Raw genomic sequence first — 129,887 nt, forward strand, 5'->3', positions numbered from 1 at the left:
CAATTGAGGATGGAAAAATATCCCAGCAGGCACCATGGGTCTTGCTCCAGAGACCCCAATCTCTGCCCCACCCGCAGTATCAAGGGAACCTCTGCATTTTATCTCTTTAAATCAAACCCACCTATCCTGGACTTCCATAGGGGCAGCCTTTATGAAGCTGGAGACATGTTGGCATCCCTATGCCCTGCAATTGGAAGCTGCTGCCACCATTTATAGAGCCTGAAAACCTCTCCTTCGTGCATCATTACTTTGTTGAGAGCGTTCTCAAGAAACTCGTGGCAAAATGCAACAAGAAAGAATAACTTCATTATCTGGCTTCGCACCCCTTGACAGCCAACCTTCCTCTTATTACAGATGGAAAACACTTCTTCTCCATGAATGGCCTGAGGCTCTACAAATTTGATTAACCACGGAACAACTGCTGAAGGATTCATGTTTACTGAGAGCTGTTGCATCATCTTCAGCCCAGAGCCAGCCCCAAGGATGTGCTCCCCCAGCACTACCAGTGGGCATGGGGTGGGCAGAGCCTGCAGCTGAAGCCATGTGCCAGCACTCCAGCACAGCTGGAGCTCCAGTGAGGAGCAGCTTCACCCTGAGCAACCAGAGCCCACGCTCTCCTCTGCAAGAGTCACACAACCTTGGGCAACCATGCAGACCACCTGCATCCTCCTACCTGTGTCCATCCCTCCTGGCCTTTTGACACTGCAGCACATCTTGCTTCTCAATCAGAGCATCTGGAGAGGAGGTGGAACACTTGCTGGCACCTCCCATTATTCCTGCAGCACAAAGGGTCACCCTGAATCTGGTGGTGTCACTGGTAACATCATAAGTACCCAGGTTGTGGTTTCTTTCTTCCTGCTACCTTCCACAGCACCCACAACAAAGCTGATCCCTCATTACATGGAGAGCAGCTTTATCACTGCTGATTGCATTAACCTAATAACACCCGCACAAAGCAATCACAAAACAGACTGGAAGGTTTTGTGTTTGTTTGGGTTTTTAAACAAAGACCCTGTCCATGAAGTATTGATTAAATTAGAGGGTTAGATTAAGCAGTGATTGAACCGAGTGCCAGGGCTTGCAAGAGAGTCTATATACAGAACGCTGATGCTGAAGACCTTGAGGGAACAGGAAGGGTTTGGGAACCCAGTTTGGATGAGAGGAGCACAGGATGTTCTTCAGAGGACAGCAGGACAGGCAGGAGCAGCTCAGCTGAGGCAGAGGACACATCCCTCAATCATAGCTACATCCATACACAGCTCAGTCACCCCACCCGTGCAAGCTTCATCTCCCTAGGAAAAAGGAACCCTACAGGCTTTCCTTGATTTCAGCAGCTGGCAGGGATTAGGGTTAGGCGTGTTTCTGCAGGGGATGCTCACCAGCTCTCCGTGGCACCTGGCTTCCAGCTGGGCACAACTGCGGCACGTGGCATCTGCAGCTCACAAACTCTGCAATTGCCACAGGGCAGGAGCTCCTGTGCACCTTCCACGAGTGCCATTAGAAGGTGTTAAAGTGCTTTGGCAGCCACGACCCTGAGAAATTGCTGCTTCTGTTTTTATCTGTCCTTGAGAAAATTCTGATCCCACATCAGAGATGGAAGTTGCATCATCTGGGTTTGCAGTGAACTGTTTGTTATGGTTATCAGCATCTCCTTTGCTCAGGCAGGGCCAGCCCTACTTCGATAAGATTGTCACCAAAAGACAAAAAAAAAGAGCATCTTTTCAGCTGATACAAGTTGGCAGATCCCAATTGAAGTCAATGGATTGATTTTACCTTCCATTATCCAAGTACCTCACTGGAAACTGTAGCATCCAGACTAAGAAATTCTCTAAGAATTTATCATTTCTGATAAAGCAAAAAATCAAGGGAGGTTTTGTGCTTTATGATGAAATTAATATTGACACCTCTGTGCTTTACACAAGGCTTCAAAGGCAGCAGCGCAGGCTCTCCTGTTCTTCCCACCCTGCTCAAGGCTCACGTATAGCTCTCCTGCGATAGTGCTCCTGGAAGGGGAGGATTTAGAAAATCCCTTGGGCTAACCAGAAGCTTTGCCATTAATCCCATGAGACCCAGGAAAACATGTAATGTAACATTAGCGCTTGTAATTCTGCAAAAACAAGCATTGACCCGACCTTGGCTGGAGGGACAGGGTAGCTCCTGCCCACAGCACTGCTTGGGAAGGTGTAGCTCCAGCTCAGGCTGTCTTCTCCTCCTCCAGCCAGAGCTCCTGGTGCTCCTGCCACCCCCAACACCCAGCCAGGGCAGGCACAATAGGGAGGGAGAGCCCCAGGCTGCCCATGGAGCTACTCCACACCTGGAATTGCATCCCTGCATCCTCCAGGCAGATCTGCCCACCCATCCCAGGAAATTCTGGCTGATTGATCCGCTGGGCTCCCACAGCCCAGACAGGGCAGGAAGGTGGGTACATCTGCCCAGGTAAATCAGGGCAGCCTGGCAAAGGGAATGAACTGCTTCCTAAAGGAGAGGAGCAGCGAGTGAGCTCAGGGCTGGTCAAGTCTAGATGCTGCTGTTGGAGTGTAAATGTATCTGACAGGCAGCAGGCGGTGCCAGCTGAGGCTGGAGTGCCCGGGATTCCCCATCCAACAAATTAAAGTCAGCGATAGGCCAGAGGCTGACATAGCACTGCCTGCGGCCAGCGCTGCCCCGCAGGCGATGGGGGTGAGTGCTCCAACCCAGTGGTGAGCTGTGCCTTGCTCCTGCCCCCCGTGCACAGCTGGATTTCTTCCAGAAAGACACAAGAAGGGACAGACAAGGATTCTCCAAAGCCAGATCTTCCTTGCAGCCCCTCTCCCTGGTGCTGAGGTCCAGGGGCCACTTCCAAGTGCTGGTGGCACCGTTCTTGCAGCACCACTGAGTGAAGCGTCTAACGAAGATCCGGGGAGCACACAGAGCTCCGGTGCCACCTCCAGCCACTGAGGCCCACACCTGTCATTAGGAAGCTGCTTTCCTTGCCAGTGCAGTAACTGATAAGTTGCCTGGAGCAAAGAATCTGCTCCGAGTGTTGGTGAGGATGGCAGGTGAAATATTCAGAGACAAGGAGCCAAGAGCTTTCCTCAGAAATGGTCCTCTTGGGCCAGACTGGAGACAGCTGGTGACATGGAAAAACCTGTGTTACATCCCTCTTTCTGTGGCTCATTAAAGGGCCTCTTCCAGCCTGGCACTGATACTAGCACTGCATTCCCATTTTAACACAGATGCCAGTTTGTAATCTTGCTGCCTGGCCTGGAACCACGCTCCTCTTCTCTGTGCTTTGAAAGGAGAATAATGTTTTATACCAACTTCCCATTTTTGTTTCAAGGGTATAAAGAAATGAAACATTGATGGAATGTAGACAATGAGCCAAGCTACTATTCACCAAATTGTTCCTGTTCATCCCTGGGAAAGGAGGGAAAAATAGGAGCAGGAATGAAACTGTGCCTAGAAACATCCCATTTCTCCAATGCATGCATGGCTGACAGCCACTAAGCACAAATGAATAAATATTTTATGTGCTTTAATTTCCTCATCTACGAGCTGATGTTCTGAGCCTTTCTTTGCTTTATTTTGCTACTTCATAAATGTTAAAAACGTTTATCCTCTTATTCTTTCCAACAAAAGTAAGACTTTTTCCAGTCTCTGCTCCTGTTCCAGTTGCTTTCATCTCTTTATTAGCATAGCAAAATAGCACATCTCCTGCAGGTTTCTCCCTCCAGTAATTTCTCCTTTCTATTTTTTCCCACCTTCCTTCCTTCCTTTGGTCGCCTTATCATCACCTGCTCTCCCATCTCTATTATTCAGGAACCACTGTGTTTGCAGGTTTTTTTTGTCCCAGCTGCTCATTGAACCCTACAGTCTATTGAGATGCAGCTTGGATTTCTCTTGTGTTTATTTCATTTCCCTTTTTATTATTATTATTTCCTCTTCCTTACTCTGCCATCCCACATTGCTCTCCTCCCTGTTCCCCAGTTCCCTGCATGCCGTGACCAGGGATGCTGGGATGTCTCAGGGCTGCCACCCTTCTTCCATTGGTATTTTCCATCTTTACCCTTCTCTCAAAAACCCTGAGTTTCTGGAAAGTTCCTACTTCCATGTTCCTTAAGAGCCCAAAACTGCCACCCTCACCATTTTCTGTTTGGGGTCTGGACCAAATCCTGTTCTTCTTGAAGGGAGCTTCCATCTGCAGCATCCCACCTGTCCTTCTGGGAAGACTTTGAGCTGCCCCAGAAGCCTCAAAGAGCTGGCAAGCAGCTCTGTGATGAAGCAAAAAAACTCCCTGCAATTAAAAGCTTAATCCCTCTGAAATGGAGCAGCCACAGGAAAAGGGGCAGGCAGGTGAGGATGGATGTCACTGCACAGGAAAGCGATAATGGAGAACAGAGAAAAGTGAGCAAGAACAAAGATTAATCACAGGCAGAGTTCAATAGGAAGGTTTTAAGGTGAGGTAAGATAAGTGGAAGTGTCTCCTGAAATGGATAATTGTCAGGAATTTGGAGAATTACCAGTGCTGGCTGTGTGCTGGAGCGCCAGGGCTGCATTAGCCTTTCCTGGTGATTTGCTAAATTTATTCTTCTGTGATTCCTAACAAAATTCAAAGCTCATCAGCACCCGGTGGGTTATTTCCATTTATCTGCTTTAGAAGTGGTTTTAAAAAACCTCAGATACTTTTAATTAGCTTTAAATTCCTCTGTTCTTTCCCTCAACCTGTGATTACTGTTTAACCCAACTCTATTGTCTTCCCTCCCTCCTCGGGGCAAAGAAATTCCTGTTTCCTTTAAACCAGCCACTGCTGCTGAAAGCTCTGCAGTTGGGAGTTCTGGGAAGAGCCTTTGCTTTGTCTGTCACGACGGAACCGGAGCTCACGATGTGAGATATCCTCGGCTCCTCCCAGAGCGGAGCCTCTTCCCGCAGCAGCCGAGGACGCTATTTCGGGAGACCCTTCTCTCATCAGGATGAGCAGCAGCGCTTTGCCGAGTGTTAACCCGGAGCTGTGCAATCTGCAGAGGTGTCACCAGAGGCAGGGCTGCTCCTGCAGCCGGGGCAGTGCCCGATGTGCCGGGCTGCTCCTGCCCACCGAGCCCCAGCGGGACCCTCGGCCCTTCGCCACCTCAGGCTCCAGCCTGCTGCTTCACATGGGTGACTCAGTGGAAGCGAACCCGCTCATTTTGACAGGATATGGAATTTTGGGTCCCTCTGAGACCTCAGCCTCGATCCCCAGCCCGAAATTGGATAGTTTCTGGCACACTGCAGAGGCGCAGGCAAGCGGGATGTTCAGCAGCCTCTGCACACAGACTCCTACCCATGGCCTGTGTGCCTGAGCTGGAAAACCATCACGGACTGCATGGGATTGAGATCAAAGCTGCCCAGCGGTGCCGATTACTGACTATTTTTAATTCCAGGAGTGGTGTGTGCCTGCGTGCCAACCTGCAAGCGCTGTCAGTTTGCAGGGAAGTCAAATCCGATTAGCACGGAAAATATGCAGGGAGGGTAACATGGTGTGACCTGACATAACACGTGTTGGTTAAGGTGCTATCCTGTCTGTTTTCTGGATGTTATAAATCCCACAGCAGCAAAGAGACACTCACATCCGATGGTGATTATTTGCCATAAGCCCCTTGAAACACATTTTCCAGGAGAGTCCTAGACAGGAAGTTTCCTTATGCATGTGCCTTTTCCCAGGTGGGGTTTGCACCCCGTCTCTCTGGTGGGAGCAGTTAAAGCTGTGCCAGCTCCACTGAGGATTGCACAGGGAGACCTCCTGCACACACGTGCCAGGATCAAGTCCCTCTCCATCACCAGGGAGCTGCGGTGGCACTGGGTGCTGACACCCACAGAACCAGCCCAGGAGCAGGGCATGGCCACACCGGGGTGGGATAGGCAGAGGGGAGGGCAAAGGGCTTCACCCCGGTGTTTAAAAGCTACGGGAGAGAGCCAGGGAAAAGACACAGAGCCAGCAGCTGCTGCAGGAGCCGGAGGCTCAGCAGGCTGAGCGGAGATCTGCCTACGGAGGCACCTCGGAGCCCTGCGGCCCCACCGCTCACGCAGCCAGGCCAATTAATGATCCCAATCAATAATCCTGACCCAGAAATTTCAGACAGGAGCTACAATCAGAGCAAGGTCTCCCCAGAGGCAGCCTCGCAGGCAGGATCTCACAGCATGCGAGGGGCGAGACTCACTCTCAGCCAATTTTCCCGGGTCCTCCCCTGGACTGTGGGCTGCGGGATCAGCAGTTTAAAGAGCTCCTCTGGGGTAAGTCACATCATTGACATGTTTGATAATCACCGGTAATTGCCCCTGCATTGCACTGGGCAGCTGGAGGTGGCACACGCACGCTGAGCTGGAAAGCACACGCAGTTCTCCGGGACTCACTTTTAAATACTGATGGAAAGCGGAGGAGACGAGGGATGCCGGGCTCAGCGCAGAAGGAGCAGCTCCCTCCCCCTCCGAAGGGCCTCGGGTGCTGCTGTCAAAGCATTAGCGGCGACAGCAGCGCAATTTGCGACCCCAGAACAAATGATACCTGCTAATGCAGAGGCATCTCACTCCTCCTCTGAGTAATTACCTTACTGGTGCTCGGAAAAGGCTGCGGATGACACGTTTATCCAGGAGGGCAAACAGCCTGGTTCCCAGCATACTGACAGCCAGGAGAGAGATAGATCTCGCCGGAGAGAGAGCCTAGCTCTCACCTGGGGGTGATCACCAGAGTGGGAAAGCCCGGTGCCATCGGGTGTGTTTCACTCCAGCCCCAGATGCTGATGTGGGCTCAGGTGGAGTTGCTGAACCTGGGCTGAGCCATGTGGGGGGAACAGAAGAGATGGGAAGTGGAAGATGAGCTTTGTGTTGGAGGGTTTAAGGGTGAATACAATAAAATCCATCTTTTAGTGTGGAAAAATAGTGGTAAAACGTAAAAAATGAGAGGTCTGTAGGAAAAAAGATAGCTAAGGAAGCTGCTGCAGGAAAAGGGGAAGGGCCAGGTGGCTGAGGCCAGGGTGAGGGCAGGGGATGAGCTGTGCTGTGGTATTGAGAGACCTCCTCAGCAGCTGCATGAAGGCATTTCTGTCCACCAAATCTGTGCTTTGTTCTGAAAATTTAAAATCTTTTCAACACGAGAGAAGCACTCCCTCCTTAGCAAAGGCTTCTATTGACCCAGTAGATCCAAAGCAGAATGTGTTATAATGTCAGAAGTGCTTTCATCCTCACGGCCAGTCCCTGGGCAGGGCTCTGTCCATGTCCCACACAGCTGCTCTCACTCCTGGGACCTGCAGCATCCTTGGAGATGCTCCACACGTCAGAGGGGTGCAGGACCAGGGCTGAGGGTGGGCTCTCTGTGAGGAGCAGCCAGGAGAGAAGGGGTTAAGTGCCTCTCTCCCCATGACCACACCTGGGAGGAATTTGTTCCTTCTGAAAGGTTGAGGACAGGGAGGGAGATCTTCAAAGTTTCTCCACAAGCCACTGAAGCTGAATTTTAATGGTGAAGAAAACAAAAATATGAAAGTGAACAGAACAAACAAGAATAAATTATTTATGAGGATGAAAGTGAAGAAAGGGAAGTTAAGCGAAACAAAGGGAACCACGCATTTCCCACAGCTGAGGTAGCATGATCAAAGCTCTCACGAAACCAAAGCCGATCGCTCGCACCCGCTGTGGCGATAACACCGCGGCTTTGATAGCGCTCTGTGAGCGGCACACGGCACAGCCAGGCACCCAGCCCGGCACTGTGTGCTCCCTTGGAGCTTGGAGGGCTCCTCTGCCACCTGTACCCAGCCAGGGGATGCCTGTCACCTCCTGGGAACAGACTGGAGCAGAGGAAGGGACCATAAAGCTCATCTTGTTCCATCCCCCTGCGATGGGCAGGGACACCTTCCACAGGCCAGCTTGTGGGGCTGGAGGGAGTTGTGCCTCCCTATGACTTTGCTGCTCAAATAATCTCTTTTGGGTAAATGAAAGACAAACTATGGTGCGCCCAGTCAAACATCTTCTCCTTAAATATTTCAGAGCCGTTACCCTCTCTCCACACTCATCGTCATCTAGCAGGTAATTGAAATGGCTTTGCCTAAGCAGAATTTTTGGGAGATCAATTATTTACTTCCAGCAGAAGGGTCTGGTTTCAGGCTTGTTTACGATGCAGCTGTTGCTACCGCTGGTTCCTCAGCCTTGTTTATCCCTAAGCAGATAAAAGCTGGCTGATTGGAGATAAAGTTCTTGATTTTCCCAAAGTGCCTGATGGATCTTGTTGGCCACACTTGGAAATTGGGATGCAATGCCTTCATTACGCTGTTGTCTTCCCTCAATTGCTGTTCTGCAAATAAGCAAAAGGACGGTGGAATAAGAGAAGAGCCGGTGTGGAGACAGGAAAATCCACTTTGATGTCTCACGCTGAATAGCAGCAGCCATGGATGCACAAGGATGTGCTTCTCTTCCTTAGGAAATCTCCCTGCCCTGGATTTGCCTCCACTTTTGCTGCCCCAAAGGCAAACAGGGAACGTGGGAAGTCTGCCTGGGAGGGAGGGTGAAATGTGAGCAGATCTTTCACTCCATGAATAATGTAATTACCAAGCAAGGCCAGCATGAGGAGGGTGAACATACATCGACACCAGGGAGCAGCACAGGGTTTGAGGAGGGGGCTGGAGGTGTGGGAGAGGCTGTGGCGGCTCTTCTTCTGGGCTTGCTGTGCTGCAAACAAGCTGTATTTGACCATATAAATGGTCTTATTCAAAGAGGAGAATTAAGGTAATAACAGTTCTCCAGAAAGGAAAAGGAATTCAATTTCAAAGCCAAATTAAACAAAGCTTCCAATTAGAGCAGATAATGTTTGCAGTGAGCTGAATGGCCTTTCTTCCAGCTCAGCCTGAGTTTAATTTTTCTAATCGGCTCTATTTTGCACCTCGGTTACTTCAAGGTGGCAAATTTCTTAGGAATTGGCAGATATTGACTGAGGATGCTGGGCTCAGAACTGAGTTTTTTCCTCCAGCACCAAAGCCTTTGATCGCTCACACGCTGCTGGCACCCAGCTGGGCTTCTAGCACCAAACCCAGGCTGGGATCCCAGCACCATCCCCCAGCTGGGATCCCAACAACGGCACCCAGCTGGGCTTCCAGCACCAAACCCGGGCTGGGATCCCAGTGCTGGCACCAGCTGGGACCTGGATGGGATCCCAACACCAGACCCTGGACAGGATCCAGTGCTGGAACCTGGCTGGGCTTCCAACACCAGCCTGCAGCTGGGATCCCAATGATGGCTCCCAGCTGGGCTTCCAACACCAAATCCTGGCTGGGCTTCCAAAACTAGACTCAGACTGGGATCCCGATGTTGGAAGCCAGCTGGGATCCCAATGCCAGCATGGTCCTGATCCCCGTGTGGCACAGCTCTGATCCCCGTGTGGCACAGCTCTGATCCCCGTGTGGCACAGCTCTGATCCGTGTGGCACAGCTCTGATCCGTGTGGCACAGCTCTGATCCCCGTGTGGCACAGCTTTGATCCCCGTGTGGCACAGCCCTGATCCCCGTGGCACAGCTCTGACCCCCGTGGCACAGCTCTGACCCCCGTGGCACAGCTCTGACCCCCGTGGCACAGCTCTGACCCCCGTGGCACAGCTCTGATCCGTGTGGCACAGCTCTGATCCGTGTGGCACAGCTCTGATCCGTGTGGCACAGCTCTGATCCCCGTGGCACAGCTCTGATCCCCGTGTGGCACAGCTCTGATCCGTGTGGCACGGCTCTGATCCCCGTGTGGCACAGCTCTGATCCCCGTGGCACAGCTCTGACCCCCGTGGCACAGCTCTGATCCCCGTGTGGCACAGCTCTGATCCCCGTGGCACAGCTCTGATCCCCGTGTGGCACAGCTCTGACCCCCGTGGCACAGCTCTGACCCCCGTGGCACAGCTCTGACCCCCGTGGCACAGCTCTGATCCCCGTGTGGCACAGCTCTGATCCCCGTGGCACAGCTCTGATCCCCGTGGCACAGCTCTGATCCGTGTGGCACAGCTCTGATCCCCGTGTGGCACAGCTCTGATCCCCGTGGCACAGCTCTGATCCCCGTGTGGCACAGCTCTGATCCCCGTGGCACAGCTCTGATCCGTGTGGCACAGCTCTGATCCCCGTGTGGCACAGCTCTGATCCCCGTGTGGCACAGCTCTGGTCCGTGTGGCACAGCTCTGGTCCCCATGTGGCACAGCTCTGATCCCCATGTGGCACAGCTCTGACCCCCGTGGCACAGCTCTGATCCCCGTGGCACAGCTCTGATCCCCGTGTGGCACAGCTCTGATCCCCGTGTGGCACAGCTCTGATCCCCGTGGCACAGCTCTGATCCCCGTGGCACAGCTCTGATCCGTGTGGCACAGCTCTGATCCGTGTGGCACAGCTCTGATCCGTGTGGCACAGCTCTGATCCGTGTGGCACAGCTCTGATCTGTGTGGCACAGCTCTGGTCCCCGTGTGGCACAGCTCTGATCCCCGTGTGGCACAGCTCTGATCCCCGTGTGGCACAGCTCTGATCCCCGTGGCACAGCTCTGATCCGTGTGGCACAGCTTTGATCCCCATGTGGCACAGCTCTGACCCCCGTGGCACAGCTCTGATCCCCGTGGCACAGCTCTGATCCGTGTGGCACAGCTCTGATCCCCGTGGCACAGCTCTGATCCGTGTGGCACAGCTCTGATCCGTGTGGCACAGCTCTGATCCGTGTGGCACAGCTCTGATCCCCGTGTGGCACAGCTCTGATCCCCGTGTGGCACAGCTCTGATCCCCGTGTGGCACAGCTCTGATCCGTGTGGCACAGCTCTGATCCCCGTGTGGCACAGCTCTGATCCCCGTGTGGCACAGCTCTGACCCCCGTGGCACAGCTCTGATCCCCGTGTGGCACAGCTCTGATCCCCGTGTGGCACAGCTCTGATCCCCGTGGCACAGCTCTGATCCCCGTGGCACAGCTCTGATCCGTGTGGCACAGCTTTGATCCCCGTGGCACAGCTCTGATCCCCGTGGCACAGCTCTGATCCCCGTGGCACAGCTCTGATCCCCGTGTGGCACAGCTCTGATCCCCGTGGCACAGCTCTGACCCCCGTGGCACAGCTCTGATCCCCGTGGCACAGCTCTGATCCCCGTGTGGCACAGCTCTGATCCCCGTGGCACAGCTCTGATCCCCGTGGCACAGCACAGCAGCTCCCTGAACAGGGCAGTTTGAACCAGAGCCGTGGGTCCCAGGGCTGCAGTATGCAGCTGCCCTCACTCCTCCTGTCCCCACAATCAAGGCCTAGATTTGTGATATTACAAGTGACCCAAAGAGCTTTCTGGGTTCATGTAGATGAAAATATCGATTTTTTCCTTTCAGGAAAAAGCCCAATTAAGAAGATCTAATGGAAACGCGACCCTTTATCCCCTCTTTGTCTTATCTACCTGGAGCCAATATTCCACTGTTTCAATGAAGGAGAAAATCTGATCATTTTTCCTCTATTTCCCTCTTGCTGCTCGTGGCAAGAAAGACTTGCTGAGCATGAAGGAATTCACCCCAAGGACACCTGACCTGCTGACTGCTGTGCTGTGCTCCCAGGGGAGCTGCTGTCTGAGAAACACAGGTGGGATGGGGAAAAGCAGCCCCAGTACCACAGGGCAGCTCCAGTCACCCCACAACCATTACTCCCCGTTTGCACAAACCAAAGTGTAACAGGAAAGAGTCATCAGCCTCGTCCGCTGATCCCTGACTCGTGTTCTCATTGATTTCTCTCTGGACTACATGACAGAGATGCCACTTCCCAGTAAAGAAGGGCCCTCCTGAGAGCTCATCCACACTCCTGACGTGATTAGAGCTTCCCGCTCTGGCCGTGCCGGGGGAAGCTGTCACGGGAGCGGGGCAGAGCAGACAACATGATTGCCTTAATACGCGTCTTTAAGCAACTCCTCTCGCTGGGGAATTGCGTGGGGCTGACAGCAGAAAGCACGATCAGCTGCACTGGCTCTCCCACTCCTGCCAGTGGGAACCTGTGGCTAGGAACCTCATCCCAAATCCAAACATCTTGCAGGGCTCCTGTTCATCAGCTTCCAAATCTCCCTGTGTTAAACCAGCACTGGAGGGGTCACCCCAGACTCACTTGGTGTGAAGCTCTGCCCACCACAGCTTCTCTAAGGAGCAGTTTTTGAGGGGGTTGCTGCATCCAAGGCTCTTCTCCCTGCTTCTCCTGCCTTGGGAAAGGCGTGATGGAGCAATGCCAGGAGGGCAGGCCCCAGGGCCACCTTCCTGCCCCTTGATTAGGAGGAGGAAGGCTCGAGGTTGCAGTCCCAGCACCCGTTCTCAGCCCTCGAACTGCAGTGCTTAAACCATCCGGGGCCAATCTCTTCACTGGTTAATTATGTTGGAGGATTACACTTATTAAAACTTCCCACTTTGGCAGCTCATCTGAGATGAAATCCTCCGGCTTTGCAAAAATAATTCGCATCGGATCTGCTGCCTCATATTCCGAGCTCGCTTGTTAACAGCGAGCTGGGCGGGTGCCAGCAGCCGTCATCCCGGAGTCTCTGGGAAACGGATGATTTCCTGAGAATAAGCTGGTTTAATTTCTCCTGAACTGCTAAAGCACACACACTCTGGGATTTTCGTGCCACCTTCAGCGGAGGCAAGGGAAGGTTGGTTTTCAGATGGATCTGCCTCCAGTGGGAGCGCTGGCAGCAGGAGCTGTGTGAGCGGGGGACTGTCCTGTCCTGCTTCCCACTCTCAGGGCATCTCCCCAGCCCACCGGGCAGGAGCCCTCCCTGCAGGGTGGCCGCAGTGTGTGTGGCATTGCCCTCTCCTGGGAGAAAACAGAATTCCCTGCAGGAATTATCCACAAGAGCGACAGTAAGCGCCAGGAATAGCCCAGCTCCTGGAGTCACGGGCTCACTCCCTTTCCCCTCTTGGTCAGGTGGCCGTGGCTGGCACATGGATTGATTTCTGCCTGGGGATTCTGCCAGACACGGGGCGGTGATAACGGAGGTCCCAACACAAGCAGGACCTGAGAGGCCCCGGCTCCTCCTGCAGCTCACAAGCCACGCTCAGTGCTTGCCCACAGGTCAGATTCCTGGAGGGATTTGGCTGAGATGCCAGCAGGGAGCCAGGCTCCAAGCTGTAGCTGCTGGACCACCTGCCCAACTTCCACATCCCTCCTCTTTTTTTTTTTTTTTTTTTTTCCCCCCGATATTTTGCAGTTCTAGCGCTGGCACTGGTTCTTTGGTTCTTTGGAGCACGGCTTTGTCAGGACGGAAGGGCTGAGCAGCTGCACGGCGCATCCCAGCAAAGCTGTCCCCGAGGCTTCCCAAAGGCAGAGCTCCGGGAGCCCCGTGCCTCCTCCCCAGCAGCGGTGCGGGAGCCGTGCCGGGAGAGGCGCCGGCACCTGGAGCAGCAGCTGCCGATGCCTCCAGACGAGACATCCCGTGGACCGGAGGATCTGCTCGGCTTTGCTTCCAAAGGACGGCACGGAGCCTCCTCCTTCCTACAGGAGGGAAAGCCAGGGGCGAGGAGCTTCTCCTGCTGCACATGGGGTGAGGGCAGGAGTCGAAGGGCTCAGCCCGGGGTTATGCTGAGCTCTCTCCCTCCTGGGTGAGTTTCTCGGCAGGTTCAGAGCCTCCGCCTAAACGCGCTGCTGTTCCAGCGAAGCCGCCCTCGCACGGCTGCTCCGCCAGGAAAAGTGATTTGCAATTAGTTCAAACGCAGGTTTATCTCCTTCCCGCACAAAGGGGGCTCACACAGGGCTTTGAAATAAATATTGGAGAGAATAACCAGAGGCTGATAGAATAGAGCTGTCTACTGTGTATTTTACCTCTTTCAGGAGAAGAGTGTGAAATATGTTTATAGTCCCAACTCCCAGCCATCCCTAGGAGTGGCTCCGTTGGGCAAATGGAACTGATGAGCAGCGGGGATAAATCACACTTTCCCACTGCAGTCAATAAAGCTCCATCTCAGGCTGCTTAAAGCCTAACGGGGGATGGAGCCCGGCTTAAATCCAATCTGGATCTGGGGGCTGGGAAAGCTGAAGGGATGTGAGCTGTATTGATTCTCAGGCTCTGCACTGGAAACACTGGGAACCTCAGAAAGACAAATGTCTGTCGGGAGCAGGTTTGGAAAGTGGAGGCCTGAAAACAATAAATATGCCTCATAAAAAAGGTTAAACGTGTTACTCATATCTGTGTGAGGCAAACCAGGTTAGAGCCTGCTCAGAAGGGATGGCTGGCAGAGCAGAGCACGGCTGGAATATGGAAATTCCTGCTAAGAGGGACGGTGATGGATAGACCTGAAAGTGAAATGGAAGAAATTGGTGAAATATGCAGTTCCTGAAGTCATCAGGAGCAGTTTAGCTCCCAGGTGTGAAAGTTTTGAGAATGCAGCCAGCACAGCTGGTGCCAAGGCCTGGGCTGGGCTGGGCTGGGAAAAAGCATCCCCAGTACTGCAGGAGGATGGGATGAGATGAAATGAGACAAGATGAGATGAGATGAGATGACACAAGATGATGAGATGTGACATATGAGATGCTCCTCATGCGCTGGAGCAGAGGCAAGAACAAAAAATGGTGGCCTGGTGGCCTTGGGGTCAAGGTGTGACTCGCTGTGGTAGCTCAAGGCAGCACGTTCTGCCTGTCACACGTCACTGCCATGAAATTAAGCTGTCTGGATGTCCTGAGGTCTCTCCTGTGCTCCATCATCCTCTCCTCCTCTGAAATGCTAATGACATTAACATATTTATCATTAACAAACCTTTTAAGTCCCAGAACTGGATCAAACTGCTGAGTCGTAACACCTCATTTATAATTTTCGTCCCTGAGGATGCCTTTGGATTATAAATACACTCCCTGCTCCTAAAAGCACATGGAACTGATCTGGGCTCTCAGGAACACAGTGGTGGCTTTGGGGAGTGGGGGGAGCTCGGAGTGCCCCAAGTGGAGCAGTAAAGCCAGATGCTGTGGTGGGATGAGGCTTCAGGCTGTGATGGATGAGTGACACGTTGGGGCTGAATTAGGAAGCAGGTAGAAATGAGAGCAGCTCAGCACAGTCACCCCAGATGTTCTGATGGCATGAGAGGCCTGGGATTTCCCCTTTTTGGGGGTTTGAAGAGCAGCAAGAGACCCCTTCCAGGGCTTGAGGGTGGTCAGGTGATGCTCTTGGGATCACTGGGGTGGCTGGTGTGGCCTGTGGGATGGGGCTGCTTCCATCACACAGCTCATGGGAGGAGGATTCCCTCCTACCAGCAGCCTATCCCAGTAGGGATGCTGCTGGCACTGCAGCATCACCTCCTCCTTCTCCTCTCAGCATGCAGCCGGGTCACAGGGCTAGAGATGGGTTACAGCTCTCGGGAAGGGTTATCAGGGTAATTATCACTGCTCAGAATTATTGAGACAATGAGGAATAAACACCAGATCTATTTATAGAAATTACAGGGAAATCTTGCTCGAGCCACAAACCCCCCTTAATTGTGAATCTGCACAGATGTTTCCTTTGAATTTGAAAAGTGATTAATAAATAAATGAGAGTAATGCTTGTTTTGGCTAAAATAGAGTAATAAATAATGTCTGCAGCACTTCGTTACCAAAACATCCGCAGCACCGGGTGAAGGATCTGACCTGGGGCAAACGGCGAGAGCTGACAAGAGGGAAACAATTAACACCAGGCTCAGGCCAGGAATAAACTCAAGTTTATTCAACCACAAGTGGCTGTGCAGGAGTGCCCAGGGCACAGGCAGGACATGGCACCTGGATCCTGGCACCCCATGGCATCACTCTGCCTCTGATTTCCACACCACAGGAACCCTCCTGCACTCCCTGCTTTGATCCCCCCTCTTCAAACCCCTGGCAAAGCCAGCGTGTTTACTGTGCCGCTCGTGTTGACTTTTTTTAATTCATGCATAATTCAGGCTATATCTGTAATTCCTGGGTAAACACAGACATAACTTTTCTGTTGACTATTCCTTGACCCACTTACTGAACAAACATGCCTTGGAATGGAGCAGCACTGGAAAGGAGAGACCTTCAGAGGCATCAAGGGCTCCCAGGGGGCTGGGAGAGCGTGGCCATGCAGTGTCAGTGCTGTCAGTGCTGTGTCAGTGCAGTGTCAGTGCAGTGTCAGTGCAGTGTCAGTGCTGTGTCAGTGCTGTCAGTGCTGTCAGTGCAGTGTCAGTGCTGTGTCAGTGCAGTGTCAGTGCAGTGTCAATGCTGTGCCAGTGCAGTGTCAGTGCTGTGTCAGTGCTGTCAGTGCAGTGTCAGTGCAGTGTCAGTGCTGTGCCAGTGCTGTGTCAGTGCAGTGTCAGTGCAGTGTCAGTGCAGTGTCAGTGCTGTGTCAGTGCTGTCAGTGCAGTGTCAGTGCTGTCAGTGCAGTGTCAGTGCTGTCAGTGCAGTGTCAGTGCTGTGCCAGTGCTGTGTCAGTACAGTGTCAGTGCAGTGTCAGTGCTGTCAGTGCTGTGTCAGTGCAGTGTCAGTGCAGTGTCAGTGCAGTGTCAGTGCAGTGTCAGTGCTGTGTCAGTGCTGTCAGTGCAGTGTCAGTGCAGTGTCAGTGCTGTGTCAGTGCAGTGTCAGTGCTGTCAGTGCTGTGTCAGTGCAGTGTCAGTGCAGTGTCAGTGCTGTCAGTGCTGTGTCAGTGCAGTGTCAGTGCAGTGTCAGTGCTGTGTCAGTGCAGTGTCAGTGCTGTCAGTGCTGTGTCAGTGCAGTGTCAGTGCAGTGTCAGTGCTGTCAGTGCTGTGTCAGTGCAGTGTCAGTGCAGTGTCAGTGCAGTGTCAGTGCTGTGTCAGTGCTGTGTCAGTGCTGTGCCAGTGCAGTGTCAGTGCAGTGTCAGTGCAGTGTCAGTGCTGTGTCAGTGCTGTGTCAGTGCTGTGTCAGTGCTGTGTCAGTGCTGTGTCAGTGCTGTCAGTGCTGTGTCAGTGCTGTGTCAGTGCAGTGTCAGTGCTGTGTCAGTGCAGTGTCAGTGCTGTGTCAGTGCTGTGTCAGTGCAGTGCCAGTGCTGTGTCAGTGCTGTGTCAGTGCTGTGTCAGTGCAGTGCCAGTGCTGTGTCAGTGCAGTGTCAGTGCAGTGTCAGTGCAGTGTCAGTGCAGTGTCAGTGCAGTGTCAATGCTGTGCCAGTGCTGTGTCAGTGCAGTGTCAGTGCTGTGTCAGTGCAGTGTCAGTGCTGTGTCAGTGCAGTGTCAGTGCTGTCAGTGCAGTGTCAGTGCAGTGTCAGTGCAGTGTCAGTGCTGTCAGTGCAGTGTCAGTGCTGTGTCAGTGCAGTGTCAGTGCAGTGTCAGTGCAGTGTCAGTGCAGTGTCAGTGCAGTGTCAGTGCAGTGTCAGTGCTGTCAGTGCAGTGTCAGTGCAGTGTCAGTGCTGTGTCAGTGCAGTGTCAGTGCAGTGTCAGTGCTGTGTCAGTGCTGTGTCAGTGCAGTGTCAGTGCAGTGTCAGTGCTGTGTCAGTGCTGTGTCAGTGCAGTGTCAGTGCTGTGTCAGTGCTGTGTCAGTGCTGTGTCAGTGCTGTCAGTGCAGTGCCAATGCTGTGTCAGTGCTGTGTCAGTGCTGTGTCAGTGCTGTGTCAGTGCAGTGTCAGTGCTGTGTCAGTGCTGTGTCAGTGCAGTGTCAGTGCTGTCAGTGCAGTGTCAGTGCTGTGTCAGTGCTGTGTCAGTGCTGTGTCAGTGCTGTGTCAGTGCAGTGTCAGTGCTGTGTCAGTGCAGTGTCAGTGCAGTGTCAGTGCTGTGTCAGTGCTGTCAGTGCAGTGTCAGTGCAGTGTCAGTGCAGTGTCAGTGCAGTGTCAGTGCTGTCAGTGCTGTGTCAGTGCAGTGTCAGTGCAGTGTCAGTGCAGTGTCAGTGCTGTTGTGTTGGTGCCCGGAATCTGCCCACAGTGCTGCTCCATCCCTGTCAAAGCCAAGGCATTCCCAGGGCTGAGGGAATGACCAACCAGCTTGGCAACTTCCAAAACTGCTGTCAAATCCCTTCGGGTTTCCACCGAAATCGGAGCTTTTGTATTAATTTGTATTGTGATGAAAGCATGTACCAGCACGTATTGCAAACACAAACAGGGCAATCTTATAAAAATTTCATCTTTATCTATTTTGGGCAGAAATAGCCGTGTCTGCCTAATTGAAGCATCTGTCATTCTGACATTAAATAGTGCATCCATGGCTCTTTTATTGTATTCCCTTGCATTTCCCATACACTGTTAAATTGAAATAACACCGGTGGCTCAGAGATAAAGGGAGATAATAGGTATTTTATAATGAGCAAAGAGAAGGATTCATCTTCAGTCAAAGCCGAGAATTGCTTTAGGTTCTTTTTTTTGTGTTGTTATTTTTGTTTGATGTTATTTTGCCACCCTAAAGTGGGGATTCTGCCACTCAGCTTTCCCAGTGCAAGGAGGAGCAGTTATCCACATGGGAAGGGACGCGAGTGCCAGCAGCTGCTCATCAGCATCTGAAGTGACACCGTTTTGACTCCGCACAAAATTAAGTTTAGTGAGTACCACTCCTGTCAAGGAGAAGCTGGGGCAAACCAATGCAGCCTCAGCTTTGCACAGAATGAGTAAAAGTGGATCCAAAGATCCACACACTGTCTGCTCCGCTCTCTGCACCAACACCTGTCACCTCTCCTCTGGGACAGGACTGCCCCAAGGACAGGGACACCCGGGCCAGACTTCCCCAGCTGCTGCTTCCCTCTGATGCAAACAAGCCCCAGAAAATTGAACCGTGCGGAGCTTTCCCCATGTGGATTCTGTAATTAAATCCCATGAAAAACGAAGCAATTACCAAAAAAAAAGGCACTGTGTGAGTACAGATAATTATCAGCATGGAGGCTCCCCAGGTAGCTGGCACAGAGGCTGTGACAGCTGCTTGCCCTGCCTGGTACCCACCCACAGGGATGCTCCTGCTGCCGGGGAGGGGTGGCATGGCCAGGTCACCTCGCTGGCTTCAGGTGGTCCCCACTTCCAGAGCTCCCTGTGCATCCTTGTGGCTCCAGCTGGATCCACCAGTGGGCACAGGGAACTGTAGGGAAGGAAATGGTGCTTGGGGAAGTGAAGGAATAGCCACAGCTCAGAGTAAAAGCACAGATATCTAATTGGGATTTCCTTGAAACCCACTGGAAATAATTAAAATTGACTTCTAATACTTTGCAAACTAATTAGGAGTATTGGACTGGATAACTACATTGAAGTATAAGTGGCATTTAATTGGGATAAACTGAATCATAATTGGAAATAAATGCAGCCCAAAACAATAAACAGCTTGGTAGGAGAGGTTATGGGCAGCTTGTTTCAGTACAGGGAGTGTGGTGCTGGCTCAGAAGCTGTCCAAGGCACTGGGACATCTCTCATCAAATCACAGAATCTGCTGAGATAGAAGGGACCCACGAAGATCCCCACAGTTTAACCCCAAGCCCTGCACAGACCCCCCAACAACCCCACCCTGGGCATCCCTGGCAGCTCTGTCCAAACACTCCTGGAGCTCTGGCAGCCTCAGGGTTGTGCCCATTCTCTGGGGAGCCTGGGCAGTGCCAGCACCCTCAGGGGGAAGAACTTTCCCCAAAATCCAAACTAAACCTGCCCTGGTACAGCTCCAGCCATTCCCTGGGTCCTGTCCCTGTCACAGAGAGCAGAGGTTGGAGCTGCAGAGCCTGATGAGGTCTGACCTCAGTCTCCTCCAGATGAACACAGCAAGCGCCCTCAACTCCTCATGTGGCCCCTCCAGGCCCTTCCCCATCTTCGTAACCTCCCTTGGATATTCCTAAATGTGATCTCTGCTGGCATCTCTCTGGCACATCTCTGCCAGCACAGGCACATCTCTCCTGGCACATCCTGAGCAGAGCCAGGGACCCCCATGCCAGGGCTGCCAGAGGCACTGGCTGCAATCAGATCCATCACACCAACCCCAGAGACGCTGATCCCTCTCCAGAAACCCCAGACTCCATTTCCGGAGCCCGGTGTGTGTGAGCAGCCCCCAGCCCATGCCTGCTGGGTTATTTATCTGAGCTTTAATAACACCACCCTTTCAGTGGTATCAAACAGCCGTCGCTGCCTCGAGCTTCTCATTCCCCTCAATGAGCTGGGAACAAATGAAGTGGGTGCAGAGCTGCCGGTCCTTTGTTCTCCCTCATCTGCTCCACTCATTACTTTGAGGAGCCCTATTTTCCTCTTCTTTACTGCTTTCTTCTCTCGAACAATGGGCTCTGAATGTATTCAAGTAACTCTTTTATCATTCACTTCTGCGGAGATCTTTAAGTTCTCCACCTGAACAGTTGGTATTTCTATTTATGAAAACTTTCTTGCTGACTGCTGAAATTGGGATTTTACTCTTGAAACGACTGGTTTGTTCAATTATGGCCTGTTTTGTTCCCCCCATTTAGATTTAATAGCTACAATTTATAAATGCCAGCCTTCCCTCTCGTTTCCTCACCCCCCACTCACTGTCAGCAAAGCCAGGAGCCTTCTGATCTCCCTCTGATGGGGATCCAAGGTGGCCAGGACATTTTTTGTACATTTTTTGTACATTTTTTGCCCTACTCAAAGAAAACACAAAACAAATTCAGAAAACTCTCAATGCATTCCCTCCCTTTTCATCATTTTGCCAGCAGCAGACATCACAAAGTGCTTTATGGGATGCAGGAAAGCCCTCACTTGCCTGGGAGCCCCTCGGTTCCCTGGTAATTTAGAGGATCTCCTTTTCACACAGTTGTTTGTTCTTCCATGCCTGGCGCAAAATATTAAAAAGCTGAATGGCTTTTTCTTCTCTCATTCAATTGGACAGCTCCTCTGAAGATTGTTCTGCTTCTTCCTCGTTCCTGGAAGTTTTCCCTCACTGGCAATTGCTGTTTGCACTTGTGGCTGGACAGCGCCTGAGTACAAAACCTCCTGCCCTGCTTTTGGAATATCAGCTTTTTACAGGCTGTGCTGATGGCAGGTGCTGGGTGTCCTGGGGACAGTGACAGTGCTGGGTGTCCTGGGGGCAGTGACAGTGCTGGGTGTCCTGGGGGCAGTGACAGTGCTGGGTGTCCTGGGGACAGTGACAGTGCTGGGTGTCCTGGGGGCAGTGACAGTGCTGGGTGTCCTGGGGACAGTGACAGTGCTGGGTGTCCTGGGTGCAGTGACAGTGCTGGGTGCCCTGGGTGCAGTGACAGTGCTGGGTGCCCTGGGTGCAGTGACAGTGCTGGGTGCCCTGGGTGCAGTGACAGTGCTGGGTGCCCTGGGTGCTGGTGGCCGGAGTTACTGGGTGCCCTGCATGCTCAGGGTAGCAGTGGTGGCACATGCTGGGTGCCACAGGTGCCCTGGGTGACATTTCCAGAGCATGGTGTGTGCCCTGGGTGCTTTGGGTGGTGATCACAGGGGGTACAGGGTGTTCCACGTGCCCTGACTGGCAGTGGCAGTGATGATGGCAGTGCTTGGTGGCTGCACTGGGTTTGCCCAGAGAAGGGGCAGTGGAGCCACGGCTGGAGTCCATCACAGCATTCCCACCTCGGGGCCCCTGGAGCGCTGAGAGGAGCTCCAGGGCTGCTCATACTGGCTCGTGGGCCAACCCAGCTGCTCAGCTGGAAATTATGTCCTGGTTAACTCCAGCCCATCTGTTATCCCTCTCCTTTGCTAACAGAGCCCAGGCTCTTTATGGTTTATTAATATTTATTTAGTCTGTTTGAAACCTAAGCCTGTTGCAGGAGACTTGGGATACATCTACAAAGATTTTATCTCCCAGCTCAGGTGCTGCTGCACCATCAGAGGGCAAACAGGGTGTGGCAAAGGGATTCCCCTTGGAGGTGGTGGCTGGTGCTGAAACCCAAGTCCTCGTGCTCCTGCACCGAGGTCACACACCACACCCCACCTGTTCCCAGCGTCTTCTCAGCACAGGTCTGCTTCCCACCACCCATGCCCTTCCATCTTTAGGCATCCACTCTGGATAAAACCTCAGGGACAGCAGGGGGCTGTGCCAGGACACAGAGGGAGCAGCATGTGGCAGGGTGATGAAACCCTGACCCACAGCAGGGTGAGCCCACAGCATCAGCTCCTTTAGAAAGAGCCTGTCAGTGCCCTGGAAAAGTCAGGGATGTGGAAGGAGATTAATAAAGGAGCTTTTCCATGAGTTTGATAAGCACTAACACGCTGCAGGCTCGAGGTGAGCGGCGCAGACGTTGGCTATAACGAGCTGAGCGGCCTCTCAGGAGGCTACAGGAAATCAAGTTTAACATCAATTTTTAACTCTTGCTCTGCATTATTTAATAAGTGGTTTGAAACCTGCCTGGCATCAAGAGAGGTTGGAACTCTTTCCTGCGCTGAAAGGAGGAAAAAAAATTTGTTTTGCAATTAAAGGAGCGTCCCCTTGGCCGCAGAGGCGGCATTGATCTGCTCAGCAGCCCGGGGTTTATAAAGAGCCCCCGGCAAAGCTTTTCTGCTCCTTTAATGAGATCAAGCAAAGGTGGAAGATTCAGGAACTAATCTGAACCAGGGTACCCTGTGCCTGTGCCCTTGGCTCAGACACACACGTGGAGAGGTTTGGAATGGCCAAAAAATGAGTGTCCTGTCCTGTCTGGTGCCCAGTGAACAGAAGCAGCCCTTGCTCTGTACTTTGCCTTCACATGCACTGGGACTAATCACATATCCTCGATAATTTACTTCTGCCAAGCTGTTACAATGTCACCCAAAACTGCTCTCTGAATCATTGTATTGGGGTGTTTGATCTGTATTTTCCCTGGCTGGTGGCTCTTCCCAGGAAGGAATGCCTGGCTCTTTGCTGTCTGCAGCTTGTCATTGCCAAAACCCCATGTGGAGAGTGCAGCAGTTCACAGGGCTGCTGAGTTGACCCCAAAACAGGGTGTTTTTGGCAAAGGGGTATCTTCCTGCTGGATCAGACCAGGGATGGTGAGAGGAATAATGTGCAGCATCTCTCCTGCCCCCAGAATGTTGGGGTGTCCATGTCTCCCCGTCACCAGGCAGGACACAGGCTCCACTCCAACTCCTGCATGTGAAGGGTTTGACTTTTCAAAGATCTCCAGGTACTTTCCAGTTGAAATAAAACTCACCTTTAACATTTTATGGAGGCATCAAGCCATTCAAGCTTTTCTATCCCTGTTTTAAGGGAAGTTTTATTAGGTCGGTCCATGGATTTTTCAGTTAGAATAATTGGTGTTTTACACCACGGGCATCAGTACAAGTGTAAACACAAGCAGGAACAGCAGCGGCAGCAATGGGTGTCCTGGGTTTGGCACCCTGGGCTGGGCTGGTCTCAGGTTCCCTAAGCAGTGATAAAGGAGTGTAGAATGGGGCTGACCAGCTCTCTGTGGGTCTTCACCACCAAAGCCCACCCTGTGCTGGTCCTGGAGTTCTGTCCCTGCTGGGACCTGCGAGGTGTGACAGGACCAGTGCTGGTGGCAGGAGATGCTCTGAACTGAGGGGACAGGGATGGGTACAGCAACTACTCTCAGGTTGGGAGGGCTGATCAGCTCTTCCATCCTCAGGAAAGAGCTGGATAATAGTTTCCAGCAGCTTCTGGAAGCACAATTCCTGTTGGAATGTCACACCAGGACATGGCATTCACAGGTACCGGTGCATCCCTCCCTACCTGGGCAAGTGAACTCACACTGGGCTCTCTGGCAGAGGGGGAGGGAGGCTCTGTATGCTATTCCATACTTCCTCCTCCATTTAGATGGATTAATTGACCTTTAAAAATGTGCCCAGAAAATAAATGACCTAATAAAATGAATTATCCTCTTCCACAGTGCTTGAAATCCACTGTAACTTGAGAAGAGACTAATGAAACATTGAAAGCACTGAAGAAACGACTAATGAAAGAAATAACCCTAATAAAGAATAATTGATTACTCATTTGAAAGCACTGCAAAGCATGGGGCGAAGGCTCAGCTGGGCCACAGGCCCAGGGCGGTGTGGACTGGCTGGCAGACCCATTTTCTCCCCATTTCTGTTCCTCTGGTGACAGGCAGGAAGGTGGGAGCTGCTGCTGAGGCTCGTGTGGGACCTGACTGCCACAGCATGTGCTCATCTCAAATTATCCTTCCTTGCAAAAAAACTGAGGGTTAAAGAAAAGCTGGATGAGACTTCTGGAACTGCTGTCACTTCTTTAATTGTGGTTTCCAAGAATTCAGCAAATTGAACAGGGAAGAGGGAAGCTGGCACTGCTTGGGTTGGAGTGTCTTTGTGCTTGGTTTTTGGCACCACAGAGCCCTTATCTCACTGACCAAAGCTTTAATTTTTATGAGTTCCTCGGCGAGGCTGGTGGAGCAGAACCACAGCAGTATATCCCGGCTCAGTGAGGGGATATTGTTCCCAGGATGGGAAATAAAGGTTGAAGTGTCCGCAGCGAATTTACAGCTGGCCATAAGCAGGGTTTCACCAACAGTCCCCCAGCAAATTCTGTTTATTGTCAGCTTCTCACTGCCTGGAGCTGCGTCCAGGACAGAACAATTCAGTGACACTGCAATTGTCTCCCATCGACCTGTCCTGTGCTGCCTGGGAATGCTCCTGCTGCTTCCCCCAGCCTCCCTGGCAAAAGATGCTCATCCCAATGCTCATCCCTCTGGAGCAGTAACAGGACCAGGGAGCCTCTCCCTGAATGCCTTCTCTCATCTTGCTAACCCGGCTGAGCCGGGTGGAGAGGAACATCTCTGTCCTGACTGCCGTGGTGCTGGAGCTTCCTGTGAGTGACACCTGACACCGCGTTCTCCTCGCACAGGATATTCCAGAACTGTGTGTGGGACCAGCTGGGGACAGGGTGCAGCCTCTGGCTTGGACTTAAACAATCCTGTTGGTCCTGGCAGAGCCACCCCTGCAGCGCTGCCACAGGCAGAGCACTCGGCGTTACCAGCACAGGCTGCCAAAGCACGGACACGTATTTACATATTTTTTTAAGCAGTCATTAGAAATTCTGCAAAAGAAGGTCCTGATGAAGCACTCATTAATAATCCCCCGGCCTGCAGGTTGGCGATGCAGTTGTTTGCACAAGCAGCCATGTTCCACAATCCCAGTAGGATGTTCTCCCGCGATGGTGCCATCCATAACTCTGTATTAAAAGTGTCACACGCAGCGTGCTCTCGTTCCTCAAACCTGCGCCTTCTGTTTGTTTATTTGTTCTTTCAGCACAAAACAATTCAACCTCCACAGTTATTTTAAGCAAATCAGGTTTCGCTCAGCGTTTCATTTCCATTTTAAAATATGTCCTTGCAGGAGCAGCGGGAGGTGCGGGCGTTCCCAGCAAATCCATCCATCCTGGTTGAACCGTTTTTGTAAAGGTGTTATTAGCACTGGCAGCCAGAAATGGGCTCGACAGGATGCCAGCCCGCTCTCCCACAAGATGCCAAATGTGGCAGAAAGTGGGGGCACAGGAGCAGCCAAGCCAGGGAATGGAGCCCTCACTGGAACACAGCTCCAGGCACGGCACTCATCATTTCCCCAGCCTGATTTTCTCCTTGTCCCAATCACCACTGCCAGATTAGCTGGAGGTGAAAGGAATATTAAAACTTTAATAAAGTCGTCAAGACTGAGCCACGTCTGGGCTCTGTCCTTGTCTGAGTGTTACCTTTGGTTAGGATTTAAATTTTTATAAAAGATGTCAGATCTGGATGGAGCTGGGAGGAAGAAATCAGGCTCTCATGTACTTACAGGTATCCCAAAAGGGAGGTGCAGCAGCATGAGTGAACTCTGTATTGAGGGTGGAAATGCAGCTGAGTCTATCCAGGGATGCTTCTATGTGAGAAAAGGCTTTGCCCTCTGCCCTAAAGTGTCCACAAATCCCTGTAAATCTATACTTTTCATCAGTCAGGGCTTCTGCTGGAAAGATCCATGGCCTGTCTGCACAAGGCCCCTGAGAACTGGCTACAGAAGGCGCTGGGAAGCAGCTCCAGCTGTCGGATCAGTGTCCATAACTTCAGTCCTTGCCATTGATTTTCCTCCTGCCTGCTTGGCACATGATGTATCTGGCTAATAAAAGCTAAGTGGGAGCTACTGCTCATTCCACAGAGCCCCAGTGCTGGTATCCCTCAACATCCTTATCCCCAGCTCCTGGTATCTCCAAAGTCACTCCATTGACATCTCCTGCATCTCTCCCCATGGCTGGTGAGAGGCATCACAGTGCCAGTGATGCTGACTCTGGGGTCTCACGAGGTGCAGCGATTCCTCAAAGCTGTTATTAGACCTGAAGATCCTCAAGCCTGTTTGGAACAAAATCCCGGCCTTCCCCAGAGGGAAGGGAGCCATCCTCCTGCAGGTCTGGGATGTGCTGGCAGGGTTTGGGATGCAGCAGCTCCAGGTGCTCGAGATGCTGAGCTGTGCACCCAAACACCCTTCCCTAATTCCCCTCCACATCCATTTGTGCAGCCCTGGATGTTCCAGGCTGGTGATTAATCACGTGCTGAGTCTCAAATCACAACAAGCAAAAACTGAACCGTAGTTCAAAACCAGCACTGAGGTCATGGTTGGAGGTATTGAAGAACTGTCTGTGAGGCACCATAAATCAATCCTAATCTGGGTTTGTTAGGGTTTTATTAGGAGGGGACCCTCTTGGCTGGGGTGCTGTGGCTTTACTGCTGCCCATGTGCCTGCTCTAGGCTCCCTGGGAGTAGGAGAATTCCCCAGCCCTTCAGAGCAAGCACCAAGCCCTCTCCACGCGGCCTCAAGTGGAGACTCCTCTTATTTCACACAGCAACTCATCTTAAAATCTCAGCATGACGAGGGCACTTGGAACTAATGAAATGAAAAATGTTTCTGTTAAGCAGAGAAATGGTTAGGACAGCTTGAAGTATTGTGCTCCTCTGTCAACTCCAAAGTGGACCAATTTTCACAAGGTTCTTATATATATTTGTTCTTAACCTTAAGAATATGATAGCAGGGATAATAACTCAATCCTGTGGGCAGGAGGGAGAGCAAACAGAGAGCTGTCCCGCTGTTTGCCTTGGGAAGGGAGAGCCCAGAGCTGCAGCTGCCTTTGCCCTGGGCATCTCCTGAATGCAGAGCTGGAGACCTGAGACAGCCTCTTTGGGGGTCCCTGGCTGCTGCCCCCCTTGTCTGATTCTCTGGGAAGAAATGAGTGTGTTCTCTGTCCTGGGGTGAGTAATGCCATGAATGTAGGCACAGTGACAGAGCCCCACTAGAAATGAATCGAGATCATCCACCAGGTAGAGCGTAGGTAGGGAGCTCCTATTCATCATGATGGAAATGACATTCCAATGCAAATTTCCCAGCTCTGTTGGCAATTCTTAATTGGCCAGTCTATCAAAACAGGGATTCCTGTTCCATCCCAGGGATATGATACTTCCCTCCAGCTCTCAGAAGTGGCTTTATGTGTTTTCCAAATTGTTCTTCGGCTTTGAGAAACCTAATGTAGCCTGAAGAGCTGAAATGAAGGGCTGCAAACAGAGTGCTGGCTCTGTGCAGGATCCAAATCCCCAAGCAGCAGCATCCTGGTGGCTGGGGAGTGATAGCACAGAGCAGGGGTTATAAATTACCCAGGATCTCCTGCTTCTATTTTTTCCCCTTTTTTTTAGCAAAATGTGAATTTATGAACACGGACTTTGAATTATTACCCCAAAAAGGCACATTAGGTATTTTACAGCATGTTTCATGTAGTTTCTCATCTAAAAAAGGCAGACAGGCAGAGGAGTGTAAAGAACAAACTGTTCTTCACTAATAAAGTGTCGCCAAAGATAATCGGCAATTTCCTTTCACTGTAGAGCCTGTACATGGGCTGGATATTTATAGTTCCTTGTTCTAAGGTGGTCCCCTCTGTGCTCCCCCAGTTCCAGCCACCAGCAGCCCCCCAAGTCCACTGGCTTCACTTGTGGGGGGAAGTTTTCCTTTCTCCCAAGCTTCTCCAGGGTGACAAAAATCTCTATTAAGCCCTTCAGCAGAGCCTAAAGCCTGTGGATCTGCCTGACATTATGATATAGCTCGGAACAGCTCAAAATCCACCCTCGCAAAGTCCACGGGAGTAAGAGGATTAGAAGTGATGGGAAATTAAATGCCAGTTTCTCCAGAAGATGAGCGGAGGAGGCTCTGCTGGTGCCCTCCTGCCTATGGGCTCAGTGCTGAGAGATGCTGGTTGACAAAAATGTCCTTCCTGGGAGAAGGAGCCAGCATTGATTCCCTGAACTGTCCCCTCCGTCTTGCCCTTGGGTCTGTCCCAGCTGAGCCTGGCTGGGTTTTGCCTCTCCCAGACATGTGGCCCTGGCATTTGGCTTTGGCTGCCTGGCCCAAGCTGCCCCTTCAATGTGAGGGGACAAGGTTTGTCTAAATATGTGTGTCTGAGGAGCAAATGTAAATTGGATGTATCCATCTGCCATGAACTACTTGACCTGGAGAAGAGTTATGGTGGCTTTGGGAGCTCTTGGGGAGAGGAGAAACATTGGGTAGAATGGTTGGAGCAAATGGTAACGAGGATTTATGGGGTCTGCTGGTGGCAGGAGTTTATCTGGGCTCCTACAAAGTGCTCCTAAGAGAGGGGTGTGGATGTGTAACTCAACAGGATGGCAGAAGCCACCCGAAGCGATGCTCAGCCCAGCATGGACACGAGCACTGAACTGGCCTCAACAAGAAATTAATGAAGGTACAAGGCTCACGGTGTCTTCTCCACAGGAAAGCTGCTCACTTTGGGGCTCTTTGGAGCACACACAGCACACAGGCACCAACTGGGCTGGCTGCAGCTGCCAGCATTGGCATTTCCTTCTGCTCCTCCGAATCATGGCCACTGGAATCCGCCTCCCCATATGTGGCAGCTTCCCAAAACTGTGCAATTAAACAAGTGGCTGGAAATGAAACAGGAGAAGGGGCAGCTCTGCTGTGGATGTGGGAAAGGAAACAAATGTTTTCATATAAAGGGAGTTTACACTGCATGTAAATCTGAATGCCAGAATCTTAATACATTGTGGACAGAAGCTGTTCCATCATTCCAGGGCTGTTAAATTTTTTAATCAAACGCTTTAGCTATTAAACTGCTGGGGGTTGGCAAGGGCTGGCTCTTCCTGTGGGTTAAACCCACTGTGGTCCAAACAAATACAGAATTAATTCAAGGTGCCAAAGGAAAGGAGGAGTCAATATAAGAGTAATATCTCCTGGGGCCTGGCTGGTCCCATCCCACCTGCTGTGAGGTGACCTGAGGTTTGGGGGCTTGTCTGTCTGTCCACAGCCACCCAGGGAGCACGTGGCAGACCTTTGCAAGGACTGGGACTCTCCTGCCCTGCCCTGCCTCCTCCCAGCAGGAGCACCTGGACACTCTCTGGGGGATGCTGACCACGGCTGTGGCTGCCTCCATGCTGTGGCCCAAGTGTCACATCTGGGAGGTCTCACACCAGGAGGACAAGAGCTTTTTTCCTGGATTGTCCCAGCCCAGGGGAGGAGCTGCTGCTGCTGGTGGCTGTTCTCATCTGCAGATCTGCCCTTGTCAGCTGTGCTGCACAGCTGGGTGCCCTGCTAACCAAAATATGCCTGTGAAAGTCCAGCTCCCCTGTCCAGCAGAGCTCCAGCAGGGCTGGTGCCTCAGGAGAGCCTGTGCTGAGCCCGTCTGTCTGGCAGCTCTGCCAGCAGCCGGGGGCTCGCTCTTCCATCTGCTGAGGAGCCGCGAGCTGAGGGCACTGACATCCTGTCATGGAAACAACCAACACAGAGGAAACACTGGGAGGAAAATATCTGCAGCCTGGTGGTTAAAGCTGGTTTTAAGGATACACAAAAATTCGTGGTGGGTGAGAAATGTAGAAGTTCACCTTGATTAAGTCACCTGAAACACAGTGGCTTGCTGCACTCCTGCTCTGGCAGCCGGGCTGGTCATTACTCCTCATGACACTTCCCACATTTCCTAAGCTGAAAAGATGCTGGGAACGCTCTCCCACCTTGAGATGTGCCTGCCTGGCCTCTCCGCTGCATGGCCGAGGCAGGAGCGTGCCCGTCATCTCAGTGCCATCTCTCCCAAAATAACCCCTAACTGATGGCGCAGCAAAGTTTCAGGGAAGGAGGCAGCAGGTAATTATGAATTCCTGCCTGGACCTCGGCTTCTTCCCTCACATACTGATACCCTTGCAGGTTTTCCCTCAGGCAGAACTGTAGCTGTGGATTTGCTCTTTATCCCTCTAAACACATAATCCACCCCAAACCCCGCTGGTCCCTTGCAGCTCATCCCGACAAGGCAGCACTGCATGTGCCTAATAACCCATTCTTTAAAAAAACATTTGATTTTATCCTTTCTAATTGTTTTTCCCTGCAATCTTGAGGGGAAAAAACCATGTAAAGCTGCCAGCTTTCAAGCCTAAGAAGCTGGATCTTCGAGCTCCTCGAGTTCAGGAGGGAGGTCAGGTGTGGGATGGATAGGTGGACAGACAGATGGACATGAACAGAGCTGAGCTGTGGGGCATGCTGCCCCATCTCCTGATGTTTCCATGGGCTCCAAGCCCGTCTGGGTGCCCCAGCAGCCCCAGCAGTGCTGGTGTGGTGCAGCAAAGGCACATCTGGGATGTCACTGGTGATGGCCAAAGTCACTTGCTCACCACAGCAGCAGGTAAAGCAGGAGGCTGGGGCTGGCACTAGAGCCAGCTGCATACCACTCCCATCAGACCCCTGACTTCTTTTTTCCTTGCTGACACCAAAATGTATGTCATTCTGTGTCTTTTCACACATACACATACACACACACACACATGCACACACATACACACAAAAGCCCCAAAACGTTTTGTCCTGGATTTCGAGGCATTGAAATAAGTCTGGAAAGGATTAAACCTCATTTCAAGGTCTCCTGGGTGGAGGAGTTGCTTTCTTTGCCCTGAACCTTTCTGCAAGTGCTCAGCTGTTAAGTTTTAAGTTGTGATCCTGTGGATCCAACTCTTCCCTTGGCTGTGCTGGAGAGCCCTGCAGGTGCTGTCACATCCTGATGGTGCCACATGGCACCTTCCCATCCAGATCCCATCCCCCGTCCCTGCCCCTTTGGCGCTGACGTGTTCACCGCTTTCATTACATCCTGTACAATTAAGCTTAAAAAATGTAGAATGTTATCAAATTAGAATAACAGCCAAGAATAGACAGAGGCACTTAGCTGGGAAATGGAAGTGTGAGTGTTACGGCGGCGCGGAGCAGAGACAGGCCCTGCAGGAAATTGAGCTGAGTTTCAATCACTGTAATGACACCTTGTCCAGCCACACAGGGAGAGCGGGAGCTGGAGCAGCCAGTGCACAGAGACCAGCTCTGAAAAATGGCTCTTGGTTATGGGCAAATGGAAGGATTACCTGGGGAGTGCAGGCAAGGGAGTTGAGGATCTTGGACTGGGAGCAGATTTCCTTGTCCTTCCTGTGGCATGCAGAGGCCTTGCCAGTGCTCAGCACCCCCTGAAAGAAAGGTCACTCAAGCATCAACGTTTTACCCTCCATGGAGCAGCCTGGTGAGCATGGACCACCTCCAGAACCAGGCAAATTCTTTCAGGAAATGTCTTGGGAGCCCTGAGATGGGTGAGAACAGAGATGGTGGCTGTGTACTTATCCCTGGAGTGGGAACATCCGGGGGACGTTGGGATCATGCAGCTCTTGGGTCTGAGCAGCTGCAGCAGCAGAAGGGGTGATGCCCTCAGCTCTGGGGATCAAATGGGGGAAGGTTCAGAGCACCTTGAGCTGGTGTCACCATTGCACAGGTGACACTGGCTGCTGTTCGTGGCTCAGGAAAACAGGGCACTGTGTAACTAGTGTGTGCAAGGAGGGTGATATGGTTGCTGCTTATCAGAGATCTCTGGCTGAGGTGATACACATGGCCTTAGGGACAGGGGAATATTTTTCTTTTAAATAGCAGCACCTACATGTTTAATTTAGGTAGCACAATAACCATAAACCCTTGAATACAATTCTTCATTTTAATAATTCATCTCCCCAAGTTTTATTGTGATTGATCAAAGATATTAAATTTAATAAGAGAATTTATCAAGGTTATCTGATGTCAAAATAAAAGGGTGCCAGGGCTGTGTTCCCTGGCCAGGGGATGCTGTTTGTTTGTGTGTGTCCACATTGTATATCCAGGCATCACATGGGGGAGAAGGAAAAGCGAGGTTAAACTGCTGCAGCTTCTTGGGAGAATCCTTCAGGAATGTCTCCTTGGGAGAATCCTTCAGCTCTGGCTCCAGCTTCTCACCCAGTTGCCAGTGGAGGGGCTGAACCATGTCCCCTCTGGCTGCAGGCTCTGGTCCTGGTGCTAATTTTGGATCAAGGCCGGACCCCTGCAGATCCAGTGTGAAGGTGTCTGCAGATCCAGCAAGGAAAGGAATATCTCAGGAAATGATAGGGAGAAAGGGCTGGCAGTGCTGGGGATGCTCACAGGGGCAAGGGCAGCAAGGTGCAGCCAGGAGCTTGCAGGGGGCAGAGCCCAAGCTCTCCCCTGGCACTCAGAACTGGAAGAGGAGGAGAGCAGGAGCAGAAATCAGGATCCCTAATTGATGGCCCCAAGCACTGGCATTGACACCAGGAGTTTGCATCCATCACCCAGCACTGGTGGTGATTACCATCATTTTGCCTTCAATGCTGTAGGTGTGACTCGATTACAGACGGGAAACCCTGCGACTTTAATGCAGTTATCAATCTGAATTACATCAGGCATTTTTAATCATATAGCTCATTCCAGGAGACTTTCCATGCTGGCTTTGGCATCATCATCCTTCCTGTACTTCTAAAAACAGCCCAAAAGGAAGAAACAAGCAGAGCCTGTGTTTGCCTGCACAGAAGCCCAAGGCAAGAGAGGCCAGGTTGGGTGACACCGGTGATGTCCCCGTGCTGGGCAGAGCAGCTCTCTGCCGTGCTCCTGCCTGCACACTCAGCCCTGACCAGGAATTATTCTGGTCATGAAAAGGCCAAATTACATTTTATATTTCTTGTTAATGCTTCATCGTCTCCTTGAGCTGAAGGATAAGCTCCCTTTATGAACGAGGTTCAAGACCCATCAAGAATTGTTCAGACAGGTCAAGTGGGAACTGATGTATTCAAATAATGACTGTAAAAATGTCCATTATCTGTAAATTAAAGCCAGGATGGACACAGCTCCCCTCAACCCTCTGCCCAGGAGCAATTCTGTTTTGGAAAGTCATATCTTCCAGCCCAGGAGTAAAAAAAAACCCTTAATTTGCCTTGCTACAATATTGAATTGCCATTACACCGCTGAATAAATAAAGAATGTGGTTTCTGGAAATTCCCATAGATCACCATAAAATGCCTCATTATTGTCGATGTGGCTTATGACAGGGGCAATTAGCAGGGAATGGATTCAATAATCAGAGGGAGTGTAGGGAACAGGCTGTGATGGGAACCCCACAGAGAAAGGTGGGTTTTAGGGTCAGGCAGGAGTGGGTGGGTGGATGGGTGGGTGTCTGGGGGCTTCCCTGCTCTGCCACCCTACACCCTCCAGTCCCTAATACCCCACAGACGGAACTGTTCATTGCTGGCAAGTGTCAGGTGACAGCAGGCTCCAGGCAGAGCTGCTTTTCCAGATGAAGGAGGGGGAATTTGGGGGGACCCCCTGGGCACCTTTGCCAGTTCACCCAGACAAAGGCAGAGCATGGCCCAAGGCTTCCCAGATGTAGGATGTTTTCCAAGGAAGTAGGCCCGCTGGCCAGAGAGGTGGAATCATTCATTTCAAAGACTAAAGTACATTCTGCTAATCAGGATTACAAAGAACAGGGATAAAGAAGGCAGCAACAACTCTGTCCTCTAAGTGCTGCATTTGCCCTTGGACACAAAGAACAAATTGATAATTATTGTTCTAATTCTTTTCCCTGAAGGACTGTCTAGAGAATTAAAGCCTTGAGCTTTCTAGAGACTGAATACCCCAATTTATAATTTGCTGCTTTCCAAAGCACATTGTCCTGCTTGCTCCAACCTTGGCTCCATCAGCTCCTGCCACACTCATGCCTGTTAAGGGGTCACAAGGAGCCCCTTCTAATATTTTCTGTGTTATAATGAGTAAATAAACTCAGCTGGTGATCCAGAACATGTGGAGATGAGGGGTGAGCACAAAACCTGGCCACAGCATCAGGAGAGGAGCTGGGAGAGGCACTGCAAGGGCAGGATGCTGGTGACACCGGGGAAGGGCTGACCTCAGCGTGTCATCAACAGGCAACATTCCTGTTCTACTCCTTAAAAATCTCACTTTGAGAGTCATTTCCAGACCCACCACTCTTGCAGAGTGGGGAACCAGGTGCATTAATCTCACCCAACCCAGAGGGGCTCAACACTCCCTGGGTGCTAACAGCACCTCAGGATGCTTGGGTGTATGGCACTCCCTTCCCCTGCCCAGGACACTTCTTACACCAGCAAAGGAAAGTGCTGCTGAAATGCAGTTGCTTTTCATATTAAAATAGAATCTCCAAAGTGTGAATTAAGACCAGCTTAAAACCCCTGGAACACAAATGCTGAGGTGGCAAAGCATCCATGGCTGAGTGATGGTGAGGACAGCCCCATCCATCTCCGGGCTCAGCCCCTAAAACCTGATTGGGGGTGTTAAAAGACAGTAGATTTGAATGATATGCAGAGTTCAGTATTATTTAAAGCCTCATAAGTCAGTAATAACACTTTAAAATCCTTCCTAAATCTTGCCAGCAGCTGGAGCAGGTTGGTTTAAGGCTGGGAGAGGATGATCTGCTTTTGTCGTGCTGTGAACAGGGATGGAAAGGAGTAGAGAGCACGGTCAGTGACTGGCAGCACCGGGGTGGGGAAGAGAGAGGAGTCTGAGATGCTGTGGCCAGCTCCTGGTCTGTGTGGGACGGGCTGTGCTGGCAGCAGATGCTGATGTGTGGTCCCAGCTCCTCGGCACCCTCTGCCAGAAGCGTGTCCAGCTCGGTGTTCCCAGCGGCTGTGACCGTGCCCTTGTGCTGAGCACGGACTCACGGGGACAAACTCATTTTCCTCTGGGCTTCGGAGCGCTGCCACCGCCGGGCCCATCACCGCGGTGACCCGGCTATTTATAGCCTGCAAAGGATGTCAAGCGCCTCAGAGACAAGGGACAACGTCTGGGGATGGAAACAATACGAGTGCATTATGTGGCCTCCCTGGCAGCCAAAGCTGTATTTTCTCCTCGTGCTGTGCCTGCGAGCGCTGCGGTGCCGCCGAGGACCGGCACGCGCGGCACAGGACACGGCACGGAGCCAGGCGGCTGTCAGGATCCTCACCGCCACGACTCGCTCGTCACAACGTGGGCTGGAGATGGGAGATCTGTTTTTCCTGGTTAATAAGGTTTATTTTTGTTCTGAATGAATAATACATGATTAGTGTCAAAATAAATTACAGTCCTTCCATTATAAACCACTTTGCTGTTCTGTATCTTCTCCTCTCCCTGTCGTTCTGTTTCTTTCAACTATCTTTCTTTCTCTTTGGATTCTCCTCTCTCTTTAAAGCTCCCTCTTCCTCTTGTCACCGTCACACCATTCATTTCACAGCAGCAGAACAGAATATAAATGCACTGCCTTAGGGCTCGTCGAAGTTAAGCGCATGTTGCGTGAGGAAGCGCTGATTGGCCTAAATTATGTAAGAGCAACCCAAAGCGGCTGGGAATTCTCTCCTTTGATAGAAACAATAACAATTTCAAGATTTAAATGCCCGCATTTTCCAGCTGCACTGGGGTCCCAGGCTGAGGGAGGGAGCAGGACTGGGTGCTCTTTCCCACATGGAGCCCACCCAAGGGCTGAGCCCCCCAGGGTTGGAAGTTCAAGTGCACATGTGGCTCTGGTGGCATCCTTGAAGCATCCCTGGATCTGCCCTTTGATCAAATAATGAAATCCCAGGATGGTTTGGGTTGGAATGGACCTTAAAGATCATCCACCTCCCTGCCATGGGCAGGGACACCTTCCACTATCCCAGGCTGCTCCAAGCCCTCTCCAGCCTGGCCTTGGGCACTTCAAGGCTGGGGCAGCCACAGCTACTCTGGGCACCCTGTGCCAGGGCCTCTCCACCCTCATAGGGAAGAATTTCATCCATTTCTTCCCCCACTTCAGTCTGAAGCCATTCACCCTTGTTCTGTGACTCCAGGCTCCTGTAAATAGTGTCTCTCTGTCTTTCCTGTAGTTTCCCACCAGGCACTGGAGGCACTGCTGCACAGGTGTCCCCACAGCCCTTCTCACCATCTGGGGTACAGAAAGTCTGTCTGGAGCTGAGGGGACACACCTCCCCTCCCTGGAGCACACCGTCATCCACCAGCAAAGAGATCCCAATGCTGTTTGGCTACTTTTGCCAAGGCCATTACCTGCCTGTGCACCAGGACCACTGAGGCAGGAGGGAGCCAGGACATGGAAGACTTAAATCAGAGTCTGATCACTCGGGCAGCTCCGAGATGTATAATTTAACAGAGGATATTCTGTTGCAGACTCCTTGCTAGGATGCCTAGAGCAGGTGACTCAAGTACTGCAGGCTCCAAGGTGGGATTGTTGCATTTCCCACCTGTCACTGAAGGCCCAAGTGGCCGTATTTTACTTTATTCCATCATTACAAAAAGAAGCAGCTTCATAAAATATTTATATTTCTAAAAATAATTGATTTCCTTTTAAGACCCTTGAAGTGAAACCTTAGGGTGGTATAGGAGCTGTCCAGGTCACATTCCAAAGAGAACAAACCATAATGAAACTGCTGGCACAGCCACTTCAGAGGGAGGACTGACGGCTTTATTTAATTACTTTATTCAATCCAGGCTCTACTTCTCAGCCTCAAACAATGAGAAATGATCAGAATCTCTGCAGGGACCCACAGCTCAAGGCTGGTGTAGTTTCTGATTGAGCTGCTGGGGTACATGGGGCTTCAGCAGCTCAGGGAGGGCGGGAGAAGGGGAAAGACAGCTTGAGAATTTGGAAGTCTGAGGGGACTGGGAACCTCCGCCTGGCCAGGGGGAGCAATGAGGTGGAAGCACTCATGCATTGATTTGCTCCAGAAAAAAAAAAATAAAAAAAGAGAGAGAGAAAAAAATAAAAAATTTTAAAAAATCCCTTTGGTTGCTCTGAAGTTTCTTCAAGTTTTCTCAGTTTTCCCACCTTTGGGGGCTGACTGGCACATGGCTGGCAGCAGGTGCTGAATGCAGCTTCTGTGAGAGGAGCACCACACACAGACACTGCATTACAGAGACTCTCTCTGCAAAAGGTGGGCTTGCATGGCTCAGCCTCACCTTGCTTTGCCCACACCAACTTGCCCAGAACAGCCCTGCCCCGGTGAGGGCAATCCATGCCTGCTGTATGTAGGAAACCATGGGATTCACAAGGCTACCAAGGTAAAATGGGATGGGAGCAGGTTCTCTGTAAGGCTGAGGCCCAGCCTCACTCTCCATCATTTTACCATGAATTTCCTTTTACCTAAAGGTTTTCCAAACAAACGCTCTCTCGACCCCCAGGGCAGCCACCCTTGGTCTTTTGTTCTCCATAAAATGAGGCACACTGCGACCTTTCCCTAAGGGGAAAGACAATCTCAGTTTGATAAATTCCTGGGAACAATGCGCATCTCATTCCGGTTTATTACCCTTGTCAGAAGGTTACAGAAACGCTCGCTCAGATTATGGTGCTTAACCCACTGCCAGCCCCAGCCATAAATCCCAGCCGCTGCCTGTGCTGGTACCTGGGGCAGGGTTTGGGCATCAGATGGATCTTCGGAGCATTGGGAAGCCTGAGCCAGTGAGTCAGAAACCCACTGCTGTTTTAACCTCACTCATCCCAGTAAATCTCCTTTAGGGCATGAGGACACCAGAGCTGAGTGGTTTTTTTACAGGCATGGTATTTCTGCCTTCCTGAGGTACAAACCCAGCCAGGGAAACATCTCCCAGGTTGATTTGTGCCAACAGCTGAGTCATTTAACTGGTGGGATTTATACAGGCAGGGACAAATTGGACACCTGTGCTGAGAAAGCGGAGTTCAAGCCAAAATAAAAATCAGCCCCCGATTGTTCAGAGGTGGCTCTGCTATTATCCATCAAGGGCATTGTCTTCAGGGAGACAATTCCTGCTCTGAGTTCGTCCCCACATCATCTGTCACAAATTCATGTCCATTGTTAGAGATGACGACATGTACATAATAATCCTGTAAATTCCAGCGCGTTTCAGCTTTGCTGTTTAAGCATCAGCAGCCGGTGAGGGATGAAGGTTTAACACACGGCTGTTATCTAATGTAAAGCTCTTGCTGCCGTGCAGTCGGGAGGCAGATGGTTCCCAAGCTGCAGACGGCTGTGGACTCGGCTGTGCTCCTGAATGGCTCTTTTTGAGGATGGCTGCACTGCGGTGTTGGGCAGGAGATGAAAGGTGCCAATGACTGAGTCTTGTTCAGAAAAAATAAAATATCAAGGCAGAGAGTGGTGGCCCCAGGCTCTGATTTCCCCTGCAGCCGCACAATGGGCTGAGCAGGCTGGAGGATCCTGTGTGGGGCACAAGGTGCTGGTGCTGGGTGAGCCGGGGTCTCCGGGGTCTTGTGTTTCCAACGCACAATGGCTCCAGCCTGGACTCCCCACACCAGGGCTCCTTGCTTCCCTTTTAATCAAACTTCAAACCCAGGGTAACGACTTAAAAATCCTCAAAGGAAGCAGCCAAGGGAGACATAAGGGCTTGTTTGATCTTTTTCTGAAAGGAGAGTAGGAATCAATTCCTAACAGAAAATGCATGAAGACAGTGTTGGAAGGAAAAGCCAGAACAGAGCTGGGACCAGTCACACAGGGTGAGTTTGTGCTCCCAGGACACGTTTGGCACCTTGAGGGCAGCAGCCAAGCAGGTGGCATGACAAGGGTGTGAGTTCAGCACTCATTTCTCCTTGGATTGCATGTGCAGGCAGGGGAAGCTGTGAGGGTGAGGCCAAGTCCCCCTGCTGGAGTGGGGACCCTACCTGCTGGCAGGCATGTTCATGCCACAGCCTTCCAAAAGCTGCTTCAGCAGGAGCTGGGGCTGTGTAGAGGAGGAGGAGAAGGAACAGGAGGAGGAGGAGAAGGTGGAGGAGGGTAAAGCCCATGAAATGTTGATTCTCACTGGCAGAGAAGCAGTGCCAGTTCCCGCGGCTGTCCTGAACACATCCCCTGGGAGCTCCTCGCCGGCGCTCCTGTCTCCACCAGCGCGAGCTTCCAGTGCTGCCTGGGGTGGTGCTTTTCAGTGCCAGGATTTAGAAGAATGAAATCTAAAAGCTGGCAAGAGACATGAAGGGAAGTCGCTGCCTCTAACAATAACAGCATATTTCAGTAGCTGAATTGAGTGTGACCCTTCCCATGCAGCAGGTCAGCAAACAAAGCAGGGGATTAATTGCTGCTGTCGATACATATCTCAGCAGCATCCAAACATTTATAACTGCGAGTTAGCGCTGTGGTCACACGGCTGGAGCTGGCGTGTCCAGGGCTGGCACCGGCAGCTTCTCCTGCTGCTCTCAGGGACATCGTCTGGGTCACTCCACTCTGCTTCCAGCCCCACACTGCACTGTGCTCTGGTCTACTTCCAGAGCCAGACATGCTCAAGACAGGGTTTCCCCAAGCTGTTTTTGGCCCTGGATGGTCCTCCCTGCTCCCTGCATGCCCACAGCCCACAGCACCACGGTGGCTGTCCCTGTGTCACCCTGCTAATGACAAGGCTTTCAGAAGGGGGTGGATAATAACCACAGCATGCTGTTTCTCACGTTCTCCTTGGCTGGCAATCTCTGCCAGCAGCCTGAGCCGCTATGTCAGAAGCAGGAAAAGAGCAGAGATGGCTCGGCTGTGTGCTCCGAGTGGAGCTGTGGGCTGGGGAACAAGGACACTCTGGAGAGCACGGAGGGGAGCTGGGGGCTGAGCTGGCAGTGCCAGGCTCTGCTCCACTGGCAGCCCACCTCCATCCCTGTCCCCACCCCTGTGAGCTGGCCTCAGCAGGGACAGGGACAGTAGGGAGCCCTGGCACAGCTCTGCCTCCTGGAGAGGGGCTGCAGGCTGCCAGAAGACAGTACCGCTTGCCTTCATTATTTTAATTCTGCACCTTAGATTGTATCACTAATAAAGCCAAACAGTATTGAACTGGAAATGCTGTTTAATTATTTTTCAAAAATAGACCAGGGAAGGGCACTAAATGGAAATACCAGTGAACATGGAGTGCGGTGCCAGTCTCACAGCAACAAATGGGGCCCCGGTCTCAGGGCAAGTCAGCTGTGACTCCATCGAGCCACTCGACTGCAAATTATTCCTGTCCTCTGGTGACCATCGTCAAGAAATCACAAGTCCTTCTGCTCCTGAAAGAGCTCATAGGCAGCTAGAATGACCTGTTTGTATTCATATATTCAACAGGGGGATTATTAATTAATATGCTTTATTGGTTTTGTTAAAATCACCTGGGCTAATTTTAGGGGGGATTTTGGCAATATCATTGCATTAAGGGGAAATAACCTGGAACTAAGGGATTGTATTTGTGAATGTGGATATTAATGCCTCTCCTGGAGCAGTGCTGTGGTGGGGATGGGAGGCATTAATGGTCCCATTATGCTGTGTTACACAAATGGCATGTTGCCCTCGTGGAGGGGATTGAGTGGCTTGGTGAAACAACAGGCTAAAAGCTGGCCAGAGTAAGATAATGAACTGTAAAAAATATATGTTTATTGACACTTTTCCTCATTGTTTGGATTTCTACAGGGTGAGTCTCCTCAGTGTGCCTCACGATGCTGTGTGGGAAGTTGCCAGCACAGGATAAGACTTTCCTCCAGTGGCTGGAGCAGGTGGGAAGGGCCCTGGCACGTGGCCCCTCTGAGCTGCACTTGCCAGGCATGATCCAGCTGGGAAGCTATGGCAAACTCCCCCATGTAGCACTGAGAGGTGTAATGAGCCCCTGACTAAGATCAGATGGTTGCAGTCCACTAACTGCAGGGCACAGCTCAGGCCCCTGCAGCTTCACACAAGGGATGATTGTCCATCTCCAAAGGAAGGGCAAGTCCTGATCCAGTTTTCCTTCCCTCTGCACACCCAGGGAGGTGGGAAGCAGCCCCAGCCCTATTGGCAGCCAAGATCTGGCCAGCTCCTCCTGCAAGCACCAGCTGACACTGAGGAGAGGCAGCCTGGGGAACTTGTGAGATGAGTATTCCAGCACTGGCTTTAAACACCAACTTAGTGAAGAGCTGTGACACCACTGGCTCCAGGTCCTCAGAGCCACTTGATCATCTCCTTGCCAAAACACAGATCCTCCCAAATCACACCACTGTGGGCGAGGAGATAAAATCCCTGCTAAAGATTCAAAACTGTCAAATCTCTCCTGCACAATGAGATGTCACCACTTGGCCTCTGAAGCCCAAGATGCATTTTCCAGACTTATCCAGAATGAAGTTTTGTTTAAAGTCCCAGTTCCTGGGCTGCACTCCTACGGCATATTTCCTAACCCATCCATGGAGTCTTCCACCACTGAGGTCCAACTGCAGACAAGGGTGTGTTTGTCTTCACCTTCAGAACATGGGGTTACGAGGGAAAGAAATCACTTGGCTGCTTCCCCAAGCAAGAAAGTGCTCTCCCAGGGCTCCCCTGGTCCTGACAGCTCTGGTCCCAGGGCTGGAAGCTGTGGTGGAGCGTTGGAGATGTCTGGAGCTGTGCAGTGTGACACAAGCCAAGGGGTGGGAGATGTCTGTGGAGACCTAGACAGTCAGTGATACGGCACTTGTGATGATTGTTCTGCCTGGAATCTCATGCATGGGTAATTATTACTCTCCTAATTCCATTATTCACAGTTGTGATAGGTGGTTTCACCTCTATTTCTCTCTCACACACAAAACTCCTTATTAGCATTCCCTGCAGCGAGAGTATTCCCCACCCTGCAGCCACAACAAGCCAGGAGCAGGCTGGTGCATAAGATCACCGTGTCACTGTTGCCCTTCTGTGGCTCCCATCTCCCATCCCTGCTCTGGGGTCAAAAGTGGTGTCCTTGGAGGGTGATGAAGGGCCATGGTACAGATGTGGGACATGTGTCCCTTCCCAGGGAACCAGCAGCTCCCCTCCACCTGTCACTGTTCCCTGCTCCAGACCACACCAAGCCATTCAATTTTCAGTGTTTGATCTGCTTCCAAAAAAATATAAAAATGGGAAAACTTCCACTTAGCCTTTCTTATGATCCATAAAACCCTGCTGGAGGCTGAGACAGCTGGTGATATTAAAAAGTTACATTAGGGAAGGAGAACTTACTGCAGCTGCATGGGATGCCTGGGACTATGGATGTCTGGGACTGTGCAAGTGCTGGGCTGCTACTGCTGGAATAGAACACTGCTGCTGCTGCTGCCATCCCCAGATGTGCTCCCAGAATGTCATGTGCCAGCAGGGCTGGGTGTCTTGGCATTGCAATAGCATTCATGTGTTTCTGCCTCCCTGGCTGGCATGTCCAGTGCAGTCAGCACAGTCAGTGCAGAATCATAGACTCAAAGAATAATTTATTTTGGAGAAAGCCTCCAAGACCATCTCCACTCCAGCCCCAGCTGGAAGGGGGAAATAGTGGCTGTGTGGAGGCTGAAGGAGAATCCTGCCATGCACCTGAGTGGGCTGGAGGTGAGGCTGGGCAGGCTACATGCAGCTCAAAAAAAGTCCCTGCAGCCATCCCCGTTCAAATCGGGGAAGTCAGCAGTCCCTAAACTCCCATCCATGATCCGTCACTTTGTTTTGCGTCCTGGAAACTGCAGAGGGGGAGGTATACGGTGGGAGGAAGGGGCGACTGGAAGACTAATTGCAGCTACACCTGGGGGCCTTGGGCACTGCAGGTATTTCAGATGGAAAAAAGTAATTTTCAACAGCAAATTGGTAACTGGCTCCTTAATGTCAGCCTTCAGCTCCAGAAAGAACAGCGACCTGTGGTGAAGCCTCAGCATGGTGTGCCAGGCATGGAGCAGTACAAGCCCCTGCAGCAGGACAGGACCAGGACCTGGACCAGGACCAGGACCAGGACCAGGACCAGGACCAGGACCAGGACCAGGACCAGGACCAGGACCAGGACCAGGACCAGGACCAGGACCAGGACCAGGACCGGGTCCTGTCATTACTGAAGCTCGCAGGGGGCTCGCGATGCTGGTGGAGGCCTCGAAGCAACAGTTTAAGAGCAGTGTTTAAGGAGAGGAGTTGCCATGGCAACTGCTACCCGGGATTTTGTGTCCTGGTACAGCAGGTGCTGGCGCTCCGAGGGCCCGACAGTCGCCCTTTCCCTGGCGGCTGCGGTGCCGCTGCGCTCCGGGCACAGCCCCGGGGCTGCTCCTGGGCTCCCGCAGCCCAGCGCACAGCGAGGCTGCCGCTCACGGCCGCAGCTCCGAGCACGCCGGGCTCTTCTCCGAGCTCCGGTTTCCTCTACAAACACTTCCCTGCCCTCCCAGCTCCCCAGCTGAGCACAGCGGGGAGAAGTTTACACTCTTCCGGACACGGTTTTCCCCTCTAAAGCAGCGTGTGTGCGTGTGCGGGTCCCCAGCCGCTGCCCTCAGCACGTGGTGACACGAAGGCAACGGGTTATTCCCCATTTGGAATTACCTTGTGAGCTGTGTTAACAGTTTAGCTGCTAACTAAGACTAGATCTCTGGTAGTAATAAAAGCAGTCCCTTGGTGGGTGGTTTTTGGCATTTCATCTCGATTCCAAAATGAATAATTTATACAAGGCTTTACTGGAGCCCAGAGTTATACAATAAATGTTCCATGCAAACACGCTCACATATTTCAATGTTAGTATCTCTCCAGTGAATTTGCCTGGCAGGCCAAGCCAGGCTGGGATTGCCACATTGCTTATTTACGTAAAATATCATAATCTCACTTTTATTTGCATTTCTGAAGTGCCATTAGGGTGATTTGGAACATATGAGCCCAGCCAGTCGATTGCAGCTGCAGCTCCTGGGCCAGGGTAGGAATGACTCCATGGCCAAGAGTAGGAGTGGGTTTTGGCAAGCTGGTGCTGCAGGGAGGCAGAACCCACGGGGTGAATGTCAGGGCACAGGGGATGAGCATTTGGGGGTTTTTAGGGGTGGTGTGTTTGCATGGGCTGAGCAGATGGAGATGGGAACAGTGTGTGTCACTGGGGGCTGCTGCCTGAGCCTCCTCCTGTCCCGCTTTGGGGAATGAATTCTTACACTCAGGTTAAATCAAAAGCAGTTCTTGAAAGAGAAGGGTGGCAGCTTTTGGCAGCGATGGGTTGCAATCCACCCCTCCTGAAACCAACTCTTGAGGGATTTCTTCCTTTCTCAGTGAGGTGAAATATAACCCATCCCCAGTGATTTTATTGCTTAAAACCCTGTTGTAGCCTCCAGAGACTAATTACTTTCTCCCTGCATTTGCATCGTTTACATTCAAGTCAGTTTAAGGGATGTGTCATGTTTTGGAAGGAGATGAGAAACTCAGAGGCAAAAATCTTCACAGAAGCAAAGGGCTCGGGAGGAGGATGTGGGAACAGGCGTGCTGTGAGTGCAGCCATTCCGTGAGGGTTTCCACCCTCCCTCCCGTCAGGACAGGGCCGGGGGAGCTGGAGGAGGGTGAGTGTCCCTCAGACGAGCCCTTGCACTGTTCCAGCCGCAGAGGAGGATTCTCCAGCGGGAGCGGAGGCGTGCGGCGTGTGCTCCCCCACATTCCCCGGCAGGAGCTGACAAGCACCAGCCTGGCGGTGCGGTGCCTGTCTGATCCCAGCTGTCTGGCTCCCGCATGGAGCTGCTCTCACAGCACAGAGGCAGCTTTGAGACAGGCAGAGATGATTTCCAAGTTGCTGCTCTGTGCTCTGCTGCCCTCAGCCATGCCGGCTGCTGCTGCCGGGGCTCTCTGACATTCTCTGTGAGACAGGAGTTTCATCTGAGCTCAGGGACGTGCAGCCACAGGTGATGGGGAGGAGGGGACGGTCCCTCCCAGCCAGGACAGTTATGAACATGACCTCTATTTCATTCTGCTCCAAGGCAGGATGCGGCAAGATTCTCCAGGTGTCTGTGCCTGCCATCCAAACCTCCAAACTTCCTCCGTTATCATCTGTTTTCCTTCTGTCTCTGCAAATTCTGCGTGGAGCCGATGATCCAGCTCAGAGCTTTCGTTGCTCATGGAGTGAAGGCTCTGCAGAGTGAAAGTGGCAGAACTGTCCCCTACTGTGCCCAGCTGGGTGACCAGCAGCCCCCTGGGACACTGCAGCTCTGCTCCTCCTGGCTATTGTGGCTCTGGGGAATGGGAACTTCAAATGTCATGGGTGAGCTCCATAGGAGAGATTCCAGTGAAAAGCAGAAATGGTTGTTTGAGAAAATTAATTGAATTTATTTGACAAATACTTGCAGATCCAGGGAGTAAGTGCACACATACCTGGAAGAATTGCTTCAAATAAAGCCTATTGTGCTGCTGCTGCTTGTTCTGCTCCTTTTTCTTTTTTTTTTTTTTTTTCTCTTGGAACTGCTCTGAGCCAGAGAGCTGGTGACAGAGGAGTGCATTTCATCCACAGCCAACCCAGCAGCACACGGCCTATTCCGGAGGATCTCCACAGGCCATCATTGTCTGGCCCTGCCGCTGTCTGGGCAAATTTAGCACATAGCCAGTGGGCTGCTTTAATAGGAGTGCTGCGATTTCAGGAGAGCTGAAAATTTATATTCCCCTGTAATTGCCACAGCACACCTTAGTGCTGCTGCTGTAGCAGGAAAATGGTTCTCCCTGGTGCACTGGGGACTCGGCCGAGATGCTGGCACAAACAGGATAATGAACGCTAAGGTACCTCGCGTGTCGCACAGACTGAGCTTAAATATTGAACGAGCAGCATTCCTGAAAGAGCCACATCTTCTCCTTGGAGAGGGGCAGAATGTTATCTTAAACCTAGGGAACGTTTTGCCCTCTGCACGCTGGGATTTGCACTGGGACCTCACTTCAGTGATAATGAGATTTGAGAGTTTGGAAAACATCTTAATGCACTGTGTCCCTCATATCTCTTGTCTAAGTAAAATGAGTTTGAATTTTTCATTTTAATTGCAGACTTGTGATCTGGAATAGACATTCTTGTACTGAAAAGCATCCGCTTTTAGATCCACTCCTCGGGGCATATAACGACACAGGCACCCCCTGTCAGGCACTGCCTGTCAGAGCACAGCTGGATCCTCGTGGTGGGCACGGCTCCACAGGCGCTCCAGCCAGGCGGAACAGCTCAGGAAAGCCTCGTGGCTCAGGAATGGCTCCCCCTCTCTGGACAGGCAGATTCAAGCAGGGTTTTTTGTGCCATGATTGACTGCTGAGTTTGGAACAACATTCTCAGCACCCAACCAACCCCAGTTCAGATGAATCACAGAATCCCAGGATGGTTTGGATTGGAAGTTCATCTTGCTCCAACAGTCTGATGCAGGCAGGGGCACTTTCCACAGTCCCAGGTTGCTCCAAGCCCCATTAAATCTGGCCTTGGACACCTCCAGGGATCCAGGGATAGCTACAGCTTCTCTGGGCAGCCTGTGCCAGGACCTCACCACCCTCACAGGGAAGAATTTTTCCTAATATCCCATCTAACTCTGCTCTCTAACAATGTGAAACCATTCCCCCCTTGTCCTGTCACTCTGGGCCATTGTAAATAGTCTCTCTCCATCTTTCTTGTCCAGTACCTTCAGGTACTGGAAAGCCACAATTAGGTCATCCCAAAGCCTTTTCCAGGCTGAACAATCCCAGTTCTCTCAGCCTTTCCTCAGAGGAGAGGTGTTCCATTCCCAGTGGGGAGCAGCAAAACTGCTGCAGGGTGAATGGCATCAAGCTTGGGGATTCCCCATCCTAGACCAGCCCCTGACCAGATGTACTGTGTTGGTCAGTTCCTCATATCCCTTGGGATCACACTGCCCTGGCCTCAAAAGCGAGCTCAGGGGCTTGGCTCTTGCTGCTGCCCTGCGAGAGTCCTTAAAGTTGCTGCTCTACTGGAATAAGAAGTTATCTCTAACTCTGTGGGGATTTGGCAAAGATGCTGGCACGAAAATAGTTTGTAATGAGCTTTAAGACATATTAATGAAGAGAAGTATAATTATTATTACCGAGTTCAATTACAGCCCTTGGATTACAAATATTCTCCCACAATCCCTCAGGAAAGCAATGCATCTTGTCTCCGCAATTAAATAAACTGCGTACCAAGGGGAGGGAAGAGGATTAAACTACAGAAGAAAGAATTGCTTCAGCTTGACTGTGGTGGCCCCTCTCCTCCTCCTGCCCAGCTCTCCCTGCTTTGAGGAGAAGAATCCTCACTCAGCACAGCCCAATGGTGATAAAATATTCCTTGAGAAAGTGGTGGTTGGCTTCCTTCCAAAGTCTCCAGCATCTGTAATGCAGCAGTTGCCATGCGAGTGGAATCTAATAAACTCCTGTCTGCAATACTTATGGAAGTGCACACCTGTACAGTTCTGCTGCCCAAAGATGCAACCTAGGCACTCCTTAAGGGTTTTTTCCTTCTGGAGTTACTGAGCGTGGAGACAAAACCAAGGGATGTGCCTGTTCCCTGTGCAGGAGTGTGACCAAAAGCACGAAGCTCTGAGAACTGCAGAGCTGCAAATGCAGAGATCGCCGTGGGTCAAGTGCGGGGAAGCTGCACACAGAGCAAGGGAAGCTTGACCTTGGCAACACAGCAAGAACGTCAGCAGTGGTAAAAACACTGCTGTCCCCAGGGAATAGCACGATCCAGGGGCTGCCCCAGCCTCCTGACTTCTTGGCTGGAGCAGTTTCTCTCTGGAGAGCTTAGAGGGGAGGAGAAGCTGGTGTTCAGCTGTGTGAGAGCAACAAGGGGCACTGCACTGCTTTCCCTTGCTGGAAGAAATCCATTACAGAGTGGATCACCCTGCCATGGATGCTGGCTGGCACAGGGCCAGCCTCACTTCCAGGGCCAGAGCAGCTCTCCTGGCTCTGATGCTGGGGGAGAAGAGCCTGATAATGTCTGGAAGGTGGAACGGTCAGTCTCCAGGTGGGACAGGGAGTCTGCAGGTGGGACAGGAGGTCTGTAGGTGGGACAGGAAGTCTGTGAGGAGGGACAGGAGGTCTGGGAGGTGGAACAGGAGGTACACAGTTGACAGCGCTGCTGCCTCTGGCCCCTGGAGCAGTGCAGGATGCTCCAAACTGGCCAGAGCAGAGGTTAGTGCTTTCTCTCTCTCCCCCCACTAAAATCTATCCTGAAACACTTCTGATACCAAAATGCACCAAGCACAGGAGCAGAAGTCTCTGGTGACGTGGCTGGGTTTTGGCAGGACATAGACAAGCAATGACAAACCTTGGCATGTGGATGGGCATGGAAACCGTGCCAGTTGTGCACAGGTAAGTTACCCACCACCTCCCTGGGCACTGCCTAGGAACTTGGTTTACTTATTTTCCTATTTAAAAGGATAACAAAAGCACAGCCACACAGTGTAGGAGTTTCTCCTTAAACAGTGCTATTGTCTGCAGATGAAGCAGGGCCACCGCTTGTTTCAATTCCCTCAGAACCCTCTCTCTGAATGGGTTTCTTGTGCACCTGATTGTTGTTCAATCTCTCCTGCCCAACCTGGTGTACACACAGTTCCGGGGCTCGCTTTTGATCATGCTGGCTGCAGGACACTTGTTCCTCCTGTGAACCCTGCTCCTTTGTTCCTGCCAGTGTGCCACCCATGGGGAAACCTTTGTCCAAATAATCTCAGATTCCCTGAAGAGCGAGAGCTGCCAGCTTTGCTTTCTAGTTGAAGTGACAACAAGGAACATATAGATTTATTCTTCTATTCACTGGTGGCTTTCTATTCGTGTGTCCTCGCATCAAATCAAAGTGTCAAAACAACATCCCTGGCACTCCAGCGGCAGCTCCCGCCCACCAGACGGACATGTGAGGAGCAGGTATTTTTAGCTGAAAAGGATAACCAGCAAGGGTCATGTAGTGAAGAAAATGACCCAAGACAATGGTAAGAAGAAACCAAGGCACTTCTGGAACCTGTGAAGATTGGTATTACACCAGTCACCCCTCTGCCCTGGGAAGAAGTACAGAAAGGGACAGGAAGATGTGGCAGTCAAGTTTCTGGCTCTGTGACAGTGTTATTACAATGCTCTGAGCCCTAAACCCTCCTTCAGAGTGGTTTTTAATTCTGACTCTGTGTTAAGCATTAAGCACTATCAGTGCATGCAGAAAAGAGCCCTAGAAACGCACTGCTTGAGCAGGAGTGCCTGGCTGAAGTCTTTCTCTGCTTACATGATTAATCTGTCTCTGAAGAGCAGCTATTACACACTGGGACAGTGTCTGGACAGTTGTGTGACATCTTCTGTGCAGGATGCGAGCAGTGTGGATGACAAAGGCACGCAGCTGGCCCTGTGGAGAGGTGGGAGATGACTCAGAGCTGTGGCATCGTGTAATGGAGCTGCTCCTGGAAAACCTGCTTCAAAACAGTCGGGACACAGGAGATCAGCAGCGATGCTTGATGGAGGCAATACCTGATGTAGGAAGTACTTAAGCAGATTGTAATGAGGATGTGGGTGCATTACCAGAGCCTCCCAGGGCTGATAACGGAACCGCTCCTGTTGCACTGCAGTCCCCAGTTGGAAGGAATGTGTAAGAGCGCGGCGCTCCGGGCCACTGGAGCCGCTGTCCTAGCGTGATTCCTACCAACGGAACAATATTGCTTGCTGTTGCATGAACAGAACATGTCTCCTCTGATTGTTTTTTCCTGCTCTTTTGAAGACAGATGCTGTCTGAGGATCCCCACTGGTAGAAGGTCCTCTCTGAGGTGCAGTTACAGCTCTTTACATGTAACCTCTGGCACTGGGAACCAGTGGTAAAAAGAAATAAATCCAAGTGGGGATCTTTGGGCACAGAGTTTGCTCTGGTTCTGAAAGAAGTCATAAGAGTGGACAAGAGAATGACCTCAATAGCCTGTTCCATGGCCCTGCTCCAGGGTGTTTCATCTGTAATTATCCTTTTTAATTCAGGGAGCTACTGAACTGTGATGAGATTCCTGGAGTGGCTTAAACTCCCCATCTTGTAAGATACCAGGGAAAGAGACACCTCTTCAGGAAAATGCTGATGGCTTCTTGCTCTGCTAAGAAAATGACACCTGACACAGCTGCCTTCTCCATCTCAGGTGCTCATCCATGGGCACGTGCCTTCGCTTGGACCAGCTTTGTCCTGAGAGATTTCATCTGCCCAGAAATTGGCAACTCTTAAATTCCAAGAATTAGATTGTTGAGGGGTTTTAAACTTCATGTATTGAATTATTGCAAGACAAGTGACAGAAAGTGAGCAAGAGTTAATTATGTGACAGGGAGAAAAAGTGCCACTGTGCAGCAATCCTTTCAAAGGCAAACAGAAATATTTATAGACTCAGGGCTGCACAATTTGCCACGCTCTGACTCGAGATGTGCTACTGATTCACGGGGCAGCACTTTCGGATGGGGCTCTGGTGTGGGCCACAGCTCCGCTGAAAGGTAGGGCTCACCTCAAGCCGCGTTCAGAGGCAAGTGCTAATGAGAGAAAATCTGGTAGGATTTTGTCAAATCAGAGTTTAAAAACATCCTGGTGATGTCCTCTTTTCAGTGCCTCGGTGGATTTCCTTTCTGCATGGCTGGCAGAGTGGCTGTGAGCGCTCGCTGAGGTGACCCCAGTCCACACCACAGCACCAGCTCTGTGGGGACAGTGCCCCGGCCCCTCCAGATCTGGGGCACACGCACAGCTTGTGCAGGTGCTCATTTCTCAGGTGATTTCCCACCACACCACAATACTCCTGTTCCATTCTGCCTTCCAAGCAGAGCTGCAAAGTGCAGAAGCGGGGAGAAGAGACAAACACGAGCCTGAGATCAAACGCGATCAACATCTGCAAGCAGCCACCCTGCAGTCACCCTCCTGTGGGACACTCCCTGCCCTCCCACGCTGCTCCCAAGGGTTATCCTGTGCAGAGCCACCCTTGCTGGGCACAGCCTCAGCTGTGTGCCCTTCCACAGCTCTGGGCCAGGCCTGGGCTACTGTCACTATTTTCAGGAACTGACTAATCCTGATGGGAGTGGGAAGAATCTGCTGTTACCTGCAGAGGACAGAGGGAAGGAGATAATTCATTCCCATCCCCAAAGCAATCCCTGCAGGCAGGTTTTGAGTCAGATTTCCAATCATCTGCCTTTGGAGACCACCAAGCAGATTTTAAAGAAATCTTTATCTTTTTAGCAGCAACATAATAGTAGTGGAAATTTAATAAAATTCACCATCAAATATTTATCCCATTACATTGGCTTAAGTAATTTAAGATGCTGAAATCAACATGGTGGGTTTATATTTAATGAGCCTTGTGTAAAACAGCCACTTCCATCCTTGTCAGGTGTGTAGAGAAGACACTTGCATTCACTCAAAGAATTTTTATCTCCCCAAGGATATGGTGTTAAATAATGTACAACACTCACCAAAATGTTACCTGTCACTGGTGGAAAATCAGGCTGGGGCTCGGTGAGCCTGATGCTCACTGGCATGTAGGACAGAGGAAGGGCATTTTAAAATTATTATTATTTTAAATCTAACGAAGCAAATTATGCTGAGAGCAGCCTGGGCTCAGCTTTTGGATGAAGTTCAGCCTTGCTGAGTGTGGTGTTCCCAACCTGTCCCTCTGACAGCTGGGAAAGGTGGCAATGCCAGGACCAGGCTCAGCTGTCTGCAGGCAGAGGGGGGCTGGAGGAAACAGGGAGAAGCTGTTTGTTCCTAAGATCCCCTGTGCCAGCTGGGAGCAGCACACTCAGAGCTGCAGAACACAACTGCCCCAGCTCCCTGGGGTGCCCAGCAAAGCAACCAGGCAAAATCTGGACATCTCTCCCATGGAGAAATGCTGGGAGAACTGAGGGTATCCAGCCTGGAGAACAGGAGGTTCTGGGGAGACCTTAGAACCCCTTCCAGAGACTAAAAGGGATCCAGGAGAGTTGTAGAGGACAATGGACAAGGGCATGGACTGACAGGACAAGGGGGCATGGCTTTAAACTAAAAGAAGGGAAATACAGGGAGAAATTCTTCCCTGTGAGGGTGGTGAGGGGCTGGCACAGGCTGCCCAGAGAAGCTGTGGCTGCCCCAGCCCTGGACGTGTCCAAGGTCAGGTTGGGCAGGGCTTGTAGCAGAGTGGTCTAGTGTCTGGTGTCCCTGCCCACGGCATGGGGTCGGAACGGGATAAGCCTTAACGTCCCTCCATCCCCAACCATCCTGTGCCTCCCTGATTTGGTTCTCCTGCCAGGAGGGCGGATAGGCTTGGGGGGGGCTGAGCCTCTCCCACGAGAACCAGAGAGAACTCTTTGTCCCTCCTTTATCCCGTGTCCTTTATCTCGCCGTGTCCCCCCGTATCTCCCCGTGTCGCCCATCCTGCGTGTCCCCCGTGTCCCCCGAGTCCACGAGCGGCGCGGCCACACCGCCGGTCTCACACTGACCCCCAGCGTCGGTCGGGCGGCTGAGCCCGAGCTGCTGCCCCGGCCGGGGACTCCGATGGGAATTAAACCCTAATTAAACCCTAATTGAAGCCTGTAGCAAAGCGACGTGACAAAGCGGAAAACGGAGGGGCGGGAGCGCCTGTTCCCACGGCTACAGTTACTGCAGCCGTTAAATTGAGCCAGAAAAAGGTTTCTGTAGCTGATGCTTTTTAACAGCCTGGCCAAGTTGCCAGTAAATCATTAAAATCCAAGTAATCAGTCTCCTGAAGCAAAGGTAAGGATTTGGACCCAGTGAGATGCTTTGTGCTGGGAGAGATTTACTCGTGGTTTGTGAAACACTTTAAAAATCAATATGCCAGGAGCAAGAGGAGTTTAAGGAGGGCAGGAGACCTGGGGCAGGTGGAATTCACTGGGCAGTGTTCGGAAGTACCTTGGGAAGGATTTGCCAGGTAAACACCAGAGATTGTTACAAGAAGAGCATCAATAGCAGGGGGACAAGACCACGAGCAGCAGGGCTTCAGGCAAGGGTTTGGGGAAGAGTCCTGGCAGGGCTCCAGTGTCTCCAGCTGTACCCATCACAAGAAGCCTGGTGCCAAACAGCCCCTCAGACAGGTACTGCATCCCCCCAGCCTGGGCTGGGCTCTCTGCACTCACTGTTCTACAATGTTCCTTATGGTTTATCATTAACGAATGTCACAGGTTTCCTCTTTGTTGCTCTTTCTCACAAAGCCCACGTACAGCTCTGTCGTGTTAATTAATTTCTTCACATACTGCCTTTCCACGTTTGGTCCTTGATAAAACACTTGCAAGAAATCCAAAATAAGACTCAAAGAGATTTCTCACATGGCAAGCATAAAGTTTCATTATGTACCGTAAATTCCCTGTGATTTCTGAGTCAAGGTTCACCAGCTCCTGATGTGAGCACTCCTCTGTGATGGAAATGAGGGGTTTATTCCATATGAGTGGTGCAAAGGTCTTCAGGTCAGCAGTGCTCAGGGCAGCTGCATCAGAGGGCTGCAGATCCTTGTGAATATTCAGTTTTAGGTGGGGTGTCAAATACCATAGAATTTCCCAGGACAGTGCCTCTGTGAGCCCAAAACTTGCAGTTCATAGAATCATGGAATCACAGAAAGGTTTGGCTTAGAAGGACCTTAAAGATCATCCAATTCTAACTCCCTGCCATGGGCAGGGATACCTTCCTTAGACCAGGTTACTCAGAGCCCCATCCAGTCTCGGTGCTCACCAACATTACCTGAGCTGGCACGACAACAGCATGTGATGGAAGGGAAACATTTTTAAACAGATAAACATTTTTTCTTCAAATCTTCAACACAAGACCAGCTCTTCCTGCTGAGGAGGCAGAGGAGGCAGCCAGAAGGATGTAGCAGGGAGCAAGGCTCCTGGTACTGGTTATTGGGAAATGGATTCTCCTCCTGCTTTCTCCCCAGAAGAATTCAGCCACTTGAACTCAACCCACCTTTCCCATGGCAGGAAAAGGACAGCCAGCACTCCTGACGGATGGCTCTTCAGTATGATAGACCTCACATTCAACAGTTAACAGCCAGCATGTTTACAGGCAACATTTTTTTTGGCTGCTGTCCCTGGCATGTCAGTCATGTTTAGCCAAATGAACTGGGAGGATTATAACAGACAGGGACACTGGTGCAAGTGACAGGCGCGGAGACAAGTGCTGCAAGAAGCTCATTTGCACATCGAGTTTCACAGCCCGGCTCTCCCTTCCTGCTCCATAAGCTCATCAGCTGCTGCTGCAGAGCCGCCAGTTTTCACAGGAATGATGGAGCTCACAAAACCCTCTTTTTATTTTTTCTTCCCTGCCGGCTTAGACAACAGATTCTAAAATAACCCATTTTTTTTTAATATTGAGAATAGGCCCCCTTTTATGTGGAAATGTGAGTTTAATGTAAATAGCTTGTGCTTCTCTGATTCTCTCTGAGGGCTGCTGGCTGTTGGCAGTCCCCCTGTCGCCTTTCAAGTCACTTGGGAGTCAGTGCTGCCGAGATGGGGATGGATCTCAGAGGGATTCACAGTCTCTCCCGGGTGCTTCCTGCGCTATGTGACAGTTTTTATCTCAGCCGTATTTCAGAATATGCAGCAACATCTGCAGCTGTGAAATTGTCACCACCTACCCCCAAAATGATGGGGGAAATAGGACGAGTGTGACATGAGAGCTCTGGAGGGAGCCCTGCCATACCAGCTCCATCTAAGCTGCTGTGTCCCTTGTGACTATCCAAGGCCACCCCACAGAGCCTCATGTGCTTGTAGTTGTGTACCTCACCCCACATCAGGCCACCAAAGGTTACGAGACTGCTCAGGGCTTTGCCACCCTGTTCTCAGTGCTCAGTCACATCAGCTTTCCAAAGCAGCATAAAACCCAAGCAACATACAGTGTTGTGAAAAGTATTTATTAGAATTGTCAACATTAAATTTTCCTCACTATTTTCAGTTTGTTGTGGAAATTAAAACAAGAACCACGTTTTCCAGCTGCAGAAATGCTCTTTTCAGCCAGTTTTAGTCTGCGGCTGTTTACAAGACAGTATAAGTTTTCACTGCCTAATAAAAACAATCATCTGTATTCCATGGCTGCAAGCAACAACACTGTGAGAGAGTGGAGCAAGGAGGTTTTGGAGAAGAATATGAATTATCTCACCCAGAGAACAAAGCACAGACGGACCCTGAGCACAGAGGGAAATTGCACAACAACGTGCAGACAAGTCTCCAAACCTGCATGGTTTAACTGGGGGATTTTATACTTTTGAGAAAAAATGTATTTCTTGAATATCCCCACAGGTACAGTCTTGCCACTTATTTCTGCGATTTAAATTGTTGCTTCTGTTTTTTAAGGCCAAGCTGAACGGACAAGCATTTAATCAGCCAAGTTGGATGGAGGAGCACAGGTACCACTGAGACTCGTGGGACGACTCTGCAATGAGCAAGAACATTAAAGGCTGCTATAAAGAAACAAGCTCCTGTGCCCTCAGATGGACAGAATTATAAAAATCCCCACAACATCCCCAAAGCACTGAATTAACTGGAGAAGGAGCTGTGTTTAATATGATGGATGGAGCCCATGGGCCCCATTGTGGGGATGTGGCCATCAGGGCACCAGTACCTGCCATTGCTCCCCGCAGCACCTCCCTGGGAACATCAGACAGGATAATTACGTACTTAAATCTGGGTGCTTTACTACACAGAAATTCATCTGCTACCCTCAGAGTCCTTGAAGTTAAAGAGGGATTTGAGTTACTGACATAATTTGTTCCCTGAGGGCTGTGGAAAGCAGAGAGAAGCACATCTGAATAATAACTCTCTGACCACGTCTTGAATGGGAGCAAGCACTGCTCCAGAGTGAGACACAATGGGAAGCAAATGATTTCAAATGTTTATAAGCTGCATAGTTCTCAGGCAGGATGGGGTTGGGTTTTTCCCCAAGCAGCAGCTAGGAGGGAGGTCAGTAAACTCCCTTCAGAAACTGTAATTGCAGCCTTCCAATACTTGAAGGAAACTTACAGGAAAGCTAAAGCAAGACTATTTACTGAAGCATGTAGTGACAGAACAAGAAAGAATGGGTTCAAACTGATAGAGAATAGGTTTAGATTGGATATTGGGAAGAAATTCTTGGCTGTGAGGCTGGGATGACCCTGGCACAGGTTGCCCAGAGAAGCTGTGGCTGCCCCATCCCTGGAAGTGCCTGTGGCTAAGCTGGATGGCACTTGGAGAAAACTGAGATAGTGAAGCCCATGGCAGAGGGTGGGACTGGATGATCTTCAAGGTCTCTTCCAACCCACCCCATTCTGTGACCTGTGAAGAGCTGCTTTGTGCTCACGTTGCCAAGGCTTCCCTTTAGGTGATGCTGTCTGTGGTCCAAGCCAGGGGCTGCTGTGTGTGAGGGGCTGCTGTGTATGAGGGCTCCGCGCCCTCACTAGGTGGAATGAGGCTGCCCGTTGCCCGCTGCCGGAGCCCTTTGCCCGGTGCCCGTTCCGCGGTGCCCGGTGCCCGTTCCGCGGTGCCCGTTCCGCGGTGCCCGGTGCCCGTTCCGCGGTGCCCGTTCCGCGGTGCCCGGTGCCCGTTCCGCGGTGCCCGGTGCCCGTTCCGCGGTGCCCGTTCCGCGGTGCCCGGTGCCCGTTCCGCGGTGCCCGCACTCACCCCGGGGCTCCTGCACCGAGCTCCACAAGATGGCGAGCGCGGGCCCACGCGCGGCCCAAGATGGCGGCGGGCGGCGCGGCGCGGGGCCGGAGGCGCTCGGACACTCGCGGCTCCGCTCGCCCGGCCCGCCCACGGCACCGGCACCGGCACCGGCACCGGGCCCGGCGCTCCGCGAAGGCGGCCCCGGTAGCCAACCCCGCACAGCCCGCGGGGGAAACAGCCGACACGGCGAGCCCGGTACGAGGGACGGGGCCGGGTGGGATGGTGTGGGGAGGGGAGGGGGAATGGTCGCGGGGCCGGGGGATCGCAGAGTGCGGAATCGCAGGTAATTATTGACAGCTGTAATCTGAGCATCACCATGTGGGAATTATCAGGAGAATTGAAATAAATTTATCGCCGTTCCTGCTCCCCCCACGTCGTTGTGCCAGTGCAGAAATACGGAGCAGATTTAGCCGCTCGTCCTGCTGGGTGATGACAGGCCTGGCACAGTAATTCCCATTAGCATCATCCTTAAGAAAATAAGAGCATGGTGGTTGACCTCGTACGGTGCTAGTTTATTCTCTAAGCAAAGTATTTTTTGCTTGCTGGTGATGGACTGTACGTTGCAGTTTATGTAAGCTGTCTGCTCCTCTTTTTCTCTCTTTACATGCACTTTCTACTAATTACTTTTGGATCAAAATGCCACTTGTGTGATGGGGCCCTTCTGTTCTAAAGCAAGCCTTGCAGCTAAAGAGATAAGGTGATTTTATTCTTTTTTTCAAGCGAGTTTTAGGATCTTGTCTTTTTTTCTAACAGTGTTCATCGCATGAAGGTGCTGAAGGACGACCTGCAAAGAGGATGAAATGCGAAGAAAGCAGTCTAAAATCAGAGATAGAGGGAGTCATGTGTGAAAGTGAAAACCTTGCTGCACTGGGGGAAACACCCAAAACATCTGATGGGGATGGAGGTGTAGAAGATCCAGGAGACAGCAGTATAATCCAACAGGAAAAAGATGAAAGCATTCTAGAGACTGATGAAGGGAAGCAGGAAAAGGAGCCTGGTGTTTCTCTGGAGCCACACACAGTGAAACCCAGTGATGCTCCATTAAAAATGGGGGGGTATCTGCACCACTATCACGTGTTCAGTGAAGAGGAGAGCAGCTGTGGGAGCTTCGATGGGGCCACCTCGGAGGACGCAGATCGCCCGCGGAGGCCGATGTTCCTGGAGCACAGCAGCGGCCTCTCAGATGAGGACAGCAACCAGCCCATGCCAGTGCACCGGTTCTTTGGAGATGTTGAGCTGGTGAGATGATAAGTCTGTTCCTGCTTTATGCCCCCCTTTATTTCTGCTGGTCTGCTTAAAATTTACCTCAAAACTCTTGGTGAATTTGACCAGTGTTGTTGGGCCCTGTATGCCAGATAAAATTGTCTCCATCAGAGATGAAATTACTTGCCCAGCTAAATTAATTTAGGTGTAAAATCTTTCTTATTTAGACTTTTTAGTCCAATTCCATGAGATAGGTATTTTTACTGATAATGACATTACGGAGACACAATACTGTTGGCAAAATAGATTTTTGGTGGTCTTTAGTTCTTAACAAAATTACAGAACAGCTTGGGTTGGAGGGATATTAGAAATCACCCAGTTCCAGCCCTGCTGCATTGGGATTGTTTGGAATGGAAACTGGTTTCTGTCTACCTCAGCTTTTGAACTGATCCAAGGGCCAGAGCTTTAAATTTGGACCCCTTGAACAATTATAATTTTGGAGCAAGTGATGCTGCCATCTTTTAGGTGTTTTTTGTGGTCTCTACAGAGCAGTGAGGATTTGGTTAGGGAGCCCTTCACTGTCTGCCAGTCCTCTTCACAGCAGTGGAAGGAATGCTGGCCCTGAGACTGTCCATGAATCTGGTTTGGGTAGACTTCCCTCAAAGCTCCACACTTCAGCTTTGGGTTTGTGCCACTGCCCCCAAGTTGTGTCACCTGTGGGAGGATGGGAGCTGGTGGAGGTAGGAGTTCTGCCATTTCCCACCACAGGCTTTCCTTGTTGATTTGATCTTTTCCCTCCAGCATCTCCCAGCAGTTGTGCTCCCGAGTGTGACGAGGAGCAGGCGAGAAGCCAGGAAGCTCCATTTCATTGCAAAGGAAGATGATGAGGAGGAGGAGGAGGAAGAAGAAGAAGAGGATGTTGTCTAACAACAAACTGTAAACAAATGAAACCATTCTTTTCTTTGCAACCACATGGCAATGGCTGTGTCAGTAACATGAGGTCCTTTTCTCAGGGAGAGAACTGGGAGAGTTTGTTTTGCTGGAATTGGAAGATACAGTATTCCAGTGATTATGTGGGGCAAATACTGAATTTTCAGTGATTTGGAAATAAAGTATAATTTAGCACTTTACCACTGATATTTAGAAAAAAAAAAACCAGGGAAAATAGAAGTTCATATTGTTTCTTTGTAAATTTGAGCCTCTGTCTTGAAGTATTTGATTTCATTCAATTTTTTTTATAAAATGGTCAAGAAAAGGATGCTAGGGCAAGGTTCTTTTTCATTCTGTGATGTCCCTGGCATCCAGGTAATAAAGGAGAAAACTGACTCCCTGGTACAAAGAAGGTCAAGGGTCTCCCTTGTGTGGGTTGTTTACACCTAACCCAGGACCAATTAAACCTCTAAAATGCAGTTCTACTGGCAAAATGAAATGCAGGATGTCAGAGTGAGTTCAGTGTGCTCATCTTTGGGAGTTCAGCACATTTCCATTGCACATCAGCTCCCCAAACACCCACCCCATGGTGCTGCCTCCTCCCTCCACCTGCTGCTCCAAGTTGTCCTTTATTGATCTTCAGCTTGTTTCCAGCAGGGATTTTGGAAACAAATGCTTTGGTGGTGATACACAAGGAATACCATCCCTTGGATTTGATGGACAGAGGAAGATTGCTAAGGCTGTGGGGCAGCCCCCTCTGCATGTTTAAAAAAAAAGGAGCAACCTCAGCCACTTCTAGGAACTGTTAATTCACCCAGTGTTTGTGGGAATATTTCTTTGAAAGTGTGATTATGCAATAAGTTTCTAGATATTTATTGTTATAACTCCTTCTATGTTTCTAAAAATAGAGAGAAAATGTTATCAGCAGATGGTTTAAATAAATATTAATTTCTACAGCTAGAGCCTGTTAAACATTCAAAAGTTGTAAGGCAAACAAATTGCATATGTATGGCATGGTAATGCATTCCCATTTCCACTCCAGCTGATGCATTGTTTCTGTCAAAGATGTTTCTTGGCTCCTTTTCACTCTAATTCTGTAACATGGAAAAATCCAGATTTTTTAATTGCATATTCATAGTTCCAGCCCAGCTCTGTGTTGCAGCAGCTCCTCCCAGCATGCCTTCAGTGCTGTGTTTGCTGCTGGCTCTTTCTAGCAAACACAGTTTCACACACAGACATTCGTTTCACTGTGCAAAATGCATTTTCAGTTTGGGAGACACGTGTCACACAGGTGACACTGGGTTTGTCAGTAAATCCTCCAAGTGCTGCCCTCCCCAGTGTCAAATAATGCAGCAAGGGAAGCTGGAAGGATCGACTGCATGCAGTGGAATTAGAAATCCTGTGTTTAAAATGCACCTCTTTGCTTTTTCAGCTTGCAGTGTTTGGGAGGGGACTGAGTTTGTTGTGTAAAGTCAATCAATACTCTCTGTAGCAAAGCTTCCAAGACCCAGTAATTTGGGGCTCAGACAGAAATACCGTATCCACACAATTCCATGTGGAGTAACTGATCCAGAACCAACAATATGAAGGAAAATAGAGTATTCCCTAGTTATTTACAGAGCAATAAAATAGCTGGTGCTCAATTCATATACACATTTCCCTTCATGCTCTATCACACCCGATTAATCTCTTGGTGCTCCTCCATGTACTCACACACACACAGATGTGGGGGCACTTTTTTATTTAAAAAGTTCATACCATTTACATTGACAATCCCAAAAGTTCAGTTGCTATCAGCTGGCATAAAAAAAAATTCAAGTAAAAAATTGAACTATTCCTGATTTGTTGCTGCCTGAGGTAGGAAATGTTTTACCAAAGCAATATTCTCCAAGGCAGTGGGTAAACATTACTGTAAACATGATCATTATAGCTGTCCTTGCTGGTGGTGCGTCAAGCAAACTCAAGCTGAAAAGGCAGAAAGGGTAATGAAGGAAATCAGCAGGGAAGATGGCAAACAAAGGCTGGAAAAGCTGAAATGTGAGGAAATGCCATGGCCTTGCTCTTCTGTCTGGGAGATGCACATCTGAAGCAATGGCAAAGGGGCAGGTGGGCATGAGGGCGGGAGTTTGGCACAGGTGAGGTGGCAGCTCTGCTGCTGAATCACCTTTGGCACTCCTGAAATACAGTGGTTGCTACCTGTGAAAGATAGAGGAAAATATGATCCTAAATCCTTCTTTGTTTGGCGTAATCTCCAGAGGAATAGGTATCTGTGAGCCCATGCAGGTTAGTCTGTAAGAAATGTTTTGTCCAAATTTCATTTCCATGTACTATGAGTTTTGGGCCAACGCTGGCCAGAGATGACATGGTAGAATCAGTATCAGCCTTTGGCTCATTTTGTACTTTTATCACACTTGATTTGAGCTGAGGGAAGCTTGTAAGGAGTGGGAAGGCAGGAGAGAAGAATTAAATGGGATATTGGAATGTGCTTTGTGAGGCTCTGGTTGGATTACCCAGCCAGTCTTGTGCCAGGGACTCTCAAATAGTTCTTATTTAAGAAATTGGAGCTATTTAAAAACAACAGACTGACATGATTGAAAAAAGCAGAGACAGCACTAGGAAATCTCATGGGTTTGCTTCCTCTTTCTGTAAATTCTGGTTTTGTCACAGCTAAGGTTATGATTGGTTTTCTTATGGCAAGCAATATGTACGAGTTTTAAATTATCCAGGGTAAACAGCAGCTGATAGAAGTATTCCCAGTTCACTTCTCTCCCGTCTCGTGTTTTGACAGCTTCTGCCAGTTCTGGGACAACAGCACGTTTCTTCTCAATTCTTGGGGACACAAAAGAGAAGACAATATTGCTATCAGGAGTTTTTTCAGAATAATCAAGCCTCCATCTTTCTTTCAGAGACAGGCAGAAATGGAATTCTTTCTCCATAACTAGGCATATGACTTTTTCTCCCCCAAGGAAATTAGTTTAGCAAATCTTGTTTGCTTCACACCAACATTTGAAATGGGTCAGAGGGGGCTTTGCCAGAGAGGAGAATTCACACAGATAGTACAGTTTGCTTCTATAAAAAAACCTGCACAGAAGCAAAGCAGCTAATGAGAGGCAACATTTGTCTTCAGGGTTTTGTTCTCAGAACAACTGCAGCATCCCAGCACTTTTTCTCACAACATATTCACAGCAGAGCTGACTGCACAGCGGGGTGAAAAGACTAAGGCTAAACCTTTCTGATGAAGCTGAAGGCCACAATGCAAGTAGGTCTGGATTAACACTTGGTACATACATGTGGTCGAGATTCCAGGTGCTGAAGAGGATCCTGCTTTCCCTGTTGCTGTAGGGGTTGATGGAATGCTTACACGAGCAGTTGTCTCTGTCAAAAGGTCCCTGTGAAAGGTGTCACGCTTGTCACCCCAGCATGGTGCTGCCATATGCTAGTGAACCAGAGAGATCCTGTACCCCACATCCCCCCCAGCCTGACACTGCACCCAGAAAGCTGTTTCCTTCCTCTGATGTTGAGGGGGGAATGGGATCAAACTTAAACAAGGGGAAGTTTAAGTCAGGTATACAGAAGAAATTCTTCCTTGTGAGGCTGGTGAGGCCCTGGCACAGATTCCCCAGAGAAGCTGTGGCTGCCCCTGGATCCCTGGAAGTGTCCAAGGCCAGGTTGGATGGGGCTGTGAGCAAACTGGGCTAGTGAAAGGTGTCCCTGCCCATGGCAGGGGTGGATTGAGATGATCTTTAAGGTCCCTTCCAACCCAAATGATTCCATGATTCATCAGGAAGGCTGCAGGTACCTGACAGGAGAACCACCCCTCTGCAGTGCACAGGCGTACTGCCTCCTCCTTCTCCCTTCTGTCAAAGTAGCACCCATTGTACTTCACAGATTTCAGTTTATCTGCCATCAGGTCGATTATCCCTCTGTAGGCATCTTGTGCTGTAGGATGAACGTTTGAAATAAAACCAGTAACCTAGAGGGGGGAAACAGAACAATCATTCCTCGGTTCCTGAGGCAGCCTGAGGCTCTTTTCTACAATCACAATATTACGCTGTAGAATTACTTTATATTCCTGCAGCCACAGAATTACTGTAGCAGCTTGACATAAGTTACTTCAACAGAAACTTTTACCTCTCTCAAGTAACCCCGCATTCTGCTCTCACAGCTGTGCCGCAGGTAGCTGGATTTGTTCTTGAACCGAGACTCCAGCCCTGGATGAAATGAGATTATTTTGTACCTTAGCACAGCTCCTGCCCAACTGGGAGTTCATCCTAGCTTTCCACTAACTCAGGTTGCAAAGGTTTTTTAGTTTTCCATTTTTATTTTACTGTTTCAGGACTACCCTGCTCTTAAGCACTTAAAAGGATGCTGTAGAGGATCTGCTCAGAGCACTAGCGGTATTGTTATATGTTTCTTGTTACTGTGTATATGTGGAACACCAAGAAATTGTGAAAGGAAAACAGAATTATTGGGGAAGAACTGCAGTTAATGGCTTGGGAATGGGAAAGGAGACTTACAGAGTGTAAAGAGAACATAACACTCAGCTGGCAGAGATGTCCAAGTTATCCATATACTACTAGAAAATCATTAAAACATCATAAATGCAAATTATATTAATGGGGGGAAATGTATTGCAGAGCTATCTTTATTAAAGCAATAGGGATTTTAAAAATTTAAAAAAAAACATCATCTGATAGTAAATGTGCATATACTTTAAAGAAACCTAAACACACATGCTAAATGGAAGGGATAACTAAACCCTGACCAAGTACCCAATCCCACCAGCCAGAAGAGCTCCCAAACTTTGCTTTAAGAGCAACAAAACTGACAGAAGTGACTTTTCAGAGCAGAGATGACCTGGGAGTCCCGTAGCAGCTTCCTACGGCAACAAAACATACCTTCAAACCATTTCTTGTCGTCTTCCTTGTCCTCGGCCAGGATGTTTTCGCTCAGGTTGTGGATGAGATCCGCCAGCAGCTTCTGCCTGTGGGGAGCCCGCTCGTCCGTCAGCAGCCTCCGCGCAGCTTCCACCACAGCGCCCTGCTGGCTGCAGAACGCGGCCAGGAGCCGCTCGATGTCGCTGGCACCTGGGGCAGGTGAGGGGGCACCGGCTGAGCCCCCGGGGCCGGCGCTGCCCCCGCGCCCCCCGCCCGGCCCCGCACTCACAGCCCCGCCAGCTCTCCCCGGGGCCCAGCAGCACCAGCTCCGTCTGCGGCGGCAGCGCTCGGAAGTAGCTCTCGGTCAGCTCCGTGCCGTCCTCGTAGAGGCAGAGGCGACTGCCTGCCAAGGGAAGCTGCCCCACGGGCGGGTGAGATGCGGGCGGGACCCCGGCTCCGGGCAATCCCGGCCGCAGCGGCTGCAGCTCCGCACGCGTCAGCTCCAGCCCCGGCCCGGAGCTGCGGCACCCGGCAGTCCCGCTCCCGTCCAGCATCGGCAGATCCGCCCCGCATCCGTGAGCAGCATCCCAGTCTGGTATGGTATCGTCCCTTCCCCGTCCCGTCCCTGTAGCACCCGGCAGCCCCCCGCCCGTCGCGCACCATCCGCAGCCCGGCAGTGCTCGGTCCGGTCCGGTCCGCACCTGCAGCAGCCGGCAGCCCTTCCTCAGCAACCCGCGCAGGCTCCCGGCCGCCACCCCGAACTTCTGCGGGCCGCCGCACCCGCGCAGGCGGAACGGCCGCAGCGGCACCGCCATGGCCGGGCCGGGACCGGTGTCGGTATCGCGGCCGGAGCCGCGGCCGGGGCCAGGGCCGGGGCCGGTGTCTGTACCGGAGCTGGAGCCGGGGCTGGAGCCGGGGCCGGGGCCGGGGCCGCTCCGCGCAGGCGCTCCGGGGCCGGCGGGGCGGTCGCGCCTGCGCGGCGGGGCCGCGTTGCCATGAGAACGGCGATGGGGCCGCGCTGAGGCAGGTGGGGCCCGGCCCGGCGCAGCGCCCTCCGCTCTCCCTCCGGCCCGGGGATCCCTCGAGGTCCCGCCAGGCCCGCGCGTGCTTTGTCCGCCGCCCGTCCTCGCTGTTCCCTCGGAACGGTGCGGCCGTGACCCTTCCGGGCCTGCGCCTCCTGCGGGGTTGGGGCCGGCACGGGGAGGGAGGGACGGGGCCGGTGTTGGTGCCATAACACCGGCACGGCCCGGGGTGGGAAGCGGTGTCCCCAGCAGTAGCCGCAGTGGGTGCGTGGCTTTCCCAAAGAGACTTAATCTGACAAAGAGACTAATTGTGCTTTTCTTTTTGTTCCTCTTGTTATAAATTTGTATTGTGATATTGGCTTTCGCAGATGAATATTATATGTTAAATACTTTTTAGCTATGTATGTACTTTTTTCTTGCTAACAAGTCTTAAGCTTAAAAGAATTTCCTAGGTACAAGGCAAGGAAACCCCAGAGGGCAAGGACAGTGGGGCCCAAACTCTTATCAAGAGAACAATAGAAGCCAAACTGTTATCAGCAGAAGATATGAAACCCATCTGTCGTCAGGGGAAGGATGATGGCCCCGGACTGTTATCTGCCCTGACCATTTGCAAAAAGAAAGGAAACCAAACTCCAGAAAAATGCTGACCAGCAAGAATAATGATGACCAGCAAAAAAAATATATGATGACCAGCAGAAAATAAAACTGTGAAAAGCATGATCCAAGAAGGCGGAACCAGGGAGGGGACATGCTTGAATATGCATTAACCCCTCACAGCAAGGAGGGGATAAAAAGGAGATCCCTAGGATACCAGGGGTGCTCTTGGCAGCACGCCAAGGCACCCGGCCGTTTTAACCCTTTGCTTTATTTCTTATGTCTCCTAATTGTCTTTTATTTATATTAAATTCTTTTTATAATTTATTAAGTGAATCTCGTTTTTAAGACTCTGACGCCAACACATAGCATGGTGCAGGTACAGGTTGCTTCTGTATGCATTTGGAACTTTTAGTTTCAAGGTCCATCTTGGATTAGCAGTTTTACTTTATTGGCAGACTGCTCTGCAAGTGATCTAAATCCTCGTTTTGCTCAGCACTAATCAAAGCTGCACCAAAAGAACGTTCATGGTGCCAATGTTAATTAAAGGGAATATATATTTGCTCTCATCATTTACTGACTTGACAGACCACAGAATGCAATTCTTTAACAGTAGTGCCTTAGTGGATTTTTGTCATCCTTCCAGGCATGAGTTTAAGCTTGAAGGCTGTGGCTGTGACTAGCTCAGCTCCCCAGGATGCCACACAAGATCGGTTTCACTGTGGTCAGTTCGTCGGGACATGAGGATGGGTTCAGTGCTCGGGAGCTGATGGTTCACGCACCGACAGTGAATGGGTGGCGATCGCCCAGGTACTGTGAGGGGATGGTCTTGGAGCACTGAATTTCTGAAGCGCCAAGTTTAAAACGAGTGGCAGATGTACCGTGCATGGTCAGAGCAGTTTGCAGTATCGTAAACCAAAAAAACAAACTGATAAAGCAAAAAAAAGTTACTTTAATCCCATGAAACCCTCATCCGGGGGAAAAAACCACCTTGCTTAATGCCTAAAGGCACTGCATTGTATTTGAATAAAGTCCTGGAAAATGAAGATGAAAACTGGTTTTGTTCTTGGCAGTTTTGGAGTTTGCAATTGCTCTGGCTTAATATGAAAAATCCATTTGACTCAGCACATCTTCTAAATGTGTGCAGGACATACCTGAACACATGCATGCAGTAAAGGGAAGGGAAAGGAAAAGTGTTTCCACTCTACTCCTGGGATTCTTACAATATTTGTAATGTTTGCTTACAATTAATAACTTGGAAGTTCCATAATTAAATGTTGCTTAAGTTGGAAGTGAAGTCCACATTAAAAAGATGATTGAATTCAGAAACTGTGTCTCTTTCAGGCTCTGTCAGTACCCCCAGGAAATCATCCTGCAGTTGGTGGAGAGGTGTCGGATCCGGAAGCTGCAGCTGCTTGCTCACCAGTACATGATTGCAAGCAAAATTGAATTCTACATCAGTGAAAGTCTGCCTGAATACTTTGCTCCGTATCAGTCAGAGAGGTTTCAGAGACTTGGGTGAGACAGAAAATTCTGGATCAGTTTATTGTCTTAACCAGAAAAGCTTCAGGGGAAAATAATACTATGGGTTGTGTGTGATGTGGACATGCTGTGTGAGCAGCTGAGAGATCCTGATTTGTTTTATATCTGTGACAAAGCTGGAGATGCAGGTGAATTGCCTTGCCAGCTGACAGCACATTTTGTTTCAGTTATGAGGGAGTTTTAAACCTGAGGGTCAGAAATCCACCTGTGTGTTTGGATGTATCATCTGCTCATGTGTTATGTTTTCCTTCCCAGTTATGTCCCGCTCTCAGACAATGAGAAGACTGATTTCAGAGCTCGAGAGTTGAAATCTGTGTACATGGATGCAGTTGGCCAGTACCTCAAGCTGATTTTCCATAAAAATTATGTCAATAAATACAACTTGTATGGGCAGGTGAGTTAGAAGTCCTTACCTGGTAACCTAGGTGACACTTCTGTAGTAAAGAGCAGGCACAGAAATCTGCTCCCTTGATTTGTAGAAGCAAAAAATGTTGGTTGAAAGCCCCTGTGTTTATTTTAGTTCATTTTAAAGCACAAAAACATGAATAACAGACTAGAAGTGAGTTTGGATCAGGTGGGTGCACCTCATCCAGAGCAGAGTCGAGGGCACATTCTGTCACTCTTGCTGTGGTTTAGCCCACACAGCAGGGTCTGTGTTGAGGACAAAGAACTCCCTCTGAGAGCAGCTTTGGGGTCCCAAGGGACTCTGAGTGTTTTGGACCTGTTGTGGCATTAAGTGAAGATGTTGCACAGCCACCATGGTACAGACACACAAACACCTGCCTCAGTTCTGCTGGCACTCATTTCAGCACAATGGGGTTGTAGGTTTGGTGATACATTTTCAATGGAGCAGGGAAGCACATTTAGCACTCTGCTTCTCTCTGCTTCCATATCGCACTCTTGACCACAGGCCCTGTCGTTTTTGTTCCAAGAAAAGAGGAATGAGCTTACACATTTAATTTTCTGTGAATTTCTGCAGGTTGCCCTGGTAGCTGTCAACATCATCGGGGATCCAGAAGACTATGGCAATGACAGCATGAGCAGTGTAAGTCCAAAGCATCCCTCTCCTTTTACTGATGCTCCATTTCTTCAAGTACAGAAAAAAGTACAAGTTACTTCCTGGAGTAATGGGATGAACTTTTTTTTGTGCCAGTTCTGTGCTTTAGCAGACCTGTGTAGCACTAATTTATTTTTAATGTTATCTTGAAGCAAGAAAGTTGAGCCTAATATGGGAATAGAAAAGTTAAAATAAAATTAGTTGGGATGTTTTCATTTTCAGCATCTCCAGGTTCTCTTGCTTCAATGTGCCCCAAAACTCAAGCGCTCTGTGTTGCAGAGCTGATGTCAGAATTCTGTCTTGAGCACACACCTGCTGTTGTGGCATGTGCATTAAGATGTTTTTCCCCCACCTTTCCAAAGCCTTCCAGAGAGAAGCTGATAGATCACTACTTGGGAATTAAATTGGATGACCCTGCCTTAGATGGAACTTACCTTGGGTAAGGATGTTCTTTGCATACACCCTGGCAAAACCTCTACTTGGTGTAAAGCAGTTGTTGATCTGTGTTTTGTTGATTCCCTGCTAATGAAAAGAGAAGCCTACCTTATTGTGGTTTGCTTTATTCATTTTATGCCTTCAGGAAACGTGACTCCATTTCACCTCTGGATGATCTGGCCTTTGACATGTACCAGGACCCAGAAGTGGCTCAGATAATCCGGAGGCTGGATGAGAAGAAGCGTGAAGCTGTGTGTCTCGAGTACTACGACCATGCCAAGAAGCTCAAACAGGCCATTGCAGACTTGCAGAAGGTGTTATTGGAATATCTTTGATACCTAAGTGGAGCAGAGCTCCAGTGGCCCATCAGGGCCTTGGTGTTTGCATGGAATTGTAATGATTTTCCATATATTTCCCAAAAGAATAATTTTAAAATCAGATAGCTTGATTGAGTAATTTGGCTAGAAGCAATGAAACAAGTAGAGTAAGATGATTCCAAGAAATGCTCAGTAAAGTGATTCCAAGAAGTGTTCAGTAAGATGATTTCAAGGTGATTTGTACCAATCCTAGGTGGGGGAGAGACTCGGCCGGTACGAGGTGGAGAAGCGTTACGCTGTAGAAAAGGAGGATTATGACCTTGCCAAGAAAAAGAAGGAGCAGATGGATGAGTACAGGCTAAAGGTGTACCAGCAGCTGGACCTGCACGACCTCCTGGATACAAAGCTGCTGGTGGGTGCTGTTAGTCCAGCAGAGTGTTCTAAATAGAAATGGCAGAGCAACCAAACTTCATTCACAGGTTAATGGAAATTTCGAGATTTACTGAAGATTTCAGTTTTCTGTTTGGATTGTGGATTTCTCCAACCTAAGACTCTCAATGTGTTGTTTTATGAATGTGTTTAGTTCTCCATAAATCCTGTTACAATGTTGAGGTCTCAAGAAAATGGCATTAGAATTCTGAAAGTTTTGCATAATTTCAAGACTACCTGATGCAGATGAATAAGGTACTTTCTCGTATTTTGGAGGGTTAGAGGAGGCTTAGGCTGGTATCAAGGCTAATAATACAGATTCCATGTGATTTTTTATATACATACAGTCATGTAATGTTCTCAGAACACGAGGTTTTATAGTCTTTCCCCACACAGAATTATTTTCTGACTGTTTCATAAAGCTGCATCCAGTGGGAATGATGACACACCTGTGAGCCAGATTCAATGTTTACTTGAAATCCCCAGAAGCCCATTGACAGGGCTGTAGATGTACTGACTGATTGTAGCACACATTTTTAGCCTTGCTGTAAAAATCTTTTTCCCTTTCTCAGATCCAAAAGCCACCTGAGTTGCCTTTGGGATCTGTGAGTAGCACTGAGAGCCCCCAGAGCTCCCCTCCTGAGCCCACAGACCCACCCCAAGGAGAGCCCTGGAGGGCAGAGCCTGTGCTGGAAGAGCAGTTGGTGGATCCCACTTCTTCTGAGCTTGTTGCTCCCTCCCAGTCCCCTCTTTCTCCTCGGACTCAGCCCACAACCTCCAAGGAAGCGTTTTCCAAGGAAAATGTGAGTAGTGTTCCCTCTGTTACTACAGAAACCTGTCAGAGTAAACAATCTGATGTCCAGCCTTCCAAATAATGTGGTTATTCTCATGGTTAACTGGGGAATGATGCTGCTTTGATGGGAGAAAATTGCACTGAGGTGAATCCAATTAGTGATAAAACCACTTTACATCTAAGTCATTTCCAGAACAACAAATTTTGTCTTTTCTGCTAGGCTGAATTTTTACCTTATGATGAGAGACCTCTCCCAACCATCTGCAAGCAGGTGGATGAAGCTGTTGCCTGCCTTGAGCCAGAGGTGACTGAAGAGGGCATGGGTGATACTCCAAGGACTGGCAATACTGAGGAGCCTGAACTGCTCACAAAAAAGGCACTGAGGGAAGCCAGCCCTGTTGTGGAAGTTTTTGGAGAGACTTTGGTAAGAGCCCAAAACCCAGTAAAACAAACCTATGGGTTACAGTGCTCTGTGTTGAGAGGGTTTTTATGTGCTCAGAGCTGCTGTTTTGAAACCTGAGCTTAAAATTTGACCTTGGCTCTATGGATGCCTGTTTACAGCATTTCAGCAAATCTGTAGCTTTGATGATCGATTATGTGATGTGCTGATAAACAGACAGGATCCACCAGACTGCTTTAGGGTGTGAACCTAGAATACCCATAACTTGCCACTTTCTTTTGCAGGGAGAGAAATCCTCACTGTGCCTGGAAGGGCTCCGTGAGCCTGACCTGTTAATCCCATTTCACTCATCTCACTTCAAAATGTGTGCTTTTAATAAAGCCAGATTCCTGTGGGGAACACCTGGGGATTTCATGCTTCAATTCATGTTCTTTGAGGCTGTTTCTCTATATAACTGTTAAATATGTATTGAAATACCTGTAGGGATCTTTTAAGAGATAGACTTGTTCTGTGCTCAGGTTTCAGGAGCGTATTCCAGAACTTGGTCATGTCGAGAGGACGCTTTACTGACTGTGTACAAGAAGCTGATGGAAGTGTCAGTGGACACTCCAAAGGAGGATTTAAGGAACATGCTGAGGGCTGCTGTTTTCCTTGTGAGGAGGGCCATCAAAGACACTGTGTCTTCAGTAAGTTGGGATAGGTTTGATGCTCCAGTGGACTGGCAGCCGAAATTGCAGAACCGAGAGTTGGAACAAATAGTTGATAAATCTACTGCTAAATAAATCCAAAATCAAAACAAATCCCCTCATAACTCCCAAAACAATTGGGCAATGTCTGGCATTGAACAGATGGAAAAACGCTGCCCTGGGCTGAGCCATGAGCTGATGCAGTAAATGTGCAGTTAGGTTGATTCTTTTTCTTCGTTAAAGTTGAAATACAGCAATGAATTAACTTCTAGTTTCCAGCTCAAGGGACTACACTTAGCTGAAGGATGCTTGGGCATCAAATAAACCTTATATTAGAAGAAGAAAACTGAGCTGGTACTCTTTATGAAACGATTTCTGAAGCTTTTTACCAAAGTCCTAGCAACAGGTTTTCTGGAAGACAGTTGTCTGAAGAAGCTTCCATTATAGGGTGTTACTGTTATTCCTGACTAAGAATAGGTTTTACTCTACTGTCTGAAAACAGGGGTCTTTGTGTTATTTTTTCTCAGTGCTTCCTTTTTCTTTTTAACTTAGGTTTTTCAGGCTTCCCTGAAACTTCTAAAAATGATCATTACCCAATATGTACCAAAACACAAACTAGGAAAGCTAGAAACTTCTCATTGTGTGGAAAAAACCCTGCCACATTTGCTCTCTAGAACAGGAGACTCTTCATCCCGTCTTCGTCTTCTGGCTTCAACCTTCATCCAGGTGGGTGTTTCCCTTCAAATTAGGGAGCTCATAGGTGAGAAACACCTGATCAGAGTGGACTGTGAGACCAGGCTTGGCTGCTGTGAAGTGTTACAGCTTACCACAGAATCTTATCACAACTTATCACAGAATAGGTGGGGTTGGAAGGGCCCTGTGGAGATCATCCAGTCCAACCCCCTGCCAAATCAGGGTCACCTGGAGCAGTCTGGGGGTACCTGCTGCTGCTGCAGGTGTGACTCTTGTGTTCTCTGCTTCAAGTGACCTACAGAGATGAGAAAACTCTGCTTTTTAGAGACATGTCATTATCCTCATCCAGCATCTGTGTACTCACTGAGTCTGTGTGTTTCTAGGAAATGGCACTGTGCCCTGAAGTAAGACCTCTCCAGATTATTCCAGTCCACCTGGTTAAAACATTAAAACCAAACTCCCCAACACACCTGGCAATGAGTCATGTGGAATTGGTGGAATCTCTCTTGCGAGCCATGGGGACTGAAAACTCTGGGTTTACTATCAACAATGTCATGAAGGTAAGAGGTCGAGGTTACAGCACATGCAGGATTTTCTGATGGTTTTCTGGGGGCTTGCCTGGCTTTTTTGGTGTGCTTGAGAATTCCTGAAAAGGTGTATTCCCCTAATCAACAGTGCTGGTAATTTTAGACCAGGTCGGACAGGTCTTGGACCAAGTAGGAAGGTCTAGTAGGAAGTGTCCCTGCCCATGGTATGGGGTGGAATGAGATGGACTTCAAGATCCCTTTCAACCCAAACCATTCTGGGATTCTATGAAGCGAGATGTTAATATCTGGAAAAAAGAGCCAATGGGTTAATAAGTGTTTGCAAAAACGTGTCTTGTAGGAAGATTTTTTTTGCTGCAGGAGAGTCTTGGACTAATAATATCTAATAAAACTAATAAATCCTTAAAAATGCAAGAAAATAGAGACATAATTTTTTTATAATTATTTCCAGTTTGCCACAGGAGCTCTGGAGCACAGGGCTCATGAGGTGCGTGAGGTGGTACTGCGGATCATCTTTGCCATGTACAGGGAGCACAGGGCAGCTGTGCTGGAATATCTCCCACCGGACGATGCCAACGCCCGCAAGACCATGCGCTACAAAACTCTCTTTGAGGGGTTTGCCAAAATCGATGGGAAATCTTCTGAAACTGAACTGAGGGTAGGTAATGAGAGGCAGAACATACAGGGCCACTTCAGACATGGCATTTGGCTGAGTAGTATCCTGAGTTCATGGCTGGAGTCTGCACAGGTAGCAGAGTGTCTTCAGGTGTGTGGTTAATGTTCCTTAGTGTGGAATGCTGAGTGTGTTCCCTATACTCACTCTTGGGAATAAAGCCAACAAGGAATACTGAGATGGACAAGCAGTTTGGAAAACACAAATGCTATTTTCTACTGTCAATCCTTAGGAACAATAAGCCCAATGGCTTTGCTGTGTGTTCCTTTCAGGTAGTGCAGAGGAATTTGGGAAGAGGGAGGTGTCACTGTATCACACCCATCACTTAACCAAGCAGGACATTTCGTGTCCTGTATGAACCATGAGTTCTGTGCTAATGTGTTTTGCTATCTCTTGTGTATGAGGGATGGTTCCAGAGCTTTTGGAACTGACAGAGTATTTCCTGCTAGGCACAGAGAAAAGCAGCAACAGAAGCAGAGAAACAGAAAAAGGAAGAAATGAAAGTTCTAAAAGGTCACCCAGCAGCTTTAAAGTTAGAGTTACAAGCAGAGGTTGAAGCTGAAGAGGTGAGCATGTTTCAGTTTAAGGTTGATTTAATCCTTTGCTTCTTGGATATCATGGACTTAGATAATGAACATTGGTGTTGTCTCATTAAAAAGAGTGAGAAACTCCAGACATACACTGGGTGACTTTTCTCCTCAGCAGTCCAGCTTAAAATCTGGGTGTTGTTTTTCCTAACATAACATAAAATTTGGATTCTTTATTATAATATAACAATATAATAATACTTTTATAATATAAAATAATACCTTAATACAAGAGATTTGCCATAGAACCAGAAGCACAAATGTTGTAGTGTGTTGGCTCTGCTTCTAAATTTTAAATTCCACACAGAAGTCAGAATGTAGTGTGTTCCCTTTCTCTCTGGAAGGCAAATTTCTGAGTTAAATTTCTTTGTTCAATAGGAGAAAGAATCTGATTTTCAGAAGACAGAGGGTCAAGGTAGGTAGTTTCAAATAAGAGTTAAGAAATGTAGGTGAGTTAAAATGTGATCTTGGTTTAATAGTTCTCTTCTTACAGGTTACCAGGAATATGAAGGCCCCCGGGTTACAGCAGCAAAGATTCAGGAGGAACTTTCCTCTGTTGCAAATTACCTGGATAAGTAAGTGAGATGAGCCTCTAATCACCTTAAGCCCTTGGTGTCACCTGTGAGCTCCTAACAGTAATAACGTTTTTCCAGTAAATCAAAGCTAATACCCTCAGCAGTGAAACAATAAAGACTAAAATCTCTTCTAACAGATTCGGAATTATCACTAGGCAATCCTAGGTGCTTTTTTTTTTTTAAGTTCTTGGATGGTGTGACTTTGTACTTTTTTTTCTGAGTATTTGCTTGTGGGATAAGAAATAGCCACAGTTTAATGCTCAGCTGCCAGTGTGAAATAAGGGAAAAATGTGGTGTGGCTTTGCTGGGTGTCAGAGGAGGAGGGCATAGAAGAAGCCCTTGGAAATTCTGGAGCCAGGTAAGTCAGTTTTGGTGGGCTGCTCTCAGAGCTTCTGTGGAATTAATCATTCTATAAGAAGAAATGTTCTATAATTGTATTTACCCTACAGTTAATACCCTACAATCTAGTACCTGCCTCATCCTAAGCTCATCTCTACACAGGGAAAAGAAACTTTTCAAGATACTGGCCGTTCTTGAGAACAGCTTGGAACAGAAGGAGCAGGGCTCATCCGTTTCTCTCTGATGTCACTGACATTTGCTTTTTTTTTTCCCAGCTTGTGTATTTTTTGTGGTGAAAGGAATGAATCCTTCACAGAGGAAGGGTTGGATCTGCATTACTGGAAGCATTGCCCCATGTTGACCCGATGTGAGCACTGCAAACAGGTCAGCCTGAACTTCCCAGAGCTACTAAGTCATGGACTGTTGTTATTCTGGCTTAGAGGTGTTGCAAGATATTTAACACTTGGGCAGGTGAATTCTGAATGCACCTGTGTGATTTGGGTGGTGCTTTTGAAAAAGAGCAGGATTAGAAAATGAGTTAATAAGTGGACTGAAATTGAATTGTCCCTTTGTCATTTTGGAAGGTGAGGCTAAACTGATGGTTTTTTAATCCCATCCCTGTTTGCTCAGCACAAATCTTGCTGGCTGTGTTGCAGATGCTGGAGATCTCCAGCCTGACGGAGCACCTGCTGATCGACTGTGACCAAAGGGACAGCTTTGGGAGGTGCCCACGCTGCAGAGAGGCCGTGCCCAGGGACGTGCTGCCCAGACACATAAAGAGCAGGGTTTGCAATCGTGAGTAGCTCCAAACAGGAAAGTGGAATATCAGAGGTTCGGACTTTTAAACACCAAGGATCTTTGGCAATTCAGGCTGCTTGTGCTTTGGACTTAGGGATCTAAGTAAATTCTCAGAAGGGAATAAATTTGGGATAAATACCTGAGTTTTCCAGTGCTTGGCCTCTGTGAATGTGTGTGGGGAGGGTGAGTGAAAAGACTGGAAAGTCTCTTCCATATCCCTGTAGATTAAGCAGTATCCCAGCACAGAAAGGACATGGACCTGTTGGAATAGGTTCAGAGGAGGCACCAAGTTGATCAGAGGGATGGGTCACCTCTGCTATGGGGAAAGGCCGAGAGAGCTGGGATTGCCTGGAGAAGAAAAGGCTTTGGGGTGACCTAATTGTGGCCTTCCATTAGGGACTGAAGGGACTACAAGTGGAGAGAGGCTATGTGCAAGAGTCTGGAATGATGGGATAAGGGGGAACTGGATGATCTTTAAGGTTCCTTCCAATCCATGTGATTCTGGATTCTGAGACTCCTTTTGATCTTGTTTTGATGAAGATGATTTAAACACAGGACTTCTCTGGGAGCAGTTAATGATAACATGGCAGGAACTGGGTTAGACATGGGGTAGTTTTATGCACTTGCTATGCAGATTCTCTTCTTGTGTCTGAAATTAGTCTTTCTTTGCAATTCTTACATTATTTCAGCTGCCAGACCAGAAAATACGGCAAACCACTGCCCTTTGTGCCATGACAACTTTCCCCCTGGAGAGGAGGTGAGGCCACCCTTCACATTGGGCAGATGTTGTTACAGGTTGTTTTAATGTGATAGACCTCTCAAGGTATATTAAAATAATGGAGATATTAATTTCCATTTCATAGCAATCTGCTTTTAAAAAAGCAGATTAAAGTGCTGTTGATATAAAGTCTGTACACAATTATCATTTTGCCCATGTGATATTGACTAAATTTGCTGGAGTTGTATTATCAGTTCTTTGTAATTCACTTCAGGCCTGGAGATCTCACCTGATGGGCAGAGATGGCTGTAAAATGAACCAGCGGAGGACATCCCCCATGAACAAAACCATTGTGGTGCAGCCTGGTAAGACATTAATTAATGATAATAACATTTATGCTTTTTACTGTGTTGCCTTTGCTTAAGGAGAGTGTTTAATCTCCCAAGATCTGGGTCTGTGCAACTGGTGGTTTGCATTGGGGTGATCTAAGTGACAGTTCTTGTGCTGGAGCAGTTTGCTTGGGGAGCAAATTCCCAAAATCATGCAATAATGATCATGTTAAAAGGAGGACACAAGCTCAGCTGGTGGAGAAAACTGGCAGATTTGATAAGTTGATCAGTTCAGGGTTTTTTTTTAGCAAACAAGGTGACCATGAATAGAACAATCAGCTGAACAGTGTTCTGGAAAGCTCCTGAACGCTGACACAGGGAACCAGAGCCTGATTGAGCTTTTAGCGTCCAATCAAAGGTTGCTAATCTGATCCTAATTACAGGGTAAACTGAACAGTGAGTGCTGTGCACTGCTTTTCCGTTCCAGTCCAGACTCAGGAACCTGACAGATTTATCATTGTGCAGCTTTTTCACCATCAGAGAGACATTGATGATGTCAGGTGGTGGTTTTTTTCAACAGTTGCCTTATGAAGAACATGGAAAATCCTTTTATTTCCAGAACACAGAAGTTAAACAAACTGCCTACAGCACTGGAACTTTTGGTCTGTAACACCCAAACTTTTCCTCCTTCTGACTCTTTGGAGTATTTTAGTCATCTGTGTATTCAGAGTTCACCCACTCTGAGCTGTGCTCTGCTCATATCTGCGTGTCACTATTCCAGGAACCTGGAATGAGCTGTGGAATTTGCCATTCCAGCTGACCTAAGTGAATCATAGGGTTAAACTCAGCATTATTTGTGTTAAACTGGACCCACAGTCCTGTCTGTCCTCAGCTTTGCTGTTTGTACTGGCTAACGAGATGCCAGTCAGTTGTTAATTTACTGCTGCTTAGAATTGAAACCAAAAGCAAATCCTGCCTGGGTAAGCTCTGATTCGAGAGCTATTTCCTAGAGATAGGAAAGAAGCCCTGACCATTCAGTCTGAGCACTGCTGATGTGGAACATGATGAGGCTCAATGCCTGCCAGCTTCTGGTTGCTTCAGTCATTCAGATTTAACAGATTTTGGGAATCAAAATGGTGGATTAAATTTATTCCTGGGACTAGATGTGCTTGCAATAATGATCTGTTTTTGTCTTTGCAGCCAAAGTGGGTGGCCACTATTTAAGGAAACCGGGTCCTTCAGGGGCAAAAATTCAACCTCCTTCAATAGGAAGCAAGATCAGAACCCGAGAGGGCCCAAATAAAAGCAGTGGCAAAACATACTCAAAGCGATGACAGGACAAGTATTTCTTCCTTTGTCTGAATAACTGGCTGTTCAGAGCTATTTAAAAATTGTGGGCTACTTGTATCATCTTTTGTGTGGACTGCTTTTAGCCTTGAGCAGTGCCTGGTGTGATCCCCATGGCTGTCACTGCAGCACTGCGCTTTGCTCCTAGGAATGCTCATGTTGGAAATACAAAATGTTTTAAAACAAAACCATTATTTTTACAGATAACTGTGCTCTCTTTTCCAATCCCATGTCTGTAATTTAATGGGTTCAAGCACATTAATTAGGTCAGGGGAGAGAAGTCTCTTCCCTGGGTCCTGTGAGGTGCTTGAGGAACAGGAGCCACGCCTGGGGGAAGCCTGGCCTCATGTGTATGTCAGATTTAGGGTTCTAAAGGCAGCAGGGCTATACCCAAAGCACTGCTCAATTCCAGGAATTAGCACCAAATGGAAAAGCCAGAGGACTGGTTGGATGTTTTCTTGTGCTGTGCCACTCTGCAGGAGGTAACAGTTCATTGTTGCCTCTCTCACTGTGCACCAAGTGCCTTATGAGCCCACTTGGCAGGAGGGTTCAACTAAACCCTCCAAGTCTGTATCCCCAACAAATGGCCCCTTACAGAAATGAAAAAAATAATCTTGGTTGGGCCTTGAAGAGCTTGAATTAGTAAATTTAGACCTTTTTGTCTGCTTTAGTGCACTTTCAGCTCAAATACTGAGCTTCTCTATTTAGATATTGATTAAAATAACCATCTATAGACCGGAGTACATCTTTAACAACTTCAGAGAGACAAAGTCTATTAAGACCCAAGGCATGAAGCTTTGTACCAAAGCAGCAATTCTCACATCTCTACCTGTAATGTTCCAGCTGTTGCTTTCCAGTGTGGAATTGGTACCATGGGCACGAGAATGAGTGATCATGATAATATGAGGGGAAATTTGGGGTTTTTTTTGCTCCCATGGAGTGACTTTGTGGCGTTGTTTTGTATATACAGAGCTGATTTTGTAATACAGTTTTTCTAGTTTGCCTGCAGTCTGCCTACCAGCTTATGGGTTTTCAAGGTACAGCAGTGTGCTTGGATTTCAAAAATATTTGTGTAAACCGTTTCTCTAACTCTTTCACATACATATCTCAACAATTACACACACATTAGGAGCATATATATATATAGGTATTTTTATTTTCCCTTTAGTGACATGGGTTCCTATTTGAGAACCTGATTCTGTATGCTGAATAAATAATAAATATCTCAAAATAACCATTAGTCTTGCTCAGAGGTGTAAGGATGAAAACTACTCTCTGGTACAAAAAGGAAATAACCTAGCAATAATAAAATGGCAATTTTTTAGAATGTGAAAAGACCCTTTTGGAGTACAGTAGTACCCACCAGTGTCATGTTTAAAGGTGGATTTACTGAGGTTGCTCCTTAATTAACAACTTGGGTTTGCTGCAATGGCAAAATAAACACTCGAGTGAAGAACACTGTGAGGTTTGGTGCTGTGCCACCAAGTCTTGAGCAAAATATTCCAGAGAAAATCCATTGCACAGGTGTGGATCTGGGCAGTGAAAGAAGGTCTGCAAAATGTTGGACTGGAACCTGGATTTGGCAATAATGTGGCCTCAGTGGGAAAGCAAGGAAAGAGTGTGATCCCTGTCCATTTGAACTGTGCCTGAGTGTCAGCTGAGGCGTTTTCATGTGTCACTGCAAAGACGATTCCAGAGCAGCCCCTGTCTGTGCATGCGGGAGTTGATCTCATCCCAAAAGACCTCTTGGTGTTCCACTACCCCAGGAGAGCAATTTACAGTGATTGGATGTTCCTAAGTGCTAGATGAACAAATCAGATATTGAAATCTGGGAAATTTTATCAAGAAAAGGAGTCACTTGTTTTAAATGTAAGTTATTTTTATTGCACATATTTAATAAATTGCTTTAGCCAGTCTGGAGAGTACATCTGCATTTTCCACCTGCTACAATGGAAATCAGTACAGGTGGGGTGAGGCTGTGGCTCCTGCAGCACCTGTGGGTACCTGCGAGTGCTGTACGTGTGTGAGCCCTGCCTGTGGGACCTGTACCAGTGTGTGCTGTATGTGTGTGAGCTGTGCCTGGACCTATGTGTGCTGTGCCTGTGTGAGCTGGACCTGGACCTGTGTGTGCGGGACCTGTGTGTGCTGGACCTGGACCTGTGTGAGCTGGACCTGGACCTGTGCGGCACCGCTGGGGCAGACCCGCGGCTCAGCAGCGATGCGGTCCCGCGGTTTGCCCTTGTTTAAAGCATCACTGCATCCAGGAGCAGCGCCCAGCCCCGTCCCGGCGGGACCGTGTCGCCGCGCTCCCGCTGCTGAGCTCCCGCAGCGGGCTGAGGTCGGGCCGGACCCTCCCCGGGGGCGGGTCCCTCCGGGGGCGGGTCCCTCCGGGGGCGGGTCCCTCCGGGGGCGGGTCCCTCCGGGGGCGGGTCCCCCCGGGGGCGGGTCCCTCCGGGGGCGGGTCCCTCCGGGGGCGGGTCCCTCCGGGGGCGGGTCCCTCCGGGGGCGGGTCCCTCCGGGGGCGGGTCCCTCCGGGGGCGGGTCCCTCCGGGGGCGGGTCCCTCCGGGGGCGGGTCCCTCCGGGGGCGGCCCTTGGGCGGCGGCTGCTGCGGGCGGGGCTCCGGGCGCGATGGCGGCGGCGGCGGCGGAGCCGTGGCCGGAGCTGGAGGCGGCGGCGCGGGAGCGGCGGCGGGAGCTGTCGCTGGCGGGCGCGGCGGTGGCCGAGCGGGTGGCTGCGGGCGGCGGGCGGCTGCCGGAGGCGCTGCTGGCGCTGCCGCTGCTGCAGTCGCTGGAGCTGAGCGGCTGCGCGACGCTGCGGGAGCTCGGCCCGGGCGTGGCGGCCGCGCTGCCCGCGCTCCACACGCTGGTGCTGAGCCGCAACGCGCTGGGCCCGGCCGGGCTGGGCGCGGGGCTGGGCGGGCCCCTGCCCGCGCTCCGCCTGCTCGACCTGTCCGGGCACGGGCAGGAGGCGCTGCCGGCGGCGCCCGGCGGGACGGGGGACGGCACACGGGACGCGGCCCCGGCCTTCCCGCAGCTGCGCAGCCTCAACCTGAGCGCGAACCGGCTGCGGGAGCTGGGCCCGGGGCTCGCCCGCGCCGCGCCGCAGCTGCAGGAGCTGCTGCTGGCCGGGAACCGGCTGCGGGCGCTGCCCGGCGGGCTCCTGCCCCCCGCGGGACCCCCCGCGCCCTTCCCGCTGCTCAGCCGCCTGGACGCGGCCGACAACGAGGTGGCCGAGCTGGGCGCGGACATCGCGGCGCTGCCGGCGCTCAAGGTGGGAGCCGACCCCGCCGCCCTGCCCGGGTCCCCATCGCACACCCCTGACCGAACCATCTCTGTCTCCTCCAGAGCTTGGACGTGGCCAACAACCAGCTGCGGGAGCTGCCCGCCGCTCTGGCCGACTGCCCTCGGCTGAAGGAGGCCAACTTCAGGGGCAACCAGCTGAGGGACAAGCGGCTGGAGAAGATGGTCAATGGGTGCCAGACGAAGGCCATTCTGGAGTACCTACGGGCCGGGGGCCGTGGGAAGGGGAAGGCCGAGGGTGCCAGAGAGGACGTCAGGAAGAAGAAGAGGGAGAAGCAGAAGAAGGACAGTGGGGATGGGGAGCAGGATGAGGTGGAAGAGGCGAGCAAGCTGCTGGTGAAGGTTCTGCACGTCTCTGAGAACCCAGCGCCTTTGGTGGTCAAAGTGAGCCCAGGTGTCAAAGATGTTCGAGCCTTCATCGTGTGCTGTGTGCTGAAAGGAGTGAACTTAAAGCCGGGAAATGCTCTCAAGAGGTTCCTGACCATGCAGGTAACAGCTGCAGCCTCGTGATACTCGTTTGGAACAGGAATATTGCTGGCAGAGTTGGAAATAAACTGTTCTAGGCCCCTTCCAGCAGATGTGTTTGGGAAACTTAAGGTGAGCTCCTCACCCAGCAGGTATGAGGGTACAGGGTGAGTGGTCCCTGCCAGCAGTACATGCCCAGTCAGTCTGAAATCAGCAGAACTGTTTTTTTGGGAAAGACCCATCAGAGCTCAGGTATTGCCGTGAGGGCAGTGGACGCACTCACATTTGTGTTGGGACTGTAACAGCAGCTTGTTAATGCTGTGGAACCTGTTGAAAGCTAAAAATAACCCCGTGTCCATGTGTAGAGATCCCCTGGATTGGCTCCAGCTTCCCTGATCTATGTTAAAACTATGTTACACACCCAGCTTTGTGAGTGAGGTATCCTGCCCACAGACCTATCCCTGGGCCTGCTGTTCACCTGTCCCTTAGGTGGCAGATAGGACCTGCTTTCAGTTTACCAGATTTGAGTATTTGGGATTGCTTTCTGACATGAAACTTGGTTTCCCTGTGGAGAAGCGTGTCACATGTTGTTAGGCTTAGCTGCCTTTGCATTTGGGCTGCAATGGAGATACAGGTGATGGGAAGGGCTCTGTTTCAGCCACCTGGCTGGTAGTGCTGCCAACATCAACTATAGAAGAATCTGCACATAGGAGGGATAAATCACATTGACTTTTTGATCTATTTCAATGGCATCCTGTATGTTTCAGACTAAGCTGCATGAGGACATCTGTGAGAAGCGCACAGTGGCCACCATTGCCACCCACGACTTGCAGCTGGTCAAAGCTCCTCTGACATATGATGTTCAGCCTCCTGATGAGCTCAAGGTAGGGCTTAAGGGTACTTTTTTACCCTATAGAGCCTAGAAAATAAACTCCAGGAACTTTAGCAGTTGTACTGATTTCCTTGATGTCCTGCTGTACCTGGTGCCTGGTTTAGTACTAGCGACTGAGCCTGTTTTTCAGGTGTGTGTTACAGCAGTCCATGTGAAATGGAAAGTATTTCCATGCTGAAAAGGGCATGACAACATGCAGGAATATTGTTTAATTATTGAGTTGCTTACAGGGGAGTGTTGTAACCCTGGTGTTTGAGAGAAATTGAATTAAAATGTTTTATTTTCCTGTGTGGTGCAGATCATGCCCCTGGGTCGGAAGGAGATCAAGGCAAAGGACCTTCTCCGCCAGCTGCAGCTGGAGGCTGAGGAGCAGCGGAAGCAGAAGAAGCGTCAGAATGTCTCTGGGCTGCACAAGTCAGTACCTTGTGGTTTTCTCACATACATTTAAGTGACTGCACTGGGGATTTGGCTCACCCATTTAGAACAGCGGATGGAAGGGAAGCAGAGAGGAATGAAAGGTGTGTGGTGCACATGCTGTGAACTAAGAGAATCAGACATGAGGTAAACATGACATAGTAGCAAATGGGCTGTAAAGCAGCATGTGGCCCTGCCCTGTGCTGTTCACTGTTTGTGTAGAAATCACACACTAATTCCTTTTTGTCACTAGTCATTGTGTCCAGCAGCTTTCTCAGTTGCTCACTTCTTACTGCTTTGTTTCTCATGGCAGGTACCTGCAGCTGCTGGATGGTAAAGACAACTACCCGTGCCTGCTGGATGCTGAAGGTGCTGTGATTTCCTTCCCACCAATAACCAATAGTGAGAAAACAAAGGTACTTCCCATTCATGGAAATACATTAATAACTAAGCAGTGTTTCTTTCTATTGAGAGACATTTAACTCAAAGACATACACAGTTCTGTGAAACTTGTGCTTGTAGTCCAAGTATAAACCCTTAAAGCCTGCATCATATGGGCTCTACTCCCAGATTGAGAGGGATCTAGGAGTTACAGTTTTACTTCTGGAAATCTGTTCCAAAGCACCAGCCTGCCTGTGCAAAGGCTTTGTCGAAGGACAAGAATATTGGTTTTGACTTGTAAAGAACAGCAGAGCTTTGCCCCTGAATTAAACCAAGTGAAAGCCTTCAGCTCTCTGTACTGGGAGGTGTCCAGGGGGCTGTGGGGCTCTGCTCTGACTTGCTTCATCTCTGGAACTCTTGCAGATTAGAAAAGAGACACAGGACCTGTTTCTGGAAGTGACAAGTGATACCAGTTTACAGATCTGCAAAGATGTGATGGACACCCTTATCCTGGTAGGGAGTTCAGGAAAATATCCTTCTGTTCTTGGGGGGGCTCCTACCAAATGTGTCATTGCTCACATGCATTGAGAAGCTGATTCGTATTTTAGTAGTATTGTTACTCCCTCTCATTCGTTCTGTGCCACAGAATTGATGTTCTCTGTATTTTGCTTCTAACAGAAAATTGCAGAGCTGAACAGATCCACCTTGCAGAACAAGGAAGGCTCTGGTTCAGATACGGAGTTGGACGCTCTCTGTGGACCAGGGAATTTGAACCTGCCCTTGGTAGTGGAGCAGGTGCGAGTGGTGGATACGGATGGGAACTTGAAAGTACTTTATCCTTCAAAAACTGACCTGGCCACAGTTTCCTCTCTGCTGACTGTGATCCGTTAGCAGCTGCCTGAGCTGAAAGAGGATTCCATTTCCTTTTTTTTTTTGTTTTTTTTTTTCCACATATTCAACAATGCAACTGGTGCACAGTGAGATGGTTTGGGTTTTTAAAGAAAAGATGTGGAACATCTTTTGCTGGGAAGGCAATGGCTTCAGAGTTTTATGAGCTACAGCAAGGAGAATTGGGATCTTTCAAGCTGAAAAGAGATCATCCATGTTAGGCCTGAGCAGAAAGAGCAGCATCTTCAAACATGGACTGAAGGCAGAGAAGGTGTAGGATGTCAGAACGCAGTAGAGAAAATCATTACAATGTTTAAAACAAGCACAGTCACATATTTCTGCAAGATCACTTTTTCCTCCTGGTGTTTCATCTGGATCATTATTTTGGCAGCAAAGAAATGCAGTAATTGACAGTGTGGAACTGAGGTCCTCTGCTGGGTACAACCTGGAGTGAGAATACCAAAGCACTTTGCTGACATCTCGTTCTGCAGAATTTTATTTTTATCTGGAGTAACTGTGAACATTTAGTTGCTGTCAGAAGCATTTAATTGCTGTCAGAACTTGAGGGATGTGTTTTAAAGTGACGGTTTCTGTGTTTAGGCATGAGTACAGCTTCCATTTTTAAGGGATTTGTTGAGTCAACTGCAGGGTTTGTGTGTCCCAGTGCATTTCAGGGCCATCCTCCATCCCTGTGGGAATTGTAGTGACCTTGTGTGTGCTCAGAGAGTTACTGTGATTGAGCACTGGCTTTGTTCTTGCTGAGGAGGTTCAGATCTATTTGGAGCTGCCTCCAGCTGGCACTGCTGACCTCCTCGTCCCCCCAGAATATAGGCACTGATGCCCAGAGTGACCCTCCTGGAGCTTTTTGCCCCACCCACATATTTTTACCTTCCAAAATACAGGCAGTTGGAGCAGTTCTCATTGAGCAGTCTGTGGGTGACCTATATATGTGGGTGAGCACACATGGGGACTCACTCCTTTCCCTAAGGTGACCCCCAGATTGACTCTCTTCTGGTAAAAATGATATCTCAGAGCTCTAACTGAATGCTGCTGTGTCAAATACATGCCCATGTCGGCACTTGCACATGGAATGGAAAAATAAAACAGCTTTTGCAGTCCTGGCACTGTCCCTTGTTTTGGCATTGGTGGATGTTGAGTTGTGTCACTTAAAAAAACTTCCCAAAGCAAAAATGGGAATTTATACACTTGTAGGCAAGCCATCCTTGTGCTTCAGGCTTCTCTGGGAAGTCAAGTGTTACTAAAGACCAAGGAGTTAAAGTGACTTGTGCTCTGAGTTGGCTGAAACAATTGAATCAGATACTCCCACAGAACATGGTGTCAGTAAAATGAGTTTAATTCATTGTAAGGCACCAGCTCTGAGCCCAGAACCCAGAGCCTGAGGCTGGTGATGGGTTCTGGCTCAGCCATCAGAGCCTTTCTATCCTGGAGGAGGTCCTTCTCCTTGCAGGCGATGATGTGCGGCTGTCGCTGCTGAGCAGTGACACCTTGCTACCCTTGTTCTTCAGCATCTGCTGGAACTCCGTCCGCTCATTAATGATTTTCTGAAAATCAGCAACATGTAAAGAGGTGGGAAGGCTGAGAGAAGCACTGCAAAGTGTTCTCTTACCTCAGCAGTTCCTTCCTGGCTGCTGGAAGCTGTTTGGAAGAGCCACATACCTGCATTGCCTCCAGCACCTCGTTGTCTGTGAGCTCAGCCGAGGGGCTCTGGATGCCCTCCACGCTGAACGTAGCCTGGATTATTTTGTTTCGATACCTTTCAAACTTAGGGTAAAAGAGGAGAGCAGATGTGTTCAGTCTTTATGTGCAATTCCTTGGCATTTGCATGGACTTACAGAGACTGTGCTGTCAGGCTTGGGCAAAAGACTAGTGAATGATGATGTGGAAAGTGTTTAATGTGAAATTACATGCAGTTTGGGCTTCACTGAAAGTGCTGTGGTAATTATGTGGGTCTAGATGGGCCAAGGCTCTTCCCCTGGCACCAGGCACATCTGCCTGCAAGAGATGACTTTAAGGTGGTTCTTGTTACCTTGGATCTGGAAGGATGTTAGAAATCTGGTGATGTGCCTCAACTGAACTCATTTCTCAAGGGTTTCTGGTATCTGAGGTCTGTTTTCTTTTTAAGTGGCACAAGAGCTGCCTCCACAGCTAGAAAGCAAAGGGACTGAGATTCCCAAGTGTGCCAAGAGGGGGACAGGGCTCTGAGCTGAAAGAGGCCACGCTTACCTTGCTGCTGATGTGCTCCAGTGCCACTCTAGTTTGCAGCTCCTTGTGCTGCAGTGCCTCAGCCTGGCTCTGGATCTCCTTCTGGGCCTGTTTCTGTTCCAGGAGGTGAAGGTGGGTGTTCACAACCTCGGCCTGCAGCTGGCTGATTTTCCCCTGTAACTCACCGATGATCTCCTTCTGCTCAGCCAGCTGGGATTCCTGTTCTCTAACAACCTGAGAAGATACAGAAATCCAGCTGTCACTGGGGAGAAGAAAGTGAACAAGTTTGGCCTCATTTTCCCACTATTTGGTCCAAATGCTTTCTGGGCAGAATGTATGGACTAACAATCTCACTTGTACTGGTAGCTGTTATTATTTGGTGTTTTCTCTAAAACTACTTGGATTGAGTAGGGGTTTTGTATGCCAAACTCCACCAGCCCTAAAACCAGCCCACTGAAGCAGAAATTACCACTTTTCTGTATAGGCTTTACACTAATTCACCTGTTGAAGATTGCGGTTCTCCTCCTCCATCATCGCCGTGATTTCTTCCTGCCTCTGTTCTTCTGTCAGGCTGCAAAACTGAAAGGAAAATATTCTACACTTCAGTTTTGCAGCTACAGGTGCCCCGTGCCTGTGAGAGAGGGACGTGTTGCAAAAATCCCAAATTCCCAGCTGCCATGTCTCCTGCTAGCCATGGCCACCATGCTCTTGAGCCATACCTTGTCAGACAAAGCTTGGAGCTGGACTTCTCGCTCTCTGAGCTGCTTCTGGAGAAATTCCTTTTCAGATCTGATTCTCCGAAGCTCGGATTCTTGGATCTCCATCTGTCTTTGCAAGGAAGAGATAGCACCTGTAAAGTGGGAGAGTACTCTGTTAGCAAAGGAGATCCCTGCTGAATGCTCTGTGGCTGCTTTTTTCAGGTAAGCATAAGCAAAGCCACTGTGGGAACAGTCTGGGAACAGACTTGGGTCACATTAATGCTGCAGCCATAGTGATTCTGGGTGATAATGTGGTTTGTGGTGCTTTGCTGGGATGTGGGTTTGTACAGCCTGGACAAGAAAAGGTTGTTTCACTTCAGGGTGACCTAACTGTGACCTTCCAGTACCACAAGGAGCCGACAACAAAGTTGGGGAGAGACTGTTTGCAAGGACCTGGAGTGACAGGACAAGGGGGGATACCTTCACACTGATAGAGAGCAGAGTTAGATGGGATATTAGAAAAAATTCTTCCCTGGGAGGGTGGGGAGGCTCTGCCCCATCCCTGAAAGTGTGCAAGGCCAGGTTGTTTGGGGCGTGGAATAACCTGGGATAGGGGAATGTGTCCCTGCCCATGAAGGTCCCTCCAACCCAAACCATTTTGTGATTCCATGTGTATTAAACAACCCGACTTTGTGTGAGGATACGCAGTGTCACTTTGCTCAGGGCTTTCTCTGCTGGGTTTTCTCATGTTCTTCACTTCCAAGGGGAGAAAAAAAAGTGTTTTCAGAACAAATGGCTTTTCAGCTTGTGAGCAACACCCTACGATGTTTTCAATGTCAAAGGAGCCGAATTGAATGAGACCTAGGCAGGTAAAGGTGTGCGCTGGTCACCTCCCACGGTACCTATGGCCATGTTGTGGTCATCCTTGGCTTTCCGCAGCTCCTGCTGGAGTTGTCCCATGATTTCGGTGGGCACCGGTCCCTGCGAGCCGCCACAGGCTTCCATCGCCCGGGGCTGGGGCCGGGCCGGGGCCTCTCCCGGCGCCGCGGGGCTCGGAGCGGGGCCGCTGCCGGGCAACGGCGTGAGGCGGGCGGGCCTTCCGCTTCCGAGTCAGCGGGGCCGGGCCATGGGGCGGAGGAGGAAGACGCTGCACGACTACGCGGCCGAGTTCTCGGAGCTGTCGGTGCGGCGGGAGCCGGCGGGGCCGAGCGCGCCGGGCCCGGCCGTTGCCGTGGAGACGCTGTTCTGCACCCCGTGCCAGCTGCCCCTCAGGGTGCGCCGCGACCGCATCCTGGAGCACCTCAGCTCGGGCCGCCACTGCCGCAACCGCCGCCTGCTCCGGCAGCTCGGGCTGCGCGCCCCGGGGCTCCGGTGAGGGACCGACCGCTGCTCGGGCTCAGCCGGCCTTTCCTTGCCTCACCCGCCTCCTCTCAGTCTCACCCGACCGACCGCTGCTCGGGCTCAGCCGGCCCTTTCTCCCTCACCCGACCGCAGAACTGTGTCCCCAGCTGGATCGGAGCAGTGCCCGTCCCCCTGTGCTGGGCACTGCTGAGGCCCAGCGAGTGCCGTGTCCAGTTCTGTCCCTCACTGCAAAAGAGACATGAGGAGCTGGGGAAGGCTCTGGGAATCACTCCTATGAAGAGTGACTGAGGGAGCTGTGTGTGGCACTTAGTGCTGTGGTTTAGTTGACAAGGAGGTGTTCAGACAAAGGTTTACTCTGATGATCTTAGAGGTCCTGTCCAACCTTAATGATTCTTTAATTATCTGTCTCATCTGACCCCACTCAAGAAACACTTGGCCAACATCTTCAGATATATGGTGATCTTCTTGGGGTGTTTTTATGCAGGGTGTTCTTCTCAAGAGTTGGATTTGATGATCTTTGTGGGTCCCTTTGAGCTCAGGATATTTTCTTATTCTCTGATCTCTGTCTCCCCAGCTCTGCAGGTCCTGACTCCAGCCTGAGCCTGAGCCTGCCCCTGCCACTCGACGTGCCCTCCTTGCTCTCCCATCCCTCCTTCCTCATCACCACTGGATCCAGCACCGGCTACAGCATGGTCCCCTCCCCGCCCTCCTACCACAAACTGCTGATTCCCCACCACCCCATTCCCACCACACACAGGGATGACCCAATGCCCTCCACCTCTCGCAGCCACCCCTCACCGCTGGCCACCTTCCACACCAGGATTGAACCTCTTGGGCCTGCACCTGATGCCTCCAACAGCCCGATGCCCCCCTCGTGTCATGGTAGCAGTGGCATCGGCCTCGTGCTCTTTGGTGCGGGGCTCGTGAGCAAAGCCTTGTTGCAAAGCCTGCTGGAGGAGACGGGCTGCTGCCTGCTGTACGTGGTGGAGGATCGGCCAGAGGAGGTGGAACGTGCCTTCGGCGCCGAGGTCCCAGCCAGCACCAGGGTGCTGCGGCAGCAGGACGCCGCCGTCGCGCTCGGTGATCCGCGGTACTGATGGCCGTGAGCTCCCGTGTGGGGCTCTGCTCAGGGCAGGGGGTTCCATACAAGCCTTGCCTTCCCCTCTGGGAAACTGTAGCAGCCCCAGACTGTGCCTCTGGCCATCCGTGTGGGAGTGAGGGGCCCTTTTGTCACCTACCCATGGAGTCTCTGAGAAGCTTAACTGGGCTTACATACCCAGATTAATGGAGACTTGGAGGTGTTCAGTTACAGGGAGTTTTGTTAAGAAATATAAAAAGACCATTTTCCTCCATTCCCACAGAATAATAAATGATGCCTTCCCTGCTACCTGCCAGTTTTCCTGTCTCAGAGCAGTCAGCTGAGTTTGGCGACTCTTGGAACTCTGAGATAAGCGAGGGTTGGTGTAAATAGGAAAGGTTGCAGCCTTTTGCTGCACAGTTGAACTGAACAACTGTAACATCACTAAAGTGCTATTACCATCAGGTCTAAAATATTGCAAGAGGAAAAGGCAGAGGTTTTAGGAAAGGCTGATTTGATACTAGGAAGTAAAGAATCACAGGAAGCTAAGATGCGTTGATCAGCAGCTCTACCACATAAATACTTCAGATTTCACTGTGTGTGTTAACTGGATTAAGGATTTAAATCCTTTTTGAAGGAAACCTTTAAAAGTCTTTCTCCTTGAAGATGCAGGAAAAGCAGTGCAATTCCTTTGTGCCACTTGTAATTTTAATCTTTGTCTGTCACTTTATATATCATCTTTGAAGCAGGCACTGAGTTCCTTCTATAACCCAGCTGGCTCTTCCAGAGCAATGGGGTTTTAGGGTTTTTTAACTGTAACCAAATTGAGCTTTTGAGCATTGTTTGATCTAGTGATCAAACATCCTCACTGAAGATCTCTTGATTCCTGCAGAGTCTCTGGAGTCATTATTTGTTCCCCACCTGATGAAGCCCCTGAGATGGTAAGAGATGCCTTACGAGCAGGTAAGAGGAGCAGCTGCACATTCATCTTTTCCCTGTGCCTGTTGATGTGCACTTGTGTGTTTGTGTTTCAGCAGCAGCCCTGGAGCTGTGCAGGCTCTCTAATTGTGTCATTACAGTGACTGAGATCACTGCTGATGTGAGTGGCTGGATACCAATGGAGTTTGTACTGTGCTGCTCCTAGTATGACTGAGCAGTGTCTCATCCTAAAATCCCACCAGGCCTCACAGAAAAGCTGTCACCAAAACAGTCCCACTCCTGGGGTCTGGGACAGCTGAAAGCACAGCAGGCAGGCAGAAGGGGGTAAATGCCATCAAAACCAGAAATGTCACAAGCTGTGTACATTACTGCAAGATCAAGGGGTTTGTGCAGCTGTGCCTCCTCTGAGCCCTGTGTGTGTCCTGTTTTGCACAGGTAAAGGTGTGTTCTGCGAGGGGCTGCCCAGCTTGGACAGACAGACAGCAGAAGCCTGTTTTGATGAGGCCAGCAGGTGTGGGAGGCCACTTGTGTGTGGGTTCTACAAGTAAGACCAGTGGTTTTCCTGTGATTAATTCTTGATAAAATCACGTGTCTGGAAGTAGCACTGATTCCTCAGGCTTTCCTGAGTTTGTCCTTAAATCAGCTTGGTTTCACCTCATTCCTTGTTTCCCTTGTAAGGCGCTTTGACCCAGCCCTGCAGTTCTTGTACAAGAAGGTGCGGGACAGCCAGGCGCTGGGCAGGATCCACCGGATATCCACCATCAGCAGCCTCTATCCAGCAGCCTCTCTGAGCCTGCTGAAAGCCTCAGGTACCCAGCAGGTTCCTGCTGAAGAGTCTAGGCTTGACTCAGAGTCATGGAATGGTTTGGGGGGGAAAGAACCTTAAGATCAGCTTAAGATCTGTTCCACCCCCTGTCATGGGGAGAGACACGTTAACCAGACCAGGTTGATCCAAAACCTGTCCTGCCTGGCCTGGAAATGTTTCTGTGTTCTGTGGGAATTCCCCTGAGTTTGTATAGCCTTAAGATCCATGGGGAGGAGTGTTTTTTGACGAGTGTTTTCTTTACCAAACTTCATTTCTGTGCATGTTTTTGCCCCTTTAGTATCAGTTTCTTCACTGTGGGGGCTTTTTAATATCATCTCTGTGCAGTTCAGAAATGTTCATTGGCTGTGGGTTTCAATATGGAGACCTTAACACTCAGTTTTGGTTCTTCCAGGTGGCATTTTTTACAACACTGCTGTGCATGACATAGATATTATCAGTTTGTTGTTGGGAGAGAGTGTGCCAGATACAGTATTTTCCCTGGGCCATGCCTTCTGTGCAGGTAAGAATGAGTCTTTTGATGGTTTATTGGGTACCTCTGGACTTCAGTGTTAAAACTGGGAAGAAAGAAGGAACGAGAGCGTGTTAGCCATGAGATAGTTGTTCCATCATGGAGAAGTTGAGTAAACAGGCTGGTGAAACAGAAGGCAGGTTCCTTGGGGGTACTTGATGAAGATCTCTGAATCTGGTGAATCTCCTGCTGATGTGAAGCAGGACATCATTGAACATTACTCTGCAGGACAGCAGGTTTGGAGCCAGAGTACAGAAAATACTGAGCAAAGGTTTGAGCTCACAAGAATGTAAATGAAATGTTAATTCTGTGCTTTCTCTGGCCCTTCCCTGTGGATCCCAGCACAAAGCTATGTGTTTGTGCTGGGTCATGTTGGGCTGACATGCATGCTCTGGGTTACCACACTCATTTAAATGAACCATAAAAGGTGGAAGCTGCCATTTTTTAAATGGAAATGCAGAATTTTAATTAAGGTAATTGCAGCAGCTGCCAAGCTTGGCTGGCTGGGGTGAGGAGGGGCAGGATGCAGTGCTCTCCTCCATGGCACAGCATTGAAATGCAGAAAACAAGAGCCCTCCAGGAAGGTTCTGTACCCTCTGCCGTGCTCCAGCAACGTGCTGGAAGTTGCCTGATCCTGGAAGCAGAGGTGGGTGCCCTCATTAGGGAGAGCTGCAGGCTGGGAAGGTGGAGTTGGGCCTGGGGCTGTGTGTTCCTGCAGAACTGCCTGTTCTTCATCAGGAATGCTGGTGAAGCAGCTGGAGTGCTGTCATCAGGGCGTCCTGTGAGAAGGTGTCACAAAGCCAGTGTCAGCTCCTGAAGGAAGAGGAGCAGTTTGTAGCTGCAGAATGTGCTGCTTTGCTGTTCCTGGGGTGAGCCAGGCCTGTTTTGTTCCCAGACGTGGGCTGCCTGAGGGATGTGGACACAGTTGCCATCAGCATGAAGTTCCCCAGCGGGGCCATTGTCACTCTGGATGTCAGCCAGCACTGCACCAGGAGCTGTGACCAGCGGCTGGAGGTGGGGTCCTGCTGCTCAGTCAAGTCTGTTTTGGCTCCACAGCCCAGCACAAGTTTTCGCCTCCGAGTGTGCCTGCAGCACATTTCCCAAAACCTCTCTATAACAGAATCATAGAATCACTGAGGTTGGAAAAGATCTCCAGGATCATCAAATCCAACCTGTGACCAATCCCCACCTTGTCACCCAGAGCAGAGCTCTGAGTGCCCCATCTATTTGTTGGGCTGTTGCCTCAGCAGCAGTGGCTTCTTCTCCTTATTCAATCTACAACCCATTTTCTCTTTTCTCACCCAAATTTTCTCTCTGTTCCATGCATTCTGTGGTGTTATGAGCTGCATGAATCATACCAGAGCAGGATCTGGTGCCTGCTCTCCTGAGGCTGAAAGCAGATTTCCTTTGTCCTTTCCAGAGTGGTTTCAGGTGTGTAGCAAGAGTTCAGCATATTGAAGGGGAAGAAGAGTATAAATTCCTGCAGTCATGAATAATTACAGCGGTGGGGGCTGGTCTTGGGGAGGAATTTCTGTTAAACACTTAGAAAAGGGGCTTTGCTCAGGTGAGGTACCACACAAGTGGAAGCCACTGTACTGCAGCACATCCATGGTGTTTCTGCTGTGTCTGAGCCAAACCATGTCTGGCTGGGGCAAGTGTGACTCCTCATTTCAGACCTTTTGTCTTGATTTTACAAACCAGGGCTTCTCTAACCTGGCCAGGTGTGCAAGATTGAAAATGTGATAACTTAGAAATGTTCTTTCTTCCCTGTTTTGCTCCTTCCCTCAGGTTCATGGGTCTCAAGGGACATTAAGGGTGGACAACCAGAACCCCCTGGGCATCACAGAGCATGGGACTTGTGTGTCCATCTGTCCCCAAACCCAAGCTGAGCGCTACAGAGATGCCTACAGGGAGCTCTTCCGGCACTTTCTGAGAACCCTGAAAGGTGAGACAAGGCTTAAATTGATGGCTGGTGTTGCTTTGGATTGGCTTTGTTGGGGGATGCACTGTGTCAGGTCGTCGGGATGGGTGGGGGATGATCTGAAACTCTAGGCTGGGAAGAAATGAGAGTTGGGAGGGGAAATTGCCTTGGACCTTACTCTCTTTTGTGATGAAAGCAGCTGTTTGTGACAGCCAGGAGACCCTTGTCTGGGGTTCTGGCTGCCCAAGAAGGGATAAAAATCACAGAATCATAGAGAGGGTTGGGTAGGAAGAGGCTTTGAAGATCATCTAGTCCAAGTAATTTTGTTCAGCAGCATGTCAGTTGTTGTGGCTGCTTTGACAGGGCAGGAGGAGGGGCTGAAATGTTTTAAATCCTGCGGCTGCAGCACCAGAAGCTGCTGTGGTGGGATCTGTGCTCACAAGGGACCATGGGTTCCATGCAGGCCTTTGTTCCTGTCCCACAGGCCAGGAGCACCCCATGGTCACCAAGGAGCAGTTCCTCTGGACGATCCAGGTCACTGCAGCGGCTGAGCAGTCCTGGAGGAACAGATCTGCTGTGGACTTGCACAGCAGTGCCACGGATCCAGCTGGAGTCAAGGCTGAGCTCGTGTGACAGCCACTCAGCTGGATCACGGGGAGGATTTCTCACCCAGTGCCGCAACAGAAGCCTGGATGGCAGTTTTGATGTTCCCACTGGGAATGTCCAGCAGACAGAGGCACTTCTGAACCAGGAGCACTCAGTGCTGGAGCAGTGCAGGGTTCCTACCACATCAGCCAGAGCCTGCAAGAAATTCTGTGTGGTTTCATCTAGGTGGCTTTTCCTCCTAGAGAGTGCTGCTGGCCGTGGAGCTCTGCTTTCCTAGGAGAAGAGTGATGTTCCTTGGGCTAGGCAAGGTGGTGTAGGACCAGCAATAGCTGGGATGAGGGAGAAGTCTCCCTTTGGAGAGGGAAACAGCCACTGCCTGTCTGGAGAAGTCACAAGCAGGCACCTTCCCAGCAGTGTCACAAGTGGGGTGATGTAATGCTCAAAAAACCACAAGAGCATCTGGTCTGTGAATATGGATATATGGAAGAAATTCTTCCCTTTGAGGGTGGTGAGGAGCTGGAGTGGATTTTTCTGAGAAACTGTGGCTGCCCCATTCCTGGAAGTGTTCAGGGCCACTTTGGACAGGGCTTGGAGCAAGCTGGGATAGTGGAAGGTGTCCCTGCCCATGACAGGGGGTGGGATGGGACGAGCTTTAAGGTTCCTTCCAAACAAACCAATCGGGATTCCACGATCCTGTTTAGGACACAGGCCTCAGCAGAAGGCAGAGCCACAGGCCAGTCAGTGTTTCTGCCAGGAGCTTTGGACCTTTGTCATGCGTGGAGCTCTCTGCAGGTGTGTGGCTCTGACTGTTCCTGTATGCCAGTCACATGCCAGTTTTCAAGATCTTTCGAAACCTTTTTTTTTTTTTTATTTTTACTGAATTACAACAACATTCTTGATGTCTTCCATTTCAAGGCATTATTTTATAAACTTCTTGCAAGGACCTTTAGTTCAATCAATTTCCAGTTCCTGCCTATGGAATATATACTCCTAAAACTAGAAATAGTGGTGAATTTGTGTTCTCTTTGGGAAATTGTTTTTAACAGCGTAATTTTTCAAGCTCAGAAAAACTATGTCTTAATGCACTCTCCATTTAATTCACTATTTTTTAGCCATTTATTGAAAAAAAAAAAAAAGTTTAATGTATCTGGAAGCTGCTTTTTGCCTCTCTGTACTCACTGTAGAAGTTTAGTACTCAATGGTGGGTTTCTTTTTCATTTCAGTAGCTTCAGGTTCTTTGAGGCCCTACAGGTGAAGGTTTACTCTGGGTTTGGAAGGCACTTTCTGTCCAGTTTTAATTTCCAGATGCAGCAATTGCCACATGTGCTTTTATTGTGTTAAAAACAAACAAACAAACAAAAAAACCCAAAACAAAACAGAAGAGAAACCACAGCTATAAAAATAACACAATTTCCAAAGATAACATTACAAAAAATACAATTCCTACCACAGAGTGATCCATTAATACTGCTGGGAACAGCCCCAGGAATGCTGGAAATGTGAGTGGTTGTTGCAAAAGCTTTAAAGCATTAAAGTGCTTTACTGAGCCATTTCTTGGGGACACAGATTCACTGTCAGCCATGCCAGGGGAGTTCCCAATCGCAGAGGTTCCCAATCCCTGTGGTGTGAGGGGTGGGATGGCCTCAGGGATTGTGACTGCAGCTGCAGCTCACCAGCACCCGAGGAAGAGGAGGGACAGGAGGTCACCTCTGTGTGCTGAAGGCTCGGAGCTGCTGTGGGACACCCAGAGAGGGCCTTGGAGGAGGGTCCCGGGCCCAGGGCTGTGAGTGCAGCACGTCCAGCGGTCACACTTCTGTCACCCTTGGAGAGGGAACAGCCACTGCCTGCCTGGAGGAGAAGTCACGTCTCAGGTGAGCCCTAGTGGGACTTGAGCTCTTCTGCTCTTGCTTAGAGGGTCCAGGGCTTTGGGAAGGGCACCTAGCCCCCTCCCCAGCCTGGGGGTGATGGGAAGCGGGTGAGGGGCTGTCTTTGGAGGCCTCCAGAGGGAGAGTGCAGCAGTGGGAATGTGCTGGGTGGCATCATCTGTGCAAGTTTCCTTAGGCTGCCTAAAATCTCAAGTGACTCAGGGCTGAGGGGGGAGCAGCTCCCTGCCCTCCCTCCCACAGCAACAGCTCCTGTGACTTCCAGTGCCTTTCCAAGACCTGGTGTGGGACATTGCCTTCCCAAATGTGTAGGGAATAAACATTCAGGGAGGGAGCACATCTATTTGTGTCCTTGCTTTCTGTGAAGGCTTTTTTCCCCTGTCTGAATCAACAGAGAAATTACAGCTGGGAGAAATGACCAGGAACAGAAGAGAATTGGGCAGCCAGTCCATGCTGTCCTCCTGAAAGATGGAATTTACACCATGGCATTCCAGCTTGTCAGGTCTGACCTGTCAACAAAACTCCCCAAGGGAGCAAGGAGGGATTATTCAGACCTCTGACTTCTCAGGACAATCATTGGCTTTCCCCTTCCTCCACAACTGCATGCAAGAGATTCAGAGGAGGAAAAAAAATGAGTTTTGAATAGATAAGACTGGAGACAGGCTTTTCTGCATGTTTACATGATACAACATGAAATTAATTTAGTTGACACTGCAGTATCTCAGGAGTCAGTATCAATTTTTATAGCTTACATGAAAATAAATCTTTCTCCTTACAGCACAATGAGCTTACTGTATGTACATTCTGTTTATATACACCAACCTTTAAGTACAAGAACACATTGGTAATGGACAAACAGGGCCTTTCTGGCTCTACAGAGGGCTGAGGGAAGGGGTGCATTTGGCAGTCCATGGAAAAGCAGGATGTGGCTCCACACCAGTCCCTGGCAATGCCTGCGCAAGTCAGGGCTGAGTCCGTGTTGCAGTGACAAAGCCCTCTCAGTTTGGGACACCACAGAGAACATGGACAATGAGCAGGGATGAGAAAAACGTGCTGTCCTTACATGGCTGGATGCAGGGATGCTCCAGGAAAACACAAACCAGACAGTGCCTCCTGTGCCACTGGCAGGCAGAAATCCTGCTCCGGCTGCTGAGCTGGCTCGGCTGCCCTCCTCCTTTTCTTCGTCCTCCTCCTCACCTCCAGTTTCCTCCCCAGGGCAGGCACCTCCTGCCTGGCTCAGGGCCTGCAGTTCCCCTGGATAACAAAATTAAACTTCTCCAGGTGCCCAAGGCTGCAAATACATTTCAGGGGGGCGCGGTTTGTCACCCCACCGGTGTCTCGCTGCCACCTCTGGAGCCCCTCAGTTGATCTCTCCCTCCGTGAACTCCTCCTTTATGGACTGTTTGCGGGATTTGCAGTCTGGGAGGTCGAAGCCAAAGTCGGCCCAGTCGTCGGCCGCGCCGCGGTTGGGGATGGTGATGGTGTGGCGCACGCGGAAGTGCACGGCCTCCATCACCCGCTGCCGCTGCAGCTCGCCCGAGCTGCCGATGGAGATGGTGGAGGCGTTGCTGCTGGAGCGGATCAGCTGCTGGGCCCCGTAGTCGTGGCTCTGCTTGAGCTCCTGCAGACCCCGCCAGATGATCATCCGGTACTGCTCCGGGATCTTCAGTGCTCCGAGATCCTGCAAGGACAACACGGCTGAGGCGTAGCTGGCAGAGATGTGCCTGTATCAGCAGGAGAGAGCCCTGGACCCCCAGGTCACGCTTTTGGGGGGGATACATGGGCACGATGCCCAACGGAGCGAGGCTGGACCTCCTGCCGTGGCCATGGGTGCATCATCCCATCCCCTGGGTTATTTCTTGTTTGTAACCCAGTCACTCAACCGCATCTCTGCAGGTTGGAGACTTTTCGTTATTGTTTTGGGAGGGGCTCACATCAAACTGATGTGGAAATGGAAGGGAAGGAAGGGATCATTCCCCTCGGACACAGGTTGTAGAGCAGCATGTGGAGCATCCTTGTGCCTGTGCACTTGGGATGGCCTCTGCTCTGGCCCTGGCCCAGGAGGCTGGAGCAGCACCAGCATCGAGCATTGAGGTGGGTGACACCAGGAGAGGTGGGTGACCTCAGACTGGGGACACACACCAGCACAGGGGGGAGCTGCCAGGGATCCATGTTAATGCCAACACAGAGACTCATGGGAGTGTTAACTGGAGCAGACAGCGAGTATGCAATTAGTAGCTACAAATGCCGACTCAGACACACAGCTCTGCCCTGACACAAGTTTTGGCGATTCCTAAACATTTCCTTGGACAGCTGACACACGGTCATGGAGTTAGTTCAGCAAATGGTGCAAAACCAGGCTCAGGTTACACAACTGGCCCCAGCCACCAGTGACAAATCATCATCTCTCCCGCGGGATGTTGTAGCTGGCAGGTAGAGACACTGCTACACTTGCCTGGGGCAAAACGGGGTCAAAACAGGGTTGGGCAGGCGTTCTGTCTCAGCCAAAACACAAACTCCAGGATTTACAGGGCTTGCCACAGCTCAAAGGGTTCAGGATTATTTTTTGTTTTCCCTTTTCTTGTTCCTCTGATGGGCTGTGGAAGCCCTGGCTCCAGTGCTGCCCCTGTTACCAGCACCACAGTGTGGCAGCCGCAGAGGCTGATGCTCTGGGCACACACAGGTATTTCCAGCATCCCCTCCATGCTTTTTCTGACAGCTTTTGCCTGACCTCAGCTATTTTGTTCCAGACTTCCCTTAATAAAAATGCCCTGGGCTCAACTCCCTTGTTTCAGCCTTTTTCATTTTAAAGGTTAGCAGGGGAAGAGGTGAGACCAGATTAAATCTCCCTGAAGTGCAGTGGGGTTCCCTGCTGGCTCCATGGGATTTGCGGTGTTCCACTGAGCACCTCAACAGTGTTCTCTGTGTTAGGTGGAAAATGTCCCTGAGCTCTGCCTGGGAATCTTTGATCTCTCTTGTTTCTGAGAGTCTGGAGGAAGCAGCTGGGGCTGGCTGTGGTTTTTTGGGACTGGCTGTGATTTTTACCAAGGCCTGAGCTATAGCCTCCAAAGGACCATCAAGGGGACAGGAATGACAGGCATCGATCCTGGGAGCACATGTTCTGTGTGAGGGGTTGGGGCACAGGTTTCCCTTCCTCCAAAACACTTTGGTTTTGCTTTTCAGACCAACAGCTGCTGGAAACAAGTGGTAAGAACAGATCTCCCCAAAGCATTTACCTCTATGGATAGGTTCTGCAGGTGGTAAATATTCTGTAACCCTTGTGAGGTGAAATAGTCGATGCAGTTTGGACACCCCAATCCTGTTAAAAAACTGCAGAGAAAGTTTGGAAAATAAAGTGGCATTAAGTTCTCATGAACAACAGCTGTGTCCCATCTCTGTGGGACAGACCATGTCAGATGGGGGATGTAGACAGCTCCACTGCCACTAAGGTCAAAGCAAAATGTGGGGTTATGTTCATTCCTAAAACTACAGATGTTTTTCTCCTGATTGCCTGAGATTTTGGCTCAGAACCCATATAATATGAGGGAGCTCAATCTTCTGGGGAGGGGGATCAGGGCATGCTCTGGGCTCTGCCCTGTGTGGATGCTGGCCCAAGGTCTGTCAAAGCATCCGTGGTCTTTTTAAAGGCCAAAACATTAAAAACCTGCAGAGCTGTTAATGCATTTCTGATTGAAATAATCCACATGGACCCATTTCCAGGTGTTGCTGGAAGGGGAAGGGGAAGCTCATAAAGCCACATGCCATTGGACATGTAGGACAAGACCCTCTTTTGGATGTATTTAAATTTCTAATTGATCAGGGACAGATTCCAGAGAGGTTTATGAGGGCAGTGGGGATTTCTGACTGATTGGTAGCTGGGCTTTGGTTGCTGAGGTGAGAGGAACAGCAGTGATTTCTCAGTTGGGGCCAGTGGCCAGTTGACCAGTTGCCAGACAGATGGGAAGGTTAGAGCGGGGGACACAGCAAGGAACAGAGGACAAGACAGCCAGGACAGCGGGTGCCTGCCCTACCTGACAAGGCTGGGGTCAGGGTTGTAGGGTGGCGGGGGTGTGCAGTGTGAGCCGGACACCATGGACTGGGATGAGTGGCCCCCGTTCATTTCTCCATTGGTCTGCATGGGGTGGCTGTTCAGCATTCCGGGTCCTGGGCAGTGGCAACAAACACACCCATCAGACACCACCCAGACCCGATAACCCCCACTCCTGGGCAGGGAGAGCCCTGTGCTCGGCCTGGTGACGCAGGACGTACCCATGGGGCCCAGGCTGGGTGCAGAACTGGAGCTGTGCTGGGCAGGCTGCCCCACCAGCTGGTTCACAGAGGGCAGCTTGTTGATTCCTCCACCGTGGACTTTATTCATGGGGGAAAGGACGGGGCCGTAGGAAGATGGTGTCTGCAGCTGGCTCCTGTTTGGGAGGGGAACACACTGGTCAGACTGGGGTGAGTGGGATGGAGCTGCCCTGTTCTGGCCTGGAGGGAGCTCCAGTCCATCAGGCCTCCCTACCAAGGGTGCTCAGGGGCTGTGGGGGTCTCAAGGGACTGCAGAGGTCTGGGGGGGCTGTAGGGCTCTGGGGGACCGGGGGGATCTTAGGGACCATGGGGGTCTTGGTGATGGCAGAGGTCTTAGAACTGTGGGGGTCTCAGGAGGCTGCAGGGACCTGGAGGATTGGGGGGTGCTTGGGGACTGTGGGGGTCTCAGGGGTTGTGGGGGGGTCTCTTGGACTGTTAGGGTCTCTGGGACTTTGGGGGTCACATGTGCTCTGACGGTCTCAGGGGCTGTGAGGATCTCGGGGGCTGTGGCAGGACTCACTGCCTCTGCAGGAGCTGCTGCTGCTGCTGCCGGTAGGAATCCACCAGCTGCTGTGGGACCAGCTCCACCAGCTCCAGGCTCTCCTTTATCTTCATCAGGATCTCAAAGTTCTCCCGGCCTCGAACCTGGAGGAGAGAACAAGACCAGGACTTTGCTTTATTGCTGTCCCACCTGGCCAATTCCCCATGCTCCCTTTTTTCCACCCAGACTGTCACTGTGGCCAGGGACTGTTTGGGATGCCGGAATCCCTTGGACATGTGTCTGTCCATGGATGCTTTTGCTCCTATTGCCAAGGCCCCTGCTGTCCTACAAGAGCCTGTGCAGCCCCAGCCTGCCCAACATCCCCTCCCCGAGGTGCTTCTGGCAGAGGAGATGGTGCCACTGCTGTCCCAAGCCAATTTCTGACCCAGCTGCAGCACACCCACACTTACAGGCACGTAGTACATCTCCTCCTCCCCGTGCCTCCGTTTCTTAATGCCAGTGCCCAGCGCTGGGATGCCCTGGGGGCTCTGCTTGAAGGCTGGAAAGGAGAGGGGAAGAGAGTTGGTGGAGTCGTGGGAGATAGGATATGGCAGGGAGCACTTCAAGCTGTGCAGGACGCTAAAACCATTCTCTTGGGGCCTGGCATGGGAGTGTCCCTTTGCTATTGTCAATAATGACCAAACATATCTGGCCACGAGAGCCATGCACAGGTATCTTTGGGCTCTGTGGAGAGAGGGGCGGGGTCCGACTTATGAGGCTTAGTGGAGAAAGGTGAAAACATCATCCCTGAGTGTGGATTTGAGCCCCAACGTCAGGAGTGCAGGGATTTCGGGTGCCCTGAGCCCCCCACCCGCTGACAGGGGACTCACTGCGCTTGTTGGCATTGCCGTTCTTGGCCGTGCTCTCGTTCAGGGCTTGCTGCTCTCGGAAATGATCCTCGTCGGCTTTCCGGTCCCTGCCGGGACAGGCACAGATCCGCCCCTCGAAGGATCTCCTCCCCAGGACCTGGCCGCTGGGAGAACAGAGCCATCAGAGACCCTGCTTCCCCTTGGGAAGGGCACTGGGACTCAATCCAGGCAGAAACCAGATCCGCGACCCTCAGGGAGCAACGGAGCCCCTCAGCAGCTGGCTCCTGGGGAAGAGGCGCTCCTGGGGCAGAGGAAGGCTCCAGCTGCTGGGCCGGGTCCCTGGTCCCTCCGTGCCAGCCCTTTTCCAAGCTGGCAGAGGGGAGCATTCCTGTGCAACGAGCTGGGGCTGCCCCGTCCGGTTCCCTGGGGGTGCTCCCTGCAGGGGAAGGTTCCTTCCCCAGCCCTCCCGCAGTGGGATGCCCATCCCTGCTCCCGCAGCCACTCACTCTCTCGTCTCCAGGGTGATGATGATGAGGATGGGCCTCCTGTTCATCCCTCCCACGCAGCTGCTGTTACACATGAAGTTGTACAGGATGGTGGTGAACTCGGTCCCCACCTGCCCGGGAGGGGAGAGCAGGTGCTGAGCGGGGAGTGTGAGGAGAGACAGGATGGGATCCCCGGGGAGTGGAGAAGAGGAGGGGAGGCAGGCTGGGATCCCCCAGGAGTGAAGAATCAGGGCTGGACCCTCTGGCACAGGGCTGGTGCTTCGGCGGGATGAGCAGGGGAACACTGGGGATGGTGTGGGGATGGTACAAGGACTGTACAAGGACTGTGGGGACACCCGGGGCAGGACTGCAGGGGATATCCCATTACACCCCACTTCCCAAGATCAGGCTGCTCTGGGATGCTTCACAGGGCTGGGAGCTGCAGGTTCTGGAGTGTAGCTGCCACCACTTGGGGGCGAGCACAGAGATGTGCCAGGGCGAGGGGGACATTGGGCCAAGCAGCCCAAACCAGGGAGGCAGGGGCTGGTCCTTCCCCCTGCCTCGAGCAGCCGGGTACCTGTGGTGGCTCATAGGGCACCATCACGCTCTGCCGCCCCGTCACCGGGTCATCCACGTACTGGGACAGGTTGTTGCCTTCCACCCGGATGAGGTGGCTGGCAGGGGCTGACTGGCCTGCAGGGCAAACCTCCAGTTAGAGCCAGGGCTGCTGCCCAGGGCGCTCATCCCGTGTGCACGAGGGCTGTGACACAAGGGACGTGTGTGTGTGGGCACAGCTTAGAGCCCTCACCGTCATTGAAGTCGCGGCCGAGCTCGTGGTTGGGGCAGCGCTTCACCACCTCGGTGACGTGTTCTGCCTTCTTGTAGACAGGCATGGCCCGGATGATGGTGCCTGGGGGCGGCGAGGTGGACACCTTGATCTGGATGGGGCATGTCTTGGCAATCTGACAGTAGAGCTTCTTCAGCAGCGGGGAGTACTGGAAAAGAGGAGACATCCCTCAGGTGAGCATCACTGGTGAGGTGGAGGGTGCTCCCCTGGCCAGCCTCAGCTTCCTGTGCTGCTCTGGTGTAAAGGTGTTCCCTTTCCCCTGGAAATGTTGAAATCTGATTATTTCACCCACATTATGTGGTTTCTGCTTTCCACATAAACCAGACACAGCCACCTCCTGGGGCAGGGAAGAGTTTCCCAGATGGGCAAAGGCTCTGGCAGAGCAGGGCACAACTGCACTGAGACAGAGGGAATCTCACTGAAAATCAACAAAACCATCATTCGTGCATCACTCAGCCTGTTTTGGAAACATTCCCAAGTCTGTTCTCACACAGGGCTCCTGACCAAGGGTGACACACCACAGCCTGAGGAAATCGTGCTTGATGCCATTAGCAGTGTCACAGCTGATTAGGCAGGACCTGGGAAACAAACCCACAGACGGGTTTGTCCTGATCCTGACTCAATCCTTTGCAGCAGCAGTGATTCAGGGAGAGGATGGGGTAGGGAAATGATGGGGACCACTGCCTGAGTTGGCTGTGGGAGGAGGATGCTCTGTGGCAGCTAGAGGCAGTACCAACTTTAACCTCTGAGTAGAAAATGGTTTGTGGCCACCAAATTCCTCCCTGTGAGGGCACAGTGGGGATTTCTCAGTGGCAAACTCCTCTCACAAGGCCCTTGGATGGGGGAAGCTCTGGGGTCTGCAGTGTGTCCCTCCAGAGCAGGGCTGGGGAAGGAGAGCCTGTCCTTCACCTTCCAGGAACTGCCCAGGTGTGGGGATGTGCAATTCCCTTCCACCTCAGCCGTGCCATGCTGTTTTCCATCTCACAAGGAATGTGTTTGCTATACACCAGCCCACCCCTGTGCTCGGAGCAGCCCGTCCCTGCATGGCAGGGCATGTTCCCGCTCCAGGTATTTTATCTCATCCCCACAACACAGCACCCGCTGCCAAAAAAATACCACCGTGCAGAGCATTTGTGGGGATGTTAAAGCTTGTCCTGAGCCATCCAAATACAGGTGTGCCGAGGGGAGGCTCTGCTCTCCCCATGCCGGGCGGCTCCTGAGTGGGGGCTGCCCAGAATGGGGGCTCAGCACAGGGCTGGAGGCTGTTCAGGGGCTGACAGTGGTGGCTCAGTACCCACTTTTCCTGGCCACGAGCGTGTCCCAGTGCAGCTGTGGATCAGGCAGGAAGGATTTGTGTCTCCCAGTCCTGCTGCCCGGATGCAGGAGATCTGCCTGTGGCTGAGCAAGGTGATCCCAACACCAGGACTGGGACATGGCAAACAAGAGAAATATTTCCAGGTTTGCCTCATTTAGGTGGTCTCTGGGGAAGTTCTGGGGTGACATAAAGGGCAGAGGCTCTGCCAAGGCAAACAGCAGCAGCTCCTGCAGCATTGGACTGGTTGTAGCCAGCAGCAGGTACCTGGAGGTTCAGTGGGTTACCCTCAGTGTCCCAAGTTCAGAACCTGCTCAGCGCTGGGGAGAGCAGGAAGATGCTGTGGTTACTGGAGGATGGTGACTGAGAGGTGTAACACATACTTGAACCTGACAACAAGAATTAATCCTTATTTTTGTAGGCACTTTGACTCGCCCAACAAATGAGGATACTTGGAAACATCCACTAAAATCCCCAAATTTGCACTCACACCGGATGATGCTGACTACATCTTGACTCCATGGCCAGGTTAGCTTCCTGGGCGTGATCCTGCATCCCCAGCAGGGATTCTCAGGGATCAGGCCTGAGCTGGAAGCGTGGGCTGCACTCACAGTGTGGTGACCCTGCTCTGCCTGGCCAAAACTCCCATGTGGCTACAGACCATGGGACTCACTCACCCACCACGATGGGGTTTAACACCCTCGTTTAGAGGAGCCACCATGGCAAAAGAAGGGTTATTTGGAGGGGGTTCTTCCTTGCCAGGTGTTAAAATACTGACAACTCCTGTCAAAGGATCTTTTCATGTAGACATTCCCGGGCAGCCCTCAACATGCCTGAGAACTATAACTGCTCTGGAGGAGCAGAGGTGCATTATGGCAAGTTCTTTGGTAACAAATTCTCTCATTATACCATGTTATGACATGGATAAATCTCTGTTAAATAGCAGAGTGATGCCCTGCAGGGGGAAGGCGGCCGCTCCGTGCAGACTTGCCTCCGCTGATAACCTTATCGTGTCCCAACAGCTCCGGGATCGCCTTCAAAGATCCCTCCACAATAACAAACTATTCTTTTAAGGAACTCCCTGCTGATAATTCTGGGCAAGAAAAGTCCAGGCTGTGTCCTGGGCAGCTGCAGTCCTGATTTCTCTCTGTGTAGAGCCATCCTGTGCTGTGTCTCCAGCCGCAGCCAGGGCTGAGTGCCCCCAACCCTGCAGACCCACACTGCTCAGGGCCACCAGGACAGCCAGATTCGTCTTTTTGGGATCCCAGGAAGTTCTGCATCCCCAGCTGTACTGCATCCCCAGCTTGGCAATACACTCTCTGCACGAGATAGCAAAACCTGTGCTGAGCAGAATGTCCCTGGGCAGACACCTCTCTCCTCCATTATCTGTATTTGATAATTTGATAATTATCTGCCCCATGCACATCTCTGCCAGCCTGTGCTGCATCACCTGGGGCCCTGGTACCTCCCAGCACAGCCATACCCTTCACAGCACCTTGCAGGGACCACAGGCAGCATGGGCTCCTCAAGTGTGACACGAGGCAGTGGCAGAACAGAACTCAGAGATGAAAACGCTGGGATTTAATCACAGACCAGCGCCGCCGCATTGCTGCTTCGGCTCCCTGTGTGTCATGGCTGTGTTCCTGCCACCTGTGCTGGGGGAACCTCACCAGTCTATTCACCCACATCCTTCCCATTCTGCAGTGTTTGGACAAACTGACCTCTCAGGACATGTGGCAGCTGGGTCACAGCCAAAGCTCAGGTCACTTGAGCTGTGGCCAGCTTGCTGCTGGCACAGGAACAACATCTTGGGCCACCTGAACCCCTTCCTGGCATGTCCAGACCTCAGCTCCAGGATTCCTTTCCCATGTACAAAGAAGCCAGACTCCTGCCTGTGTCTCCACACCCTGCTCTGCCCTGGGGACCGCTGGTGTCTATCTCCAGACTTACATTAGGACTCAGGTCATCTCTGTTCCTGTAGGACATCGGAGAGTGTCTGTTATTGTGTGTTACCATGTGTGTGAGGAACACAATGGTTTCTGTGGCTTGTGGGTGCTGGGTTGCTTGAGCCAGCACAGAGCAGCAGCAGCAGCACTGACAGTCTCCCCTGGAGCCTATGGGAACACAGAAGCTCTATTTCTCTGGGATTTCCTGCAGCTGCCAGTGTCACCCTCAGCTTCTGAGCTGACACTGTGATGCCAGCTCTGTCTCTGTCTCTTCCCTGCTACTGCTGTCTGTCCAGAGCACTAGGAATAAGCCAAAAAACGGAGAAGCCAAATTATGTAACTCCTAGCAGCCTATCAGCTCTAAGCTCTGTTTCCCCAAGAGCTTGGTACCACAAAGAGTCCTTGGATGTCTTTGAAACGCAGCTGCTTTTCAGTGAGATGAGATCACTGTGGGGCTTCACCATGGTTATCCTGGTGCTGCTGCCCCAAGGAAGTGTTCTGGACACCAAGATTCCACTGAGTGAATGTCCCACAATGGCTCATGGATGCAGCAGTGATGTGGAGTCTCAGCATCCATCACTGCCCACCCCGAGAGAGGACCAGGAGATGGCTCCAGAGGCCATCACTGCTCCAGGGCTGCCTCCCCACGCAGGAAATGAGCAGGGAGAGGTGGTTTTCCCTTGCACAAAAAATAACCTGAATCCTCTGCCTGGAAAGACCTCCTGGCGAAGTCCATCTTGCCCGGCTGTCCCTGGGCAGCAGAACCGCTAGGAGGATGTGTCCCAACAGATTTGGAGCTGATAAAATCTTATTTATCTTCAACTGTTGACACCGAAGCGTCTAGACTTGCCTGTTGGGGAAGGCGCAGCCAAGGCCTCCTTTCCCTCTAGAAGGAAATGATTTGCTCAACAATTGCTTTTTCCACAAATCCTCCCCCCGTCCCTACCAGCCACCTCCTCCTTTTCTCCTACATTCCAGGCTTCTCATTAGCTTTACTCAAGACGTGTCCAGGACTGCAGTCAATGGATCCCCAATAAAGCCACTGGCCTGGCAAGGCAGAGAGAAGAAAAGTGCTGCCTCCGGCTGCTAATTTCCTTGCACTCCCCGGCAAGCAGCTGCAGAGCTGCATCCTGGGACAGGTTGGGGCAGATCGCAGCCGAGAGGTGATAATAACGTGTCTGTCATCTTCCCCAGACATGTAGCATCTTGCAAACCGCAAATACCGTTAACCGGCTCGGACGAATCTGTTACGACAGATCCTGGAAGACGTGCCGGCGGCACAGCTAATTTTTTTTTCTCTGTCTAATTTTTTTTTAATAACCATTTTTTAATCACCGGCCTGTAAACTCCTCACTGAGCTGGAAATTCCTCCCCAAGCTACTTTGTTGCTCATTTACTATGAGCCAGGTTTGAGTATCACTGGTGTCTGAGAGGGGAGTGTCCAGTGGGGCCTGAGGTACCTGCCCAGCACACAGGTGGGCTGGACAGTGGGGATATTGCCCTGGGGATGGCTGTAGGAGGTACCCTGGTACCCTGTGCCTCCAGTCCCTGCATCACAGCAGTGACGGATCAGGGTCATAAGGGACGCCCCAAAACCCATCTCCCCATGTTCCCAGTCCCTGCACCACAATAATGATGGATTGGGGTGATGGTCATAAGGGATGCCCCAACACTCACCTCCCTGTGCCTGTGGTCTCAGTACCACATCAGTGATGCCTTGGGGTGACTCCAGCCACCACCAGCTGTGCCCAGGACAGGGGGTCTCAAGGCACTCAGCAGAGCCCCCTGATCACCCCAGCCATCATCAGCTGCAAGGGGCCTCTGCCCCCCACAAGTCCCCCAGCCTTACAGACCACTGAGGTCTCAGGGCCTCGCAGCAGAGCAGCACAGGGAGGCTCCCTGTGCTCCAGCTCGTGTTCTTCTCCCTTAATTAGCATGCTATTACTGCTAATTAAAATTCCTTGGTTTGCCCCCAAAGGACTCCTCTCCCAGCTTTCCCCAGTGAGCACATCCTTAAAATAACTTCCAGCTGGGACCTCTCTCACTGCTGATCCAGTACTGGCACTCTGGAGGTTTCATCTCTTCTTGTGGATCTGACTCCCTCTGTGTGGTGGATACTCAGATCCCCTCAGAGCCCAGAGCTCCCTCCCTCCCAAAAAGGGAAGCCACAAATTCAGCAAGGAGGTTACTTCACACTGCCAAGGATGCAGGGAGCAGGCTGGGAGGAGAGGGAAGGGAAGAGGAGGCTGAGCTGGCCTTGGGAATTGCTGCTGGGAAGGAGATATGAAAACCAGCACAGCAAGAGCAAGATTTAGGGGGGCTGGCTCTGGAGCATCCCAGGAGGGCTGTGCCACACAGGAGGGGCTGCTCCTCTGCTGTCTCAGCCACTGCCTGCAGTGGGCATGGGCAGTGAGTGGGCTTGCCAAGGGCACACCAGCATCCTTTCCCCCTCCCATACACTGGAGATCAGGGTTCCCAACCCTCTCCCACCTCTCCTGCCAGGGAGCTTTGCCTTCCTGATGGAGCAGCATTGCCAGGAAGCCATTCCCTTGACCTGTGCATACCAGACACGTTCAAGATAGTGGAGCTGATAGCGGGATCGTGTTGGAACATCACACACCGAATTCCTTTGCCTTTTTTCTTAATTCCATTGTGTCTGGAGCTCCTGGAGCCTCATCCACACCCTGAGAGAGCTGGTGGAAAGCCTCCAGTGGGTTCGCTTCCATGGGCTCTGGAGCAGGCAGGTGCTGGGGTTGATTTCCAACTTCTGGCACACCAAAATATCCACTGTGCTCATCTGCACAGCTATTCAGCGTCCTCAGCTGTGTGAGGCCCAAATCATCTCCAGGCCATGGCTGCTGGACAGCAACCTCCCTGGGATATGGAAAGGTGCCATCTTTTCACTGCCAGAGAGTTTGCAGAGGGGGTTCTTGGTACAGAGATGCTCCTGAAGAATTTTCGCTCCTCTTCGTATCTGCCTCTACCCCAAAAAGCCACGGACAGCAACTGGGACACACAAGGAAGAACCTGCCTCCCAGCACACCAATCACTCCCATCCTCCTCATTCAGTCAGGACCAGAGAAAGCATTTCAGCTCCCCAGTGCCCATGCTCCAGCTGCAAGATCTATCAAGCAAGAGGAACCAGTCCCACGCTGCCATCTCCGCTGGCTGAGCACTGGGATGCAGGCTGGTTTGCTGTTTGTCATCCATGGGAGCAGGAGCAGCTCCCCTGGGCTGCGGACCTGTCCAGCCTTTCCCTCGCAGGCTGTTTGCTGCCTCAAACAGCATCAACACCCTGGGTGTGGTTCAGACCCTCCACGCCTGTGTCAGAGACGCCCCTGCCTGCCTGCTCGGGTGTTTGTCCATCTCCCCCCGGCTCCAGGGGCTCCGTGTGTGCCCAGGCAGCTCCCCCGCACCACGGCCTCGATCCCGCACGTCCCTCCGCAGCCCGGCCGCGGGAGGCCAAAGACCCCATTAACGCCTCTGCAGCTCCGGCACCTGCGACAGCGTCCGGCCGGGAGGGAGCCCCGTTCCGCCGCCAACCCGACTTGAGAAAAATCCTAATTATCCGTCAGTTACCAGCTGGCTGGCGTGGCGAGGGGCTGCGGCGAGAAAAGCGCCGCGAAGGGCTGCGGCTGCAGCGTGTCCGGGCAGCTGCGGGCAGCGGGGCCGCGGTGGCTCCGGGATGCCGGCGAGCCCCGGCTTGCAGCTCCCGGCCCGCCCAGCGGCCTGCCTGCCACAGGGGGGCTTCCAGCCCGCAGGGAAAACCTTATTTTCGGCATCTGGCCGTTGCTCTCTGCGATAAGAAGGCCATTAAAAATGAAAAGGGAGGTGGCAGCAGCCTGGAGGGCTTCCCACAGCACGGGAAGGCGCGGCCGCTTCTGTCCGGAGCTGGTGGTGACACTCAGAGCTCAGCCCGGGGGTCGGGACAGGGTCACCCACAATGTCACCCAGCTCTGCCCAGAGTCCCTGTGAGGACAGAGCTGGGTAATGTCAGTCCCAAGGCTTCACCCTTTTCCATTCACAGATTTCCTAAATTAGAAAATCAGCATTTTGAAGCAAGGGAGAGCAGCCGATGATGTTCTGGTCCCATTGTCCACACTGCTACCCTCAGACCCCTTCCTCCTCCTCCTGCATTGAGTCAAGGGTATCTGCTAAAGCACATCTTATCTCTGGAGAGATATGCAGACTCCTCATTTGAATCCTTCAGGAGTTGGGAGAATCTACCACATTCCTTGGTAAATTGTTCCTATGGTTAATTATCCTCACTGCTAAAAAAAAAATAAAATAAATATTCCTCCTTGTTTCTAGTCTGAATTTGCCTGGCTTCAGCTTCCAAGTGCTGGATCTCATTATGTCTTTTGCTATTAGATTAAAGAGCTGGCTGCTATCAGGAACTATCTCCTGGGCATACCATGATCGAGCCCCCTTGCTCTTCTTGGGGAGAACTTCCATGCAGAATGTTTCTCTTCTATTGCTCTACAAGGAATCTGTTCCAAACTGTTTGTCTTCTTCACATCTCCCTCCCAGGCCATGTCTGTTTTGTCAATAGAGGGTTTGAAATGTGGACAGGAGCACTGTGTGTGGGCAGGGCTTGGAGACACTTGGCTCCCCTGCCTGGGTGACACTGATTTGCCCAGCCCTGCAGGGCAAGCGCTTGTCCAGGATTATAGAGGGGCCAGCTTATCTGTGCTTAGGAGCCTCCTTTTCTAAGTGAGGGAAAATAGGAAATGCCACATCTCCCAGAGGGATTCTAGTCAAAACCCTTCAAAACCAGGAGGCCATTGAGCTACACGCTTCCATCAACCACAGCTTGTGATTATATCAAAATATGATGCCAAATCTTTTGACAAGATGACTCACACAAACCATTTGTTTTGGCATTGCCTGCTCACCAGCTGTCCTTTCCTCTATGGCCAGATCCTCCATGGTTCAACCCCAAACTGCAAGAGACCTTCAGCTGAGATTTCTTCCAGTGCAGCGGACCCCTCGTTGCTCCAAAATGCTGCCCAGCGCGTTGGCTCTGCTGAGCTTGTGGTCAGTGCTTGTGGGAATTGATCAGCCATCCTGGCATAAATTATTGGGTGCGGCAAAGCTCAATATACCCTAAAGCCAAGAGGCTTCCCCAGGGGGAGCAGGCTGGGTTGGTTCTTCCTGAGTGCTGCCCCAAACCACGCAGGTCCTGCACAGCACCAGTATGGTTGGTCCTGCTGTGCTTGGTGTGACGATCACTGCACTGTCAGACGTCCCTTTCTGTCCCCAGACCTACTGAACAGGCACTTCCCAAGTGCCTGCGTTTCCCAGTGGCTTTTCCTTACATTACATGTGTATTCCCAGCTCCTGTGGAGGCTCACAGTGTCCCATGCAGTGTTATTTGTGTGATCATTCACAACACTGAACACATTTGTTTTGCTGAGCCCTGTTAAACCAGGACAAAAATCTCAGGTGTGGCACTGCAGAGCTCACAGTGAGTGGAAGGCAGTGACCTTATCTTCCAGCACTGACCATGCCTGTGACAGCCCCAGCCAGGAGGACAATGGGTGACACCAGCTGTCACTGCAGCAGGACCATTCCTCATGTGGCACCTCGGCAAGCCGGACACGCTGCACCTGCCTTGACAATCCCACAGGAATCTCTGTTTCAAATGAAACATCCCCTGTGCTCTCCAGGGTGCCAGATTCTGCCAACCCACTGCTGCTCTCCACGAGGCTCAGCTCCAGTGCAGGTGGGCACTGGCCCTGCAGCCCCCCCAGCTCTGGGGGATGCAGCCACCCCAGCATCGTGCCTCAGAGGGTCACACACCTCTGACTGCCTTCCCGAGTGTTAAAGCCACTTCAGGCATTCAAGTCCTCACTCTGGACCTTTCCCAGGACCCATCCTTGCAGCCGTGGCTCCCTCCACAGAAGCTCCCAGCCATCCCTGGAATGAACACGTTCTCCGGGCGGCTCCTGGGTCCAGCTGCTCCCCCAAGGCTGGGAGGGCATCGTGTGGCACTGCCTGCCCTGATCTCCCACAAAGGCTTGGGAAAAACAGCCATATCCTGTCCTGGTGAGCTGAGCTGCCAGTGGGACACAGCTACAGGAGAACAGTCAGCACAAGGTGATGCGAGACAGTCGAGCTCCCTATGGTTAGAACCGTGGAAAGATCCCAGGGGAATGGGATGGCTTTCAGGAGGGGAGCCCTGCTGCGCTGTGTCCGCTCCATCCCACTGCACTCCTAGCTGGGGACAGTGGCAAGCGAGCATCAGACACGTTCTGGCCGCCATCCCTATGTGCCGGGACAAGCCACCCTGCAGTGCCTTGTTTCGGTTTCCATTGGGACGCTTTAGCGGCACAGGAATGTGCAGCTTTACCTGTGACTGATAGGAGTTATCTATCCCCCAGCAGGGATAGGAGTGGGCTGGAATCACATCCTGCCCGGGGACCTCCGGTTTATTCAGTTCCTAATGAAATACATCCCTGAGCAACAGCCCACAAGGAAAGCCAGAGGAAAGAGTGGAGATTAACCACCCCTGCGAGAGCAAGTCGTGTTTAACCACGGCACTGTCCCAAGTCCCCTGTCCGTGTGAAGCAGCAGCCACCGGCCGCGGGGAAGCTGCCGGACTGCACCAGCCGGGAATTCGGCTGAGTTCAAAGCCCGGATCGCTGCCGGCTGGCTGCTGCTTTCCCTCTCCATTCACCCCTGGCAGGACGCAGCCCCAGCGCTGCGGCCGCTGCCCGAGCCCGTCCCCGCCCGCATCCTCCCCAGGACAACCGGGAGCATCCCGCCGGGGTGTCCCTGCACGACAGCATCCGAGGATGTTTTCTGTCTCCGCAGGAAGGACTGTCTTGTCAATTAAGCACGTCACCTTCCGCAAACAAAGGTCATTATCACACCCGGGACTTAAATATCGCTGGGCTGCTCTGCCCGTTCCATGACAATGTCAAAACGCAGCCCCGGAGGAAACTCTGTTGCTCCTGCGGGGTGTCAGTCATCCCATCCCAACCTTCCTGCTCTGCCAGTGCTTCCTGGAGGAGAAAACCCACCCGGCTCAAGCGTGGTGAACTGTTCTCCCGGGTACTCCAGAGGTACCCACTGCGGGATTGCCACTTGTGGCACTGGCAGCAATTGCTGGTTCTCCTTAAAAACGCTGGGCTGAGCCAGCAGCAGGGATGAGAATTTAGGACCTTTTGCCACAAAAAGCAAAGCAGCCCCCGTGCGCTGTGCCCGGCCCCCGGGTCCCTGCTCGCAGAGCTCTCCTGTGCCGGGCAGCAGGAGGGTCGGAGCAGCCGTGGACCAAACCTGCATCCCGGCTCCCGAGCAGACAGCAGGAGCTGTGCGGCCGTCCCTCCGTGCATCAAAACCTACTGCGCTTAAAAACCTGCTCTGTTATTTGCTGTGACTTGTAGGGATTAAGTTACTTCTCTAATACGGGATGGAGAAGGACTGTAAGTGACAAGCAGGCATTTACAGCACAGCTGGGAACGGCGCCGGGAGACACGAGCAAAGGTCCCTCTTGCCCACGGCCTCGTCTCTGACAGCACCCGCTGGCAAATACGCCGGGAAGCACCGTGAAAACAAGGCAGGTACTTCCCCAGGGCATTTATTTTCGGAGGACATTTACCAAAAATTTAGGGAATTGAGGCGAGAGAAGTGACATCCCAGCCGTTGTGCTTCACACCCCTTTGGGAGAAACCCCCTGGAAAGCAAGCACTGATGTTTCCAGCACTCTTTGCTTCTCAGGGCCACCACCTGTGCCGGTGAAGTCCCCATCAGTGGTGGCTGCATCCCGCAGCTGCCCCGTGCGAGCCTCCCCACCGCCGCCGCGTTGGGTGTTGGCCGTGAGGACACGCTCGGCGGTGCTGAGCATCTCCCTAGCCGAGGTAGAAGAATGCAACTTACTGTCCAGGTGGCTGACTTGGCGGTGCTGGATTGCTGGAAGGTCACCTCGAAGTGGTGGGGACCAGGGTAGTCGGTGTTGGAGGGGATGACGGGAGCCGGGGACATGGCGTCGAAGGTAGAGCTGGGCTGCGAGTAGGGAGAATGCGTTGGGACATTGGAGGTGTGCTCGGAGCTGTAGGGGCTGGTGGAGGCTGCTCTGCTGCCGATGCTCTGATCCATGCTGTTGTTCAGCAAATTGAACTGGGACTGGAGGAAGGGAAAAGGGGAGGAGGGAAAAAAGAAAACACCAGCCAGTTTAGAGACAGGGAAACCTCAGCCACCTTTCTGCAGGGCTGGGGTGTCCTGTTACAGCCTCCTTAAAGGGCCAGCGTGCGGGAGGGGAGCCAAAAGAGCTGGTCTGGGTGGCTCGGGATTTCCGACAGGTCATCACTTGTGTGAGGGATGCACTCCATACGCTTAAATCACCCTCCTCGAGCTGCTCCATCCTCGCTGGAGGCAGCGCGGTGTCACAGTCCTGGATTTCTAGCGCACCTGCCTTGGGAAAGCCACGCTTCTGACAGTGGGGAGAAGGCAGCGATGTTGCGGGGTTTGCTCAGGGTTGGGAGATCTCCCGCTGCAGGCAGAGAGAGACAGCCCTGTCCTGCATGCAGGGCTCTGCTCCCCGCTGTCCCTTCCAGCAGCCAGTGTCACAGCTCGGTGAAGCCACCCTGCCAAGGTGAGCAGCAGTCCCTGCTGATGACATCGCTCTATCGCGATGGTGATACCGAGCGGCCGTCCTGTTTTCCAGCTTCTTTTCCAACCTGTCCCTCATGTGTTCACGGACACACACCCACACACCACTCCCGGGCGTGCTTCCCTGAGCCAGCCAGCCCCAAGCAGTGGTTTGTAGCTGGTTTCCCAGCGGGATGTTTGCTCCCAGTGCCTGGTGCAGCTCTTTATAGGTTTGGGAAAACCTCAAACCTATAAAGCATGCGGCCGCGATGCAGAGCACTGCAGGAAAGTCACGGGGCAAATGGACCCACTTAGGCAGGTCCTGGCTCTTATTCCAGACCCATTGGACCAAATAATGTCTTCTTTCATTATTTTTTCTTTATTCCTTTTCTGAGCAATTACTGTCAGATTCTTCCAATAAGAGCTGGCAGCCCCTTTACCCACAGGCACAACCCAAGCACAGTGACATTCCCAGGAGCTGTATGGCTAAAACGACCTCAGTATTTCATTAGAAAATCAGACTCAAATACATCCATTTCTCAGTCGTAGTGAGATTTTTTTCCCCCAGAAATCTGCAGTTCCTGAGCTGCCCGGGGGTTGCTCTCACCCTGCAGCCCCAGTGGCAGTGGCAGTGCTGGTGACCACGTGCAGTGTCCGGTGCATTGCAGTGTGTCATCCTGGCTCCCTGCACTGGAGCAGGGACACAGCCCCCCTCAACTGCCCTCATGCCTGGCAGGGACTGTCCCTGTCCCCAGCACCCACTGGGGCAGCTCTGGGAAGCCAAGAGCTATGCAAGCAGCCATGGGCACCGCCAGCAGGCTCAGCCTTCTCCAAAGGGCTGCAAGGCTCACGGCTCAGGAATCAGGAGACGTGTTTTAACTTGGGATCCCAACCTCACCCAACCCTCTTCGATGTGGAATGGTTTAAAGGCAATCATCCTTCTCCAGGGAAGTTCTCCTGTTGCCTACATCTCTCTCAAGGTCGTTGGAGCCTGTGACTAACTGGAGGAATGCTGAACAAGATCTGGCTTGCTTTTACGCATCCAGCCATTTTCTCCCCTAAAATATGTGCCTAAATCCCTCTGTTCCTCCTTGCCACTCTATAAATAGCCCAGCGAAAGACAAGCCAAGCTTTCCTTAATCCAGGCTTCACCTGGAGAAAAACTTACGAGAAACTCTGGCAAAACAGGCGTGTTAGGAAAGCTCTTGCCATCCAACTGGGAAATGCAGCTGCTGCGGGGTCCATGGGCAGGGCAGAGCCAGTGAGGTGGCATAGACAAAACTGAGGGATCAACCCGGAGAACAGCAGCAAGGGAAAAGGGATTGCTGCTGGATGGGGCTGTTTGCAGCCCAGCTGATCCAGGAATATCAGGACTGAGCTGTTTTGCTCCTGTGCTGAGAGACAGGATTGTTTGTGGCTGAAGCCTATGGCTGTAAATGGGAAAGAGAATGGGGACCCGCCACAGAACGGAGCATCCCAAGCTCTGCATGGGAGAAAACTTTCCCTCAGGAAGAATGCGGAGATACAAGACCCAGGGTATCACCTCTACCAGCCAGGCTGGCTGCCCCAAGCTGGGCTGCCTTAGTACAAAGCAAGAGGCAGCATCCTGAGTGCCCAGACTTTGGGAATCTACTGGCAGAGAGACCTGGAGTCAGGCGCGTGGGCAAAACTAAAGACTTGCTGTTCAAAATTGATGAAATTGTGGAAACATTTCCCTAAAAGATGAATCGAAGACAGGAGTGTTTTTGTGTGTGTGTGTGTGTAAATATGTACATACACACACAGGGACAATTATTCACACAACTGCAGCAACGACCTCCCATGGAACAGCCCCAGCAATGGACACACAGGCTTGGTACCAGTACACTTAAGGTAAAACCAGGAATTAAGCCATTTGCTTCTCTCTCTGACTTCCTCTGTGCCTGTGCTGGACTGTTCCGAATGCCAGGGACAGACACAAATCCCTTTTCCCTAAGGAAACAACCTTGACACTTGATGACAGGGCTGGAAATGTATTACCTGCAGCACAGGCATTGTTTCACCTGCCCTGCCATCCCAGGGATTTCCACCAGGGAAAGGAAGCCTGCCTGGGGAGGCAGGTGTGTGGTATGGGCTCGGATGATGAGGTCCCCAATGGATGACAAAGTGGTGCTGGTAGTGTCCAGCACCTCCAGGTGTTCCTTGGATGGATGCTCTGGCAAATGCTCTTCCCACCTGTGCACACACAGGTAAGGAACCCTGCACCCCTGGCACCTGAGGCTCAAATCACACCGTGGGCTCTGCAAGCAGCAGCTGGGGCAAAGCAAGAGGAACAGTGACCGACTGCCGAGGCTGCAGCATCCTGCACCAACATGGCTCGTGAGCAGGGCTGGACCAGCCCCAGTTCCCCCCTGCAGCCGCAGGATGGGCACAGGCGTGCACTGGGACAACCCCTGGAGCATCCCGAGCAGCAGCACTCAGGCTGGGCAGGCAGAGCCAGAGCAGGTGCCCCAGAAGAGGAGGATAATTCTAAGAAGAGCATCAAAGCAAACCCCGTCCATAGCAAGCAGCACCTACCGTGGTGTAATGCTGCATCGGGTCGCTGATGTAGAGCATTTTAGTTGTCTCGGGGTTGACGGAGAGCAGGGAAGCCTCCTGCCACGGGAGTCATGGGGTCGGGGCGGCGGCCGGGGTGCGGTGGCGGGTGGGAGGAAGAAGCGCGGGAGCGGGGCCGGGCAGGCAGCGCCAGGGATGCTGCGTTGGCCACCCGTGTGCTGCCGTCTGTTGGCTTTTTTGCTTTTTTCATCTCCCTTAGTTCTGTCAACTCGCTGCATCCAACAACAAAACGGGGCCCACCCCTTCTGTCCCTCATGACTATTCATTAAAGCACAGGGCAGGTCCCAGCTTGCCCAGTGATGGACTGGGCGATACCAACCATTCCCACTGCAGGGAGAGCAGGGGTCCAGCTCCACCACCAAACCTGCCCGGATCCCACTCCCAAAAGCTTCTTCCAGTCACACAGGGCTGGAGACCTGCTGGGCTGGCACCTGTCACCAGCACACTGAGGTGCCCACCCCTCACACTGACCAGGCAGTGCAGGGACTCTGTGAGAGCTCCGTGTCTGGGAGATGAGGAATTACCTCTGTCTGGATGGACAGACATGCATGGGTGAGGATGGATGTGTGGAGGGATGGATGGATGGATGGATGGATGGGTGTGTGGATGGATGATGGATGGATGGATGGATGATGGATGGATGGATGATGGATGGATGGATGGATGGATGATGGATGGATGGATGGATGGATGATGGATGAAGGATGGATGGATGATGGATGGATGGATGGATGGATGGATGGATGGATGAGTGGGTGTGTGGAGGGATGGATGATGGAAGATGGATGGATGGATGGATGGATGGATGGATGGATGGATGGATGGATGGATGGATGGATGGATGGATGGATGGATGGATGGATGGATGGATGGATGGATGGATGGATGAGTGGGTGTGTGGAGGGATGGATGATGGAAGATGGATGGATGGATGGATGGATGGATGGATGATGGATGGATGATGGATGGATGGATGGATGGATGGATGATGGATGAAGGATGGATGGATGATGGATGGATGATGGATGGATGGATGGATGGATGATGGATGGATGGATGGATGGATGATGGATGATGGATGGATGATGGATGGATGGATGGATGGATGGATGGATGATGGATGGATGGATGGATGGATGGATGTGTGGAGGAATGGATGGACGGCAGGATGGATGGATGGATAGCAAGAGGGATAGACAGGAATAGTTAGGGGTAGATGCCTGACAGAGCAGGGTGACCTGCTCACTGCCACAGAGCATCAGCACCACTCTGGCATCAGTATGTGCCAAGAACATGGGAATCAGCATGGACTGAGTGGTCCCTCCACAGCCTCTCCCCTCTCCAGCCTTTCCCTCAGGTTGCTGACATCCTGTTAGCAGAGCACTTCTTGTCGTGCACCTCAGGCTGCTCCAGCCCCTCCAGGCTCGGCTTTGGTTACCGCAGGAGAGAGGGGAAAGGTGAGGGCTCGCTCAGCGAGGGGCACAGCCCCAATTAGCAGCACTCTGCCCAGCTCCTGCCCGCTGTGAAAGGCCAGGGAAGGGAGGGAAAGTGAGCGGAAAGAGAGGGAAAAGGGGCTGGGGGAGGGGAGGCAAGCTGTCAGTGAGGGAAACGGCGCCTTTCTGGAGGGAAACAGTGACTTTCTGGAGGGAAACAGTGACTTTCTGGAGGGAAACAGTGACTTTCTGGAGGGAAACAGCAGCTCTCCTCAGGAAGATACAGCCAACAGCCAGGGCAGCCTCAGGGACGCTCCTGGGCACCACTGAACATGCACAAGCAGCTGGGATGTCTTGCATGCCCACGATGCTTTTCCAAGATTTTGCCTCAGACAGAAGCAAAGGCTTCTCACAGGAAGGACAGTGGCACAGATCTGGGGCTGTGGTGGGAGCAGAGCTGCAAGCACGGCATGCCCCTCCAGCAGCTTTGCCTCTGCAGCAGCTCACAAATGGCTTTTACTCCACACTGTTTGTCACAGAGAGAATGACACTCTGCTGCTGTCCTGGTACTCCCCCAGAGCTCTGAGCCCCCGCTGCTGCCTGCACTGATGTTATCTAACAATAAATAGCTACGGTTTTACTGACCCTTGTGCCACTGATTACAGGTGACCAGACCCTGCACCACCCCAGTGCCTCCCCCAGAGCCCCCAGCCCTGGGTTTCCTGCAGGGAAATCAACTCTGTGCTGGGTTCAGATTCCCATTCCTGCTTTCTGAGCACACTCACCATCACCGAGTCGGTCATGCCTCGCATCTGGAACACATCCATTGTGACCTCTGTGCGGTTGGAGACCTCATTGCTGCCGGTGGGGTTGGCTGGAGGGAGGTCGAAGTAGGTGCTGTCTGGCTCCCTGAGGAGAAGGTGAGGGCACAGTCATCTTCCCAGCTCTCCAACGCATCCTGTGCCCCCCAGCAACTCGCAGTCCCCTCAAACCTTGCCCCTTTCCCAGTCTCTTCCTCTATCCTCTGCTTTTATTTCCACATGGCAGAGCAGGCTTTACCTGGCAGGTAAAGCAAGCAAAGACGTAGGAAATTTTGCATCCACCCAGCTACTCCAGCATATCTGTCACCTGGGGATGCTCTTATGTGAGAGGACCAAGGAGGGTAGAAGATTAAATGGAGCACAGTCCTTCTCCCTTGCTGGATTAGAGCATGGGGCCCAAAGGCCAGAAGACTTGCAAACATCTTGGTGGGGATGGAAGATGTTTAATTTTGGAATTAAGGGTCCCCAGTTTTAGGGGAGCTCTGCTCTGGCCCTGACACTGTCCCCATGCTGCCCTGGAGGAAGGAGCCACCCATGAGACAGACAGTGCCATGTTGTTTGGCAAATGGAATGCCCTGAGCAGAGAGTCTGAAACCAAGGAGCAAAATTTGCCAGGTGGCAAAGGTGTCTGTGGAAAGCAGAGGATGCAGAAGATTTGTCTTTGGCTAAGAGCCACTGCTGCCTCCAAACACCCCTCGTGGGGTGTGGGGAGAATTTACCACTCCACTTACAGTGTGCTCCAGAGGTGCTCGAACGTGGTGCCTTCATCAGCTGGGGATGACTGGGACATCTTCACAGTGGGGGAGTCTGACAGAGGGTAAATCACTCTGGGGGCAAAGGGAAACAGCAGGGTTAGCTCTGCCAGCATGCTGTGCCATGCTGTGCTGTGTGTGCCATCTCACTCCAGCAAAGCAGCTGTCCAAGGGCAGCCATGCCCCAGTCCCAACTCACTCCCAGCAGCATGGCAGGGACCAGAGAGCCCCAGAGCCCATGGTAGGGGACACAGAGGTCAGGGACCCCTTGTGGGGGACACATGACCAGAGATCCCCAAACCATCGTGGGGGACCCACACGACCAGAGACCCCCAAACCATCGTGGGGGACACACAGGACCAGAGCCCCTCAGAGCCCATCATGAGGGACCACAGCACTGGACACCCCCATGGCCCATTGTGGAGGACAATGCCCACACTCCCAGCAGTGCAGGCCAGGGCAGAAGGCAGAGATGACCCAAGCTCAGTGGAATGAATCTGTTTTTCAGCCAGACTCCTGGATGCTGCTGCACAGTCATAACCAGATCCACACTCAGTCCAGTCCGTTCCCCTCACCCTGCACAAGGATTCTTGGCCTCTCTCAGGCACGGGAGGAAAGCAGCCCAGCCCAGCTCTCCCTGTGTGCCCAGAGCCTCTTGGACCCAGCAGCTGGAGTCGGAGGTTTCACAGAGCCATCTTGAGCCTGGTGCTGCCTTCTCCTATGAGCAACCATCTTCCTCCTCCCTTACCCTTGCCCTGCAAGCAGCAGCACCTCTCCCCTGCCCCGGCTGACATCCCCAGGCACATCTGGCTGCCCCTTTTACCCACGCTGGTGTTAGCGTCCCACCTCAGCTGCGACATCTCATAGCGAAAACCCGACATTTCCTGCTTTTTGGGCGCCAGCTGCCAAACTGAGGGCAGCTGCTCTCTGAGTGAGGGATGCTCGGGGTGGCCCCTCTGACTCAGCTGGGGACCGGGCGGCTGCAGGGGAGGGCGTTAAAATGAAAGCAGGGAAGCTTTCCCCGTCAGTAGATCCCGTGAGCTGCTTTCTACAAAACACAGCATCCGCAGCCACTCTGCCTGGAGGAATTCCCAGGCACAGGAGGGCACAGGAGGGCTCGTTCCTCACGGGTCCCATGTCAGGGACAGCTAACAGGCGGAGTCTGTTCTCCCGTCCATCCCTCCACATCCCACGTTTGACACACAGGGAAATGAAAGGACCTACGGGCAGCTCTGAGAGGAAGAAAAGCCTAGAACAGAGGCAGATGACAGAATAGGACTGGTGGCGGCCTTACCCTTCTTCCATGCTGCTTTCCCTGGCCCAGAGCAGCTTCAGGAAGTAGTCAGGCCTTTTCCTCCAGAGGAGAAAGCACCTCCGCACCGCCCCGGCTGTGTGGTCATCATGGGTGACACCAGCTCTAACCACGTGGCTGCTCTCGTTTTCAAAAGGCAAGAAACCTGACTATTTTAAGGGTGTTTTGGAAGTTCCCTTTCACTCTTTCAAAGCACAGCCTGGGTGTGCAAAGCCAGGCTAGTGTCTATGTTTGAGATCTGAACTAAGGGATACAAAGGCAAAGTCGGGTGGTTGGTGGTGTTAAGGCACATCCCTGCTGCTCTGATCCCTGCTCATCCTGGGAAAGCACCTCTGCAGCAATAGTGACAGCCTGGTGCCAAGCTTTACCCTGGGTTGGTAAAGAATTTACCAGTCAATTTACCTACAAATAGGTTCCCTCAAATTTGCCTGGTGCTGATCCAATTCCCTCTGAAAGGAGGTGCCATTTAGAGCCCTTTTTCAGGGAATGCTGGAGGCTTTCACATTTGGGAAGGTGGGAAAGCACTGTGATGGTGAGGTCCTGCAGAAGGAAAAGTCACCCTGTGGGAAGCAGTGGGAGCTTTGTGCAACATCAAAATCAAAGGTAAATTGGGAAGAGCCTTGGAGCCTAATTCTGCATTGCTCTGGAAGCATTCCTAGTGCCATGGATGCAATTCCCGTGCCCAAGGCTGAGCAAATGGCTCCTGGGGCTGAGTTCAGGACCAGACACAGCCCAGCTCAGCTCCCTGTCCCTTCCAGCTCCCCAGTTTTGAGCCTGTTCTGCCTGCGCCCTGACTGTGTCAGCTCCCTGCTGTCACCAGCTCCCCACACCAGAGGGAAGACCTGGGGTTTCATCCTGACTTCTTCCAGCAAGAATTCTCCAGCCACACTCCATCAGGAGGATTCTCACCTCCAGAGACCCCAATCTACTTATTAAAGTGGAGATTTGCTAGCCCAGGAGAAAGGGTGCAGGAAGCAATTCTCCATCCCTTCTGCCTCAACGCGGCAGGGAGGCAGCGGGAGATGCTTGGCACGGCTGACACAGCTCGGGAGGGACCTGCACTGGATTTATTGCATGTTTCTAAGGGAAAAAGAGACCAAAATGTGCAAACCAGGAGGTTGGTGCTGGGATCCCGGGTTGCCGGTGGGATTTACCGGCGTTCATTGGGAGAGCTGCACTCCAAGCCGGCTCCAGCGTTCCCTGGATTGCTGCTTCCCTCTGTTGCTAGTCAGGGCATTGCAGGGAACCTGCACACGGGAAAAGAGCCCGGCAGCGGGGAGAGAAAGCCTGCGAACAGGTGATCCCCCACCTCTGCTCCCCGCGGGACCCGGCTCAGCCCGCGGCGGGGCTGCCACCCCCGGGATGCGGGACCCGGCGGGGTCGCACCGGGTCCGGCTCCTTCTCCCCATGAAGCTTCCCTGTGAACGGCCCCTGAAATGATTTCCAACGATCAGTATGGAAAAGCGCCACGTACTCAGTTTTCCACGGTGCAGTGGAAAACCCAGCCCCAGAGACAGAGGAAGAAGGAAAAGCACAACCAAGGTCCCGACAACCACCTCAATTTGTGAGAACAACTCCCTGGAGAAGCAGAACAGATGAACCTCCGTCTACCGAGCCTTGCTTCACTCACGTGTTGTGATCACAGAGCCACAACTAATTATTAGAATGATTATAAAATCAACTTTTTTCATCACAATGAGGACGGTGAAGGGCACCATGGGCTCTCAGCCCTGCTGGGAGCACTGCCTGCCCGCTGAGTTTCTGCACTCTCTGGAAGGAGCATCTTTGATCTCACTATCAACATTAGGGCTCAGGTTTAGCACCAGAAATGCTCAGTTTTTGTTGTCACTTGGTGATTCAATGCTATCCCGCCACTCCAACAGCCCAGAACAAAACATAACAGCGTTTTGCAGCCACCTTAAAGGGAGATAAATGCACAAACCCTATGTAAAGGGTTATGACTAATTCCTAAGGGCTCTCTGGGAGAGAAGGACTTCTGAGAACCGTTTCCACCTCTCACACGGAGCTGCTCCATGACTTGGGAACTGACACTGGACCTTCTCTCCTCCGCACAACGAGACCCATCAGGCTCATCCAACCCACAGCAAACAACTTAATGTTTGCAAAAATGCCAGTCCCACTGCGCTAACGCAGCCCTGTGCTATCATTCATTTGTCCCGGACTGTTAAATTCACACCTGCAAAATGAGGTTTGTAAAAGCAATAGGGAGCGAGTGAACTTTCCTGCAGCACACTTTGAATCTCAAGACCCCTCTGTGGAGTCCAGCAGCTTATCAACAATTTTCTTTCCGAGGCAGGTTGGACAGAAATCCTCTCTGGCTGCAGTCACTGACAGCAGGTCGTGATGGGGAGGAGGCTGAGGCCGCTGCTCCCCCTCCCTCCTTGGCAGCCCAGCCTCAGCCCTGCACAGGGGCAGCCAGCCAGCCCCTGCATCCCACCGGCATCCAGCCCCTCCGTTGTTCCCCCCGTTCAAGGCTGCTCCAAAAGTGCATTCACTCCAGAGTTAAGGCACTTGGGAAAAAACTTTCCAAGACACTTTAAATCGTGTCGGAAGCCCACGAAGTAAAGCGGCCGCAAATCATCTTCCAGCGCGTTATCGAGCGCTCAGGGGAGGGTCGTGCCTAGAAACTCACACACACCCAAAGCAAGGGGTTTCTTTTTATAGTTTGGTTTTTCGTTTTTTTTTTTTCCTCCTACCTGCGTTTTGAGTTCCCCCGGAGGTCTCCCGCAGACAGGAGTGGCCTGGGATTGAGGATCTACGTTATTTACTGCACTACGCTGGAGTAGCGTCCCGGTCGCCAAGGCAATGACATTGGAGCTGCTGAAAGCTGTGTGAAAAGTGAGGCAAAAGCTCTTGCGCTCCTTCCTGGAATAGGAGGCAGTTACAAGGGGGTGGGGAGTGCTCAGCCAAGCGTGCCAGGGAATTAAAGCTGGTCACCGGCGCCAAAGTGACGCCGGGGCAAGTTGGATGCGGGAGCTGCAACAGTGGCGGCCACGCGGCAGCACCGCTGGGCTTCAGTCAGTCACAGAAACAGGGAATAACCGGGTTGTGTCGGAGGGGAGCTTAAAGATCATCTCGTTCCACCCCTGCCATGGGCAGGGACACTTTTCACTGTCCCAGGTTGCTCCAAATCCCGTCCAACCTGGCCTTGGCCACTTCCAGGGTTGGGACATCCAGCAAAGGACTCTCAGCGTAGATCAAGGGGGTTCTTCCCCTCATCAGATCGGTGGATTGAGCAGTTTTTGTGTTTGCTTTCAGCCAGGTGACCGGATCATCTCTCCTGGGGCGGCCGGGACCGCCTGCGGGATAGGGAAGGGCTCCGGGATTCCCTGCCCGGCTTCCCCTGGGGAACAGCGACTTGCCAAGGCACACGGAGAGGGGCAGTGGGTGAAGACTGAACATTTCTGATTAAAACCCATCACCCGCAAAGCTAATTATGAACTCACAGACACCGTGTCACACTGACACCCCTCTCACAAAGTCCCGTGTCGCTGGTCACTGCCCTCCGTCACGCAGGAAGGCAGCGAGCACAGCTCATCTTTGGGCAGTCACTGCTTGTGCTCAGGTCCCCTGTCCCCACTCGGGGACCAACACACACCCCCTGCCCACAGGCACCCCCACATCACACGTGGGGCAGATGGTGACGGCAGAGCAGCTGTCACGTCTGTCCCTCTATTGTGGGGGCAGAAAATGCATTCACCCGCCAAAAAACATCGGTGGGGCTGGAACCAGCTTTTGGAACCCAAATAGTCCGCAATGAAATCAAGTCTCGAATCCTCAAAACCTCTGATCGTGAGGCTTCTTTATAAGTGATGGCGATTGTGGCCCCCAAACTGGGAGGGAGGGGGTCCCATCCGGGCCGTGCTGTCACTGGGACAGAAGCCAGGCTGCCGCCACCCAAAAATCCCGGGGGTACAGACCGTGGGGACAAAGGGAGGCAGTTGTGCACCCCCCTGGCTGTTCAGCCCGCGGGACCAGAGAGTTTTGGGGACAGTGTTTTGGGAACACAGACACCCCTGTCACCCTCCTCGTTCCCCCGTGCTCTTCTGCTCCTTGGCAGCCGGCTGCACCGGGAGGGGGCTGTTTCCCAAAGGAATATGTCCCCTGAGAGGGGTTATCTGGGCTCTGCCCCTCCCCTGGTGTGCCTGTATTTATTTATTTATTGATCGATTGATTGATTCCAGTCAGTTCACATCCTTTTTGCTGGAGTGTCTCTATTGCATTTTTAGTTCCTCTGTCCTGTTCGGGGAATCTAGCGGGATATCGCACCTGTGCTCCCGTTACTGTCGGTAATTACCCGGCAGTAGTGACTAGCCCGAAGGGCTGATTAATTAGCCAGAAGGGTTGATTAATTGCCTTGGGCTGTTCCGGGCGCGGGACGCTGCCCGCGGAAAGGCGCCAGATAAGGGAGGGTTCCCTGAGATTAGGAAGAGGAGGGGGAAGGCGCTCCTCAGCTCATTAACCGCGTCATTACCCAGCTCATTAGCGGCACATTTGCATACCAATGCGGTTCACGCGGCGCCTTCCCGCGCGCTTCCCGCCGCCGGGCGCCCCCTGCCGGGCCTGCGCGGGGACCACAACTCCCGGCGTGCCCCGGGGCGGCCCCTCCCGCGCGGCCCCGCCCCTTCCGGCGGGCCCCGGAGGAGCGGAGCGGAGCCGAGCGGAGCGCGGCGGGTTCGAATCCCAGCGCCGCCGCGCCCGCCATGAACTTCTCGGAACTGTTCAAGCTCTCGGGGCTCCTGGGCCGCTTCTCCCCCGACGGAAAATGCCTGGTGAGTGCCGGCCGCGGTCAGCGGGGCCGCGCGGCCCGGGACAGGGCGGTTGGCAGGGCCTCCCGGGCCGGGCCGGGCTGAGGGCGGACACGGAGCGGGCAGGGATGGAGCCCCGGAGCCTGCGGGCCTGAGCTCAGAGGCTGCTGCCGAGAGGCTTTGAGGCGGTAAGTGTCAGTACCAGAGCCCTGAGTTAGGTTAAGTTAATCAGTAAATGAATTAGTACTTTAAATTAAATAGTATCTGGAGGGTGCCTACAGGAAAGATGGAGGGGGACTTTATACAACGGTTTGGAGAGGCGGGACAAGGGAGAAGAGCTTCAAACTGCCAAAGGGCAGGGTTAGATGGGATATTGGGAAGGAATTCTTCTTTGTGAGGGTCCTCAGGCCCTGGCACAGGGTGCCCAAAGAAGCCCCTGGGTTCCTGGAAGTGCCCTCAGGCCAGGTTGGACCGGGCTTGGACAGTGGAAGGTGTCCCTGCCCATGGCAGGGGGGTGGCACTGGATGAACTTTAAGGTCCCTTCCAACCCCAAACCATTCTGGGAGTCAATGAAATAAAATAAATTACAAGACAGATATTTTTTAAAGACTGGCATTACTTACCCAGCAGTGATGGAATCAACAAAGATTATATTTATTACTGTAAAACTCCCTTTCCCCCTGGGTTAGTTCTCACTGTACTTTGCAGTGGAGCTCAGTGCATACAGAATCCTACACTGGTTTGGAGTGCAATTACTTTGAAGCTCATTTAGTTCAAAGCCTCTGCCATGGGCAGGCACACCTTCCACTATCCCCAGTTGCTCCAAGCCCTGTCCAGCCTGGTCTTGGACACTTCCAGGGATCCAGGAGCAGCCACAGCTTCTCTGGGCAACCTGTGCCAGTGGCTCACCACCCACAGGGAGTATTTTTTTTTTAAAAAACAACATTGACCCTCTCTGAACTAAACCTGGGATCACAGTGAGCCTGGCAGGGACAGCCCTGGTGCTCCATCCAGGATCCTGCCCCAGCTGAGCCCTGTCTCCGTTCCCCCCAGGCCTCCTGTGTGCAGCACCGTTTGGTGGTTCGGGATGCGAGCTCCCTGCAGATCCGCCAGCTCTACACCTGCCTGGATCAGATCCAGTACATCGAGTGGTCCTCGGACTCCCTGTTCGTCCTGTGTGCCATGTACAAGCGGGGCATTGTCCAGGTGAGGATGAAGGCAGGACAGGGCGTATTTCCTGCTGGGATTTGGGTGTGATGTGAGCGCTTAACAGCTAGGACTAGTCTGAGGCTTTGCAGAAGCACCTGATGTTATTGATGACACAGTTTGAGGATAACCCAGCATGCCAGGATTTTGGAAGCAAAATATCTTAGATTGAAAAAGAATATTTAGGATAAAAACGTCTAGAAAAACAGATCAGAATTGGAGATTATCATACCAGTTTCTTATTGCAGTAGGAAAGAAATAACATGCAAGCTTGTTAAATGGACTAAACCTATTTAAATGTTGGATGTTCGGAATATTTGTCACTGAAAAAAAAAACCCAAACCCCTCATCATTTGCCATTTCCATGATCACCCAGAGGTGTGGGACTCACTTTTGCAGCGGGATCCAGCGCCAGTCCTTCATGGCTGTGGGTGGTTGGGTGTTCCTGAGCTCCCTGAGGTGGGATGCAGGAGCCTGTTGTCAGCTGCAGGGAATCCTCCTGAGCAGAGGTTTGCATGAGCTGATGCTTCCTGCTGTGTCTGGTTGCTCCCTGCCCCAGGTCTGGTCCCTGGAGCAGCCGGACTGGCACTGTAAGATCGACGAGGGCTCCGCAGGATTGGTGGCTTCATGCTGGAGTCCGGACGGGCGTCACATCCTCAACACCACCGAGTTCCATGTGAGTGTGGAGGCAGGGTTGCTCCCCTTGGTGTCAGATGTTGCTGTCTGCCCTTTGCCTCCTAAAATAACCTAAAGCCCTTAAAGCTGCAGTGGTGGTGGAGAGCATGGATGCAGCTCTGTACTCCTGTGTGTAGCTCAGGTTAATTCCAGGTTTGGTGTTTGTTATTCCACTAACATTTTGTCCTCTTGCTTCTGGTGAGAAGATAGAAAATGAGCACTTAAATTTGAAGGTAAAATTGTGTGTTTTAGAACATTTCCTGATGTTTTTGATGTTGATGGCATTCATCTAAGCAGTCTTAGAAATCCAATATGTTGTTTGCACGGTGTGAAAAGCTCAGGATTTCTAGTTAACAAAACCCAAACCGTAAATGTTTCAGAGTGATTTTAAATTTAAACGTACAGGCTTATGTTTATTGACCTATCAGATGAGATTTAGATCCAGATCCTGAAAATATTTTCCCAGTTGTTTGATCTGACACACAGGACCCAGACTGCTGGTGGAACCACTTCTAAAATTAAAATTATGACACCTTTAATGCTTATTAAGACCAATATTGGAGAATGCTACTAATGTAGAATCCAAACTGTTTTGTGGATGGTCAATTTGTAGAAAGGCTTGTGGATTGCGACTCTTCCACCTTTTGGATTAGGGCTGATGATTCTTGTTATTTAGTACAACAATGAAGGGTCAGAAAATAGCCAAGAACAGCATGTGAGACACTTTCTCTTTGTGTTTACTCTTTCCAAACCTGTGGAAGGGTTTTAGGTGACAGGATCTTGTGCCATAACACTGGTTAGCACAGAATTCACATGCTTGCAGTGTAAGATTCCCCCCTTTTTTGTGCAAATCCCAATGTCAGTGGGATGTGTCTGTGGACTCAGCCGTGTGTGTACAGACCCACTCCCCCATCCCTCTAGATAGGAGTGATAAGTCTAGGCCTTGGTTTTCCCAGGTGTGAATTGCCCTGATAGCAACAATAAAAATTAAAAACAAGCCCAGAATTCCAGCCTGGAGGCAGTGCAGCCATCCCTGCTGGTGGCAGGTGACAGGCAGCAGCGGAGGAGGCAGAACTGCAGGCTGGGGCTGTGTGAGGCTCCCAGAGAGGATCTCGTGGCACGTGTGTGTGGGGGTGGACCAGTGAGGATTTATTGCCTCCCAACAGAACTCGGTTTGACCTTAGAGGATTTCATTAAGCCTTTGCCAAGTTGGCATCTGTGTGGGGATAAGTTTCCTTTCCAGCTGTAAACAGGTTGCTAAATTAGCTGTTGTCAGACAGCTGCCGGGGCTGTGCCGTGGTTGGAGCTGTGTTTGCTCCCTCCCTGCTAAATCCACAGTCTGGGGGGATGTGGGCAATGCTCAGGATATTTAATATCAGTGTGTTCTCAAATCCAGCAATTTCCTGGAGGGTTTGGGGGTTCCCTGTCAGCCAGCTCAGCTGGGCTTTGGTCACTTCCAAACAGCACCAAGTAACCACTCGTTATTCCTCAGGTCAATGTGTGAACTCCACTGAGAGCTCACAAGGAACTTTCTTATTCACTGAGTTTTTTAAAGGTTATGGTTGCGCTAATTTCTTTCTAGCAATGAGTACTTACCAGTGCCTCAGAAAAATCATTACAGAATCCCAGAATAGTTAGAGTTGGGAGGGGCCTCTGGAGATAATCCAGTCCAACCCCCCTGCCAAGGCAGGGTCACCTGGAGCAGGTGACACAGGAATGCATCCAGGTGGGTTTGGAATGTCTCCAGAGAGGGAGATTCCATGCCTTCCCTGGGAAGATGTTCCAGTGCTCTGCCTCCATCCATGGAAAGAAATTCTTCCTCATGTTG

The 129,887-nt window shown here is 51.4% G+C and overlaps 8 protein-coding genes across 9 annotated transcripts in view; 5 read left to right on the forward strand and 3 right to left on the reverse strand.

Moving 5' to 3' along the window:
- The first annotated feature begins 56,370 nt into the window (after positions 1-56,370).
- On the forward strand, positions 56,371-59,472 carry C24H1orf174 (chromosome 24 C1orf174 homolog). The gene is made up of 3 exons (XM_005528342.3): positions 56,371-56,578; positions 57,137-57,622; positions 58,388-59,472. The coding sequence occupies exons 1-3, from the start codon at positions 56,402-56,404 to the stop codon at positions 58,511-58,513; spliced, it is 789 nt and encodes a 262-aa protein (XP_005528399.2). The 5' UTR covers positions 56,371-56,401; the 3' UTR covers positions 58,514-59,472.
- Positions 59,473-60,242: 770 nt separating this feature from the next.
- On the reverse strand, positions 60,243-64,278 carry DFFB (DNA fragmentation factor subunit beta). The gene is made up of 7 exons (XM_005528343.3): positions 64,095-64,278; positions 63,683-63,809; positions 63,415-63,603; positions 62,648-62,727; positions 62,316-62,489; positions 61,805-61,905; positions 60,243-61,345 (listed from the first exon to the last, which is right to left on the reverse strand). Exons 1-7 carry the CDS (start codon positions 64,206-64,208, stop codon positions 61,129-61,131), a joined length of 1,002 nt encoding a protein of 333 aa, XP_005528400.2. The 5' UTR covers positions 64,209-64,278; the 3' UTR covers positions 60,243-61,128.
- A 1,251-nt stretch (positions 64,279-65,529) lies between these two features.
- Positions 65,530-77,996, forward strand: CEP104 (centrosomal protein 104). The gene is made up of 21 exons (XM_014257244.2): positions 65,530-65,819; positions 66,354-66,527; positions 66,807-66,945; positions 67,531-67,596; positions 67,971-68,047; positions 68,189-68,357; positions 68,614-68,772; positions 69,362-69,592; positions 69,803-70,006; positions 70,501-70,668; positions 71,221-71,394; positions 71,745-71,921; positions 72,358-72,564; positions 73,029-73,145; positions 73,545-73,581; positions 73,660-73,741; positions 74,356-74,464; positions 74,737-74,875; positions 75,568-75,635; positions 75,871-75,961; positions 77,126-77,996. The coding sequence occupies exons 1-21, from the start codon at positions 65,707-65,709 to the stop codon at positions 77,257-77,259; spliced, it is 2,835 nt and encodes a 944-aa protein (XP_014112719.2). The 5' UTR covers positions 65,530-65,706; the 3' UTR covers positions 77,260-77,996.
- A 1,905-nt stretch (positions 77,997-79,901) lies between these two features.
- LRRC47 (leucine rich repeat containing 47) lies at positions 79,902-84,730 on the forward strand. Its single transcript, XM_005528344.3, has 7 exons — positions 79,902-80,543; positions 80,618-81,061; positions 81,805-81,921; positions 82,228-82,343; positions 82,657-82,759; positions 83,148-83,237; positions 83,403-84,730. The coding sequence occupies exons 1-7, from the start codon at positions 79,902-79,904 to the stop codon at positions 83,613-83,615; spliced, it is 1,725 nt and encodes a 574-aa protein (XP_005528401.2). The 3' UTR covers positions 83,616-84,730.
- A 258-nt stretch (positions 84,731-84,988) lies between these two features.
- On the reverse strand, positions 84,989-87,586 carry CCDC27 (coiled-coil domain containing 27). Its single transcript, XM_014257194.2, has 6 exons — positions 87,436-87,586; positions 86,555-86,685; positions 86,337-86,414; positions 85,857-86,069; positions 85,290-85,394; positions 84,989-85,174 (listed from the first exon to the last, which is right to left on the reverse strand). Exons 1-6 carry the CDS (start codon positions 87,536-87,538, stop codon positions 85,040-85,042), a joined length of 765 nt encoding a protein of 254 aa, XP_014112669.1. The 5' UTR covers positions 87,539-87,586; the 3' UTR covers positions 84,989-85,039.
- Positions 87,587-87,659: 73 nt separating this feature from the next.
- On the forward strand, positions 87,660-96,988 carry LOC106628441 (uncharacterized). The gene is made up of 10 exons (XM_088066390.1): positions 87,660-87,904; positions 88,470-88,985; positions 89,866-89,936; positions 90,348-90,456; positions 90,591-90,721; positions 91,130-91,237; positions 92,142-92,260; positions 93,035-93,191; positions 93,652-95,644; positions 96,051-96,988. Exons 1-9 carry the CDS (start codon positions 87,660-87,662, stop codon positions 93,798-93,800), a joined length of 1,605 nt encoding a protein of 534 aa, XP_087922516.1. The 3' UTR covers positions 93,801-95,644; positions 96,051-96,988.
- Positions 96,989-96,993: 5 nt separating this feature from the next.
- On the reverse strand, positions 96,994-121,443 carry TP73 (tumor protein p73). Its single transcript, XM_014257222.2, has 14 exons — positions 121,392-121,443; positions 120,077-120,172; positions 119,310-119,433; positions 113,786-114,031; positions 102,608-102,794; positions 102,377-102,492; positions 101,821-101,930; positions 101,336-101,478; positions 100,916-101,004; positions 100,485-100,609; positions 99,926-100,080; positions 99,688-99,820; positions 98,893-98,986; positions 96,994-97,337 (listed from the first exon to the last, which is right to left on the reverse strand). The coding sequence occupies exons 1-14, from the start codon at positions 121,400-121,402 to the stop codon at positions 97,017-97,019; spliced, it is 1,950 nt and encodes a 649-aa protein (XP_014112697.2). The 5' UTR covers positions 121,403-121,443; the 3' UTR covers positions 96,994-97,016.
- A 4,580-nt stretch (positions 121,444-126,023) lies between these two features.
- WRAP73 (WD repeat containing, antisense to TP73) overlaps positions 126,024-129,887 on the forward strand; it is a 15,357-nt gene continuing 11,493 nt past the window's right edge. The window contains exons 1-3 of one of the 2 annotated variants that reach the window (XM_005528345.3): positions 126,024-126,202; positions 127,232-127,384; positions 127,944-128,060. In XM_005528345.3, coding sequence (XP_005528402.1) covers positions 126,134-126,202; positions 127,232-127,384; positions 127,944-128,060 — 339 coding nt within the window. In that variant the 5' untranslated portion in view covers positions 126,024-126,133. Of the gene's footprint in view, positions 126,203-126,249; positions 126,367-127,231; positions 127,385-127,943; positions 128,061-129,887 lie in introns of those variants that run through there. The other variant, XM_088066560.1, reaches the window with a different exon arrangement.

This window comes from Pseudopodoces humilis, chromosome 24 (assembly GCF_049639895.1).
Source record: "Pseudopodoces humilis isolate 2021_Gansu_Grassland_sample_001 chromosome 24, ASM4963989v1, whole genome shotgun sequence".
NCBI lineage: Eukaryota > Metazoa > Chordata > Aves > Passeriformes > Paridae > Pseudopodoces > Pseudopodoces humilis.

Coding starts and splice junctions, on each gene's coding strand:
- CCDC27 (XM_014257194.2), bottom strand. CDS start 87,538: ATGGAAGCCTGTGGCGGCTCGCAGGGACCGGTGCCCACCGAAATCATG. Junction 86,415..86,554: donor TCCAAGCTTTGTCTGACAAG/GTATGGCTCAAG, acceptor TTTTCCTTTCAG/TTTTGCAGCCTGACAGAAGA. Junction 86,070..86,336: donor AGAACCGCAATCTTCAACAG/GTGAATTAGTGT, acceptor GTATCTTCTCAG/GTTGTTAGAGAACAGGAATC.
- LRRC47 (XM_005528344.3), top strand. CDS start 79,902: ATGGCGGCGGCGGCGGCGGAGCCGTGGCCGGAGCTGGAGGCGGCGGCG. Junction 82,344..82,656: donor AATGTCTCTGGGCTGCACAA/GTCAGTACCTTG, acceptor TTCTCATGGCAG/GTACCTGCAGCTGCTGGATG. Junction 83,238..83,402: donor TGATGGACACCCTTATCCTG/GTAGGGAGTTCA, acceptor TGCTTCTAACAG/AAAATTGCAGAGCTGAACAG.
- DFFB (XM_005528343.3), bottom strand. CDS start 64,208: ATGGCGGTGCCGCTGCGGCCGTTCCGCCTGCGCGGGTGCGGCGGCCCG. Junction 63,810..64,094: donor AGGGCTGCCGGCTGCTGCAG/GTGCGGACCGGA, acceptor CCCGTGGGGCAG/CTTCCCTTGGCAGGCAGTCG. Junction 61,346..61,804: donor ACCTGGAATCTCGACCACAT/GTATGTACCAAG, acceptor TGTGTCCCCAAG/AATTGAGAAGAAACGTGCTG.
- TP73 (XM_014257222.2), bottom strand. Junction 101,931..102,376: donor TGCCCTATGAGCCACCACAG/GTACCCGGCTGC, acceptor CCTCCCGGGCAG/GTGGGGACCGAGTTCACCAC. Junction 99,821..99,925: donor ACCCAGCCTGGGCCCCATGG/GTACGTCCTGCG, acceptor GCCACTGCCCAG/GACCCGGAATGCTGAACAGC.
- LOC106628441 (XM_088066390.1), top strand. CDS start 87,660: ATGGGGCGGAGGAGGAAGACGCTGCACGACTACGCGGCCGAGTTCTCG. Junction 87,905..88,469: donor CTGCGCGCCCCGGGGCTCCG/GTGAGGGACCGA, acceptor CTGTCTCCCCAG/CTCTGCAGGTCCTGACTCCA. Junction 92,261..93,034: donor GCTGTGACCAGCGGCTGGAG/GTGGGGTCCTGC, acceptor TCCTTCCCTCAG/GTTCATGGGTCTCAAGGGAC.
- CEP104 (XM_014257244.2), top strand. CDS start 65,707: ATGCCACACAAGATCGGTTTCACTGTGGTCAGTTCGTCGGGACATGAG. Junction 65,820..66,353: donor AATGGGTGGCGATCGCCCAG/GTACTGTGAGGG, acceptor TGTCTCTTTCAG/GCTCTGTCAGTACCCCCAGG. Junction 71,922..72,357: donor CTATCAACAATGTCATGAAG/GTAAGAGGTCGA, acceptor AATTATTTCCAG/TTTGCCACAGGAGCTCTGGA.
- C24H1orf174 (XM_005528342.3), top strand. CDS start 56,402: ATGGCGGCGGGCGGCGCGGCGCGGGGCCGGAGGCGCTCGGACACTCGC. Junction 56,579..57,136: donor CAGCCGACACGGCGAGCCCG/GTACGAGGGACG, acceptor TTTTTCTAACAG/TGTTCATCGCATGAAGGTGC. Junction 57,623..58,387: donor TCTTTGGAGATGTTGAGCTG/GTGAGATGATAA, acceptor TTTTCCCTCCAG/CATCTCCCAGCAGTTGTGCT.